The sequence below is a fragment of the Barbus barbus genome (assembly GCF_936440315.1).
Source record: "Barbus barbus genome assembly, chromosome: 27".
Taxonomy (NCBI): domain Eukaryota; kingdom Metazoa; phylum Chordata; class Actinopteri; order Cypriniformes; family Cyprinidae; genus Barbus; species Barbus barbus.
This window is the reverse complement of record NC_136755.1, coordinates 22,525,592-22,637,904: the sequence shown is the minus strand read 5'-3', so window position 1 is coordinate 22,637,904 and position 112,313 is coordinate 22,525,592. Positions and strand designations below refer to the sequence as shown.

Here is a 112,313-nt window from a genome sequence, read left to right as displayed (position 1 = left end):
CATAGTTTAAAACTGAAACTCTGGGTGACAAGGGCAAAGCTATTAAAACTAATTTTAATCTTTGCTTATTATAATTAAAGCAAGACTAATGTTCTTGTGTAAAGCCCTGTTTATATTGCAGTGAGACAGTTATAATTTTACAACAGAATATATACAAAGCCCAATTATTACAGTAAAGCTTTATTCATACAGCACCTTTCAAAACACTGTTTACAAAGTGCTTTGCAGCTGAATGGTAGAACAAAAATACAAACAGAGGACTTCATTGTGTAACACGGTAAGCTCACCCTCATTATCATATGCATCTTCAACATGACACCACAGTGCTTTTTTACCATTGAAAAAAATATTATTCACAAAAAAGAAATCAAATTAATAATTTGACCAACTAGGTCAAATGGCCTTTAAATATGAAAGCACATGTAATACATGTATTTTTCTGTTTATTGGGGACACAGTTTACAGGTGGATCGGCCCACTGGGAATTCTCTCTGGGCTCCAGATGATCAATCTGCTACTGCCTTCATGGAGCGACAGCAGGTTTCCTTACCTTCTTAACCTCCTCACACTCATTTTAGTGTAGAAAGGGGTCAGTCGGTAAATAAAAGATCATTACGACAAAAGCCATACTTTTTGTGACAGACATGACAGACATCAGGCACTGCGATGTGAAATACCAAGAAAACCAATTGTCAGATTATATTTAAGCAACGTCTTGCTGAATGTGATTACAAGACTGTAATGTCTGTTGCTTGACTAGAGTATTGAAATATAGCCATATACGTGAAACATAAATGAATTTCAGTCACTTCAACATGACTCACTGGATTAGATACATCTATTTACACTACCGGCAATACACAATAGAGTATATAACAATACTGTCAAATATTACTACAATTTAAAATGTAATTTATTCCTGTGATGACAAAGCTGAATTTCAGTCATTACCCCATGTCACATGATCCTTTAGAAACCATTCTGATTTGCTGCTCAATTATTATTAATAATAGTTTTCATTTATTAATAATGGTTCTTATTATTATCAGTGCTGAAAACAAATTTTGCTGCTTAATATTTTGTGGAAACTATGATATATATTTTTTCATGATTCTTTGATTAACAGAAAATTTTATGAACAGCATTTATTTGAAATAGAAATCTTTTGTCTAAATGTCTTTAATACTTTTGATCAATTTAATGCATCCTTACTGAATAAAACTCATACTTACAGTGTCGTAAAATGTTTTTTGCCCCCTTCCCGTTTTTGTTTTCTTTTTTGCATATTTGTCACAATTAAAAGATTCAGAACACCAAACAAATTGTAATATTACACAAAGATAATGCAAGTAAATAGAAAATGCAGTTTTTAAATGATGATTTTATTTATTAAGGGAAAACAGCTGTTCAAATCTACCTGGCCCTACGTGAAAAATTAATTGCCCCCTCCTGTTAAATCATGAAAGAACTGTGATTAACCACATTATTTTAGAAAGCTGAGTTAAATTTCACAAGCCAAACCCAGGCCTGATTACTGCCAGACCTGTTGAATCATGAAATCACTTAAATAGAACCTGTCTGACAAAGTGAAGCATGCTTAAAGAGCAACACATCATGCCGCGATCTAAAGAAATTCAAGAACAGATGAGACACAAAATAATTGACGAACCATGGTCAGAGCCATTATCCACAAATTGAGAAAACTTGGAACAGTGGTGAACCTTCCCAGGAGTGGACAGCCTACCAAAATTACTCCAAGAGCGAAATGACGACTCATCCAGGAGGTCATAAAATAACCCAGAACAACATCTAAAAGGACTTCAGGCCTCACTTGCCTCAATTAAGGTCATTGTTTATGATTCAACAATAAGAAAGAGACTGGGCAAAAACGGCATCCATGGGAGAGTTCCAAGGCAAAAGCCACTGCTGACCAAAAAGAACACAAAATTCCTCCACAGCGATGTGAAAGGCTCATTGCCAGTTATCGCAAACGTTTGATTGCAGTTGTTGCTGCAAAGGGTAGCACAACTAGTTATTAGATTTAGGGGGCAATTACTTTTTCATGTAGGGCCAGGCAGGTTTGGACAGCTATTTTCCATTAATAAATGAAATCATTATTTAAAAACTGCATTTTGTATTTACCCGGGTTATTTTTGTGTAATATTCAGAATCATTCAAATGTGAAAAATATGCAAAAAAAAAAAAAAAAAAAATCAGGAAGGGGGCAAAAACGTTTTCACACCACTGTACATCAGACATTCGAATGGCAGAAATAGTTTTTTTAAAATTTGATAATAATAAATGTTACTTGAGCACCAAATCAGCATATTAGAATTATTTAAATTTTGAAAATTCAGCTTCGCCATCACAGGGAATCAATTACTTTTTTAAATTTTTTTTTATAATTTATTAAAAAAGAAAACAGACATTTTATTTGTAATATGTCACATTTTTGATCAAATAAATGCAGCCTCGGTGAGCAATTGAGATTTCTATCAAAACATTAAGAAGACTTAATTATTCCAAATTATTCGGTTTGACCAGTCTGTCTGCCTATATAAAGGAGTAAAGTGCACAGTCATAAACATTCCTCTGAGGAAAGTTCTTGCATTAAATTGTACTGCTTCCATTTACAAAGCATTTGTTATAAGTGCCCATACACTCACTGAGGTCTGAGATGACTTTGCCCAAAGTCTTGGCAGTCCCCATGGAGGCAAGAATGATGTTTTTCTGCTTGGCATCTTGCTCATCTGCACAGCTCAATAAATTAAAAATGCACAGTCCAGCACACCTAGATCAACGTGTCTAATGCATGCAGCAAGCAAAGTGTACAGTATGTTAGCAAAGGTGCATTCTAGCTGCCCCTCCCCCAAATGTATTTATAATTTTCAACAGTATGTGCTATTGTAAAGATTTACAATAAATTCCAAGGAGGCACTTTAGCAGCATACCATAAAGACTGTAGGGCAGCATTACTGCAGCACTGCACAAAGTGCATCTCAAATGATAGAGTGCTTCAGTATCACACTAGCGGACTTAACATTACTGTGCAATGCCATTATAGATATTTCAGAGCCTATGCCATTTTATACACTACAGTTTATATGTTGTTCTTTTTTTTGCAAAGAAAGTGATACTTTTATTCCACAAGGGTGTATTAAATTGATCAAAAATATTTGTTGCAAAAGATTTCTATTTGAAATAGTTTTTGGACTCATTCTTTTGAGTTTTCCACAAAAAGTTTATGCAGCACAATTGTTTTCAACATTGATAAAAAATAATAAATGTTTCTTGCATCAAAGAGCAATGGCTGCTGAAAATTCAGCTTTACTATCAAAGGAATGTCATTTTAAAATATATTAAAATAGAAAACAGTTATTTTAAATCGTAACATTTCACAGTATTAATGATTTTAGGATCAAACATGCAGACTTGGTAAGCAGAAGAGACTTCAAAAACAAAAATAAATCATACTGACCCCAAACTTTTGAACGATAGTGTAAAATGAAAAAGTATTTTATATAATATTTTATTACGAATATAAATACTTGATTATAAAGTTTTTCTCCCCACTTTTTCAGCTTATCAAATGACTTCCATATACACTATATTATTTATAAACACTTCTGTATTATTTTTAATTCTCAGATGACTCAAAATATTCTACACTATGTTCATAACACTTTTCAGACAACAGTATTCAAAAATGCCAGAATGAATGAAATAATGACCAACAGACACAAAGATGCTTTCAGAATCAGGCATTGTTCGTTCAGCATGGAAGACACCAGACCCAATATCTGACATTAGTACAGTGCTCTAGAATATCTGGAACAATCAAATCACAAAGCAACATGACAGAGGCAAAAAAACACATGACAAACCCTTCATCGTACACCAGACAGTAGAATCATTTAGAACCGGCAGCAAGCACTGTGTAGCACCAGGTTTTGCATTGTCTGTAATTCTTTTATTAAAACAACCAAACCTTAAATACAAGCTGATAAACACATTTAATTTCCAACGTCTTGCAAAAAATATCATACTGCTTTAACGACATCAACACAATAACTGAGAACTATTGTAAGCGATGCTGTGTAGGTCACGCATTTAACCAAACCATACACATTATATTTCATATATTCATAAGCACCAAAATCCAGTTGCAAAGAACCCTGTTGCTGAACTCCCAGCAATCCTAGAGTTAATTCATAAGTTACAAAAGAAAACACCAAATGCATTTAATGACCAGGTGTCAGAGCGATTCCACTGAATAATGTTACATGCTGAGTTAGTGCTTTTCAACAGTCTGGAATACAACGGTTTTAATACGATCCAAGTAGTGTGTGACCATAAGCACCAAAAAAAGTCTGCATTGAAATCTACAGTTGTGGAATGGACCTGAAGTGAAGAGGTGGTCTTCAAGTGCAGGACTTGTAAATGTAAGAAAGAGAGAGAGCGGAAAAGGCTGAGTAGGTGTAAAAATCAAGTTAAATAATCGCATTGAGCAGCTATTTTCTTGTAATTGCTGGTTTATCAAATAAACATCTCAGACTTGGTGAGGTAAGCTGATAACTGTTGCCCTTTTATGAAAATTGCAATGAGAAAATAAGTTAAAGGATCAGTTTCAGTCTGATCAAGGAACTGTTCCCCTTTTTGTCTGTTGACTAGTAGGAAATTATCCCATCTGAGAAGGATATACTGACAGAAATTATCCAGTCTGAGACCACCTGGAATCACAAGCGCGACAAAGAACTGTGAGATGCCCCCTGACTGCTGAGTTCATGTATTTAAAATCAGTTGTAAAAAAGACAAACCAAATAAAACCAAAAATATATAAAAAAAAAAAAAAAAAAAATGCAGAACCAAATCAAATCAAAAACACTCCATAACAAAAGTCATCTTCATTGCTGAGCACATAGATTAAGAACTACACCTCCATCTTCTCCCGTCATCCCTTCTTACTGTCTGGCTGAGAGAGGGATGTGAAGATGGAAAAGAGGACGACAAGCACCACATTAAGCAGAGAGTGGATCTATATTAGTGTCTATGGAGGGCCTTAAAAACACTTTCAACCCTTGTGTCTGCCTCTACCTCCCTCACTGTAAACTCTTGTTTTGCATGTTCATTTTTTCTTCCGCTCCTGTGAACATCTTGGGCAGTACCTGATGTAGACGGAAAACAAAGCAAATTTTGAAATATACATGTATATTCACTGTTGCTATACTTAGTGAGCTACTTAAGAATAAAATTTCTGTTTACTGATGCCCGACAACATTAACATCAATTTCAAGGGCAAAAATCACATGACTACTAACCATTTCCCTCTGGGTTTGGTGGTCAAACCCACACAGGCAAAGTGGAACCATTCGATAGAACACTAAAGAAAGAGAAACGCACACGTTCACCACAAGCACAGCTCTGAATATAAATGTACAGGAATCAGCTGTAATGCTGCAGTCTGGGTTTACAGCCTATGACTAGACATTTAAATCTCCATTTTAACTTCTAACAGGGAAATAATGAAATGATAAAATAAATAGCTATCTATATGCAAGCAATAATGTATGAGAAGCTGTGAGCTTGTTGACTTTGGATGAGAAAGGAGACTCACGTCTGTATTGTCACAGCCGATCATCTCCCCGTATGAAACCTGGTGGCAGAGACAATAGGTGGGCTCGTTGGGGTCCACTGGCATGTCCAGCACATCCGAAGGGTGCACGTTCCCAAAGTTCACAGCTGGGGTTGAAAACTCAGAGCTGGAAGACAGTTTTATTAAATTGTATTAGATTTTGGAATGCATTTATTTTATTTTGGTGCATTGTGCCACTTTTATAGACCGAAACATTTAGAAAGGTGCAAGTAGTCTGTAGGGCAAACATAACCATTTGGTTTTTCTAAACATTAAAAATGTATCTCAAATCAACTTCATAAATACTGTGGGAGGCTGCAGTAAGATTTATTAATCTTTTTGGAATTAATCTTTTATGCTCACCAAGGCTGCATTTATTTGATCAAAAACAGTAATATTGTGAAATATTACAATTTAAAACTACTATCTTCTATTATAATATATTTTAGGAGTAATTTATTCCTGTGATTTTCAGCATCATTACTCGAATATGATTTGCTGCTCAAGAAACATTTCTTATAATCAATGCTGAAAGCAGCTCTGCTTAATATTTTTTCCATTCATTCAATTTTTTTTTGTAGGATTCTCTGATAAATAGGACGTTCAAAACTTTGAAACAGAAATCTTTTGTAACATTTTCACTGGCACTTTTGAATAACTTAATGCGTTCTTGCTGAATAAACAGATTCATTTCTTTAAAAATCAAAACGGTAGTACAAAGAGTACAAAGCTGAAAAGTTGAATTACAAAGATGAACCAGATTTGATTGCATTTCTCGTGCCACAAAGGATAAGAGACACACTTTACAAATAAAATTAGAACTATAATAGAAAATGTGTGTGATTCTCACCCTTGCGTGAGTTTGACCTTCTTCTGACCACTCTTTGAGCTGCAGTCATCGTCAGAGTTCTTCACCTTTGACCTAGTGCGAGTCACCTCCTTCTTCTTGGGTCCTCGATGCTCACCTTCAAACGACCATAAACGACCATCAGAGACTTTGTTGAGATATAGAGATCCACATAAGAGATGTGCATGTGCCAAAACAACACTAAGTAGTTATCATAAGAAGCTCACTCTTATTGCTCTTGCTGGAGGTAGAGTCATAATCGGTGCTTTCTATCTGTTTCTCTTTGAGGTCAGCCTCAAAGCGAGCCAGGTCTGTATCCAATCTTCGGATATGCTTGTCCACCTAATGCATAGAACAAATGATGTATGGAGTCATAAAGCAACTAAATGTATCTCTAATATATACTACTGTTCAAAGGTTTGATGCTTCTGAAATCATTCTAATAATGCTGATTTGTTGATCAATAAACATTTGTGTTTCATAATGTTCATAACAGTTGTGCAGCTTGATCTGAACATTAGATTTTTTTGCAACATTATAAATGCGTTTTTCATTTTTTTACCAATTTTATGCATCCTTGGTGAATAAAATATAAATTTATTAAAAAGAGAATCTTACTGACTGCACACTTTTAAATAGCAGTGTACATTTATATTAAAGTGTAATATATAAACAGAATTTGCAATAGTTATTAAAGGTAATTTGCAAGGAGTAAATGCAAATTCACACTAACCATCTCATAGGTTTGCATCGCAAGCTGGACCTTGTCATCTCCAAACTCTTTACACTTCCCATAAGACTGCTGGATCTGTCTTAACAGTGAGAGCTTCTGTTCGGAGGACAACGTCCGAGCATTGGCTGTGTATTCACGAGCCAGAGAATCAATCTGCCCTTTCAGATCTAGAGACAGAAGAAATGTAAACAAACATCACTTTACTATCTGAAGCAACCAGACGTTAAATATAAACATATGAAAACGTTATTAAAGGTATTATTCTATATTACTGTGTCGAGGCAGGGCTATAGTTTAAATCAGTGGTCTCCAACCCTTCTTCTTCTTCTTCTTGGTTTTTAACGGCGGCTGGCAACCAACGAAAATAGGTGCATTACCGCCACCTTCTGCTCCGGAGTGTGGAACAGATTTTTATATTCTGTTAATCAATCCCGTCTCTCTAATAACATCATAGAAAGCTTTATTGTTTACTTCACTCGCCCATTTTATTAATACCTTAAAATTTAAATCCTGACTTCTATTTTTACTTAATTGTTCTATCATTCTTCCTCTTTCTTGCTCATACTTCCTACAATCAATAAATACATGAGGTATTGTTTCTTCAACATTACAGTATTCACATAATCCATTTGGATGCTTCCCTAATATTTTAAGATTGCCATTTAAATTTGAATGCCCTAATAGTATTCTGTTATAGATGACCTCCTCTTTCCTTGACTTTCCTATACACTTTATATTTTGATTTACTTTATTTATTAAACTATAAAGGAATCTACCCTTTTCCCCATTGTTCCACTTAATTTGCCATTCCTTATTCACTTCATTCCAGATTAAAACCTTAATCTCTGATTTACTTAATGGAACTTGTATCTCTATTGTTTCTCTCCGTAATGCTTGCTTTGCTAATTTATCCACTTCTTCATTTCCCTTTATTCCTATATGTGCTGGGACCCAAATAAACCTGACTAATGTTTTATTTTGAACAATTCTTGAGTGAATTTGTAGAATGGTCTCCAACCCTGCTACCATCCTGTGGATTTCAGCGCCAACCCCAATCAAACACACCTGAACCAGCTAATCAAGGTGTTCAGGGCTAAGTTACTTGATAATTACAGACAGGTGTGTTGCAGCAGGGTTGGAGCTGAAGTCTGCAGGACGGTAGCTCTCCAGGAGCAGGGTTGGAGATCCCTGGTTTAGACCCACCCTCTGTCCTCTGGTCCAGATCTCGCATCAGCTGGAAGTTCCTCTGCAGTTCAAAGGGCAGATTTTCTATGCCTAAAGAGATAGAGCGACACATAAATCATCTACACTATCGTCAAACAGACCCATAAAGCTGTGCGCATTTGAACACCAGCACTACAGTAAACAATCCCCATATGTACGAGCGCAAGCCAGCTCGATTGTCCTGAGACACAGCATTTAATGCTTGTCGTTGCGCTTTAATATTGTCAGGTTATTTACAATATTTCATTATTTTAATAGCAGTAACTTAATATTGCATTCTGTTACGTTTATCAGTGCCGCACCCACCCAGCAAAACTACAAAACCATTGTTACCACCATAACCGTTCATATTTACAGTTAACGTTAGCCCGTTAGCTTCAGAGCCCAATGGTCTGACATCCAAACATTTTTATTAGCGCTGTTTTGTGTCATTACGCGATCGTTTTATTGTAAATCGTGTGCGTATGTGAAACGTGCAGACATGCTGGACAATATGAACGCGGAAGACGTTTATTTATGCGGATGGATATCGAAACAAAGACAATAGCCTTACTGTCCAAATAGTGCTCTAGATACATTCCAGCCGCCATTTTGACAAACACAAACAACGGTTCTTCCGGTTTCGCCGGAAGTCCTGGGCTGGGGGGCAATGAGGGGGAGGGGTCATGAGTGAGGGGTGTCTGTTGACCTCTTTCATCATGTCCTTTATTTACTTTGAAAGTGAGTTGAAACAGAATGATAAAGCTCCTCTTTGGATGTTCAGAGATATGTGCTATGGGAAATAGCGCAATGAGTGAGTGTAGCTGTAATAAATTGGTCAAATTGTAGTTTATTATTATTATTTTAATTTTAGAGCATTTGATGAATGGCTATGCTCAACATTTGTCAATTTTAGTCAGATGAAGCAGTTTTGAGGTTAAGTGAAGTGACATTCAGCCAAGTATGGTGACCCATACTCGGAATTTGTGCTCTGCATTTAACCCATCCAACATGCACACACACAGCAGTGAACACACACACACCGTGAACACACACCCGGAGCAGTGGGCAGCCATTTTATGCTGCAGCGCCCGGGGAGCAGTTGGGGGTTAGGTGCCTTGCTCAAGGGCACCTCAGTCGTGGTATTGAGTATGGAGAGAGCGCTGGACATTCACTCCCCCCACCTACAATTCCTGCCGGCCGGAGACTCGAACCCGCAACCTTTGGATTACAAGTCCGACTCTCTAACCATTAGGCCACGACTTCCCGAAGTGATGTGATTAATGTCTGGGAAATAGTGATCAATGACATGTTTAAGGGAGTACAAAAATATTGTTTTTATTTGTAAACTACTTATATATTGTTTTGTTTTTATTCTAAACTGCTTTTTAAATCAATAATAAAAAACATTAGGCATTATACAGTTTATACGGCACACTAAGCAGCCATTAAGGACTATAGTGTACATCAAAAGTGTCACAAAATTTATAATGAGCCATTTTTTGTCACATAGGACTATAATGTGTCCTCCTTTCTCCCACATTTTTAAAATCACTTGATTGTTTTAGTGTTGTTCAGGACCTTCCCAGCATCACCTAAATCAAGCGTAGCATTAGTTCTGGCAGGTCATGTTAGTCAAACTCACATCAGCTGACTCTCCGCTGATTCACGTCTACCTTTAGGGATAGACGTGGATCCTATCACAGAACCCATATATAAGATCCTTCAGTATTATCATCAGCTTTCACGTTGCTCAATAACTCATTACCCTCCTCCATCCCCAACTCCTCCTCTCGTCAGTCAGGATCCAGACTTCTGATTTTCCTTTGAATCAGACTTATTTCTAAAATGTTACATTAAATTGTCAAACTTTTATGATATCTGCAATACATTTATGTTGGTTTTGTTCTGGTTACCCTGGGGGTTATCCCTGCTTTCCCTGCTATCCATGCTAGGCTGCATGGATGCGCAGGGAGTTCTTGTCCAGAACAGAACCATACCGCCAATCCAAACTGTATGCTAATTGTCTAAATCTTTGACGATAATCATGACAGAAATAAACAAATGAGGTTTAAATGTCTGTTCTCTCTCTGAAGCCTTGGTTTTATCACATAGCTTTTCCCAGCATGTATTCAGTACTTTTCACCAGAAGAGGGCAATAGTCAATAGACTTTGAACTGTTTAGCGAGATAATCTGGAGATTGAGCTCCAGGGAGTGTTGGTTAGTAGCTAGTCTATCTCCCAGTTCAGTCAGTCATTTCCCAATAAACACATAACAGAAGTGGATCTGACAGCCAGACAAAAATACAGCAGTTAGGATTTGTGTTGTGCAGTTTGGAGAGGACACTCAATCTCATTTGAAATGTGAGCTGGCACAATATGTCACTCCAGGACTGCCAAAAGAACATAATTACTGCTGCTTTCCCAATCGAGATGCATGTCTAAACAGGCTTCCTCATTTTAAAATTGCTTGCATATGTATTCAGGACTATGTAGTCTGTGAATCAGTTGTGCTGCTGAATCATATTTTCGAAAATAGCTGTAGATGAACATAATTAAGATCTAGCGAGATGATCGCTTGCAAAGTACAATTTAAGATGTTTGCATACTGATTTCTTTTCGCTTTTTTGTGAAGTACTTTCCATTTTTAAAAGCACTTTTTTTTTCAAGCATGCACAGAATAAATGTCGGTTTAGATAAAGCAGCTCTCAAAGTCTCCTCTAGCTGTGACTGGTATAATTTTGCCTCACTAACACCCACGTATCGTATGAAGTATTAACAGGGAGCACTCTCTGTTTAGGGAGTGTTGTCAGTGGTCTCCCTCAAAGAGAAATTACTGTGGCAATGCTAATAAGCATTTATGCTCCCTTGAGCAAATTAAAAAGGGAGAAGACAAGCACTCTTTCCTAGACAGAGTAGTAATTGCAAAGCCCACGGCGCTCATTAAGGGTTAGCAATGCCATCATATTATTTGAGTGACATGATTTCCACCGTTATTAGGCCTAGCCTACTGCTTAAATCTATCAGGGGACGTAAAATATTGTTTACGAGAAATACTTTGAAATTGTGAATGTTTTTTTTTCTTGGCAAAAGAAAATCCAAAATCAATCACCAAGTTTAATCGTGAAATAAGCTGGTAGCCTATTTATGTGTATAAAATACAATTCAAAACACCTCATGAAAAAATTACATAAATGATTTTTCGAAGTTACAAATAAAACAAAGATTATTGGAGTGTGTTTTACAAGAAAATAGGCTATTATTTCAGTTTTTCGACTTGTTTCGAATGTTTAATTCAAATAAATTGATTTAAAAAAAAATTTAGCAATTCTAAAATTAAATGATATATGTTTTACTTTTATGCTCACAGATTCAGCCAGTTTTTCAGCAACATATATTCTATTCTACTGAAATCTATATGTTGGCTGAGAAGAAAAAATAAATATACATGCATGTAAACATTATTCTATTCGGCATACATTTGGGCAAAAAAGTATTTAGTCAGCCACCAATTGTGCAAGTTCTCCCACTTAAAAAGATGAGAGAGGCCTGTAATTTTCATCATAGGTACACTTCAACTATGAGAGACAGAACGGGGGGAAAGAATCCAGGAAATCACATTGTAGGATTTTTAATGAATTAAATGGTAAATTCCTCGGTAAAATAAGTATTTGGTCATCTACAAACAAGCAAGATTTCTGGCTCTCACAGACCTGTAACTTCTTTAAGATGCTCCTCTGTCCTCCACTCGTTACCTGTATTAATTAATAAACCCATGTGAAGATCAAGTAAACTATAAAGCCCCTGCACAAGTATTCTGGGTGATTCACGTTCTCAGAGGGCCAAAGAAATATTTGCGTGAATAAAACTCTGCTGAATTACTTTGGTCTAACAAGGAGTTATTGATCGCGGCCAAGGGCACTATAGAGCCGGGCTGGAGCCTGGCTCTCTGTCTGAATTAGAGCTCTGTCGGCACAGCGCAGGCCTGATGTACTCACACTGTGCAAATGTAGAGGGAAGAAATCGGATTTTCCCCGGCTGTACTGCAGTTTGCTATGGGGATTGTTAAGAGCATTTTTACCCATCATCATGCCTTGTACAGCACATTGGGAGGTCAGTACATGTTCAGTACTATTTATAGTTATGCAATTAGCATGACAGTATGCAGTACGCTATACCAGCATGTAATGTAGCCTAAAATCAAGCAACAATAATGCTAAGTTAAATAACAGCATGTAACCTTCAAATTATAGATGCTGGCATGCCGCATATACAGTTATACTTAAATGATGTGTTATTATGTGCACAGACAGACATACACAAATCAAAATATGCAAGGGAGACATAGGAAGTCCCAGCCTCAAAATTAATTTGATGTCAGCGGCTGCTTTGAAAATGAGAGATAGGGTGGAGAAAGGGAGGGAGATGGAGAACGAAAGAGTGAGAAAAGGATGACTCACCCTTTGAGAGAGCCTCCTGTAACTTCAGGCACGCTGTTGGGTGCATAAATAAATGATGATATGGTGTCCCAATGTTGGTTTTGTGATGTCAGGATGAGTCTTCTCCCTCCCTCTTCTTCTCTATTTATCTCCCTCAGTGTCAGGTATATGCCTCCTTTTTTAAGTCGGGGGAAGTTGAGGAATTGATTTGTGTAGAGTCATTTGTATAGTGCGAAGCGTCCACACTTTGGATGTCTGAATTTCTGAAGCTGTTGATATGGTGATGTGCTATCAATGGTGTTTTGACTCTGTCTGCTTCTGTCGAATAAGCTGAACTGTGTTAACACAACTTGTTAACAAGATCTGTTGCAAAATTATTGTAATTGATGCTAAGTAAACACATTTTCATCACAAGAAAAATGTACAGGAGTAGAAGGGGGTAGGATTAAATTATTTTTTCATGTTTTTAAAGAACTCTCTTATGCAAATTTTATGGAAAACTTGTTAGCATATTAGTCATCTCTAAGTTTCCAAATGACTAAATGTAAATAATGGGCCATTTCTAAATGTAGGATAAAAAAATAATGCAGTTTGGGGGGGGTGTCAACAAAACACAAAACTCACCTCACTCTCTTCCTATATAAAAAATAAATAATTGTGTATGCATATACTGCATGTGTTGTAAAGTGTAACTTCCTAAGAATGTGCAAAGGTACTCAATTTAAACCTATAAGTTTATTCTAGAAAAGAAAACATTGTAGATTTGATGTGAAACAATACAACACCAAGTGAAAAGTGATAAATGAAATGCTTGGAGAATCATACATATCGAAACATATTGGAAAAAGCATTCAACCCCGGCATCTGCTTGGACAGCTCCCCTGTAATATTGCCACAAGCATACATACTTCATCCTTTCTTTCCTCCTCCCATCCCTGTCATCCCTTCTTTCCTCTTCTCTTCTCATCGCTCTTGCTCTTTCTCTCTCTTCCTCCTGAATACTAATTCAGCCTCACGGTCCTTAATACGATTCAAAGCACACCTCCTAGGTTAGTCCTCTCCAGTTCTCTTCAAAGGTTCTTCTTCTGGCAGCACTGGCTGAATGCAGTGACAGAATGTGTTTAAAAAAGGAGAAGGGAGAAACCTTGCTTGCTTGAGGCAGGGAGAGTGCGCATGTACGGTCTGGACAGCATGCATGTGTGTGGGTATATTCAAGGTTACGGCTCTACACAGACACACTGGACATGACAAGCAAACACGATGAGCCGGTTTTATATAGATGTGCAAAACTCTTCGATTTGAGCTGAGGGGTGAGAAAGCAAGTAGAGAGGGAGTCTGACAGATCAAGAGGGATAAACAGATGTTTGTACATGCTTTGGAGAGTGCAAGCGCAACAGGAAAATAAGAGCAAGGGAGGGGCGGCAGAGTTGGGTGGGGAGACAGATGCACTGCATTGTCAAGCGATAATGGAGAGAACCAAAGAAGAGAGATGCCCCGTATACGATTGCTCAAGATATTGATCAAGGAACTCCAGGAAATTGAGTGGAACTTCTGATTGATGCTCTTTCCTCTTGTTGTCATTGACATTTCTCAATGTCATTGTTGGCTGTTTGATACTACAACCAGTAGTATCAATTACAAATGAATTTATGGGAACATAAGTGGCCGGTGAGCGGTTTCACACCATTCTCTCCCGTTTCACAGACACACTGACTTAGTGACTGACTAACTCTGATATCTCGGCTCACCAGAGAGTATTGAGGGGATTGCAGCGAGGCAAGGAGGGAGGAAGGGAGGGAGGGTGGATGACGGCGAGAGCGTGTTGGAGGCACACACACACACACTCGCTCTCGCATACAGCCTTACAGAAACAGGAGGGGAGAGTCAGAGACACGGAGAAGAGGAAGAGGAGTGAGTGAGAGAGAGAAGGAGAGAATGTCTGCTGAGAGGGTGGCTCTCGTTCCTCGTTCACAAACCGGCCCTCGCTGAGACACCATGGGCTGTATCGGCTCCCGCACCATCAGTAAGACCCTCTCTGTTTTGATTGCCTTTCTTTTCCAGGTTGAAAGGAGACCAGCCAGGGGTAGAGGAGTGATCCCCCCTCTCGGGGAAAAACGTGTATGTTTCTATGGAAACCTTTTGGTTAAAGGCTGTTGTCCTCCAGGCTTTAACAGTGATTTGGCACGCTGCTTGTGGGAAGCCGGGATGGAGGTGTCAGCTTTTGAGAGTTAGTGCATCTGGAATTGATAGCCGTGTGTGTCCTCGTGCATGCGGTAGGTGCAGACAGAGTGGTTTTAAAGATCCAATGTGGAATTTTTGGGCAAACGATTGCATTCGTTGCACCTCCAGAACGACTCACAATATCCGACACTGTGCTAAGGTCATGTCAGGAGCTGTTTGTGTGAAAACAGCAGTGGTTCACAGTTTTGAGCGCGTACGTACATGCAGGTTAAACGAAGAGTGTGTTTTTTGGGATCAGAGGTGCTCACGTGCAAAAGCGCTCTGGTGTGACGTGGAGCTGGCTGAATGCGTCTCACATGTAGGTCAAATTCTGCAAAGTCAACGGCATCGATGGGCACCTGTTCCCGCCAAACGGTTACGCGTTAACACAGCCGTTGATGACAAATTGCGGGTGTTTTGGCGCGATTAATATTCTGCTGTAACCGTGAGACGGCAGGCAGACTAACCCTGGAGAGAAGACTCTGAATTGTTCCTCTTAAACGTGTTTTGCGATGCAGTACGCCCATTAAGATGAGAGTGCAGTATCAAAACAAACCCAGGCAGCTCATGGAGTGATAAATAAATAAATGCTGCTGTATTTGACCTTTGATTGTCATTGAGCTGTCATGGGAAAGGAACAGAGAGTCTGGATGGAAGATTACTTTCACATAATAAAGCTATTGCAGAAAGTGTCTAATATTGGGTAATTAGGAAAGCCCATGCTGAGTAACTAAATTTAACCACCTCTTATAGAAATACTTATTTTTTAATAACTAAAAAAACATATGTCTTCAAGTTGTGGCACTGAAATTGGCTGGCTATCTGATATGTCCTAGAGAGGAGCGTGGATGGCATATTTAGTGTGTTTGGCTATAAATAGTGTCTACTTTACAGTCACCGAAAAGCAGAGGAGAGAGGACAAGATGCATGCTAAATAATATGGGTCAAGTGCCTGATATGGGTCTGTGGTTGTTCACCCCTTATTTTGAGTGAAGCAAACATTCTCATGTAAGCTGAGGAAATTTATGTGCTGTCGACATGTTGCACTGATGCTCTTAATGGCTCAACCAAGGCCACGTTATTGATTTTTTGGTTATTCTTGACTTCATGAGCTCACCAAGCAAATTGTTGCTACAGCCAGAAATAGTAACAATCTTAGGTCTACATTGATCATCTCAAATCCTTGTGAGATTCTGTGTTTACAGTAAAATGCATTGCATTTGAATGATACTTTCATACTTTTTTTAATATCAGGTTTGGGTTTTTAATTAAAGTCACTTACACAGCTTTGCTCCTCTCACAAGATCGTGTAATGAATCAACCACAGCCTTTAAAGGGCACTACTGAAATACCTGAAACTGGTGACAGATTGTAAAGGGGAATTACAATTTGCTAATCAAAGTATTAAACAAGAAATACCCTCTTGCAGCTTTCGGTAAACGAGCATGAAATGACACTTCACAGGCTTTCCTCATTAAAGCTGTTATGTTAGCTAAGCTGTCAAACATATTCACTGGGAATATGTTTGCGATAATTATGCTCTTCTGTACTTCACCAATCAGCAGTGAGGGTCAATCAATGGCTGTAGACACAGCTCTAAGCATTAACACATTATCATGAATTGAGTATATATTTTTATATTTTTATTTAAAAAATATAAAATATAAATTGTTTCGGTGAAACAAGATGGCGCCACGCAGGGCCGTAGCTGGGGTTTGCGAGGCCCCGGTGCAGGTTGTACCAGTGGGCCCTGTTTGAAATTGTTTAGTTTGTATGTTCGTTCTATTTATTTATTTGTGCTATTTACACAATGTTTAAGTTTTTTCATGTTTGTAGGTGTCCAGGTACAGAAATCGAATAATCAAATGTAAAATAGCACAGCATAGTCTTCCCTGTAAAAATTAAATATACAGTCAAACCAAAATTTATTCAGACACCTTCAGCCTTTCTCACATTATCACTGTCTATTTGCTATAGTTTGGAAAATGGTAATAAAACATGACAAAAACACAGAGTTAAACTGTGTCAGAACAAATTAATCTTGATAATGTCAGATAACTTTGATAGAAAGGTATGTAATGGATTACAATCAACCAACAATTCAGACAACTGTTAGTATGACAATATTTACACATCTATCAATAATTTGTTGACCAATTACCAAGCAATGCTTAATTTTGTTCAGTCTGTGGTGTAAAAAGGTCACATTAGCGATTAAAGAAAAAACACTTAAACAAAACATGGTCAGGTCAAAGTGTCTGAAAAACATTTGAGCTTTTCCACGTCTTTTGCTTGAATGTTTTAAACTCTATTGATTGTTTAAATTGGCAAGGCCTTAAAAATGATAAGCTTTCGTGATGACGCGCAGCAGTGGCCCATCAACTATCCTGAGCGTCTTTTTAGGCTGGCCTCAGCCAGACGGTTGAGATGGCCGGGGGCCCCCCCTTAGCTGTGGGCCCCTATAATCGTCACCACCTTTCACCCCTCTAGTGACGGCCCTGGCGCCGCGCATGGCAGCCATTGTGCTTGGCTCTCCAGTTGTTTTAATGTTTTTGTTAGTTTTTCCTGTTTTTTGTTTGTCAAACACAATCAGTTTCACCAAGGAAGAACTGCTGAACATTTGGCAGAACACACCACAAAATCTCCAACCGGTTTTCGATTATTCGGATGTTTTGCTGAACATAGTAGTCGGGGAAGCGAGTCGGCGCGCTTGTGAAGCTCAGACAGCATGGATTTCGAATGCCGTTGCCTAGCATCCATCTGACGAATCTACCCAACAAAACAGATGAACTCCTTCTGCTTTCCCGGTTTAACAAGGACTTTTCAAACTCTGCTGCTCTGTGTTTCACGGAAACCTGGCTGAACGACACCATTCCAGACAGCGTCTTACATCTGCCTAATTTCATGCTGATCAGAGCAGATCGCGACGCGGAAGAAACAGGAAAATCGCGTAGTGGCGGGACATGCTTCTACATCAATGAGAGGTGGTGTACAGACGTAACAGTGTTAAAGAAGATGTGCTGTTCAGATCTAGAAATGCTCTTCATTAACTGCAAGCCGTTCTACTCGCCACGGGAGTTCTGCTTGTTCATTCTTGTGAGTGTCTACATTCCACCACAAGCGCACGCGAGCACAGCTTTACAGAAATTCGCTGATATGATCACAGAGAGTGAGCAACAACACCCGGACTCTGTTTTAATCATTCTCGGGGACTTTAATAAAGCAAATCTCTCCCGCGAACTGCCAAAATACAGACAGCATGTTACATGTCCCACCAGAGACAGTAATATATTGCATCACTGTTACACAGCAATAAAGGATGCATATCACTCTGTTCCACCAGTAGCTTTAGGACTCTCTGATCACTGTTTGGTTGATCTTATTCCAACCTACAGGCAGAAACTTAAATCTGATAAACCTGTATTAAGGACTGTAAAGAGATGGACTAATGAGACAGAGCGGGTTTTACAAGCCTGTCTCGACCTTTCTGATTGGAGTGTTTTTGAAACTGCTGATGATCTGGACGAGCTCACAGAGACTGTAACATCTTATATCAGTTTCTGTGAGGATATGTGCATTCCTACCAGGACTCATCTAACTTATAACAACGACAAACCGTGGTTCACTACAAAACTCAGACAGCTCCGTCAGGCCAAAGAAGATGCTTACAGGAATGGGGACACAGTCTTGTATAAACAGGCCAAATACACACTGGAAAAGGAGATCAGAGTGACAAAGAGGAATTATTCCGATAAGTTAAGGTTCCAATTCTCTTCCGGTGACACGGCTTCAGTGTGGAAAGGTCTGAAAGGCATCACCAATTACAAGAGCCCTGAATGGCTTAGCTCCTCAGTACTTGAGCGAGCTCTTATCACATTATAGTCCTCCACGTCTGCTGCGTTCTCAAAACTCTGGCCATTTGATAATACCTAGAATATCAAAATCGACTGCGGGCGGTAGATCCTTTTCCTATTTAGCACCCAAACTCTAGAACAATCTACCTAACACTGGACACACTCTGTCAGTTTAAATCTAGATTAAAGACACATTTATTTAACCTGGCTTACACATAACACACTAATACACTTCTATTATTCAAATCCGTTAAAGGATTGTTAGGCTGCATTAATTAGATCAACTGGAACCGGGAACACTCCCCATAACACATGATGTACTCGTTACATCATAAGAAGAATGGCATCTACGCTAATATTTGTCTGTTTCTATTCTGTTTCTCAGTCCGTGTCCGGATCAGATGGTGGATCGGCACCGGGAGATGATGTATGTGGCCCTGACCGTCGGCGGAGGCCGGACACCTGGATGAGCCCCGGGGACATATCCCCAGTCACCGTAGCCACCCGATCCGGTCTGTATCCAGCCCAGATGGTCACTGCAGTCACCAGATCCAGTCCGTATCCAGATCAGATGGTGGATCAGCACCCAGAGACGACCTCTACAGCCCTGAACGTCAGCGGAGACCAGGACACCAAGATGAGCGCAAGAGACAGATCCCCACTGAGGACCCCGCCACTTAGACAGCCATCGGGAAAGACCACTGCAACCAGTTGAGCCCTTACAATCTGACTTTGCTGCAGTTGGAATTGAACTGCTGGTTTGTTTGGCCAGAGGAGAACTGGCCCCCCGACTGAGCCTGGTTTCTCCCAAGGTTTTTTTCTCCATTCTGTCACCGATGGAGTTTTGATTCCTTGCCGCTGTCGCCTCTGGCTTGCTTAGTTGGGGACACTTCATTTCCAGCGATATCGTTGACCTGATTGCAAAGACACTATTTAAACTGAACTGAGCTGGATGATGGCATCACTGAATTCAATAATAAAATGCCTTTAACTGAAAATCTTTTTTTAATCTTTTCATTTTACATTATTGACACACTATTTTCCTTTTTTGATATCGTGCAGTTGCTTTGACACAATTTACATTGTTAAAAGCGCTATATAAATAAAGGTGACTTGACTTGACTTGACAAGACACCATCCCCCAGCACTGTGGAGAATCAACAACTGGCAGGCGATCTTAATGAGTTCTATTGTAGGTTTGAAAAAACACCATTCACACCTCCTGCAACCCCCCTCTCCCCCACACCTGAACTGCAGATAAGTGAAGATGATGTGCGCCAGGTCTTCAAAAAGAATAAGAGAAGGAAGGCACCAGGCCCAGACGGTGTGACACCAGCCTGTCTTAAATTCTGTGCTGGCCCCCATCTTCACACAGATCTTCAACAGATCATTGGAGCTGTGTGAAGTCCCTTCATGCTTCAAACGCTCCACCATCATCCCCGTCCCAAAGAAACCCAAGATAACAGGACTTAACGACTACAGACCTGTGGCTCTAACATCTGTGTTCATGAAGTCATTTGAAAAACTGGTTTTGGCTTATCTGTAGGATATCACTGGACCCTTACTGGACCCCCTGCAGTTTGGGACTGCATTACACACTGCAACACCTGGACAGACCAGGGACTTATGTGAGGATCCTGTTTGTGGACTTCAGCTTGGCCTTTAATACTATTATTCCAGACCTCCTCCTGCCCAAACTAACTCAGCTTTCCGTCAGTGGATCAACAGCTTCCTGACAGACAGGCAGCAGCTAGTGAGTCTGGGAAAATACACATCCAGCACCCGCACCATCAGCACTGGAGCTCCTCAGGGCTGCGTTCTCTTCCCACTGCTCATCTTCCTCTACACGAACGACTGCACTTCTAAAGACCCCTCTGTCAAGCTCCTGAAATTTGCAGACGACACCACACTGATTGGCCTCATTCAGGATGGTGACGAGTCTGCTTACAGACAGGAGGTTAAGGATCTGGCTGTCTGGTGCAGTCTTAACAACCTGGAGCTGAACACGCTCAAAACTGTGGAGATGATTGTGGACTTCAGGAGAAACCCCCCTGCACTCCCCCCACTCACCATCATGAACAGCACTGTGACTGCAGTGGAGCCATTCAGGTTCCTGGGCACCAATATTTCTCAGGACCTGAAGTGGGACATTCACACTGACTCTATTGTGAAAAAGGCCCAGCAGAGGTTGTACTTCCTTCGCTAGCTGAGGAAGTTCAACCTGCCACAGGACTTGGTGAAACAGTTCTACTCTGCCATCATTGAATCCATCCTCTGCACTTCAATAACTGTCTGGTTCAGCTCAGCTACCAAATCTGACCTCAGAAGACTACGGAGGGTAGTCCGGACTGCTGAGCGAATCATTGGTACAACCCTCCCCACCCTCCAAGAACTGTACTCATCCAGAGTGAGCAAAAGGGCTGGCAAAATCATCTGGACCCCTCACATCCAGCACACTCCCTCTTTGAACTGTTGCCGTCTGGTCGACGCTACAGAGCTCTGTGCACCAGTACGACCAGACACAGAAACAGTTTCTTCCCTCAGGCAATCCATCTCATGAACACTTGAACTCTTAACAATAAACATGAAACACACAACACTATCATACTTTTTTATTTAAATTTTACACACATACTTATTACATTTCAAATTTGCACCTAACAGACCTGTACATACCGAATTGTCTATTTTATATATTGTGTTTGTGCTATTTGGCACATTGCCCATTTTTGTATATTTGTACATTATTTTATTTTTAATTTTTAATTATCTGTGTCCTGTCCTGTGGCTGTCATTCTGTCGCACTGTGGAGCTACTGTCAATAAAACAAATTCCTCGTATGTGCTAATATACCTGGCAATAAAGCTCATTCTGATTCTGATTCTGATCAATGGCTGAAGGCACAGCTCTAAGCATTAACACATTATCATGAATTAAGTGAGTATATCTTTTTATATTTTAAACAGCTACTTTGTACTCTCCTCTAGATATTTAACATATGACAGATTTTATATATATATATATATATATATATATATATATATATATATATATATATATATATATATATATATATATATATATATATGACATATGTATTATGGAATATATAGAAAAACATTAGTAAATATAAAAAAAGACCACCATCATGAAGGATATTAATGTGTGTGTTTTTGTATATATTCCATAATACATATTCACAGGAGAATATATTATGATATATTTGCTTGTTTTATATTACATAAGACTATATATATATAATAGACTAAAACAATCCTGCGTTTGTGATGATGATGATGCCTTTTTAAAATAGTGCTTATGTTATATTCTATAATACATATTTATTTGAAAATTTATTATGATATATTTGCTGTATTATGATATAAATTACTGCTATGTATATATATGTATATTCCATAATACATATTCCAGAGTACTGTAGCCGAATGATGAATGATCTGACCTTATGGTTCAATCCCAAGTAAGTGTCTCACAGGAGTGAATAATAACAAGAGAAGTGTGTGTTGGCAAGCTTGAAAGTCCAATCACACACTGCTGTGTAATAAAAGAGTTTTCTCTCATTTCTTTCTGCTCTTGTCTACTCTAATTGTGTAGTGTTCTGCTTTACTATTGAAATTTGTGACATTTTACAGTGGTGTGAAAAAGTGTTGGCCCCCTTCCTGATTTTTTATTTTTTTGGCATGTTTGTCACACTTTAATGTTTCAGATCATCAAACAAACTTAAATATTAATCAAAGATAACACAAGTAAACACAACATGCATTTTTTTAATGAAGTTTTTTATTATGAAGGGAAAACAAAATCCAAACTGAAAAAGTGCTTGTCCCTAAACCTAATAACTGGTTGGGCCACCCTTAGCAGCAACAACTGCAATCAAGCGTTTGCTATAACTTGCAATGAGTCTGTTACAGCGCTGTGGAGGAATTTTGGCCCACTCATCTTGGCAGAATTGTTGTAATTCAGCCACATTGGAGGGTTTTCCAGCATGAACCGCCTTTTTAAGGTCATGCCACAGCATCTCAATAGGATTCAGGTCAGGACTTTGACTAGGCCACTCCAAAGTCTTCATTTAGTTTTTCTTCAGCCATTCAGAGGTGGATTTGCTGGTTTGTTTTGGATCATTGTCCTGTTGCAGAACCCAAGTTCGCTTCAGCTTGAGGTCACGGATTTTGTTTTCCCTTCATAAAAAAAACCCTTCATTTAAAAACTGCATGTTGTGTTTACTTGTGTTATCTTTGATTAATATTTAAATTTGTTTGATGATCTGAAACATTAAAGTGTGACAAGCACGCAAAACAAAATAAAAATCAGGAAGGGGGTCAACACTTTTTCACACCACTGTATATTATTGAGTCCTTCATGACAAATTGCTTGTGTTTTTGAAGTCTCTTTAGGTAAAAGCATCTGTTAAATGAATAAATGTACATATAGATGGGTAGCGTGTGTATTTGTTTGTCAGAGGATTGTGGGTGTGAACTGTCGTGTAGGTGTGTTTGGGAGGGCATCAGGTGGATGGCTGAGCTCTTGGCACTAATTCCGATGTTTGCACTGGGTCGCTCTCTGTTCGTGTTTGTTCTGTTCTGCGCTATTGCGTTACTCAGGGATGCCTCTTTGTATTGATTTAATTTCCGGCTCTGAAAGAAGGACAGACAAGCTGACATGCAGATGGTCTCCCTCTACATTTCTCTCTCACTCTCTTCACACACACACACACACACACACACACACACACACACACACACACACACACACACACACACACACACACACTCAGTCTCCTGCATGTGTGTGCATTTGCATGTGATTGCATGATCCAGCTTGTGTGGTGACAGACACGGTCCAAGGTGACTGGCTCAGTATGATTGAGAGGCTTACTCCTCAAGGAGGAGAAGGAGGCAGAAGGGGCAGGAGGAATCACAAAGACAGAGGGAAGGGCTGCAAAGAATGAGTCAGACGAATGAAGGGAAGGAGGGAGGGAGAAAAAGAGGGTGATGGAGGCCCAGGGAGTTACAGACAGGAAGTTCTCAAATGTCTTCTGGTGAATTTGTACCTCTTATCACTTCTTATCCAGTGCTGTCCATAAGGGGAACCAATCCTCAGGTTACTTTTATGTTTTATTCTAAAAGTGCCCCCTGACTTTTCTTATTTTAAGCTGCTGCCATCGAGTTTGACCTGTCTGTTCGCTCAAACTAAGTTTGAGACAGCAGAAGCAGTTGCTTCTTTTGCAGATTTCCATTAATATTAGGTTGAAGGTCACTTTATAAAACAATAATTTAGAGGTGAGTTTTAAGTCCCAAGTGAAGAAATGTTCAGCCTCACAAGTCAATACCATAATTAAATGCAATAAAATATTCTCTCTTTCTTGCTCTCTCTTTTATAGCTTTATTTGTAACTGAAAGATTTTGGTTAAGTTTGTAATGCGATTCTTTAGGGATATGGCACAGATATATCACAAAAAAGTTGTAACCCCTTCATCATTATCATTATATATTTATCTATATATATTTATACATTGTTACAAATAAATGTTGTTCTTTTGAACTTTCTATTCATCAAAGACTGGAATAATGGCTGCTAAAAAAATCATCTTTGCCAACACAGGAATAAATTACTTATAATATATTAAAATATATAAAATAAATTAAATATATTTAATACCATTAACCAATATTTTATATTTTAATAAAAAAATATATATTTAATTTATAATATTTACTGTATATTTACACAATCTGTGTCTTGGTGAGAATTAGAAACTTATTTGTAAAATATATAAAAAAAATCTTAATGAACCCACACTTTTGAACTGTAGTATAAATATATATTCCAGGTAATTTAGCATATATACTTGCTAATATAATTTGATGATATTTATTTTTTTGATGTTTATTTGTTTATATTCATTATGCAGCTTTTTATAGCACAGAAAATGAGATTTTCGTATAATGAAATTCTCAAACCAGACTTTGGCCTATTTTGATAACTAGCTGACTCATTTAAACAGTGATTGCTGCTGTTCAATTTAGTTGCTTTCTCCTACTTCCCATCTCTCCTTTACTGTCCCCTTTTCACTCAAGTTCAGTGCTTTTCTCTTCAGAGGTATTTACACTTCGTCAGTTCATTTCTATTGCTCTGATTGCTATACGATAATAAAAAGCAAGGGAGTGCTCCGCAAAATACATTTGTGAGTGTTCACACAACACCATTTTTAAAAATTAAAAACGGACAACTTTTTATGAATTTTGACTGTTCATTTAAATAACATTGGTGTTTTGGAGGCCTGCATACACAAACGTTTGGAAACGGGGTTCAAGGTGCCTGTTTTTGAATTTGTGAAAATGTTGCATACAAGATGTTTCTGAGTTGTGTAAATGCGTCTTGTTGTTCAGGCCAAATATAAATATGTGCTCCTCCAGATCTCAGAATTCAAACATTATTTTCCATTTGAGCCAAAGAGTGCATTCAGCAGAAAAGTTCATTGCTCTGCATTAGCATCCATATAGTCTGGGAAGAGCAGATCTGATTAATATCCATTTAGCTTAGACACAAACCCAATTGGATAGCAATCTGATCGATTAAGTGTAAATACCCATTTTGTCTTCGCTTCTTCACTCTGATGGTCTGTAACTCTGTGCTCTCCCTCTGACTCTTGCTGAGCCTCTCTCTGACTCTTTTCTCTTTCTCTGTCTTTTAGCTCAGGGTCATCTGAATCTCTTTTCGCCTACCCTCTACCCTCAGTTTTTCTTTGTTATATCGCATAGCAAAGCCTTCCTTCCTTCATTCGGTGTCTCAGTCTTTCGCTCATCCTCTTTGTCTCTGTCTTTCCTGTCCCTCCCCCTCCTCTCCATGTGTTTTTGGCTCAGTACTGGAGGTGAGTCAGCCTCTTGGACTTCGCTCCTGATCAGAGTCACTGTGAGCGTCACCATGTGTCAGAGTTCCAGCCTGCATTCCTTTATTTGTCCCTTTTTCTTCCCTTTCTCCACATTTACCTTTTGCTGTAGAATAAAATCTCAAAGATGTACCCAGACGTGCTAGGCGGTGAGATCTGTCAAGCCAGATTGTCCCATGGTCCAGTTGTTTCTTCCATCTGGTTGTTGGCAATGCAGAGCTTTTGCTGCTTCTCCCCGTGATACTGTCAGGCTTACGCCTGGTGTCTAGCAATCTTCATCCTGTTCCTTGTTGTTCACTGAGCGTTGACGTTAGCTTTTATCCTTGTCACATGCAGATTTGTTTATCCCGTTTGACTGCTTCTTTCTCCGTCTCTCTCGCTCTCTCTTTCCTTTCCCCTGAAGCTCCGGCCCTCATAATGCTCAGTGTCAGACTCAGACATAAATGTAGATGGGCAGGGTGAACAGTGCTGCGGCCATGTGGCGCTTAGCGACCTTGGATGCGATGGTTTATCCTTCATGTCTCTTGGGATTTTCTCAATGTGTTTTCCTGCATGAGTGGAAGTGTTTTGTCCGTAACAACATCATGGTGGAATGGACGTATAGAAAGTTATGGGTCCTGACAGCTGGGATGTGCATCCATCTATCCATCCATCCATCCATCCATCCATCCATCCATCCATCCATCCATCCATCCATCCATCCATCCATCCATCCATCCATCCATCTATCTATCTATCTATCTATCTATCTATCTATCTATCTATCTATCTATCTATCTATCTATCTATCTATCTATCTATCTATCTATCTATCCTCTCTCTCTCTCTCTCTCTCTCTCTCTCTCTCTCGCTCTCTCTATCTATCTATCAATCAATCATAGCTGTCATCTAGTCATTGATCTTCTGGTCTGTTGGTTCTGACTGTCTCCTTTGTAATTGATTATGAGTAGATCTGCTTTACCTTAACTCACTTTATCGGTCTCTTACTCTATTTACTCCTCACTCTTGTTCACTGGTCTCCTCCAGAGCTGTGCTGCTCTGCATGGCTCTATCCGTCTCTCCAGAGTGGGTTAAGTTGATTGAGGAAATGGCCCTAAGGCCCAAAGGCTCTGCTGTACTTACAGAGAGAGAGAGAGCCCAGCAATTAAGAGACACACGCTCACACACACATGCACGGGATGCAATTAATGCATTTTGAGATCCAAATCAGTCTGGAGTGAAAAAAATAAAAATAAAAAAATAAATCAGTTGCAAATAGAACAAGGACTGGTACAGTCTGTTTTGATGCGATTAACCCCATCACAATGTTGTTATTCTATTGCGTCAACGGTTTAGGACTGTTGTAAATGAGTTCAATGAATCAAGCCAATGCTCAACTCAATTTCGCTGATATTGAGTTAAATTAAATAGACTTAAATTGAATAGAGAGAAATGGGGGAGTCAGAGAGTATACTGCAGCTAGACAGGGTCTCATTCACTAATAATTACATACATGTGCATCGTGAAGGTTCTCACGCAGAATTTCTTCAATATTCACAACCCGATTTTGGCCACGATTTTGCTGTTTGAGACGTTTTGGAATCAAAAAAGATTTCTTTTGTCACATGCAAAAGTCATCAGACTTGGATCTTTGAGTGTGACATGCTCAGCATGCATGCATTTTAAAAATAGACTTTTATTTCTGAAATGCTGGAAACGGTTTACTGGAATAATAATATCACTGCTCCACTACAGCGAGAGGGAGCTGCTAAGAAGAAAAAGTAAACAAAAATCATGTATGTCTTTGAAATTCGCCATTGTTATGGCAGCAACAGGTATGCAATAAAATATTAAAATGTCTTGTATACATTTATATAAATCAGAGTTTGTAAGACTAATCATTTTACTAGTCAACCAAATACTTAGGTTCAAATTTCTGCTAATTTTTAAAACAGTATCCATCATTTAAAGAGATAAAATGCAAGAAAAAAATAATTCCTATTATTAAATAGAATATTTAAATAAATGTTAAACATGTGACTGACAACATGAGAAGTGCATTTTCACAAAACTTGCTCCTCCACCATGAATAAATCTGCATCTAAACAGTTTTATCACTGAAGAGCCATACAAATTTATTTTTACAGTCTTCCCCTTGAGAGACAATTACCATCCCAATAGGGCATTTGTGATGAATTTCTGAAAGTCTGTTAGCATTTTAAGCCAGGTGCATACTGTACAATTTTCAAAGATTTTACCATATAAAACAAGATAAATCTTTCATGATTTCCAAAATTTGTGTCAGATGGCAAAGTCGCACAGTGTGAACGCAGCTTTACGCAAAGTCTCATTGGGCTCATATTGTACAATCTGACAAGCGGCAATTGTAGAAGGAAAAAAAAACTGCACAGCAGGCACTAGGTTTTACTCTTGTTCTACAATGAATTGATGAATCTGGTTTGTTGTAAATGTGGGGAGCAGTGACCGCAGTTAGCAATTAGCATACACAACCAAACCATCTCCGTATGCTGTAAGGGCTTCCACACAATCTCTCCTTTACAGCCATTTATCATTCTTTGCAAACATATCCTTACTCTTGCTAAAGACGACAGCATGAGCAGCAAGTGTGCCATTGTCTAAACCAGTCGAAACAGAAGAAACATCTTTTATACAGCCCTACAGTGCACAATCACCTGCATGTTTGCATACTGTTGTTTATACATTTGATACAGATGATTGTTTGATTGCTGGTTGGCCTCATGCACCATAGTTTCGTCACTGAACGCTGCGGTTCCATTCATTATAGTCTCAAAAACACAGTCATTATGCCTCAATATTATGTGTTTATGTAGTCTCTAATGTTACAGGGCGATTGTTTTCAGGCACATCATTCAAAATGTTAGTGCAAACTGGGTTACGTGTCATTTCTAGTTTGTCATTTTGAATGAGTCCCTGTCAACACACACACCATCAACATAATCAAAATGTTGCCAAAGTGCAAATACACAGGAATACCAAATAAACATATTTATTAATCTAATGAATAGATTAAAGATGTCCGAATTCTTTTTTTCTACAGTTAATCTTAAATTCAGCATCTCTTAGAAGCCTCTTCTTAAAATACAATGCCTAATAATTTGCATAATTGCATCAAGCAGCGTGATCACTAAATGTTTTTTTTTTAATCATTTTATAGGAATGATGCGATATATAAAAGCGTGATGCAACGAATCTCCTTCCCCACAGAGTGCTGGCGGTTTCGGATGGATAATTAATCTAATTTTAGGTCTTTGTGTGAATGTCAGCAGAAAATGTAGCGAGGAGCTGTCAGTTTGACTTAGCATATTCGGTAAAGGTTGCATAAGGCACATGCCTATTCCCTTATCTCTTTCTCTCTCTTTTCCTGCAGCGGCGGATGCAGTTCCCGTTCGGAAAGATGGGGAGCAGGTAAGTAAAACTACAGCGCTTTGCATATTTAAGATTTGCTTTGCACCAAACTACTGTCCCATGTTGTGAGCTTAAGCTCTAGGATCACATCTACATGACGTCCCTTTGCCGAGATTATACTTGTGCGATGTCTGCATTTCTGTCCGAAGCCATTATACCTACCAAATGCTGACATTTGTGCTTCATGGCACTTTAATGAAGTCTTTAGCTAACACGAAGACCCCTTGCGTGCCACACGCACGTCTTGTCGCCCCGTAGCGCTGAAAGTCAGAGAAAGCGTGATGGTATAATGTGTATTTGAAAAGCCTCTATATTAGATTCTCAGCAAGGCCACGGGGAGCCAGACCCCAGAGCCCAGCCATTACTGTACAGTATTGCTGTATAACGGCTTTGTCTCCTGGGAAGACATAGCCTTATCCGTCTTCCCTGTTTGCTGCCTGTGTTCACGTCCTACCCAAGGGCAACAGCTCTTGGCTTGTCACTCTGCTCATCCACAGATGAATTTGGCTCAAAATCTACCATTTGGATTCTGGTAGCTGTCCAAACCAAACGGCATGTTTTACATCTCAATGCAGAGTTAAGAAGCCGCGCCAGGAGGTGGTGTCATCCCACTGTCGCTGGAGCCAATTGAAACAGAGTCTGTGTTGTGCGTGTATGTGTTTGTGTTAGCGAGCTGCACTCAAAAAGCCACTTGCTGGTTGCTAAATTAAGAATAATAAAAATAAAAGTAAGAATTTATGTCATTAAATATTGCCTAGCAATGAAAATCTCTCAAGAATCAGGTGCTAGTTGCTAAGTAGCAAGGCTATTTTTAGTTATCATAGCGCTAACTCAAATGCCCTCCAACTTAGCTAAAACTTCACAAAAATACATTATTATAGGTTGAACTGAAAGGCTCTAGATGGTAGTTTGTTTCACTGACATGTATGTGTTTTTGTTATAAAATGTGTGTTTTTATCCTCACACAACCTGGAAAAAAGTATGAGCATCAAATTACTTAGCTAACTTCTGACTCTGAGAAATCTACTCTAATAGAAATAAATGGGATTGTGGTTTATTATTTACAGTGCTACTTATTGATTTTGACCTTCATTTGATAACTAATCTGTAACTAAATTTTACTTTAGACCTTTTTGGCAACTTTCTTGGTGAAATAACAGTTACAAGTATTACATTATTCGACCATGGACTGACTGAAGTTCTAGTAGCAGCGCCTCAGTTATTTACATAGAATTTTAATTATGTTACATGTATAGTTGTTTATTTATGCTTGCATTGTGAAATACCAGTTCAAGTATTTCTAGAATCTCATCTGATTTAATAACTGAATAAAATCAATAAGAAAAGTATAATCATGGACTGATAAAAGTGCTCATTATAGTAATTATTTACTTAACTTTTCAACCATATCACATTTATAGTTTTGTTCTTTTGTATTAGTTTTGTGACACTTGACTTGAGCACTAATACTTCAAATATTGTTGCCATCTCATCTCTTTTAAAAAAATGTGTAAAATCAATAATTTGATCATTGACTGATAAAAGTGCTCATGATAGTAGCAGTGTCTCTGAATTATTTACATAAATGTTTCTACTATTCACATATAGTTGTGTTTATTTCTATGGGTTTTATTACATTTGACCAGGGGTCACCAGAATCAGTGTTCTGCAGAGTTTAGCTCTGATTACTTCTACACACCTGCCTGGAAATTTTAGATATGGTTGCTTGGGGTTGGAGCTAAACTTTGCAGGACACCGGCCCTCCAGGACTGAGTTGGTGACCTTGCATAACGCCCATGCAGACACATTTTTAGTAAAACCAAGAAGAAGAAAAAAACAGAAGCGGCCATTAAGACTAAGATGGTGGGAAACAAATCGATCGACCCCCGAACCGTCCAACTGTGCCTTTGGTCTGTCCAGAGTTTCTAAGGGGTCGACATTTGCCCCACACAAACACCTATCTGACACTGACCTCCATTTGACCTTTCACATTGATCACTCTCTTTTAATGAACAATGAGCGGCTGCTGCTGTTCGTACTGGCACCAGTGTTTGTCTTGCTGCGCTGGGTGCGGTGTAAATGCGATCGATCGCTTGCTGTGTGTATGTTTGGGTTGGCTAGGATTACTTATTCCAGTGCTACTCATCAAAGTCGCCTCCATTTCCTCTTGCTGCTGTCCTCATCCAGTGTAGCGACTTCTAAGGCAGACATCAACACGGATACACTATAGGTGGTACTTCATTCATAAATATTTTACACCATATTAGCGAATTATCTGTAGAACACGACAAGGGTGCGTACAAAGATATATCTTGGTTTGCACAACAGTTCATAACAGATGAACAGCCTCGCCTCCTCCTGCTTTCTGTTTATCTTTTGTTCTTCCAGATCTAGTGTTCTGTACTTGGCTTGATGTTTCGCCTTCTGCTGTTTCCTCCTAACTGAAATCATGCCTTTTCTTCTCTTTCACTGTATCTTTCCCTATTCTTCTACTGTTTATTGGCTGTGCTTCTAGCATGGACATGCTGAGTTTTCCTGGGAAGGAATCAATGTAAGTCTGGTATTGACCTTATGCCCTTCATACGTTCTGCCTCTCTTGTTTTCTGTCTCTGTTTTGTGATATTTTCGTTTTTAAATGATACGAACATCTGTTTTCTCCATCACATTACTCTCTGGGGGTATCCAGCATTTTTTTTTTTTTTTTTTTACAAATGCTCAAAAAACATGGACAGCATCTTATGACAGATACACTCCAGGTTTAAATGTTTGGAATAATTAAGATTTTATTATGTTTTTGAAAGAAATCTCTTATGCTCACCTAGGCTGCATTTATTTGATCAAAAACATGGTAAAAGCAGTACTATTTTTCAATATGATTTCTGAAGGATCATTCATGTGACACTGGAAAATAAAGTAAAGTAAAGTCGTGACGTATTGTCAAGTATGGTGACCCATACTCGAAATTGGTGCTCTGCGTTTAACCCATCCAAGTGCACACACACAGCAGTGAGTAGTGAACAAATGCACACACACACACACACACCGTGAACACACACCCGGAGCAGTGGGCAGCCATGCTGCAGCGCCCGGGGAGCAATTGGGGGTTCGGTGCCTTGCTCAGGGGCACCTCAGTCGTGGTATTGAGGGTGGAGAGAGCGCTGGACATTCACTCCCCCCACCTACAATCCCTGCCGGCCGGGGACTCGAACCCGCAACCTTTCGATTACGAGCCCGACTCTCTAACCATTAGGCCACGACTTCCCCCATTAAGTCATTAATCTAAAATAGATTAATGACTTCCAAAAATATAGCTTTAAGCTTAGCTAAAACAATTATTTTTTAATTGTAATAATATTTCACAATATTACTGTTTTTGATCAAATAAATGCAGCCTTGGTAAGCAAGAGACTGCTTTAAATATTAAAAAAAAAAAAAAAAAAGGAATTATTCCAAACATTTGATTAGTATTGTACAATGGTGATGAAGGTAAATGTAGTAATTTTACTGTAGATTTCAATATACTGAAAGGTTTGTATGAATATAAGACTCACCTTAAATATCTGCCATGACTCCACAGTGTTTCATCATTGGCAGGTTTCTCTGGGGGTTTGAGCTGTCCGCCAGCTGTCTTTGATAGGCCACGTCATGTTATCTGAGATTTGGCCTGTTTTTGTGACTTGTAGGTGGCAGTGGATGTGGATGTGAGAGATGATAACACAGTGTGGATGACATGGAGTTAGTGACATCTGCTCTCATCTTAAAATGAAAAAAGGACAGTTAATACAACAAAAGTTTATGATTCTTACCAGTGATGTTTTTTTTTACTATTATATTATTCATTCATATTTTGAATGAACTTTTATTAAGTTTTTTTTATTTTAATTGTAATTTTAGTATAAGTTTTTGTCATTTTATTATGTGCTTTTGTCATTTTCATTAGGTTTTATTTTTGTTTTTTCTTAAGTTTTGATTTTCTATTTAGCTTTAATTTATTTTTATTCTTCAACTTATTTGAATTTAGTTGAGTTCAGTTCTACTTAAGTTCAAGTTTTTCATATATATGTTATTTTAGATTTCTTTCAATTACTAAAATTATGTTGAATAGTTTTAGCTAGAATAACAACACTCATTCATACAATTTTTGTCATCAAGATTTAATAAATTCTGAAATACAATGACCAGAAGTCATTAGGCTAAGGGAACTACACCACAGTTGTACAATGTCAATGTCACCATCACTAAGCTTCCGACAAATCTTTCAATCTTTATTTTAAATTTATTTCTTTAATGGAACACAAAAGTAGCACATTTGAATCATGTAGGCCTACTTCTTGTTTTTTCTCCCATGCAATTACAATGAGTGCAGACTTGAGCTTTCAAGCTTTTAAAACCACCATAATGTTTTGCATGTCAGACAAAATATTAAGTTGTCAACCTTGTGACCAAATTATAGTGAACTAGGGCTGTCACTAACGATTATTTTCGTAATCGAGTAATCGGTCGATTATTCTGACATTTGATCAAGTAATCGGATAATTATAATTATTTTTTTTTGCTGTTATACGAATTGACCTAAGCAAACAATAGCCATAAAAATTCCTTTAAAATTACTTAAGACGAAAATGATTTTTGCCAGCCGATGTTGATATTTGAAAGCACCAAAACAAACACTCCCATAACGCAACAGGATCTCGACCCTATTTTGATATCTCCGCCCCACAGGTACGTACACAACCCTGGCATAACAACGATCGCGGAAACAAGCGAAGATGACACACAAGCATATTCAAACAAAAGACAACACAGATAAGTTGTGTGAAACAATGCAAAATCAACGTTACTCACCTATGAAAAAGAAACAAGTCAAGTCAAGTCACCTTTATTTATATAGCGCTTTTAACAATGTAAATTGTGCCAAAGCAACTGCACAATATCAAAAAAGGAAAATAGTGTGTCAATAATGTAAAATGAAAAGATTAAAAAAGGATTTTCAGTTAAAGGCATTTCATTATTGAATTCAGTGATGCCATCATCCAGCTCAGTTCAGTTTAAATAGTGTCTTTGCAATCAGGTCGACGATATCGCTGGAAATGAAGTGTTCCCAACTAAGCAAGCCAGAGGCGACAGCGGCAAGGAACCAAAACTCCATCGGTGACAGAATGGAGAAAAAAACCTTGGGAGAAACCAGGCTCAGTCGGGGGCCAGTTCTCCTCTTGCCAAACGAACCAGCAGTTCAATTCCAACTGCAGCAAAGTCAGATTGTAAGGGCTCAACTGGTTCCAGTGGTCTTTCCCGATGGCTGTCTAAGTGGCGGGGTCCTCAGTGGGGATCTGTCTCTGGCGCTCATCTTGGTGTCCTGGTCTCCGCTGACGTTCAGGGCTGTAGAGGTCGTCGCTGGGTGCTGATCCACCATCTGATCTGGATACGGACTGGATCTGGTGACTGCAGTGACCATCTGGGCTGGATACAGACCGGATCGGGTGGCTACGGTGACTGGGGATATGTCCCCGGGGCTCATCCAGGTGTCTGGCCTCCGCCGACGATCAGGGCCACATACATCATCTCCCGGCGCCGATCCACCATCTGATCCGGACACGGACTGAGAAACAGAATAGAAACAGACAAATATCTGTGTAGATGCCATTCTTCTTATGATGTAACGAGTGAATCATGTGTTATGGGGAGTGTTCCCGGTTCCGGTTGATCTAATTAATTCAGCCTAACAATCCTTTAACGGATTTGAATAATAGAAGTGTATTAGTGTGTTATGTGTAAGTCAGGTTAAAGAAATGTGTCTTTAATCTAGATTTAAACTGACAGAGTGTGTCTGCCTCCCGAACAGTGTTAGGTAGATTGTTCCAGAGTTTGGGTGCTAAATAGGAAAAGGATCTGCCGCCCTCAGTTGATTTTGATATTCTAGGTATTATCAAATGGCCAGAGTTTTGAGAACGCAGCAGACGTGGAGGACTATAATGTGATAAGAGCTCACTCAAGTACTGAGGAGCTAAGCCATTCAGGGCTTTATAAGTAATTAACAAGATTTGAACATCTATACGATGTTTGATGGGGAGCCAATGCAGTGTTGACAGAACCGGGCTAATATGGTCGTACTTCCTGGTTCTAGTAAGGACTCTAGCTGCTGCATTTTGGACCAGCTGTAATTTGTTGATCAAGCGTGCAGAACAACCACCCAATAAAGCATTACAATAGTCTAACCTTGAGATCATAAACGCATGAATTAGTATTTCTGCATTTGACGTTGAGAGCATAGGTCGCAATTTAGATATGTTTTTGAGATGGAAAAACCCAGTTTTACAGAAACATGCCTTTCAAATGAAAGATTGCTATCAAACAGCACACCTAGGTTCCTAACTAATGAAGAAGAATGACAGAGCAGCCGTCAAGTGTTAGATAGTGTTCTAGGTTATTACATGTGGGGTTTTTTAGTTTGATAATTAACACCTGAAAAAACAACTGTTTTTCCAGAATTTAGCAGTAAGAAATTACTCGTCATCCAGTTTTTTATATCGACTATGCATTCCGTTAGTTTCTCAATTTGGTGTGTTTCACTGGGCCGCGAAGAAATATAGAGCTGAGTATAATCCGCATAACAGTGAAAACTAACACCATGTCTCCTGATAATATCTCCCAAGGGTAACATGTAAAGCGTGAAAAGTAACGGCGCTAGTACTTGAGGTACTCCATACTGCACTTGTGATCGATATGATACCTCTTCATTCACTGCTACGAACTGATGGCGTTCAGATTTGAACCATGCTAATGCACTTCCACTAATGCCAACAAATTGTTCTAGTCTATTTAAAAGAATGTTGTGGTCGATAGTGTCGAAGGCAGCGCTAAGATCCAATAGAACTAATAAAGAGATACAACCACGATCAGATGATAGAAGCAGGTCATTTGTAACTCTAATGAGAGCAGTCTCAGTACTATGATACGGTCTAAATCCTGACTGATATTATCCGTCCTGTGCACTCAAATTGAGAGCTCTCTTCTCTGTATACAAGACACGCCCCCTGCTGATTGGCTGGAAGTGTGTTTTGGGACACGGTCCGACACTGCGGTCAGAAGCGTTTTTCAAAAATTGCTTAGTGCACCTTTAAAATACATACAGTCATGGCCAAATATATCGGCACCCTTGGTAAATAGGATCAAAGAAGGCTGTGAAAATTAATTTGCATTGTTAATCCTTTTGATCTTTTATAAAACAATTCACAAAAATCTAACCTTTCATTGTATAACAATTTAAAATGGGGGGAAATATCATTATGAAATAAATGTTTTTCTCAAATACATGTTGCACACAATTATTGGCACCCCTAGAAATTCTTATGAGTAAAATATCTCTGAAGTATATTCCCATTCATATTCACAATTTTGAGCACTCCAGGGTGACTATGAACTTGAAATTATCCTTTCTGTTTCACAGAAATATAAATAGGAGGGAAAACAAAGCCCAAAGTCCCTTAATCATCCATCACAATGAGAAAAACCAAATAATATATTTCTGATGTGCAGCAAAAGATAATTGAGCTTCACAAATTAGTGAAGTGGCTTTAAGAAAAGAGCTAGAGCAGTGAAAATTCCTATTTCCACCATCAGGGCAATAATTAAGAATTTCCAATCAACAGAAAATGTTATGAAACTGCCTGGAAGAGGACGTGTGTCTATATCGTCCTAATGCACGGTGAGGAGGAGAGTTTGAGTGGCTAAAGACTCTCCAAGGACCACATCTGGAGAATTGCAGAAAATAGTTGAGTCTCAGGGTCAGAAAACCGTAAAAAAAAAATTGTCAAACAGTACCTACATCACCACATGTTGTCTGAGGGTTTCAAGAAAAATTATCCTAGCTCATCCAAAAACAAACTCCAGTATATTCAGTTATCAGATATGACTGGAACTTCAAATGGGACTGGCTTCTATGGTCAGATGACACTAAAATATTAGCTTTTTAGCAGCAAACACTCAAGATGGGTTTGGTGAACACAGAGATAAAAAGTACCCCATGTGTACAATGAAATATACTGCTGTATTTTTTATGTTGTGGGCCTATATTTCTGCTGGAGGTCCTGGACATCTTGTTTAGACACATGGCATCATGGATTCTATCAAATACCTACAGATAAAAAGTCAATAAGTGACTGACTCCATTTGAAATCTTATAATGGGCCATGTTTGGATCTTCCAACCGTACAATAATCCAAACGCAAACCTCAAAATCAACACAAAAATGGGTCACTGAGCACAAAACCAAGCTTCTGCTATGACCATTCCAGTCCTCTGACCTGAACCATGTAGAAAATGAGTGAACTGAAGAGAAGAAGCACCGTCATGGATGTGGGAATCTGAAGGATCTGGAGAGATTCTGGATGAAGGAATGATCTCTGATCTCTTGTCAGGTGTTCTCTAACCTTATCAGGCATTATAGGAAAAAAAATAGAGCTGTTAAACTGGCAAATGGAGGTTTCAAAAAGTATTGAATAAAAGGGTGCCGTTAATTGTGGCCAATGTGTATCAGAAAAAAAAAAAAATATTTCATAATGATATTTTCCCCCATTTTAAATTTAACCAATGAAAGGTTAGATTTTTGTGAATTTTTTAAATAAAAGATAAAAAGGATTAACAATGCAGATTAATTTTCATAGCCTTCTTTGATCATATTTACGAAGGGTGCTGATATTTTTGGCCATGACTGTATATTAGAGCCATTAAGCAATAATACTTAGACAAAAGTATCAAAAGCAAGTAGTTATAATATATATTAAAAAAACTGTTAAAATACATAATGTATTATAAACAATAAAACAAATTAATATTGTTATTAACTTATCTGTTAGTCCAGTGAACATTCAGTGTAATTTCATATCAACTCTAAGAAATTATATTTTCGTGGCCACAGAAAAATAACATTCTTACAGCATTAATGCATTAGGGTATGTAGCTTGAACGGAATCGTAAAAGGGACATTATTCATAAACAGTGTTGGGGAAAGTTACTTTTAAAAGTAATGCATTACAATAATGCGTTACTCCCTAAAAAGTAACCAATTACGTTACTTAGGTACTTTTTAAGTAACTTTTGCGTTACTTTCGCATTACTTTTTAAATATGAGCAGGGCTTGATTGTTTGTTTTTAATATAAGAAGTTCTATTTATAGCAAATGTAAAAGCCCTTTCACAACAAAAATCGAAAAAATGCACGTCTGTACAGTAGAACACAGGAGAAAAAGGTTCAACAATCTTCAGCAATACAAAAAACAATGAAGCACAATTGTTAGTTATTAACTAAAGTAATCTAAACCAAAAAATCTAAAGTAATTTTTACTCATTAGTATGGTTGAACTGGATCAAAGGTCAGCAGCAAAGACATCGGTTAGTAAAATGAGATTAGATACATTTGTGTTATTTATCATATTTAATTATTGCAGGTTTGCGTCATATTCTGAGTTTGCATTTCACTGTTTTAATTCATTTTAATGAATACTAAATCTGTTTTTTGCGAGTGGGATGAATTAATGCACATTCACATTTAGTCTAGAACTACAGTAACAGCATGTTCACACAGCACACTGTCGGTCAATAAATGGGAAAAAAGTAACTGGCGTTACTTTTTTGAAAAAGTAACTCAGATATTTTCTTGTAAATTAAAATGTAATGCGTTACTTTACTAGTTATTATTACGTAAATTGCGTTACTTGAAATACGTTACCCCCAACACTGTTCATAAGCTGTGACAGAATCAGAAACTCATTGAATTCGTGCACAAACGCTTTATTAACACAAACTAGTCTAACAAACAAACAAACATACATACACTCACACCTACATACAAAGGGGAGCAAAGTGGATGAAAGAAATCATTAGAGGAACAGGGAATGAAGCTATGGAAAAGGAATCAGTTAACCTTTGAGTGAAACCATCAGTGCCGTTTTACAACAGGGTCTATAGCTTATACTAAACCTCTGTTTCGTTTAGTTAAATATATGATACTTGCATTGCCTTGGTCCTTGACGAGTGTCTGGATGCAGTCTCGGATGAAAGTCTTGATGTTTTCTAGGTCTGGACTTGCGATCATGCGGTTGCGCCGGCTCTGGGACTTGGGAGAAGGTGATGAGAGACGGGTGAAGAGACTAAAAAGGCGGGTCACTGAAGTGAGGCCTTTTAAATTCTGTGGAGGTCACACCTCTCGGTGGTCAAAGAGCCAGTGGTGACTTGCACTTTTGGAGGGAAAGTTTATGACTCTGTCTCAGAGCATATGTAATTTTGGCTGGGTGTTGATGCAAAAACTACTAAAGATTCTTAGAACACTAATATGTTGCATAGGTATCAACATGTAATAAACACTGTTATTTAGATCATCATAAGACAAATTCAAAGAGACCAAACATGGTATTACATGAACGAGTGGTTCTATCATAAGCATGCATAAAACAGTATACAATATATAGACATAATATATATATTATAGCAAATTATAAGCTCAAAAGGGAATTGTATATAAATAATTACAATTAATTATGATTAATTACAATTATTTATATTGGCTGACAGTAATAACTGTAACTGTAGAATTAAATTGCCATCTGATCTGTCCGTCCAGTGAACATTCAGTGCAAGTTCATATCAACTCTAAGAAAGGATATTTCCTTGGCCACAGAAAATACTTTCCTATTAATGCATTAGAGCATGTAACGAGGGTCAAAATCGTAAAGAGACATTTAATTAATTTGCAAGGCAGAACCAGAATCTCATTTGTAATTTGTGCACACAACTTTTATTAACTAAACACTAACGCAAACTAGTCTAACAAACAAACATACATACGTACAATCACTCATACATGGGGAAAGGGCAAATGAGAGTTGATGGATGAAACCATCGATACGATACGATACTTGCAATGCCTTTGGTCGTTGAACGAGTGTCCGGATGCAGTCTTGGATGAAAGTTCTGATGGTTTGAAGGTTTGGTGGTGTTGGAGTTCTTCAAGTTCTTCTGGGTTTAAAGGGTGATGAACTCCAAAAGATGTTATTCTAGCTCGGTGGTAATTGGAGTTTCTTCCCATGTAGAAAGGGAAAAAGAGCTAAGAAAGAGATCTGCTGAGATCCGAGGATTCTTGGTTGAATGGAAAGTCAAGGCCACAAGGCCTGGCACAAAAACTTAAGGGTCCAGAAGAGTTCTAGCTCACATCCTCCTCATCCTCTTAGGATCTAACAGAACTGCAGACTGCAGGGGCGTCACTGATGTGAGAGCTTTATCTGCTATAGAGGTCACACCTCTGGGAGTCAAAGAGCCTATGGTGACTTGAACTTTTGGAGGGAAAGTTTACGACTCTTTGTCTCCATGTATGGTCATTTGCATATGAACCGGATTGGAAGTTGATATACAAACTATTAAAGATTCGATAAAGAAGACGAATTGTTAGAGACCAAACATAGTATAAGTGAGGCAATATTAACTAGTGTTCTATCATAAGCATGCATAAAACAGTATACAATACACAAAAACATTTTTATGGCATCTTTTTCCTAAGGGGAAATGAAGTGAGTTGCTCTGCCCGCATTCCTTTGAGCAATAAAACAAGTGTTATCAGATGGGTTGCCATGGAACCAGAGGCCTGTTCTGCCTTTCTTAGGTGTTAGATGCATTTTGGGGGAAGGGTCCACAGACCCTCATAGTTGGCCCTTTGGTTAGGTGAGGGGGCATAAGAGATTATTTGTCAAATATAACAAATAGTTGTGTGTCTGATTGGTCCAAATGCTACAATATATATTATATATATATATAATATTGAATAAAGACAATATACAAGGAGACAATATACCTGAGGAGATGTGTGTTCATTCACAGAAAGGTATATCTATGAATTAATTAGAGATCCAAGTCCATTTTTATGGATATTATGTGTCTTTTCTATGGGGAACTGAATTTAGAGTTGCTCTGCCTGCATTCCTTTGAGCAATAAAACCAGTGTTATCAGCATTGGTTGCCATGGAACCAAAGGCCTGTTCTGCATTTTTGAGGTGTTAGCTGCATTTCGGGTGAAGGGTCCATAGATCCTCATAGTTGGCTTTTTGGTTGGATGAGGAGGTGTTAGGAATTATTTGTTAAATATAACAAATAATTGCTTCAAACGCTACATGGTGCACGTTGTGTTCCAAGATGAACGTTATAATATATCCAAACACAGCAATATGCAGAGATGAAGTTTGAGACACTCCACACATGTAAATGATAACAGTTTGTGTGGAGCAGCATTTACTGTAAATGGAGCCGCTGACACTCATGTACGTATAACCTACAGGCATGCAAATAATTAAAGTGCATTGCATATATTTATTTAATTGATTCGTAGTGATTGTGAATTCGCAATAACATTAAGCTTTATTATGATTTTTAAATTGGTATAATATATCATGCAGCCTTTAGGAAAAAGGTTTTCGTTAATTGTGGAATGCGCCACTTCCGGTATTTTGCTGGAACCTTACTTGACACGGCAAACTGCAATCGATGATTTTTTAAATCATTACAGCCCCTGTGAACTGAATCAAATTATTTATTTAAAATCCTCATAAGAATGATTGGGTTATGAATTGGCCTACACTACTCTTCTTATGAACTCATATGATAAATAGGGTGACTGTTTTAAGTGAATCATGACTAACGGCATTTATGTCTGTTTGCTATTTAAAGTTACTGAATTGCTTTAGAAGATTCAGAATATTGTTGAATGAACCATGTTTACGATTCATTTTTTTGTAATTTTCAAGCTTGACAGCTCCAATCCTCATTTACTTTCATTACGAGTGAACAAATTAAGACATGATGAATAAATAATGACAGATTTTTCAATTTTAAACTATCATTTTAATGTGCTTTTAGTTTAATTTGCTACAACAACAGTAGAAAGTCTACAATTACGCTAATGAACTATATTACTTGGTGGAAGGATTGTTTTGTCAATTATGATTAATAAATATAACTATTCTTTGAGCCTTGGTGTCCTTTATCATTGCCATTGCTGGTGTATAACGAAAGTAATAAGCCAGATGATGCTGTGTGTTACAGTGACTTTTGTGGCTTATTGCTTTAATTAATTTTTACTCCTACTTCCCTAACTTTTGCTGCTTCTTTCTTTCTTTCTTTCTTTCTTTCTTTCTTTCTTTCTTTCTTTCTATCTTTCTTTCTTTCACCAGCTATCCATGGAGGACACCACCTCCATTTTGCCCCGTCTGAAGCGGAACTCCAATGCCTATGGGATTGGGGCTCTGGCTAAGTCCTCTCTGACAGGTGTGTCAGGTGTGTGTCTGTCCCGGTAGCTGGTAACCGACCCCATGTTGGCTCCAGAGGAGGAGATGGCGATTGGAGCCAACATGGCTACCCCTGTGGGTCCCCCTCCCTTTCCAGTTTCACCACCTGCCTCCTCCATTAATTAGTGCATGTCAAGATTCAAGATTTTTATTTGTCACATACACAATTATACAGGGTATAACCAGCAGTGAAATGTAGGTAAATGTCAATGGCCTCTTTAGTCATTGAGGAAATCCCCAGTCAGACTCAACAAGAGTTCACAAAAAACGGCTAACGTAAGTGCGCTATCCATCCCCACAAGCTTGCTGCTGGGAAACTTAGTCTTTCGGTGTGACGCCAGCTGTGTGTTGCAGTGTTTTTGTGGTTTTGTGAGGTGAAGTGCTCTTTTGTAAACTGTTGGTCAGTAGTATGTTGTGGTGTTTTTTTTTATGGATACTACTCATTGTCACAACAGGTTTCTGGAAACGTAGGTATTTGAATATCTTTCGATTTAATGTCCTGTCTCTTGTATTTCTCCTGTTTTTCTTAAATGCTTGAAAATGGGGTGAAGTGCTGAAGTGATACCTTTAGATTGTTTTTCCCCTGGAACAAACGGAGGTGATTTATCAAAGTATTTAAAGAGAGCAGTCACTTCATCAAATGGGGGTTTTATCTTTGTCAGCAGCCTCGAGAAAAATCACACAACCGTCCATGAGGTTACCATCAGACCTTATTTTTAGCTCTCTTTTGCATTCAGAGCCTTAAGTTTAAACTAATGCGTCTCTTGTTCGAATGAGATATTTGCTTGCTAATGAGCCATTTTGTTTAAAGGAAATGTTTAGACGTTCGGCTCTTATTATTCATACATGCATAAAAGCTTATGAATCTTGTGTAATTCATTACTCTCGTGAATAATGTATTTGTAAAGATGGTCAACCAATCGCATCTCTCTCACCGCTCGCACAGCGATTGATCAAATCAACAGACTGAGGCTCATTCATAATCACTCATTCATTTGTTATCATCCACAGAGCCTTGCAGTAGTTTACTGTAGTAATGTGATTAAACAAAATCCCATAATGCACTGCCTGGCTGCTTTCATTTCGTCCCTTTCTGCAGCTCGATGCAGAATCTGTACAGGTTCTGACTTGTGTTTCTTTCTCTTTAGGCGTTACCAGATCGATGAAGGATAAAGTGACCAAGCCCACTGCCATGGCTCAGGGTCGTGTGGCCCACATGATTGAGTGGCAGAGCTGGGGTCAACCATCCGCAGGGCCAGAAGGGGGAGCGGGACGCTTCAATCTGAACCGCGAGAGGGAGAGACGGATTGAAAATGATGCCTATAGTGACCTGAGTGATGGAGAAAAAGAGGCACGAATGGCAGCGGGTGAGATATTGACTGAAGACATTGAGATGATTGGAAAATGTATATGGTAAAGTTACCAGACACAAATGTCACCCCCCTTTTTCACATTTAGTTGTGGTACAGGGTGGAAACATAGTAGGTGTGTTCGACTTCATGCAGCGCTGCACAGACCTATCGGCAAGAGTAGCCGCTTGCAGTCGGGGGCGGAATTGAAAGCGGAGACATGAAGTCGGACTCTTTCTGCTCCCGGTAGTGATGATCTTGCGGTGTTTGGATGCTCTCATCACAGATGAAGTGAATAACATGCAATATTTTTCAAATGCACGGACGTTTCAGAAATGTTTTCATGAGCAACAGAAATACTTTTTATATAGTGCTTAATACAGGGCCATCTGTTCAAGAATAAAGTTCAACATAAACATATACTATTTAAATACCAATAAAGTGGGGTATATTTGCTTTTGTCAGTGTTTTTTTATTAAACGCGACTCAATATAACATTGCTATAACATTGAATGCGATATTTTCCAAGTAAAATAAGATTTGTGAGCAGTATTGCATTTGAAGATGTTACAAACACGTCATTGTTGTCGTGGTGAATTTGGCCAATCGTGAAACAGCTGTGTCGTCATCAAGTCAAGTCACCTTTATTTATATAGCGCTTTTAACAATACAGATTGTGTCAAAGCACTTAACAGTATCAAATTGGAGGATAGAGTGTCAGTAATGTATAAAAATAAGATTAAACACTCAATTTTCAGTTAAGGCATTTCATTATTGAGTTCAGAGATGTCATTGTCTAGATCAGTTTAGTTTAAATAGTATCTGCTAAATCAAAATTGACGATAATCACTTGAAATTAAGTGTCCCCAACTGAGCAAGCCAGAGGCGACAGTGGCAAGGAACCAAAACTCCCTCTGTGACAGAATGGAGAAAAAAAAAAACCTTGGGAGAAACCAGGCTCAGTTGGGGCCAAGTTTTCCTCTGGCCAGGAGATAATTGTTTATTTATTGTTTACTTGTTTTAATTAAAATTTAAAATGTATAAATGTATTTATTTCTATTTTATATTGTTGCAATTTCTAACAATAATAGTATTATGTAGTTAGGTATTTTATTATATTTTTAGTTATTTTCTTTTCTTTTAGTTTTAGTTTTATCAGCGCTTCTGCAGTCGCTCTGGAGAAACTGCGCCAGTTGAGTGAGCCGGTGTCCTCGATTTCTCATGACACCAACTGCTCTCGAAACGCTATCTCGAAACGGTACGTTGATGCCACACGTGACAGTGACGTGGCGTTGGCGCTGGTGTCATGAGAAATTGAGTCCCCCCTCGAAATCAGGTCCGCTTAGGACCCCGAGTGATCCCACTGCCTAAATAAATACATAAATATATTAATGTAAAAATGTATGGTTTACTATATAGTGCATAATAGAACAAATTAGTACATAATGAAACAAATTAAACGTAATTTCTTATACTTGATTAACTGCTAATTAATAAATAAAAGTAATAATATCCTATTAAGTGAACAAAAATGAAAATCGTTAGTTTTATTTATAAAATAAAACATTTGACATTTAACACTTAATTTATAACATAATAAAAAAAATTGTAGGATAGGATATGTACAAACTCCTGTATAAAATAAGCTATGGAGCTAATCGGGTATCTGTATGCTGTGCGAGTACATAAGCTACCGAATACAGACATTAATTATCATTATAACGTAGTTTAAACAGCATTTATTATTACATGATTTTGTAGGAATTGTAATTTTTAAAAGTAATTTGAGCCAATGGGATCGCTTGGGGTCCTAAGCGGACCCGATTTCGAGGGGGGATTTGATTTCTCATGACACCGGTTCAAGTCGGACAAATTTTCTAACCGGCATGCACTGCTTCAAGTCAGCAGCCGATCGGTCTGTACAGCGCTGCGTGAAGTCGAACACACCTAATGCATTAGCTTGAAATGTTATAGTGTTAAAGGACATTTTTACTTTTTACTAAATTGTGCTGTACCTGAAAATATTTTTTTCAGTAATAATAAAACTTCTCAGTATATTTGGGTTTTATTTGTAAGCTTAAACCTCATATAATCTATCAAGTTTTTCTTCCCTTAAAAATAAGAACACGGGGTCAGAAAAATGCATGTATTACTAAAGTACATATAGTATATTTGCTGTATATGTCTCAATGTCTCATGCAATTTTGCTTTGGTCAATTTGTGAACAAATATTTTTTATAATATTTTTTTGTAGGACAACACTGTGGGCTTTTTAAACATGTATTTGATTAAATTCAAAACATTTTATAGGGACTAATAATGTTAAATTAATCATAATGAATAATAAATATATTTTTGTTTACTACAAAGACCTTCCTGACAATTTATGTTTTTCCCTCAATTTTGTAACTCTCTTCAGATTTATTTTTGCTAATGTTAAAAAAGTATTTTATGCTCACCAAGGCTGTAAAATAGTAATATTGTAAAATATTGCAATTTAAAAAAAAACTTTAAAATGTATTTGAAAATATCATTTATTTCTGTGAGGGCAAAGTGTCACATGATTCTTCAGAAATTATTTTAATACACTGATTTGGTATATAAGAAACATATATAATAATTAGTATTGAAAACAGTTGTGCTGTTTAATATTTTTGTGATTTATTTTCAGGATTCTTTGATTGAAAGATCAAGAAAGCACCATTTATTTGTATCTTTTGTAACATTTATAAAATGCTTTTACTGCTACTTTTGTTTTGATCAATTTAATGCATCCTTTCTAAACAAAAGTATTTTTTTCTTAAAAAAATGACTGAACCTAAACTATTGAACGGTAGTCTATTTATATTTCAAATAGTTGGTAAGTGTTAAGTGGAATCAGCCACCCACTAAGAATCTGTATATTTATTTAAAATGTTTATCAAAATGGTTATCTTGCTTTTTTCAGGGATTATGCAGCAGTTTGCCATTTCTGAGGCCACATTCATAGCCTGGAACTTTATGGATGGAGAGAGTCTCTGTGCCGACTCCAACCAGGGTAGCGTGGCTCACCTCAGTGAGGTTAACCAGGAGAGCATCACCAGCAGAGGTGAGGGTCACAAACATCCACCTCAAGCCATAACAGAAAGAAGACATTTTTGGCGAGATTTATGATTTCTGTTATGTTGCATCTAAGTTTTTTCATTTTGTTTGACTTTAGATGAAAAGCACTATTTTTTGGTAATCTACAGCTCATATTTTACAAGCACACACTTCTTAAGCACATCCTCACATAATTATTGCACTGGCAGCTCAAAAGCTTGTGAATATCCAGTTGCTCTTGTAGTAAGAACTGTTTGCATCTTTGGACAGGAGTCTCATAACCACACCTCTACGCTTCACTGATGTGAGCACTTGGATATTTCTGCAGACTTGATTTATATTGTTTACTTAGCCTTGACTGATGTGCTTTCCATCAGAGATGCCACAGTGACAGCTGCAGGTCCAAAGGCGATGGGGGAGAATCGCAGAACAGCAGTTTTCCTGAGGTTCAACTATCAGAGCTTATACAAGCCCTGGGTTGAAGCCAGGCTGCAGTGTAACACCAAACAAAAAGCATCTCTTTGGCCTGATTTTGCCAAAATAATAAGTAGTGTAGCGGAGAATTGCAATGATGAAAAACCATGATTATAATAATTTTTAAAGCGATAATCCACCCAAATTGAAAAATCTGCCATTTACTCAGCCTCATGTTGTTCCCCACCTCTATGGCTTTCTTTCATATGAGGAACATTTTGAAGAATATTGGTAACCAAAAGGTTTCGGCTCCCATTGACTTCCATCTCTGCAACACTTTTCAGGATAGGAGATGGATTAAAAATGAACTCCTGAAATTTACTACCAGATTCTGGAATATAATTTCTTGAAAGAGTAGTAAAAGAGGATGTGCTGCTGGTCACTCTCAACTTATCTGTCTATAAACCTTATAAAAATCAGTTTTCATGTATTTCACAACACTTTAGCTTGTGATTCTTATTAAGTACTGGTCTTTTTTAGGATTTTTGTTTTACCAAAGCAAAGTCTCTGAGAACCTGACACATTGCACTTCTGGAGACTCCAGGTAGGTTCCAGTTTTAGGAAATGGTGGGGCTGGAGACTAAATGGTTCCTGATGGTTTTACACAGAATTCTTCACCTTTATTCTTAATTCTTTTGCAGTTAATATGTGTCTTTTCAACTCCACCTGTTTCTTCTGACCATGCAGACCCAGTGAGCATTTCGCTGTCCCATGGTTATGCTTTAACTTTGCAAAATCTAGTATTGGATCCTTCTTATGAGTATTTAATCATTTTTGACTTTCAGTCTGAGTTAAATCTCTTTTTTGTCTCATTTTATCTGTAAAATAAAACCTGCCTAATAATTATGCACACCTGAATATAAGGAATTTTTCACTTCCAGCCTTCATGAACAATTATATATCACTTAAAAATGATTAAATACAAAATGAAAAGTAGTTATTAAGAATTATGTGGTCTGGAATTGGTAAAATGTGCTTGGAAAAAAATATGATCAGAATATTAATCTGAAATATATAAATATTAATTAAATTTGAGAGCAGGCGAAATGAGAAAGATTGAAGTGGAGGATCTCTCGTGTTTAACGATCAAAATTACGTTCTTTGGGAAGTACACTCTCAGCAACTTCAATGTCAGAGCTCTTTATGAAATGTCCAAAAGATGGCACCATTAATAGCTGACCGTAATGATGTCACAAGGTCATATTTCTGTCATATTCTGTGAAATATGATGCATTTAGTGCAAAATGGCAATGTGTTGAATTCAGAAATGGAGTTCTGATTATCGAGGAATATAAAATAAAGCTAGGTATAGCGATCTTGCAGTTTCTTCAACTTCATTCGGTGTCATCCTGTAACCTCATTCAAATCATGTGCAAAAAATATGATCAGAATATTAACTTGCCTACTAATTATGCATGCACTGTAGAACATAAAAAGTAATTTTAGAATTATTCAGATAAAAAATTAAAAAAAACACGTGACACGTCTTGGGTATTCTTTGACATTGACAGCCAATCAGAATGTATCCTGCTATAAAGGGCTTGGGCATTTAAAACGGCAGATGACATAACTACTGCACATGCTTATACAAAGAGAACATTATCATTCATTGGTGTGGGCGCTAATTTAGTTTTTTCCAGAAACCACTTTGGTTCCAATCTGCATTTGAATTTCACACTTCACCTTATGACCTTCCTGTCTGTCTCTTCTTTGTTTCCACGTCTCTGTCCTTCAGACCAGCCATTGCATCATTCCTCTGCAGAAGTGTGGCCTCACACCTACGTCTCTCAAGGCCTTTACTGTCTCTCCTCCTCTGACGCGTGGGAGCCAATCAGCAACGAGCCCTCGGGCGTGGCTTCTCCCGCTGCTGGCTCTTATATCATGGCAGGCGGGGCTTCGGGAGAGGGTTATGAAGGCTCCACCCACTATTTACCACAGCAGCAGCTGACACTGCAGCAGCAGAACCACCTACAGCAACTCCAACAGTATCAGCAGTACCAGCAGCAGCAGCAGCTCCTGCAGTATCAACAGGTCAGAAAACGCACAGTTTGACATGCTGCCATGTTTACACGCTCCGAGGAACACTACAGAGTTGTGTTTAGCTCTACTACTTGACCTCTTTTAGCCAGTTGTCATCTACAGTGTGGCGCTGTAGGTGGTCTTGCTGTATTTAGAACAGCATCGACTATGACTGAAAGGTGTTATGGAGTTCAGGTGTTACGTCTCTATGGGTAGACTATTCAGTGCCTGATTAGAAATTCTTTAAAATGCATATAATTATATGTAAATAATAATATGTAACATAAGTTTCTTGAGCAACAAATTTGCATATGAGAATGAAAATTCAACTTTGCCATCACAGGAATAAATGACATTTTGAAATGTATTAAAACATAAAAATCCATTTTAAATTTTAATAATATTTCAAAATATTACTATGCTTACTGTATTTTTGATCAAATGAATGCAGCCTAAGAATCCAGCATAATACATTTCTTTAAAAAACACTAATCTATTGCAATCAATGTAAAATATAAATAAACTGAAAGTTTTTATAAGAATTATAATCAAATATTAAAAAAAAATAGTTTTAAATATTTTTATTGAAAAAACTAAATTACATCGATTGCAATGCTTGTTAGTAATGCAGTTCAGTACAATTTTTTTGACCATCCATACCAGAGTTTCAAATACTTTCTGCTTTAGAGTTTTACTGATTCTTACTGATTATTTTTTCTCATGTTTCCTCTTGAAGTCTTTGGAATATCGACTGCACAGCGCCTCCCACTCCTTACAAGCCACGCCCAACAGCACTATTCACAGTTTGGGCCTGCCCACTCACCCGAGACTGGCTGACCTGTGGGCGGCAGCTCAAGTGGAGCCCCATCAGGTGGAGATGATGGGACACATGGGCATGACCATGGGCGAAATGGGAATGGCAGAAGTGTACGGCGAGGAATCTGTTGTGGAGACCGAATGCATCCCAGAGCAGCAAGAGGAAGAGGAAGCCAAGGTTGGATATTTGTAAATGTACTCACCCTTAGACCATCCAAGATTCAGATGAGGTTGTTTCTTCATCAGAACAAATTTGGAAAAATTTAGCATTACATCTCTTACCAATGGATCCTCTGCAGTGACAGGGTGCCGTCAGAATGAGAGTCCAAACAGCTAAAAAAAAAAACATCCACACATCCATCAATGAATGTCTTGCGAAGCGATAAACTGTGTTTATAACTTCAAACTATTGCTTAAGGCTAATATACGAATTATCCATAATATTGCTTTCTCCAGTGAAATGTCATCTCGTCTGAATCAGGAGAGAAATATGCACAGATCAAGCACCGTTTACAAGTGAAAACAGTCCAAAACAACGCTAAACAAAAATGTTGGTGGATTTTGATGTGAAAAGACAACAGGGGATTGACTTTTTCCATTGGAATTTTTCCATTATGGACTGGTATTTAGGCCAAAAATTATGGTTTAAAGTTAAAACACCTTAATAATGGACTTGTTTGTTGCAGCTTTTCACTTCACAAGAGATGAACTGATGGACTCGAGTAGTGTGGATTATTTTGATGTTTTTATCAGCTGTTTGGGCTCTCATTCTGATGGCACCCATTTACTGCAGAGGATCCTTTGGTGAGAAAGTGATGGATGGAGGGTTTGTTAATTTTTCAGCAAATTCGGTAAACTATTCCTTTATTTTTTTTTACTATCTTTCTCAAGGAGGATGACATAACACTCACACTCGAACCCGAGCCGACATCCGTAACTCCCACCCTGACCCCTCCGCCTCAAAGAGAGGACTCCACCTCACCTGGGGGCATGAGCCCAGGGCAAGCACCAGCAGAGCCAGTGGCTGAGCACATGACCTACGAGGTCACATCCTGCATCGTCCAATCGCTGGAGAAGCAAGAAGAGGCGGAGGATGGGGCTGTTGTCGTTGTGGCAACCAACTGATGGTTCAAATCGAACAAAAAAACAACAAAACTGTCTGTGAAATAATCAACCAGTTAAGATATTGTATACGCCCTTTTACCCCAGATGTGTACTCATACGGACTGTCACATCAGGAACAGATTTATTCGTTATTATATGCCGAAAGAACACGCTCTGAGCACCGGGCGCATATAAAGACTAAACATGGGAGAGTGTCAAAGCCGGGATGATGCATTACATGTGCTGCTGCTGTTGTTTTATGGCGGGAGCGCTGGAGTCCAAGGCTGCTTTCGAATGAAAACAAAGCGTGCAATACTGAGAAATCAATACAACCAAAAGAAAGTGCATGCATATTTTTTTTGAGTATTTAAGTGACTGAATTAACAGTATCCACATAGTAATAATATACATTGATTTTTGTAATAAAACTAAAAGCCAATGAAACAATATGTATTTGTATGCATATATAACATGTATGTACTGTATGTATGTTAGTATGAATGTGTGAATGTATGTGTCTTTAAAGGTATATTCTGAAAAAACGTTACGAATTTGCCGTTTGCGTGAAGTGTCCCCTATGTACCTCCAACACATTCGCACACACACTCACACTTACACAAACACTGATGCACACACGAACACCCACTGGAAAACATGTTTTTGCTCTTAATATATCCAAGCACAATACTGCCCAAATGGAAACAGTGCTGCCCTTTTCAACATCCTAACTGTATTGTTACTAAGACTTATGCACTACTATGGACATAAACGAATGTATTGCCTATCTTCTTAGCGACAGCCCGGTTCTGTCCTTAAATTTTTGTTTTCTTCTGTTGTACTTCAATGTTTTTTCTCATCGATGTCTGTGCTTATCTGCCTGGCTGAGCTGCTTAATATTGATTTGCACTGAACAACAAAAACAAAACTGAAGAGTCATCGTTGTCATTCCGGGAAGTTCCATTAATGTTCTCTTGCAAAAAGAGGAGTAAACTTTGGATACTTTTAATCCGTTGTGTCTGAGACTATGGGAAACCAAACTGGGAATCCTGAAGACAACTCATGGGTCCATTTTTGGTGTGAACTAACATGTAGAAGACATTTATGTCATGCATATTTTCCATGTTATTTACGTTATAGCGTTCCCTGTAGCTGACATAATGCAAAGAGATAAACTCTCATTACCTCAGTAAAATCATGTGGTAATGGGCTAGTTGACATGTTCGGTCACAGTGTGTTTTTGACAGACCATACGACTGTGGAAAGAAGTGAAAAGAAGGTGCTTTTCTGGTTAATGCTTGCAGGCTTTCCACTAATTATTTAATAAGCTGTAATTGAAATACCCGCTGCAAAAAGAAGTGCCCTCGACTACTAGTGTGCACATCTCAAACCTGTGTCGAAACTTATATACGTTCCAAAAGAGAGTGAGGGGAGTGTTTTTTTTTGGATGTGGCAACATTAACACTAGTTTAGAGTTAGAAGGCATTTGGTTTGGCAACGATTTATATTCTTTGATGATTTTGAGAGTTTTTGATTAATGCCGTTATGCAATGATGAGGCAACATTTATTTTTCTATACTAACGAGGCCTGCGAGTTGTCATTCTTTGTGATATTTTGAACATCGTAGGACAAGTGTCTACCGAAAGAGAGTCATTTTCACATATCTAATGGCTGTGTTTGGAACGAAATTTGAGAGCAGGCGAAATGAGAAAGATTGAAGTGGAGGATCTCTCGTGTTTAACGATCAAAATTACGTTCTTTGGGAAGTACACTCTCAGCATCTTCAATGTCAGAGCTCTTTATGAAATGTCCAAAAGATGGCACCATTAATAGCTGACCGTAATGATGTCACAAGGTCATATTTCTGTCATATTCTGTGAAATATGATGCATTTAGTGCAAAATGGCAATGTGTTGAATTCAGAAATGGAGTTCTGATTATCGAGGAATATAAAATAAAGCTAGGCATAGCGATATTGCAGTTACTTCAACTCCATTCGGTGTCATCCTGTAACCTCATTCAAATCATGTGCATTTTAATGTGCTGTAAATAAAATCCTTATTGTGAAGGTCTGCCTCATTTGTTAATGGCTATAGAGATTTATCAGTAAATTGTTTAGATATATTAAGATGCTCTCTCACTGTTTCACTGAATCACTTCACTATTTTACACAATAATTAAAAAAATAAAAACATTTATCATCGCTGACTAATCTAAAAAGTATGTACCATAAAAGTTTTTTTAATTCAAATCGATCACTGTTTATTGAATTGTTATTCATTCCTGGGAGATATGAGACAAAAACAATCAACGTTTCAAAGCTACATTAAGAATCAAACATTTTTCTGTTGATATCTCATCACGCCAAGAAGGAAAGAGATGAATGAATAAATAAATAAATAAATAAATATGACAAATACAAACAAAAATGGAGGCAAAGTTATTGCTCACAGACTGAACAGATATAAAATCACATTAAATCAACTGTAACATTTAAAAGAAGACAGCAGATCATATGAACCAACATATAGATTGTTCATAAACAGTCTTGGTTTAAAGACATGAGAGACACCTGAGAGAGAGTTTTCAGAAAAAAGATGGACAGATGAAGGCAGGACATAAAGGGTTTCATTAAGAAAGGACAGTGCGCACACCCTGAATTTTAAATGGCTAAAAAATGTATAACTGGAGAAGGGCATGTGTTCCGGGTAAAAAGAAAGTTCAGATTCTGAAAAGGTCCACAGTGTGCCACCTGCTGGCCATGTTTTGTTTTTAAGATATTTTTGACAGCTACTTCACAATGCAGTGCAAATATTCTTTGTTGGAAATAGATTTTTGACATTTTATAACATAAGTGTTCACGTCCTTTAATAAAGTGTTCATATGAAATGATCCAGGTGTATGAAGACTTCAAGTGCCTTTATGAGGTCTGAAATAATGTCTGCTGCATGTAAACCTGGTTCAGCGTTATCATTTATGTCAGTATTGAAAATGTTCATATTTTGGTGCTCCAGTAGAATGATTTTTTTAATATAATCAGTCAATGTTTGAAGATTCCCCATTTATGTTTTTTTACAATCCCAAGGAACACACTGATAAACAAGAAATATTTGAAGTGTTACTGGGGAGAAAAAAGAGCACCTATTTGAACATAATCTCATGATACATGATACATATTTATGTATCATGTATACATAAATCAGTTTATGTATACATGATACAGTTTATTTACTGATTTTTTAGAAGAAAAGGAAAAAAGGAGGAAGAGGAAGAGCAAGTGGTAGTGGAAGAGATGACATTTATTTACAGAAATATTTAGAGGATAGAGAAATAAACAGGGCAAGTGTAAGTAGAAAAAAGAGGAAGAAAAAAAAATCAAGAGGAAGAAGAAAGAGGAAAAGAAAATTTACAGAACATTCTAGAGGAAGAGGAGATTTTGTTTTTCTTCTTCCCCTAAACATTTTTTTGTCAATTATCTTTTCCCCTTAAGTGGAAAAAAGAATAAGAGGAAGAAAAAAGGAAAATATAGAGGGGAAAAAAGAGGAAGAGAATAGAGGAAAAGGAAGCAGAAGAACAAACTGAGTGGGATTTCGGAAAAGAACAGACATTTTGAAACCTTTGAAATGAGCACATGAATAAAAAACATGAAATTGTTATATAAAAATAAGTGAACAAAAGTACACTGATCACACTATAAATAAAAGAAAAACAAACTTGACTTGTTCTAAAGGGGCTCCTCGTCCTCGTTTTCGTCACCTTCCTTGCTCTCCGAGACGGGCTGCAGGGTGGAGAGAGGGATGGGGGATGGAGGAGAGGAGGGCGGTAGGGTTGGGCTGCTATTGGGACTTCCTGTCTCACTGTCACTACTTCCTGTCCCACTACTGCTTCCAGTCCTCGTGCGACTGCTGTTCCCCACGATCACCTCTCGTTTCACACCCTCAATCCACACCTCCATCTCCTCCTTCTCTTGCTGCACTGGGGCCGCTGGACTGGGGGAATGGACGTGAGGGACCACGGGTGCGGACAGAGGCGAGGAGGGAGCTGTGGTGGAGCCGGGTGAGGATGGAGGGGAGGAGGCCTGAGGAGGCTTCGAAGCTTTACGAATTGTGTCACGGAAACTGGCCAGAGGGGGGCGCAAGCGTACGCCACTGCGTGTGGAGCCCTCGATTGCTTTTTGGAGCTGATGCAGATGAAGAAATAAGGGTTAGACAATCTGGAAAAGAAGACTTAACTAGTCATGACAACTGATGGATGGATGGATGAGCTACCTCTTTCAGTGCCACGACTCCCACTAGTTTTCCAGTATTGGTTACATAGGCATGACTGAGGCCCAGAAGAGAGAACAGGGTATGAGTCTGGGGGGAAAAAAAGAAGTCATCAAGATATAATCATCAGAATAATTTTATATCACCATATTTAAATAAAAGATATTTGTTCCATTTACGTCCGCGTTTTCCAAACTAAAGTTTGTGAGTTAATAAAAATCCAATAATTACTAAAGTAAATGTAATTAATTAAAATAAATAAATAAATGTGACCCTGGACCACAAAACCAGTCATAATGGTAAATTTTTCAAAATTGAGATTTATACATCAGCTGAAAGCTGAATAAATAAGCTTTCCATTGATGTGTGGTTTGTTAGGATAGGACAATATTACAACTATATAGGCCGAGATACAACTATTTGAAAATCTGGAATCTGAGGGTGCAAAAAAATCTAAATATTGAGAAAATCGCCTTTAAAGTTGTTCAAATGAAGTTCTTAGCTATGTGTATTACTAATCAAAAATGAAGTTTTGATATATTTACAGTAGGAAATTTACAAAATATCTTCATGGAACATGATCTTTACTTAATATCTTAATGATTTTTGGTATAAAAGAAAAATCAATAATTTTGACCCATACAATGCATTTTTGGCTATTGCTACAAATATACCCCAGCGACTTAAGACTGGTTTTGTAGTCCAGGGTCACAAGTAACTGTACAATGAAAAATTTATCAAAATAGAACACTTGCTAAAATATTCTATTTTTTATATTATTTGAAATATTTTGTTTACCTTTGTGCCATGTGACTATTTACAGACATCAGTGAACTGTGAACATGCAAAAGTGTTGTTGAATTATTTAAATATTAACTTAAAATCTCAATATTTTAGGTTAAAGGGGTTTGGCTGATAAAAAAATTGTGAATCACTGATTTACACTAATAAATAGGAATGCATCAGTAGAATTTTGGCTGATACAATAAGCCAATCATTTTTTTTCATTTTGAAACATTAAATTATTAATTAAATTGAATGTTATTTAACATATTACAAATTAAAATCTACATTATTTTGTTAAAATAAATTAAAATACTAAAACTAAAATTATTAGTTTTAAATCTACAAGTGACAATGTACAGTATGAAAAATAGATTCATTTTGAGATGAAAAACTTTATTAACATTATAAGTAAACCTCAAGGAACAAAAAAAACTCCATGTCATGACCCCTGTAAACTATAGATGTAGATGGATAGATGTAATCTCCAATTCAATATTAGATGACACAGATAAATTAAAATATATATATAATATGGTACAGATATATCAAGCATTCATCACTATTGACTTCTCTAGAGCTGATTATAGGTTAACTGAACTTGTCTCATAACTGATGAACATTGCAACATCGACGCTGCTATTGAACTGAATCAACTCTGAACTGATTTGAGCTGAATAACGACACTATTATCTTCTATAGAACTGCTTTACAGAATTTTGTTTCATAACGCATGAATTTTGCAACATTAACTCTCACCTTATGTAGTGATGTTCTCTCAACCAGCTGGAAGGGGGAGGGATCTATTCTGATCTGATCGATATCCAGAGGTTTGTCCATCTCTGTCTCCTCCCAGGCTTTGATCTATGTGACCCAATTAAAACCACGTAAGGCTTCAACTCTGTTATGCCTTGTTTTATTTTAGCAACTCTTCTGCAGAATTAAAACATCTAACAATATCCAGAACCTACATTATTACAATTTCCTTTCATGCTTTAATATCTACTTGGAAGCTAATTATTTGTAGTATTGGTAATACCTGTTCTGGTGTCATTGTGTCAGTTAAAGGTGGAGGATAAGGCTCCTAGGGTGAATAAAATGGCAAAATAATTCTAGTATACATGACATGGTGCATTTGAACCAAGTATTCAAACTCATTAACATTTTAGAAAGAGTATTTGCATATTGACACATTCTACGGAAGACCATTCACTTCCCTTTAACCGCACATGTCCTTGAAAAACACTGATGAATATTAATGCAGACCATTAGCAATACATTGGCGCTTCTCAATTTATCGGCCTTACATTAAAATTTCATAGATGCTGAGAGGAATTCATTTAGTGCACTCAAATTCACTTGATGGAACAGACACAGGTTTTCACAAGGGACTTATAGACACAAACAATGTACCTGTGGCTGACCTTCTGTGTGTCGTTCTGAAGAGGATGAAAAGAAGTTACGTAAAATTCTCCCGAAAGACGGGGAAGGACCCTTATCTAGGCAAGAAGAGGAGGAGAGAGAGAAGGAAAAAAAAGGAAAAGACGAAAGGCGGATTAGAGGATGAGTATCACTTATCTCGCCTCAAGATGCTTGTTCAAAAGAAGTGCTTGCCTGAGGTTTATTAAGGTTTCTAAAGAGGATGACTCGGTTATGTTTGCTGGAGAGTTTCTCACCGGGAGACGTGTGATTGGTGGATGGTTCTGAAGGTTTGGGTGGAGGCACAGGACTGTTTCTTTCCTCTTGAACTGGTATCGTCTAAACATTCACAGAGAACAGTAGTACAAACTGTCATTTTGAAAAGGCATACAAAAGCAATATTTCAGGAAAAAAATATTTCTTAACTCTTATTATTCTTATATTTATTATATAATTTTTTATTATTATTTATTACGTTATATTTTCTGAGCACAGCAGTTACCCGTTGGGTTTTGATGGGTGGATGGACAGATGGGATTCATAGAAAGGAATGATAGCAAAAGAACGATAGAACCAAAAATAAAACGATAGGTAGAACACGACAATTAGAATGATAGAACGAATGAACGATAGACAGATAGAACGATAGATAAACAGACAGACAGATGGATAGATAGATAGATAGATTAATAGCTATACCGATAGATCGATATAGGGAGAAAGATACATATCATAAAGATGATAAAGACCTTATCATCTTCATTCTCCTCTTCTTCCTCATCAACAAAGGCAAAGGATTCCCAGCTGATTCTGGCAAAAGGCACTTGACCTTGTGAGCTCTGTCCTTGTGTTAGGATCCGCCTCTCTGCTGACAGCCACCAATCACAGAGGGCGAGAAGCTCAGACCTCTCAATGCTGCCCAATAGAATCATAGATTCTGTTGAAGGTGAAGTAAGTTCAGAAGCTGGTTAATTATGAGTATTAAAATGTTTTCTGACACTAGGGCTCTGTTCCAAAACCTGTACTGTAGAGATAGTCCTTATACAGGACCTGACTGATTTGAAATTCAACAACGAAGCTCATGTTGCTAAGCAAACAACACAAGGTTGATAGCTTTTAGCAGGTTTTTAAACAGAGCTTTAGACTGTTTGAGTGAAACAAAATACAAATTCATAGCTCACCTTGGTAGACTGCATGCAGCTAGAAAAATGGACATAATGGGAAATGTAATTAGACTCAAGAAATTGTCTAGACAGCCTGCGTGACATTACCTTTTGAGTCGACCAGCGGGAAGGTTTTTAAAGAGGTCGAGTCCAACAAATGTAGTACTTCTCTGTATGTTGAGTGGGAACATAAAAACTTAACTTTCCTCACCATGATGTCCTCCACGAAGATATTATACTGGCTGCAAGAAAACAGAAACTGCGGTAATTCCACAGGCTAAAGGCTGGTGGACAGAGCTTAAAAAGATTAATAACTCTAGGTTTATTCTAATTGTCCAAGAGAAGTACAATTCTTAATCCAAATATTAAAATGCACTTACTATATATAAAAGTGCATATTTAGAATAGCAAAATAAATATGCTTTTAAAAGAAAATGGCACATTTCATTAAACTTATTGGCTGCTTTGGTAATATGGGTAACAATGACATATACCATATTAGGCCCAGTAATAACTGTAATTATCTTTAGCAAACCTCAAAAAGAACATAATTTTTTCATACTGTACCAGTGTTATTTTTGTATCATTAAGATATTGTATTGTATAGTATTGAATTACATTTTATTCTTATATTTTCTGCTTGCATGCTAATTATAGTTCAAGTTTTAGTACTTTTGTTTTTATTGTTTTTAAATATGTCTATATATATATTTGTAATATTTTTGTTTTAGTTTCACTTATTTTAGTACATCAGGATAAATAAGACATTGGAAACTAGCTGAAATAAAATAAGTTAATTGTTTTTATATTTTATTTTATTTTATTTCAGTTATCATTTTAAGTAATCCCATTTTTATGTTTTTAGTTTTAGTTAACAAATTTAAAGTAGTCATTTTATATTTTAGTTATACAAAATAGTAAAGAATTTAAACATCAGCCTTTTAAATATCATCATATTTGTATTGGTATTTTGATGACGTTTAAAGTTTTTTTTCCCCCCATGAACAAAATTTCTACTTGAACTAAAATATACTGTAACTCTACACCCTTACCTCATTTAGTGCTGTATCCCTCATGTAGTATATACATTTTTATTTCAGTTTTAGTTATTTTAGTACATCAAGATAAATTAAAAGACCTTGGAAACTAGCTGACATCTAACTAGTTAACATTTAATTTAAGTAATCCCATTATGTTTTTAGTTTTAGTTAACTATAATAACTCTACACTTTACATTATAATGTTATATTGAAGTTAATTTAGACATATAGCATTTAAAGTCATATATATTTTTTTTATTTCATTTTTTAAATGTAACAATTTCTTCATAGGAACACTCCATTTTTAAAGGAACACTCCATTTTTTTTGGAAATAGGCTCATTTTACAACTCCCCATGAGTTAAACAATTGAGATTTACCATTTTTGGGTGCTTTCACATCTGTAGTTCGGTTCATTTGGTCCGGACCAAAGGCAAAAAATTATACATTGTAGCTATTTTTAGCCGTTTTGGTTCCTTTTCACACCACACTGTTTGCTCTGGTCCGAACCAGCTGAAACGAACCAAAATGCAGTCACGTGACAACATCCGCTTCACTTGTTGGCTAGATGTGTCTTTGAACGCATTCCCTAAACTGCTTTTCGATTAGTCAGAAAGAGCGTGCGGGAAAATTCCAACGGTGCTCCCGGAATAAAATGCAGCGGACAGCACACTGCTATTACATTATTATTACAAATTTCTATGAGGCTCCGCACCTCCTCACAACCCCAAGTTTGTCCGCGACTTGCCATGCTAAACTGCAAACTGTCAACAAACACTTCCTCATCCCATAATGCACAGCGCAGCTGACTACGGCAGCTGGTTTAGTCCAAAAATGCGCAGTTCTTTTTGCAGTTGGGTCTGTTTGAGGTCGGATAACGTTCTCACCACAAACGAACCGCTCCAGGGTTCGTTTGAAAGCGTGCCGAGACCACCTCTTCAAGGAGGTCTCGGTACGTTTGTTTGGTCCGCTTTTGGTGCGCACCCGAGTGCGATTGCTGCATTCTCACCTGCCCAAACGAACCGCACCAAGAGGGAAAACGAACTCTAGTGCGATTCAACCGAACTAAATGAGGTAGGTGTGAAAGCACCGAATCCATTCAGCCGATCTCCGGGTCTGGCGGTAGCACTTTTAGCTTAGCTTAGCATAGATCATTGAATCGGGTTAGACCATTAGCATTTGGTCATCAAACATTTTTAAAGCTTGACTCTTCTGTAGTTACATCGTGTACTAAGACTACTGGAAAATGAAAAGTTGCGATTTTCTGGGCCGATATGGCTAGGAACTACACTCTCATTCCGGCGTAATAATCAAGGAACTTTGCTGCCGTACCGTGGGTGCAGCAGACGCAATGAAATTACGCAGCGCCTGAAAATAATTCCCGGCTAGGAAACTAGTTATGATGTAGCTGGGGACTATTTTCAGGCGCTGTGTAATGATGTTCAATGATCTATGCTAAGCTAAGCTAAAAGTGCTACCGGCAGACCCGGAGATCGGCTGAATGGATTCAAAGATGGTAAAACTCAACTGTTTTACTCTAGGGCAGTTGTAAAATGAGCCTATTTCCAAAAAAGTGGAGTGTTCCTTTAAAATGGCTTAAATATAACTCTACACCCTTACCTCTTTTAGTATACATAGACCAATGGATATGCAAATCAGTCCCTGCCTCCACATAATATACCTGCTCCACTTTCACTTGTTTAACTGAAGTAGCAAACGCTACACAATGACAAGTGTTAATACTGGATTAATTCAGCCCTTCATGTTTGAACCAGAAACTGATTCAGATGAAGAAGAGGAGGAGAGAATTATTCAGGGTTGTCTAAAAGTCCATGTATCAGAATAGTAATGCATTTTATGTATTGCTCTAGATAATGGTAATTGATATCACTAGCTTTTGGCTAATGTTATACAAAATATGGTTTTATTTGCCATTTTAGACAGCTAATAATATGAAAAGCTCCACCCCACAAGTTGACAGGATTGGTTATGTTTTGTGACTGTAGAAAACGGGATGTTTTAAATCATATTTTTGAGACCGTCTTCGGTACACTGCAGTTTTAAGGAGAAAATGCTCCGCAATGATATTGTCTGATGAATTTCCACATTGTTCGTCTTTAAGCATATTGACTTGACGTGGGGTCTATTTTGGCTAATTTTGTTAACATGTTTGGTCACCACTTGATGTCCAATGTAAACTCTGGGTCCTGAAGCAGAACCACTACTTCAGACCACAAAAGGATAGATTAAGACGCAGAGAGCATCCTTGATGAAGAAGTAATTAATAGGCCAAATCTAATGTGTGTGGAGCGGCTCAGTGTTAGCTGGAAGGGTGCCAAAGCTTCATGTTGCCGCCCTTCGTTGACAAGTGTATTTACTAATAGCTCCTGCTGCTAATGAATCACAAGGACTTTGAGGTGCTGTCAGCATGTGAGGGTGAGGGAACCTGGCTGCACTGTGAGCCAAGCCGTTTTGTCACATACGTGGAGCCACGGCGCTGGCGTTTGCAATGTCTGCGCACCTTATGTGGCCGAAGCCCAGCTCGGGGAGATAGGGCAGCTTCTTGACCTGGATGATGGAGTCGTACAGTGACGGTTGCAGACCCTGCGCTACCATGTTGGCCAGGATTACAGCGACCATCATGGGAAGGATGTGAGAGATCTGACCGGTCAGCTCGAAGCAGATCACCGCGGTGGAAACGGTGTGAGTGACGGCCCCCGTCAGTGCCGCCGCACCTTAAGGGAAAGGGACAGACCAATAGAGTAACAGGACGGAAAGATGGAGTGCTGTAAGACAGAGTCATGACAGGAGTGACCAGAGGTGGGTAGTAACGAGTTACATTTACTTCGTTACATTTACTTGAGTACATTTTTTGGGTAACTAATACTTTTAGAGTATATTTTAAAATGGGCACTTTTACTCTTACTCAAGTATATTTTTAGAGAAAAAAACGGTATTTTTACTTCGTTACTGTGGGCGACTCTCCTCTCGTTACTGTATCTGAATGCAATGCAAGTTAAAAATGCTTCGGTTTATTCCAAACGCGCCGTCTACTTTTCTCTGGGCAATGAACGATGCCCATTCGCGAATGATTCATTATTTTGAGTCGATTCTGTTTAAAGGCTTTATCAAACCAGTTGGCAAACCAGTGAATCGGTTCGCGAATCAGTTTGAATGATTCGTTCAGTTCCCTGCCGCACGCGCTGAGTCTCTGAAGCTGTTCTCACTCAGATAACAGAGAGTTTAAGAACATCAAGAGCGCTGAAGACGTGGCTTTGGATCTACAGTCAGTTGAAAGCAAATCTGAAAAGGCTTGTTTGCTAGAGCTATATGAAGATCTTTTATTAGATGGAGACCGCGTGTGCTGTCTACTGTTCCACAGGTACAGGCCACGATACCACTATGACATTACCAGTTTGTTGTACATGTACCTTACATTAAATACAATGTTTAATTTATACATTAAATAAGCTGTCACAGAGTATGAAATGAACACCCGCGAAACCCGCGTTAGCTCTGCGCAGCGGCGCGCGGCCTGTTCTAGACACAATTAATATTCATATTTTTACAATATTTATGCTTGCAAAAATATAGGCTACATTTGTTTACATTTTGCAGAACAGAAGATCCGTCAATATGCATTTGTTTCGTTATGTTTAGAGCAGTCATGTGAGGCGTTTTCAGAGGTTTCAGTGTCAGAGGTTATAGAATAATACATAATTAATTTACTTTAAAATATAATTTAATTCAGTTATGCAAATCAGAATTTTCATCAGCTGTTACTCCAGTTTTCGGAGTCATATGATCCTTCAGAAATCATTATAATATATCGATTTATTACCAGTGTTGGAAACAGTTTTGCTGCTTAATATTTTTTGGAACCTGTGACATTTTGTTCAGTGTTCTTTGATGAATAGAAAGCTAAAAAGAGCAGCACTGATAATAAATCAACATGATTTCTGAAGGATTATGTGACTCTGAAGACTGGGATAAAGGCTGATGAAAATTCTGATTTGCATCACTGAAATAAATTACATTAATATATATATATATATATATATATATATATATATATATATATATATATATTTTGAACGGCAGTGTGTGTGTGTGTGCGTGTGTGTGTGTGTGTGTGTATACACATACACATTACATAAATGTAATCTATATATCTAAATAAAAATAGACTATATTCAGTACCTATATGATCCAAAGTAACTAGTAACTAACTACTTGAGTAGTTTTTTTATCCGATACTTTTGTACTCTTACTCAAGTAACTATTCAGACTATTACTTTTACTTTTACTTGAGTAAATATTTCTAGAAGTACTTTTACTTTTACTTGAGTACAGTTTTTGGGTACTCTACCCACCTCTGGGAGTGACATAATGAACGAAGAGAGTATATGGACACATGCCGTGGAAGATCAGAGATTAAGAGAAGAAAGAATAGTAACAGGAAGTGACATCATCAGCACAGTAGGAGCAAACATTAGGTAACAGTGGTGGATCGGAAGAGGAGGAAAGGATGACTGACCAATGACAGCGTACCCTCCAGGGATGATGCGGTACAGTATTCCATCAAACAGGATACCCTGAGGAAAGAGAGTAGCCATGATCTCACCCACTAAACGACCGAATGCTGCACCTGTAAGACATTGCAGTGGACATTCAAACGTTTTTAAAATAGAATAGAATGGAATAAAATAAAGTGTTTCTATGAAAGAAAAACATTAACTAGCAAAAAGTCATTTCTATGAGTGTAATAAGTGCATTTACAGTGATATCCGAAAGTCTGACACAGCTAGTGAAAATTATTGCATAATAAAATAAAATAAAATGTGCCTGGCTAACTTCTGTAAGTCTAAAATAAGTGAATTTGCATATTTAGCTGTTGAATATTATTGCATAAAGTAAAATAAAAATAAAAAAATAAAATAAAAAAGCAAATCCAAAAGTCTGAGACTATTACTGAAAATTATTGATTTATTTTTGCAATTAGAATAAATAAAAAAATTAAATTGAAATATTTCCTCATTACAGTTTATAAGCATATTAATGTGAGTGAATATTGACCAAAAAAGTACTTATTTGATTAGTTTCCTGAAATTGTGCAAAAACATAAATATTTATTAATATTTATTTATAATAAATATTGATATTATTTTTTGTCATAACACTAATTTCTTTGAAAACATGTATTTGTTCAAAATCTTCAAATCAATAAATTTAGTTTTTCCACAGTATAAATTTGAAATAGATCTCAAATTCCAGCATGACAACATGGTTTCTTTTGGATCCCACTGTATGATAAAGGCATTCTTAAATATAAATCAGAAAATATCCATAATGGCAGCCACTAATAAATGAATAATACCAGTGACTTACCCAAAACAAAGACAGGCATGAAAGCTCCAGACGGGATGGGCATTGTGGTGGAAACTGCAGACATCCAGAACTGTGAGATGAATAATAATGTTTTCACACGATTGCCTTAATTCTAAAATCTCAAAGACCGTTGTCAGCACAACCTGTACGAGCCTAACTCAAAAGAAAAGTCATTGCTTCTGCAGCTTCAAACATGACAGATGGAGAGAGAGAGAATGACTGTGGAACAAGCAGGTTTTATTGAAGCCATCTAGACAACTATGACATAACTAAAGCCAGTGTCAGTGCATGGTACTTTCTTAAAAATGACTTAATTGACAGAGAACAATGTAAACAAAATATCGCAAAGGACCAACCTTCATGATGAAGAAGAGAATAAGAATGACAAAGATGCTGACATCAGGGTGAAACCACACAGCAGAGCGACCGAGACCAGGAGGAAGAGAGGAACCCCATATTTTAGTCCAGGTGAAGTTATCAAACAGAGAGTTGATGCACTCCCTGGGCATCAGCTGCGGAATAACACAAGTCAAATTCACATTTAAACCCAAGCAAATGAAATATTTAAAAAATTCAACCATTATTTTAAGACCAAAAACATTAAAGCAGTGGTTCTTTGACTCAAATTCTCACCATTCTACACAAAAATATCTGCTGTAATGACAACGCAAAGTTTATATGAGCTGAATGTTCTATCAGGTTCCTACTTTTCTAAATCAGAAAATTTCCATTACCTTTCCAGTTGTTGTAGATTTACTGGAAAAGCATTAAAGATGAGCATTTTTAAAAGTATTTTACTCACAATTTATACCTGATAAAATATTAGAGTCTGGCATAACTAGAAAAAAATATTTATTGATATATAGTATATTCTATATAATAAATTATTTATAAAAAAAGAGCACAATGTTTTAACCAGGTTCATAAATCATAATTTTAAAATAAGTCTTCCTTACATATTCACATTTTCCAAGACTGTGAGAATCCTGGTTCTTTAAAGACAAAAAACTAAAATAAGAAATATCTTGATTTTTAGTAGTTTTAGCTTATTTGTGTGCTTTTTTGTCTTATTTAAAATCATCCTGGGGCCCCTTTTGGAAGTTTGCTAAGGTCCCCTAGTAGGCACCTGGGCTGAGAACCTCTGCATTAGAGGAGGATCCTAAATAACTGATATAATTATTTAGTTTGCAAAATTGTAGCATCAGTTATTAACAAATATTTCTAATCTGACCTCTCCAGCCATGAACTGCCCAAAGCCTGGAGGGAATGTCAGCGTCGTAACCACTAAGGTCACAACAGCAGGGAAAATCAGCCGGCTGAGAAAGAAAATGTGACACATATTGTAATTATTTAGCTTGTATAATAATTTTAAAGATTGTGATTACAGCAAAATAACTCTCAGGTGAATACTGCATACTCCTATAATAATGCTAAAGGTAATATATTGTCTGTTATTTCTCTTACTGTTTTGTAAGGAATCGTGTGAAAATGTTCGGTCTTCTCATGAACAGGACAACTTGGCGGTTCAGGTAAACAAAGAAAGCTCCCAGGAACCCACAAGAGATCCTGTGGGGAGAAAGCAATCAAAGACAAAAACAATCACATTATTCCAGTGATCCAAATACAAAAATCACATTCACGGTTTTATAATAAGACAAGAAGATGTGCTCTTTGCTTAATTGTTTCTACGGAAGTTCTAAGCGGCCATGCATTATTATAATTTTTCTGTCTTGTTTTCTCGTGATCTCGACATAACGAAAGTTGTTTTGTCGTTATCACGACTTAATTTTCTCGTGATCTCGACATAACGAAAGTTGTTTTGTCGTTATCACGACTTAATTTTCTCGTGATCTCGACATAACGAAAGTTGTTTTGTCGTTATCACGACTTAATTTTCTCGTGATCTCGACATAACGAAAGTTGTTTGTCGTTATCACGACTTAATTTTCTCGTGATCTCGACATAATGAAAGTTGTTTTGTCGTTATCACGACTTAATTTTCTCGTGATCTCGACATAACGAAAGTTGTTTTGTCGTTATCACGACTTAATTTTCTCGTGATCTCGACATAACGAAAGTTGTTTTGTCGTTATCACGACTTAATTTTCTCGTGATCTCGACATAACGAAAGTTGTTTCTCGTGATCTCGACATAACGAAAGTTGTTGATCTCAACGTAAAAATCAGGGTCGCTATATTGTCTTCGACGATAAAGTTGCAGATCCGACAGCCTCCTTCTCAAGTGTCGAACACTTATGTGTAAGTCGTCAATCACTGACAGACACAGAGCTATTTCAGTTTGAGTGAGTCCCTGATCAAAGTAAAAGCGAATACGATCATCCATGATGCTGCGATGATGCTGCTTCTATAGCATTTTCTCATGCCGAATACACAGAGAAAATTAAGTCGTGATAATGACAAAACAACTTTCGTTATGTCGAGATCATGAGAAAATTAAGTCGTGATCACGAGAAAACAAGACAGAAAAATTATAATAAAGCATGGCCGCTTAGAACTTCCGTACTTTGCTTAATTGTTTCTGATCAATGTGAGCACAATTATTATGCAATATAATACAATAATTAATCAAAATGTGTTCGTGAAACATTCCAACAAATCAAATATAATGCCACCATCTGGTCACTTTGGTTAAGTTAAAGTGCTGTGTGCTCAGGTCTGCGAGTGCGTCAAGGGTTAAGTATGGCACACACACTCACACACACACACACACACAGCTTCAGGATTGTGCCCTCACCACGAACGACACGCTCTCGCCCCCGCGCTCTCACCCAATAATGGCGAACGCCGGGAGCTCCTGCAGGTCGAAAGGAAAATCCATGCGGAAGTTGGTGCGGAAGAGAGCAGTGATGGTAACTGAAACAAAAGATTTGAAAAAAAAAAGATATCTCATTTCAGATGAATGGTAGTGTATGACATCTGAGGCTGCCAAGACCTTCATTCCTGAATATGATTTAGTATCTCACCTGCATCCTTATTAAACACAGACAGCACTCTGAAAATAAAAGCACTGAAAGTGGCAGCAAAGTAGCCTCTCCAGTAGTTTCTCACTGCAAAATAGGTTGAAGTAACTTCAATGCTGAACAAAACACCTGGAAGAACCAAAGAATCATTTAGAACGGTTACTGTCATCTACAGAATAAAATTTCAAACTTTCTAAATCCATCAAATATGATGATAAAAATGTGAAATATAATTGTGAATTGTACTATTACTATTTTAATATACTTTAGAATGTATAGAATTCCTGTGATGGCAAAGCAGAATTTACTCCAGTCTTCAGGGTCACATGATCCTTCAGAAGTCACTCTCATATGCTGATTTGGTGTTCAAGTAACATTTCTCAGAATTATCAATGTTGAAATACAGTTGTTCTGCTTAATATTTTTGTGGAAATCATTCACTTCTTCCCACTTCTTCTTTACTGTCACTTTAATTTAATTAAATTTAATGCATCCTTGTAGAATAAAATTATTAATTTCTTTCGACAACAACAAAAAAATCTGCCTCCAAATTTTTTTATGGTAGTGTATATCTTAATTTTTTTTGCAAACTTTTTCTTTATTTAGGGAAGTCGTGGTCTAATGGTTAGAGAGTCGGTTGCTCCCCGGGTGCCGCAGCATAAAAGGCTGCCCACTGCTCCGGGTGTGTGTTCACGGTGTGTGTGTGTTCACTGCTGTGTGTGTGCACTTTGGATGGGTTAAAATGCAGAGCACGAATTCCGAGTATGGGTCACCATACTTGGCCGTATGTCACTTCACTTTCACTTTATTTATATATAATTTATTTATTTAAAAAAGTCTATCTTAGATATTTCACAGATTATTTATTTTGCATGAGCATTTTTTATCAGGCTTATATGTTTAGGTTCAGTAATTTCACTTTAAATGACAAAGAAAAGGTTATTAATTATTGAATGCCTTGTTTTCAAAAATGTCCAATGATATTTTCACAGGAGCCTGATAAAAAAGCTAATTTGAAAGAAAAATCTCAGATGGACCTAGTTTTTGCATATGAAGTCTTCAATTGCTTTTTGTTTTAGGCATAAAGCTGACAACATTTTTTTGGTCAGATTTATACCTTAAAGTTTGACTTTATAAAAATGTATTTATTTTTTATTTATACATTTTGCTGACAAACAATCATAAATACAGAATAAAAAATTAATTTGAAACAAATCTTTTGAAAAAAAAGGGAAAAGTTTGAACTGTTAAATGTTTTAATGCATTCTTGCATACTAAAAGTATAAATAAAAACTGCCCCCAAACTTTTCAATGGTAGTGTACATCTTAATATATATATATATTTTTTACCCTAATTGTTTATTTTTGCTTTAAAAAAAAAAAAAAAAAAAAAAAAAATCGTGACGTATTGTCAAGTATGGTGACCCATACTCGAAATTGGTGCTCTGCGTTTAACCCATCCAAGTGCACACACACAGCAGTGAGTAGTGAACAAATGCACACACACACACACACACACACACACACACACACACCGTGAACACACACCCGGAGCAGTGGGCAGCCATGCTGCAGCGCCCGGGGAGCAGTTGGGGGTTCGGTGCCTTGCTCAAGGGCACCTCAGTCGTGGTATTGAGGGTGGAGAGAGCGCTGGACATTCCCTCCCCCCACCTACAATTCCTGCCGGCCGGGGGCTCGAACTCGCAACCTTTTGATTACGAGTCCGACTCTCTAACCATTAGGCCACGACTTCCCCCAAATAGGTCATATGATATTTTTTCCTTGTCTTTAGTGTGTAATGTAGCCGTTTGTGCATGTATAAGATCTGCAGAGTTACAAAGTTCAAAGTCTCCCACAAAAGGATTTATTCTATCTAAAAGAGAAGGCTGATCCAGACGCCTCAACGCCTAAAACGGCTCATTCAAACACGCCCCCACATGTCTACATCACGATGTGGAAATATCTGCGTAATGCCGCCCAAATGTTCACGCAAAGAAAGAAGTTGTGGTTTCAGTAACCGCAATAGTGTTGATGCAGCCATGTCAGAGAGACGCTGTGTGTTTCTAGGCGAAAGCAAAAGCACTTTATTTGGCCTTCCAAAAGTAGATGCAATTAGAAATCATTGGTTAAGATTTGTTTACAACAGAACAGCACAACCCATATGTTCGAATATGTGCAACGCATTTTATGGACAACAGTTTTGTGAACCTAGGAGAGTAAAAAATGGGTCAATTTCGACTTTGCTATGACAATCTGGCGCTTCTGAATCAGTGACTATTGACTGTTCAAATGCGGAGTTTTGCGCAGTGTACAGTAATGTGTCGTGTGTGTGTGTGTGAGAGAGAGAGAGAGACAGGTTCACATCACAGTGGAGTCGGCTGTCTTAACCGCGGCTTGTGTTCTGCAAATATATACGAGCATCATCACTGTGTCTGTCACGCGACTCTGTTCCCCTTTCGGGCTTGAACGGATGGTAAAACTAAGGACATTATTAACTGTCTTTATATTTACTTTGAAAGCTGAAGCGCATGATTATGGAAAGGGGTTGTTATATTTCCGACGCATGCTTGTGGTCTTTGGCCAATCACAATGCACTGTGTCAGCTGGCCAATCAGAGCAGACTGCGCTTGTCGGAAGGAAGGACTTTGTAGAAAACTAAGCGTTTGAGAGAGGCGGGGCATAGAGGAACTACAATAATGTACAGTATTTGAAAACTAATGTGTTTTTTGAACATTAAAGCATGTCAACATATTCTGTTACACCAAATACACAAAATAATGATCTTTAAAATAGCATCATATGACCCCTTTAAGCAAAAACCTTACTACGTATTACATTTTTGGTCAGATTTATAAGTTCTGTTTAGACACTTTACTGGAAAACAAACATAAATCCTTATCAAGAAAGAATTGAAAAAAAAAACTAAACAAGGAAAATGCCATTTCTGCACACACGTTACCTCCAAGAGGGGTTCCAAAACAACATCCAACCCCCACAGCACAGCCCATTGTGAGGATGTCTGTATAACAGTATGGGCTCTACTGACACAGAGGCAGACAAAAAGAGTGAAGCAGACACAGTTGAGGGTACAGGTCGGGGTAGATGGGAAATAATTCTTGGTAATATAGATGCCCTGGATGATATATCAGTGCTGTCCTCAAAAATAATGTGTAATAAAAAAAAGCTGCCGTTCATGGATGATAAACGAGCATTCAGCATTTAATGAATGGAGATGCCGAATGTGTATTGCAGGATCTCCATGCACTTCTGCTTACCTGATAGACTCCAGAGAAGAAAGACATAAACCTGCTGAGCACAGCTGCACAGATACTGGCTATGTGAACAAAGGGACCCTAATGCATAAAAATAGCACAGTTTAAAGGTTAGCATCATATGGGGCTGAGGCCAGTTTAGGTAACCTTAACTGGCACTCATACTCACCAAATCACAGTGCATTTTGTATAATGGAAAATGGAAACTTGAGGGCCCTGTGTATGTTACATGAGACTGCAAAATCAAATGTGTCTCACCTCTTTGCCAACCGGCATACCACTGCCCAGGCCAGCAGTGAGTCCCACCACCTTCGCAATAAATGCCTTGAGTGTCAAATACTCCTTCAACACAACACCTCTGAGTATGGTTTTTAGCTCTGGAATACCAGAGCCTGAGGGGAAATAAGAGTCAGAGGAGGAAAGAAAAGAGACAAAACAATCAAATGGCTTGGAAAAAGATGGAATGAATCATGAAAAATCTATGTGAAAGGTCTGTAAATAAAGTAAAGCTCATCACATTATAATCTGTGATATTGTACTAAACCCAAATCATTTTAAAGTGTCAGTTTTATAGGATAAAATAAAAGAATAGCTTCCTGCAACCTGCATAATTACCACAGGTTGGCAATCAATGAGCTGAACAGCAGATGAACCAGCAGGCGGGGTTGCTGAGTAGCAAACAGTGCGCAGCAGTTACAGTGGTTGAAGAAAAGACTATTTTAATGTGCCTGATATACAGTATATTAACTACAAGTGGCACAGAATACAGAAAATGTACTTTTAAGAGACAAACACAGGGTCTGTAGAGACTTCAATTAAAAAAATGAGATTGTATAAAGAGGCATGGTCCAAAATTAACTCACCAAGCATTTACTATCAGTAAAGAACTGAGTACGGCTTTCAAACACAGCCAGACAATAGCTAAATGATCCCTTTGTCATAAGGACAAACCCATATTCTCAATAACAATATGCAAAATATATTCTAACGAGCAACAAAAAAAAAAAGATTCTCAATTCACTTCTAGCAGGTGAGGCAAAAAGAATTTCAGACCCTGGCGAAAGCTAAAAGTGAATAAGTAAATAAAATAATATTATATATATATATATATATATATATAGGATATTAGGTAAAGAAAAGTAAACAAGTAAATAAAAGTAAGGAAGCTAATGAAACAATGAAGCTACAAACCAATGGCCTGAGGAGCGACCAGGTGGCAGAAGAGGGAGGCAAACAGGATGAGCATCATGGGATAGAAGACCCAGACCAGGTACTGCAGTGGGATATTTCCCCTCAACTCTCCATAAAACCACTTATAGGCTGAGAGACACGGAGAAGAACAGAAGTGATGGAGCAGAAGCACATGAGGTAGAGAACGAGGAAGACAGCGAGGATGACAGCAAAGAAGACAAAAGCATGACATATGTAGAAGTTTTAGAAATGAGAAGTGGGAAAAACAGGGAAAAGAGACAAAAGAATATGACATAACACTAGGCAAATTAGAAATGGGATTTTCAAATGTTTTAATACATGGACCCCCAAATCTCTCTCTCTCTCGCCCTCTCTATACACACACACACTTTTTGAATACATGAATTATAATAAGACAGAAATAAGGGAAATTAAATTATACAATAAATTAGTACTGTCAAACGAATAATCACAATTAATCGCATCCAAAATAAGTTTTTGTTTACATAATATATGTATGTGTACTGCGTATATTTATTATGTATATATAAATACACACACATACAGTATATATTTTGAAGATATTTACATTTATATTCTTATATTTTATATTATATAAATGCATTTAATATATAAACATAACATTTTTCTTAAATATATACATGCATGTGTTTGTATTTACATATACATAATAAATATACACAGTATAAACATATACGTAAACAAAAACTTTTATTGTGGATGTGATTCATCGCGATTAACCGTTTGACAGCACTACAATAAATATATATTAACTAAATACAACATATGCAAAATAAACCAACAGAAGAATACGTAAAAGGTCAAGCAGATGGTATTCTGGGTAGTGTAGTACCTTGTAGACTCTTTGCACTAGCATAATCCATGGTCCAGCTAACTAATGCCATGGTAATACCCAACAACACCAGAAAGATCCAGTCTTCTCCCAATTTCGAGACGAGGAACTTCTGTACTCGAGCCACACAGTCTGGGAAAACATTACAATCCCTATCAGATCCCAGACCTCACATATATTTGGTACCGGCTTTTGCAAGGCTCATTGTTATTGACCTCTGCACTTGGAGTAGGATCTGCGTTTCTTGAAGGAGGATGTGTGGCCCTGCTCCTCCTCCTGTCTGTCATGAATGCTGCCTATGTCCAGCTCCACATGATGGCGGCTTCGGCTGTGACTGCGTCCTTGCTGACTGTGATGGTGGTGCCCGTGGTGGTGATGTCCATGTCCATGTTTTTTCCGCTGTCTCTCCATCAGAAGGCGAGTGGCCTCTCTCCTCTGGGACCCACCAGGGTGCTCTCTGTACTCTCCATATAGCTGAGCACAGAAGAAAATCACAGGTGCCGACACATTTATCTGAAGCAACTTACAGGTACAATCCCTTAATCAATTACAATTTAATATAATAAATAACCAAATATTATAATAGTATCTTAATGACACTAAAATAACTCTGGCTTACAGTTACCAGGTCAGATTATTTCCCACTACAACACACCACCTTATCTTGTCTGGATTTGCATGAAAACTGCTGTTATACTTTCAGATTTGTCAGAACAAAGTCAATTTGAAAACTATTTGTATGTTTCATGAAAATATCTAATACTGAATAGTCACAATTGTTGCATTAAGATACCTTTGGTCCAAAAAAACCTTTCTGGATGCATTACTTTGGAATATTACAACATTATTTCAGGAGTTCAAAAGTCAATAAAAGTTGAAGTCTTGTTTCATCCAAATAAGCAAAATATATATATATTATGTCGCTAGTGTTATGATAAGGAGCTCCCAACATCGGGCCCTGGGACAAGAGTTTCCTCCACATGTCTAAGGCATGTATGCATCGTCTCGTGACCTTGAAAGTGCGGAGTGGTTTTCCCCTCGGGAAGAACCCCTTGGTCTTGAGCCACCACTGTAAGGGTCTCATGTACAGCAGGCCAAAAGGTATCACATTGGACGCAGCTGCCCTCAGACCCAGCAGTCTCTGAAACTGCTTGACAGTGAGTGACTGGCCTTTTTTCACTCTCTTGACTGACGTGAGGATCGACTCAATCCGAGCAGGGGACATGAATGCCTGCATCGTGGTCGGATCCCACGCCTAGATAAGTGGTTCTCTGTACTGGAGAAAGCACACTTCTTGGCGTTCAGTCTCAACCCCAGCTTTTTGCGAGAACGACACCTCGATGTCGAATCGCCAGCTGCGCCGATTGAGCTAGAATCAATCAATCGTTGATGTAAAAGTGCAGGGTGAGAGTGCAAGGCCAACGGGAAGAACCAGATATTGGTAAGCTTTGCCCCCAAAAGCAAACCTCAGGGACTTCCTGTGAGTGGGAAGGATGGAGATGTGGAAGTATGCGTCTTTTAGATCTAACGTGACAAACCAGTCCTCGGACTTGATCTGAGATACTTACCTGTTTGAGTTTTGAGCATCTTGAACTTCAGTCTGCTGACTGAGCGGTTCAACTGACGCAGATCTAAAATACACATTTGGCAGTAGTTTCCATGCAGCCAAATAGTTTACTAAGGGAACCAGTGGCTGTGTTCGAAATGGCATACTTGCTTACTGCATACTGCTTACTGCCCAGTACACAGTGTATACTGCCTACTATTTTTTTAAGAATAGTGTGTGAAACAGTATACAATAAGCAACAAATATTTCAGAGTAGTATGCTTAATTGTCACATGACAAACACAAACATTAATTCAGCACAGCTGTGAAGGTTGTTACCTTACAAACAAATGTGCTAACTATTCTTTTTTCAAAGGCTTGTTATTAAGGCTTCATACTAGTAAACAATATTGGCCAATTGAACTCATTTCATAATTGAATAACTTTACATAGGCTATGGACTGAACTGAATGAGCTGTCTTTAACTGAACAATATTTTTGGCAGTTACACTAAGTGGAAAAAGTGATATAATCTAATTACACTAAGTGCAAATAATGATAAATTATGTTTACAATAAAATAGCAGCATTTTCTTTAGCAACAGGTGTGTAAATAGTAGTTAGGTGGCAGATATTTATACTGTAGTACATTATAAAACAGTATGCAATAACATATTAGACAACAACATTTTAGTGTAAATTATCATACATTTTATTTGATGAACGCCACTTTATTGGGACAAAAACCTACTAACAGCTAAGCACACTGTATTATTAATGAGGTGTTTAATCTCCACTTTTCAAATATTTACTTAATTTTTTATTGAAAATAAATGCCTTTCTGATCTGGTATGTGATGGGAAAAGGAGTTGCACGAGTTTGACAAAAGCTGAAATCGAACTCGGATCACTCATATCAATATATTTTACTCTCTCCGCCTCTGATTCTACAGAAATACACGTGTCTTCTGCAGAGCTGTTTATCACAGGCAGGCATTGGTGGGCGGAGTTAATGTAAATAGCCTCTGACAACAAATTGGTCTATTTGTCTTTAGAGTAAATACACTCCATTTCTTTTTAGAGCTGTTTGCATCGGAATTTAATTCTGTTTGCTTAATTGAAATATTAATTCTAGTTATATATATAATTTATTTATATATTATATTACTGCAATATTAATATTATTATGTAATATCTTTGAAACAATGTATAAAGCGCTATAGAGATAAAGGTGACGTCATTTGACTTGATCGGAAAAGTGCCGTAGAGATTAAAGTACAATTTATGTCCTACAAATGATATTGTTTTTAAATGCACAGCGATAGTTTGATGTATTGTATAAACGTGCATATACAAGTGTAACATTTATAATTATTATTCCCTGCCTCCAGTTCACTCACGCGTTTGAAGATGAAAGGTCACATGGAGTGCGTTGCATTCTGGGAAACAGTACCCCACACAGCGTCTTCAGATGCATACATCAAATTTCAGCAAATGTAGCAGGTAATCCGGGCATTCCATGCATACAGAAAATTCACATACTATTCACAGTATACACACAGCATACTTCAGTATAGTAGGAGTTTTATGATAGTATGCCATTCAGAACACAGCTTCTGTACTGATTTCAGTGTACTTGAGTTATATTTAGCAGATTCTGGCAAATATAGTAGGTCATCCGGGTATTTCATGCATACAGCAAATGTGCATACTATGAGCAGCATACATACTGGATGCTGCAGAAATAGTAAGAGTAGTATGATAGTATGGCATTTCGAACACAGCCAGTGTTTCCTGCTGTCACTAATTCTTCAGATTAACCCTGTTAAAATACGAGGCATTTTACTCATTCTGTTTGACTGAATATTAAAAAAAGTGCTTCTGATAACAAATTTAATTCTCTTCAGTGGTATGATCACATAATAAATTGTTACAGAAACGTATTCCAAAAAAAAAGAAAAAAAAAGAAAAGAAAGTAAAACGTTGCCCTCATTTTCGAAAACAACATGATGCACCCGAGAGGTGACAGAGGAGAGGGAGTCCAAAAATAGAGGAAAATCTTCTCGACATGCTTCGAGTAAGACCACCGGCGGAAGAGCAGTAGTCTACATTTAGATTTATAACCATCCGGATAAGACCCAGACATCTGGAAAATACATTCCCTGTGTCTTCATTCCCACTACTTTCTCTAACACACACCCACCCACCCCCCAGTAGTTTGACTTGAAACAAAAAGTGTTTCTTTCTCACATTTATTAAATGAGACAGAAGTTTCAGTTAAATCTGCAAATCTCATGAATTACTCTATAAACAATTTGTCAAATTTCCTAATGATATGGAGAGTAAATGGGATCGGGACATGATGTAGGACTAACCTGGGTGTTTTGCTAGCATAGCCACAGTGTCATGACTTATTTACAAGCATTTAACCTTCTGTTAAGAATATGAAACAACCTTTATGCACAACATCAGAGTGATCAACTACAACTTGTTGAAATGTTGACTTATGGACTTACAGATGCTATTTTCGGTATGGAAATAAAGATGTGAAGAGGTAAATGTGGATCTGACAGAAGTGTTTAGGTTAAGAACTGTTTTGGCTGCTACACACACAGCCAAAAATATGATTCTTCGTACACAGTAATCTTTACACAACAGAACCATTTATTTATTTATTTTTTGGATGACAGCAGCAAATACAGTCTTTCCACATGCTAAATATTAATGCTGATGAAGGAATCTTATTGTAGAAATGTAATGATGTAAACAATGAAAATTACTGTAGATGCAGAGGGGTGCAAAGTGCTCAAAACTTCAGTAATTTCACTTCAGACTAACATGATCAATTATGTTTGTGGTGATTTTCATGTTTTTCAATATAGTGAAAATAGAAAATGTCCTGGGCAATAATTTCAGCAGTTGTAATGTTATTGTCTTTTTATTTTGAACCACTATTATTGTATCATTTTGTAAATGTTATATGAGCAACACATTAAAACATAAAAATTAAATGTAAAATAAAAATTAAACAAATAAATAACCTCACAAATTTGTTTTGCATTAAACTGTCAAAAGTGTCAGTAAAAACTGTTACACTGTTATAAAAAATCTATTTCAAATAAATGCAGGTGTTTTTATTAATACTTTTACATTTTTACATTAAAAAAATAAATGTTTTCTTTTTGTTCATCAAAGAATCCCTGTCTCATGGTTTCCTCAAAAATATTAAGCAGCACAACTGTTTTCAACATTGATAATAATCTTAGTTTTGCATAGAAACACAATGTGAGAAATGTTTCTTGAGTGCAAAATATTGAGTATAGCATATTAAAAGAGAAAAATGCAATATTAAAATAAAAAACAATAAAAAAAATATAATATCATTTTACAATATTACTGTTTTACTGCATATTTGATTATATTAATGCAGTATTACAAACTTTTCAATTGTTGTATAAGGTGTTATGGTATACGCAGCTATAAATGTATATTTTTATCTTGCTTAAAACCATTTTTATTTGGTTTAGGCCTATTATTTTACAGAGAATATTAAACGTGTATCTATTTGCAGTTTTATTGAATTTAGGGCTCACTTTCGCCTTTGGAATGGGTCCATGTAGATGATAGGTTTATTATGTATCTCTCTTCCACATAACACATCTCACTCTCATTCCATGCATCTATCCAGTTACTTTCACCCGTTCCCACAGTACATGTAATCCCTTGCTTTCTCCATATTTCAACCCCTCCTCTCTTCTCATCTCGTACCGGTCTGCTCTTACAGCTATGGTCTTCTAAACCCCCGCAGACCCCCTCCGTCCGCCATAGATTGGAACTACCCCCTTTCTACCCAGGGCCTGTAATACTAGCTGCTAGGCTAATAATAGCTTCGGTGTGACCCAGTGTTCACAGCCACACTTCCCCACACACCTCTGTGTGGATCTTTCTATCTTCCAATTTGTTCATCTGTCTTTCAAAGACTCCCAAGGAAAGTTGGAAATCTATAATCAGGCGACACTGTCATGCTAACTAGCACTAGACAGCTAACAACAACTGTGGCGCTGAGCCAATGTGTGCAGTTTATACATGCATGTACGCTGAGCACAACCAAAGATTTTGTCATTTTAATATAAAAAATACTAAGAGCACATCTACAAATAAGTAACTGTGATCAGAAAATGCTAATGTGCTCAAGCTAAAGTGTGTTGGAAAGAGTTTTTGATGGTATGCTGCTGTGTTTTAGGTCATGCTGATGGCTGTATGGGAAGGCTATCAAGGCAATTGTCATGGTGTTGTCATGTGATGTTATGTAAAGTCATATGTAATTCCGTTGAAGGTCTTCTAAAATAGATGTTCTTCCCATGCTGGGATGACCACACTTGTCAACATATCCCAATATGCCTGGCCTTTCTGTTGAGGCTCTTTCAGTTGGTGCTAAATGTACACTTCTTATAAAGAAGAAGTAAAGTAAAAAACAAAATTAAACATAGCACATAATGGAATTACTCAAATTTAAACTAAAATTAAAATAAAAACTGAAAATGTAAAATAACTGCTAATTCAAAATATTAATAAATACTTAATACTAAAAACACTGTATATAAGAAAAAGCTGAGATTCAGGTTGACAACATAACAGTGAATTATCAACAATGTAACCAATAATATCACAAAAACTCTAAAATAACTAAACCACTGTAAAGTACAACAGCTAAAGCTAAAGCCCTGTTAGCAAAAAAATTGCTAAGAAACAGCTTGAGTTTGTGATGTTTGCCAGTTGTTGGTTGCCAGTAACCATTTCTAGTTTCCAACTATATCACATGACTTATAAAACTATACAATGCCACTGGTTATCGCTGCATGGAATATCCGCTCATTGTCATAAAGCTGAACTCCGACAAATCAAGACATCAAACAAAAATGAATGTTTTCTTCCTGCAAATCACTGGAAGAGTGAGGTATTCTGTAGGTGACACATAATCCAAAATATGCTTATTGAGCAAACATTTACACGTTTTCTCTTGTTCAATCAATGTTACATTCTGTTCAGTAAATCACAGTGACAAGACAGGCAAAAGATGACCTCAACTGATGACATAAGAAAGCAATACTACATTGTTTATAGTACACTCTAACCAAGATGTATCATCGCCATTTCAAACACTCAAAAGCTCAACCTCATTCATCTCCCCTTCAGTCAAAGCAGCAATCACAGCAGACAGTCAATCACACCAGATGTTCTGGAGCTCAAGGGACCACACTGACCGTCTCCCATGACAGGCTGAGATTAAGAAAGACATTTATAATCTATGATTGGGTTTCCACTTACACTACCATACAAAAGTTTGGGGTCAGTAAGTTTTGAATAGCAAGGATGCATTTAATTGACTAAAAGAGACAAAAGAGACAGTAAAGACATTCATAATGTTACAAAAGATGTTCTTTCAATAAATCCTGAAAAAAAATCTATACGGCTTTCACAGAATTATTAAGCAGCAACTGGTTCCAACACTGATAATCATAAGCAATGTTTCTTGAGCAGCAAATCAGCATCTTAGAAATATTTGTGAAGGATAATGTGACACTGAAGAATGGTAATGATGCTGAAAATTCAGCATCACAGTTATAAATTACATTTTAAAATATATAAAACCAGAAAATAGTCATTTAAAATCCTAATAATACTTCATAATATTACTGTTTTTAATATATTTTTGATCAAATAAATGCAGCCTTGGTGAGCATAAGGGATTTACGCCTTCAAAAACCATTAAAAAACATACTGACCCGAAACTTTTGAACATTAGTGTATGGAATTTGGTTGACAATGTATATTTGGGTGTTAGTCTTTTGATTTATTATACTGCGTGTTAAAAAAGAAGTATCCTGAAAAATAGATTTCATCGTAGTTTTTGTCAACTTTTTTTTTTAAAGTAGTTAGAAAAAGAGTAAAATACACTTTCCCTTATTTGCACAGTATTTAAATGTCAAGCTCAAAACAGAAATTAAGAAGAGTTGATTTAAAAAAACTATATATATAAAAGAGTTATTTTTTTTAGATATATAAAGTTGAATTGCAACTTAAAAAAGTTGCAATGCAAACTTATTCAAATAAACAAAGTAGTAGTACAGACCTCTTCAGGAGCTTATATATACGTAATTGGATAGAGTAAAGGGGAGAGAAAATGACAGGAGGAAAATGACTAACTCCTGTTGCACTTTCCCGCGAGTTCTGCAGCCCAGCGCTCAATGCAGTGACTCAGTCGGTACAAATATACACATCATGCAAAGATTGTACAACATCTTTCAGGTCATACGATTTCAAACGACAGAAGAACAGCAATTCACAGACTAAAGACTAAAGACACAGACTAAAGACTAACCAGACAGAAGAAAGAGCAGAAGAAAGGGCGAGGGAGATAAAGAGAGAGCAGGAGAGAGACAGGGACTGACCACAGTCTGCTGGTATCTCAGAGCCTTCCTTTGCGACGCATCTGCGGCCATTGATACACTGTCACTGACCCAAAAATAAACCGCCTGTCTGTCTTAGCATTCCCACCCTGGGGTGGCACGGACTGAGGGAGAGAGGGCACATGCAAGTTCTCTCACTCAAGCTCTCTTTCCTGGCTTTATGCATGCACAGCCATCTCTCTCTCACACACCTTCTCATGTGGTGCAACATGGCAGTCCAGTTGACTGACTAAGCCCTGTGTGTGTCCGTTTATGTGGACGTGCCTGTGCCTGGGACACATACATGTGTTTATGCATGTGTGTGAGAGTTACAAAGAGAGATGCCAAACTAAACCCATCTGGCCCTTCATTAGCGGGGCAGGTTTGTTTAATAGTGGCCAATCCTGTCGCCCCTGGCAACAAACTAAGACTTTGATCACCTCTTCATTTGGAAAGGGGCACAGTGAGGGTTTGAGCGGCCGAGGGAATCCCAATCCTCCATGAAACATAATGAGGGCAGCACAGGGAGGACCAAATTGGCCGGTGCTGTTTCTGATTCGCCCTGATCAGTGATGACCAACAGAATGTTAAACAATACACTTAATGACACACAGAGACAGTTTTAGCGTTATATAAACACATTCTGGATAAAAGTGAAAAAAATAAAATAAAAAAATAAAGCAGAATTTTAGCATTACATCACTTGCTCACCAATAGATCCTCTGCAGTGAATGGGTGCAGTCAGAATGAGAGTCCAAACAGCTGATAAAAACATTAAAATAATCCACGGGTAATACACACCACTCCAGTCCATCAATTAACATCTTGTGAAGTGAAAAGTTGCACCTTTGTAAGAAACAAATCCATCATTAAGACGTATTTACTAAATTCTGAGTCTTCTATCCATAATATTGCTTCCTCTAGTGAAAAAGTCAATTTGTCTGAATCAGGAGAGAAATATGCACAGATCAAGCACCATTTACAAGCTAAATTGGTTCTAAACAAATATGTTTGTGGATTTAGAATGAGAGGATAACACTGGGACAACACTGAGGATTTTTCACTGGAGGAAGAGTTATTATGGAATTTTTGGGCTGAAGTGACCATTTAAAGTTAAAATACTTTGGATTTGTTTCTAAAAACACACAGTTTTTGCTTCACAAGATATTAACTGATAGGCAGAAGTCGTGTGGATTACTTTTGGATCATTTGGACTCTCATTCTGACGGCACCCATTTACTGCAGAGGGTTCATTAGTGAGCAAGTCATGTAATCCTAAAATTTCTCCAAATTTGTTCAGATAAAGAAACAATCTTGCACGTATTATCCAAAGCAATTAGATGCTAACGGTTCTATAAAGATTATTTTCTCCAAATATCTGTTCTTACGAAGAAACAAACTCATCTTGGATGGCCTGGGGTGAGTAAATTTGAATCAAATTCTCATTCTTGGGTGAACCATTATCCTTTAATATGTATTCACATACAGTTAGAATTTCATGCAAATATTTTATTAAACCTTCCATGGCAAACATATGATACGTTATATTAACATGACAACTGAGCCAGTCTTTATCATCAACTGTCTGTGGTACAGTGATGTATGGCAGAAACTCAGGTGAAGGCGGAGCTTAAAAAACAGCTGAAGGATGTGGGTGTGGCAGCAAGAATGCAGGTAAATGACAGACAGCAAAAACAAAGAGCACTTGTAGAATACGAAGAGATGGGACCAAGACGTTTATACTTTGAGAATAAAATACAGCAGAAACACCAGTTTTCAAACAGTGGATGGAAACTAAACAGCCTCTGACAAAAGAAGATGACCAGGTTTGAGAAATAGCTCCTTCATTCTTCACACACAGAGAAGATGACATGTAAGTTCATTAAAATGCTAATCCTTTACATTTATACGCAAATATTATTTTACTTTATACTGTAGTATGTGTGTGTATATATAAACAACATATTTATTTATATATTTATAAATATATATACACATTTATATATTTAATTATTATTAATATACATAAATAAACAACAGAAAAACCTTTAACTTGATAGACACACTTTCACTTTCAACTATATTCTAGTTAAATCAAGATTTGATAAATCAAGAAGTTGGTATTTACATTATACCGAGCTCACATTGGGTCCTGCGTTCACGTTTGTGGTTCCTTTTAATGTGAAGACATTAAAAAAATGCAGAGAAACTGGTTGAGTGAATGTCTGGTAGTCTCATACACAAACTTAAGATGTCAAAATCAGACAGAAAGAATGTGCTGACAAAGGATGATCAGTAGTGGGAGTGTTCAAGGTGTGATGTTGTAACAATGTTTTCTTTTTTTTTTACTGTATGTGCACTGATGTTCTTGATAATCTTGATAAATTCCAATGTATTTTTAAACCATTGATCACAAACGTCAATGTTGTGACTACGAGTGTAGATCATATTTTCTTTTCATGCTCCATCGTTACCATGATGATATTATAACAAATATTTAGCTGGAATCAAATAGGATGGGACTTTTGTGCAATGTGACGGTGTTGTCTTGTTTTACAAGACAATTGCTTGCATATTTCATTGCTGAATAAAAATGTCAGAGACAATTAAAACAAAAGCAAAACTAGCTTTATGATTGATACTTAAAAGCACTGCGAAACATACAAATCATTTACTGACAAGACACATTAACAAAGTATAATAAATATTCTCTGCAAAACACATACAGCAAACTATACAGTCATGGCCAAAAATATCGGCACCCTTGGTAAATATGATCAAAGAAGGCTGTGAAAATTAATATGCATTGTTAATCCTTTTGATCTTTTATTTAAAAAAAAAAAAAAAAAAAAAAAATCTAACCTTATATTGGAGAATAAGATATTTTCTCATAAGAATTTCTAGGGGTGCCAATAATTGTGTCCAACATGTATTTGAGAAAAACATTTATTTCATAATGATATTTCCCCCCATTTTAAATTCTTATTATCCAATGAAAGGTTAGATTTTTGTGAATTTTTAAAATAAAAGATCAAAAGGACTAACAAGGCAAATTAATTTTCACAGCCTTCTTTGATCATATTTACCAAGGGTGCCGATATTTTTGGCCATGACCGTACATGGGTAATCAATGTCAAATATTTGAAGCCTGGTTTTATGTCTTTCAAAGAGAGCTGCCAAACTGCACACATGCACTGCATGATTATGCCAGAGATGTTATATACACTCATAAAACACATAAGCTGATGCATGTGAATAGCATTGCACTTGAATTACTAGATATCAGTTTACATGTACTGTTTTGAAGTTGGTGTTTTGCCATATGTATTTGCAATATAAAATGGTGGTAATGTACATTTTTTCTTTTACAGTATGTCTAATTCAACTAACGCAACAAATCTATGTGTATCAGGCACTCTTTGTGGTAAGTAGTGTGTTATGTTCAATTTATTAGATTTAGTCTCTCTATACACTACCAATTCAATAATAAATGAATATTTTTTATTTACATATATGCATTAAATTGAGCTAAAGTGACAGTAAATAAATGTATAATAATGCTGAAGATTTCCATTTTAAAAAATGCTAATTTTGCATTTAAAGAATCCTGAAAAAAAATTCTACCAAATATATGCAGCACAACTGCTTTCAACATCAATAATAAACAAATGTTTCTTTAGCATCAAATCACCATATTAGAATTATATCTGAAGCATCATGTACAAAATTGACGTTTTTATTGCATTTTTGATCAAATAAATGCAGCATTAGGGAGCACAAGAGACTTCTTTTAATACATGTGGAAACATACTTTTCTCATCTATGACTGTTCATTCAACAGTTCATTATGATTACTGACATTTTCCCCAAATTCTTGAACATTCACTTCTTGTACAATAATTATCTGCTTTATCTTTTGAAAATTTCCAAGATTTTTTAAACTAGGAGGCAAGTAACCTGGACCACTACCCCTGTATAATTAGGCTGCTTTCAAGTCCACTTGACCACAATCAGACACACATCTAAGGCCTTTACATAACAAAAAAATAACCAATAATAAATACCACAAAAGAAAAGGACAAATAAACTTGATTCAAGAACTGAAAATCACATCGCTCTCTGGAGAGAGCCTTGAAGGAAGCTCAAACTTGTTCTCTCTCATTCATAAACATATAGATGATGAACAATCACATAAAATGATGAAAAATCACACAGACAAGACAGGAGGTTAAAGGTGGGAGACATCTTTTCAAGATAGGAAAGAAAAAGACAGAAAAAGAGAGAAGTCTGCCCTCACAGCCAGACACTGTTTCAGAGAGGAACATGACTGATCTAAAACTTTAAAACCTCATCATCTCCACCAGTGCCACTGCAGACAATGAGCACTGCATGTTCCATTGATATAAAGGACGTGGGAGGAGATTAGAACAATAAAGCTTGAGAGAGTGTTCAGGTGTCTCACTGCATGACACACTCAGCCCCCCCTTTATATGTGACTAAAACATCCAAACATGTGACACAAGGAATTCAGTTTCTAATCCCATTGTGTTTCTATTTTCTTTGCAGAGGTGCTTTTTTTTGAAGTTGAACTGATTGTCATTCCAGTGCTGTTTCTACTGGCTTTTCTGGTCACGCTGATCATTTTGTTAGTGCTCAAATGCTCCCATAAGCCATCACATCTTTATGGACACCACAGAAATGAAAAAGATGACACACAACAGCATCATAACACACACAGACACCGTAACAGCAACAGACGACATCTGCAAGGCATTGACGGTAGCTACGGCATCTGACTTTGTTACACACTAAATACTCAAGTCGCTTGTTGTTTGTTGTGTTTATTTAAAGGTCTTCCGGTTCATGCATGACAGACATGTTTATTTATAAGTCTTCCTGACCATGCATGGTCCCTATGTTTATTTAAAGGGGTTCCCTTTATGAATGATTGCAATATTGATTAATAGATTATCTTGTTCATTAACTATCAAAGAGTTTATTGAAAGGTCTTTCTCACAAGTTATACTGTAAGAACATACAACTAATTCATTTTTTTTTTAAATAAGTCTTTTAATTTACTTTGCAACAACAGCTCCAGCAGAGCTGAACCCATTGGAACATGAGGTTATTCCCATGACAGCCCGACCTCACCATGACATGCAGAATTCAAGCCCTGCCGTACCTCAACAAACCACCGGGAGGCATCCGGACCTCTTTCAGCTGGTCTCGCCACTTCCTCTCACCTTCTTAGTAAAACAAGACAACACCTTCACATTGCAGAGAGCCGTCATGGACAGACAGCCAGTCGTTTTACGAGTGCTTAAAGGTACTGTTCGATAAGTAGTATTTTATTATTAATATTATTTTTATTTGATTTTAATAATATTAAAATACAATTTATATATAGTATACTATTTCATTTAATATTTCGAGTTAGCTATTATTTATTATCTTTTCAGTTTTCATTTTAATTTTAGTTGAATTTTAACATCATTTAAAAAAATATTTCTATTTAGCTTTATTTTATTTCAGTTTTAGTTATTGTAGTAATTATTTCATTGCCGTTTTTCTGTCATTATTACTCAACCTCATGTAGTTCACACCCGTAAGACCTTTGCGCATCTTCTGAACGTGTCGTGGTACGTGAACACGCAACAAAGACTGACATGGAAGAGAAGAAATTGTTGAATAAAGTCATTATTTTCGTGCACAAAAAGTATTCTAGTAGCTTCATTACCACTGATGTCACATGGACTACTTTAAAAATGTCCTTACTACCCTTTTGGGCCTTGAACGTGTCAGTTTCATTGCTGTCTATGCAGGGTCAGAATCAGAAAGCTCTCGGATTTCTTAAAAAATATCTTAATTTGTGTTCCGAAGGTTTTATAGTGTATTTTATTATGAATCAGTGGTAGAATTCTGCCTCACTTGTTATTAAAGCTTAGCTCAGGGTTTGCAACTAGAAGGTTGCAGGTTCGATTCTCGAAAGAATGAGCTACAAAACCGCACCATTGTGGCCAGCAAGATAGATAGATAGATAGATAGATAGATAGATAGATAGATAGATAGAAGACAGTCATATAGAATGACAGACAGACAGATAACCAGACAGACAAACAATCTTACTTTCTTCTACTTTTTCCCACATGCAGAATCAGCCAATGCCAGAGAGCACCAGTCCTTTCTAGGGTTTGCCCACTTCCTTTCAGAGTTGGGACCGCATCCATCGTTGCCCAAATTGCTAGGGGTGGTGTCTGTGCAAACACCGTTGATGATTGCTGTAGAGGAACTGGAACACCGAGACCTGCTGAGCTTCCTGTGGAGGTGCAGACAGGTACATGAGTAATGCTTCATTTTCACTCTTATAAGGGACAACGATAAAACTAGCTTGGCTTTCCCGTGTCGAGATATTTCCTTATGGGTGTGGGACAGTCAAAGGGATTTTCCCCGTTTTTAGTTTACATCATATAATTATAATTTTTTTTGGACAAAAATGCAAGAATTGTTTCTTAATCAGCAAATCAGCATATTAGAATGATTTCTAAAGGATCAGGTGACACTGAAGACTAGAGTAATGATGCTGAAATATCAGCTTTGCATCACAGGAATGAATGTGAACTAAAAGTCTCAAAACTCCAATTCTTCTAGATAAATATGACACGAGTCACGACTAGCAATTACTGTAAAATATTGACATTACACAGCTGAGGTCACCTGAGAGTGGACAACAGTGGAGGTTGTGTCATTCCTGATGATCTCATCTGTAATGGATTGATTAAAAGTCAAACTACTAGTTTATACCTCACCTTTGTTTTGACTGACTGTAAATCTCTTTCACAGGACCACACAGGTCAGGAGGCACCGTGTGACATGACTGAAAAACGAATCTTTACCATGGGCGCTCAGATTGCATCTGCTCTGGTTAGATAACGAATCAGCTTGCATGATATATACAATCATATTGACAGACAAAAGCCTGGCAACAATGTATAAACATATATTTATGAATGGAGAGATTTATAAGACACACCAGGCACGCACATACTGGCAACTACATAAATCACAGAGCCTTTTCCTTTGTTTGACTCTGGCATCCATTAATCATGGCCAGTCATGAGCACTTAACCAAATCATTTATGATTTACAATGTACCATAAATACTTTGTCACACCCAAGATCAAGTTCTCATTCTAACTCATTCTAACACAACCTGTTCTGAAATCACAGGAGTATCTGCATAGTAAGAACTACATCCATGGCAATGTCAAGGCTCGAAGCGTCCTGGTTGGTCGGGACCTGTCGGTCAAGCTGTGGGGTTTGGGTCCGGCATATCGCAGAAAAACGAGTGCAGGCTCTATAGATGTAGAAGATATGGAAATTAGAAAATGGCAAGCTCCAGAAGCATTAGCACGGCAGCCTCTCCAGCAAAGCAGTGACGTGTGAGTTTGTGATTTATTATTTGTATTTTTAGTTAATGTTTTTGTCACCTTTGATCCTGACTTTGTGTCCTTTTCTGTTTAATCCTCCATAGATGGTCCTTTGGCATTTTGCTGTATGAGATGGTGACATTAGGTGAGCGTTTCTGTCATCCAGTATTATAAAAGTCTCCAGTACAGCTAGAGCTGCAAGGTTCCATTTATATGGAAAAAAATAATCATATTAACAAAGTTGTTTGAAGCTCTTTATCACCTTGTTTTTAATCTCAGGAGAGCCGCCCTTTCCCAACATCATGGTCAGCGAACTTCTGCAGCATTTACAGAGAGTGAACACACTAAAGAGACCACCCAACTGCTCTAACACACTGTACGTCTCTTTACCCACACATATACAGTAAACATGTTTATCTAAAAAACATGCACTTTACATTTATTTTGTTGCAGTTAAGTATAATAATCCTGGTGCACTACGTCATACACAAAAATACAAAACATCATTGTTGCATGTGCCAGTAAAATAATGAAATGGCTAAACAACACCCTGATGTACATAACTGATAACAAACTATTAAGAAACAGAATTATGTAAACAAAATAACATCACATTTGAAGTCTAATTCTAATGTCAGGTTAAAGTTTGTCAAGATGCCATAATAAGACCATGGCATAATATTCTAATAATATTTCTTCTCTAGATTTTCTATTATCAAATCCTGCTGTCAGTGGAAACCAAAGGATCGAGTCTCATTGGCTGAGCTGATCAGAAAGCTCCAATCAGGAGAGAGAGGCGCTAATGATCAGGCAGTGCTGCGAGTGTCTGAGCCGCTGGACATGGAGAAATACATGAGGGAAGCGGGCTATGGAGAATCTTTCGATTATGCGGTGCTCTAATGTTCCCTTTATGTGTCAATCAAATCCAAAAGAGCTGCACACTTGCTATGCATAAATGAACAGTTAAGGTTTGAGATTGGCACTTTTACAGAAAACCACTGCTGGTTACAGACAGTGACATCACTCAAATTTAAATTTAAAGAAGCACATTATCTCATCAGGCAAGCATGTGTTATTATTGAGGACTTTAGATTAAGGATAATGGCTAAAAGCTTAATTGTAACAAATGAGAACGAGGGAATGTTACTTAAAATATGCAACAGCGTAAGAATGTGTCATACATATATATGCATAAATATGCAGATAATGGACAAAAGCTACAATGTAAACATGTATAAAACACACAAACAAACTGTGTCTAGTAATAGTTCAGGTATTGGGATTTAATTTATCATTATATTTATTTAGGTTGGACCATTATGTTCACTGCTATGGCTAATTCAAATGGTATAAATTAAAATTATATTATTGGCATACTTTTTGGTAACTGGAAAGTCTATCGCATTATAATGAAGTATGTATTTAAAATACACTACTTATTCATGTAAATATATATATATATATATATTTTGCCAGTTTAGTCATCGTTAGTGCAGTTGTAAATAATAATGGTCACCTGACTTATTCGAAATTAGGCCTTCTTTTAAATATTTGGTTTTCCACTTACATCTTCAAGCCTGCGGTGTTGTTCCGTGGGGGAACTTGAAGTAGGTTTTATAATAATCACGGTTGATGAAGCATAAGAGTGATGCTAATCTGATTGGCATCAAAGGTCGTTATCAAAGATGATTGGTTCTTTACGCGGAACGATGCTAATGCAGACAAATTAAGTTGTGTTATTTGAATATCAGTTCAGTGATTAAAAATACTCACTTGTGTTATCGGAAAGAACTATAAATACTCATTATCAAATTCATATTGTTATTTACTTTTACTTTACTTACTTTTGTCATTTAGCAGACGCTTTTGTCCAAAGCGACTTACAAATAAGAAAAAGTAACTAAAACTAAAAGTTACAACTGTATAAATACTATATAGCTACCCACATATTTAAGAAAATAAAGAAATTAAATAAAATTGACACATGCATATAACATTTAAATGATAAATATATAAATGAGTAAACTAAAATAAAAAGCGATACTTCTATCCCTTGCCAGTGTCCCTGCCCGGTGGAGTCGCACGGTAGAGTTGATGGTCTTCACACTAGGAGGGCTTCACACGACGACTGCCGCGGTATAATAACCTTTTTTATACCAATCCAACAAATCACCATTTCAATTCAGCTGGACCCACTTTCCTGTTTATCAACTAAAAATGGCCAAGCAAGTGCACACACTGACAAGATACGCGATACAGTACGAGACCAAACGCGATTTCAGCACCTCTCAACACAGTAAACAAAAATAAGCACATTTATATATTTAAATAAGCACATATTTATATGCACATTGAGTAAAAACAGTTATCTTTATGACTTTAGTTATCTTGAATATATTTTTTTGTGATGACAATTAATAAATTGACCAAAATACCACAAATGTTACTGTATTATTAGATACTTCACTGAATCTGATGTATCCTATTAACAATTAGGAAACAGAAGTAACAAGAAAATACGTTATTTAGACTATTTATTCACAAAATAATACAGTACAGTAATAACTGTACACAGTACCACTCATGATTTTGTAACACATTCAGGAAAAGCCACCATAAAATATACAAACGTCAAAACATCAACACTTCTGTTTAGCAGACACCCTCCTCTTGACCTGCAATTACATCAATTAGACCATTCAACACAGAAACATGAACTTAGGTATTTACAGGGTGATGCTCTTCTAACTGTACAGTCAGCAAGTAACTATGAGTTGTGTACATTATGCACAATAAAAGATACAATATGTGGAAGGTATAAACAGTTAATAATATGGTTGTGTTTGCTAATGTTAGAAGAGGGCTTGCTCAATGTTAAGCTGCTCTTGACTGCTGGAATACAAACCACAGTGCACTACTGCAAGAGGAATGTTGTCTTTTTTTGGTCTTTTTTGGAGTTTCTCTCCATGCAATACATACATGACCACAAGACATCAGAATGGGAAAACGCAGTTCTTCATATTACCCCTGGCATATAAATGTGCTTATTAATAAATACTTTTACATTCAATATCTAGACAAAAATAGCAACACCTAAGTAATGGCAGAATAAAGTGTCTATCGACTTACATGATAGAAATTATTGATAAAGATTCTCTAATAAAAGTAAAAAATAAATGTATGAACAAAAAAATACTATATGTGTTCTCTATGAAAGGGATTAATGTCGGAATGAATGTCGGAATGTAGGAAAGTGCAAAACTACTATTATAAACACATTTATTCAAATCAGGTGAGACTTGTCTCACTACTCTGTCAAACCTCAAAGTGAGTCGGTGCAGCACAAGTAACGCTGGAATACAAAATCACCAAGCACAGGAAATTCAGTAGCGGGATTAATGGTCATAATCTAGCAAATTTCCTCTTTGATTACGTTTGCACCATTTGCTAAAAATCTTAATCTTGGATATCTGAAATGTGAGCTGTATGTGAGACTGTATATACAGTGAAATTCACTGACCACTGGTTGGTCCATTTGCATCCTTTACAATACAACCTTTACTGTGATTTAAGATAAATGAGTGATTTATTTGTTCGAAGAGTCTGCTTCTTTAAATGTTTTATTTTTGGCAGTAAACTAGCGATTTTATTCTTGGCATAAGCTTGACTAGCGAAGCACTTCTATAAATATAATATTTTAATGAATCTTCTAATTAATTATGTTTTAAGTGTTTTTGATGGTAGCAGTGATCTGAAGTAATGAAAATGTATACACTATATTTTATACAAAATAAACATCGTCAGTGCAAAAACCTCAAGATTATGATGATCGCCAGCTATCATTCAAGAGAAAAACACTTTGGATTTTCTATAAGCAAAAAAATGAGGTTTGACAGTTGAAAATGGTGAGTACTATGAAGGCTAAATGTTAAAATTCCCTTTTTTTAAATTTCCCTGTTTGAGTTGATAAAGGAAGCTATGTCCAATTTGATAAATCATATTAAAACTGCACTAAAAATGCACAAACAGGAATGAGTAATAAAAGGATAAAACCCTTAATACATGAATCAATATTGCACCAAACCATCAGTTGTCAAACTACACAATAAAATAAAGCTCATGTACTATGAGCTCTCGTATCCTTTCAAAATATGTCAAGAAAGATCTGTGACTCGCCACTGTGGTTCCTTTCATAATCTGTTTACCTTAAATAATCTCTTTCCAGTAAATATATCTCTAGTATTATATTTCTATCTTCAGTGATACATGTCATGGCTTTAATCATATTAAGATATATAGTTACACCGTTTCTTAGATGGTGGAATTAGATTTCTCCTCTTTACTAGAATCCACAAGTGGCTGGGTAACTGAGCTCGGTTTCTTCTCCACCTTTTTGGCATCTGCCGCAGCTTTCTCAGACGAGCTTGCACCCTGTTCTGAGGAAGATTTGGAAGCTTCCACCAATGGGACCTTTTCTTTGACTGGAGAGGCAGGAAGTGCGACTCTGCCGGGCTCCTCCATGGAGGTGGCAGCCACAGGCGGAGCCCCGCTAAAACCTCGGGCAATGTCATCGAAAGTTCGCCCTTTGGTCTCCGGTACTTTGAAGTACGTAAAGATGAAGAAGAGGATGAGGAAGATCATAAATATAATGAAGACATATGGCCCACACAGCTCCTGCAAATCACAAACAATAAGAAAAAAGTTAATTCTGACATTGTGCACACATTTTACCACAAAAATCACGATACCTCATACCTCCAGTTTAGGGAAGCTGATTCCCACAAGGAAGTTGGCTGTCCAGTTGGAGCATCCTGCAACGGCCATGGCGGCAGGACGTGGCCCTTGGGAAAACAGTTCAGCCACTATGAACCAGGGAATGGGTCCAGGGCCCATCTCAAACATGGCCACAAAGGCAAAGATTGCAGCAATGCTGAGGTAGCGGAGAGCCTCAATGTCCTTCTGCTCAGGGACAAAGATAAGAAAATACAGGTATGACATTAGCATTCTTATGATGGCCAAATATTTACAATGACTGTTTTGAATCTTCAGCAAAATGAAAACAGACAGCAAGACCCACCAATAAGAGAGCAATGGTCATGGCCAAGGCGCTGACAGCCATTCCACCCAAACCAATAAGGTGCAAAGTTCTTCGTCCTGCCCTCTCCACCAAGAAAAGCTTGTAGAAAAGGAAAAATTTAAAGTATTACTTCAAACACATCACAGATTTCGTATGAAGTTCACTGATAAAATACTTACAGATACAATGGTAAAGACAGTGTTAACTGCTCCAGCTCCAATGGTGGCATAAATGGGCTGACTCACTCCAGCTGACTCAAAAATACCAGTTGAGTAATAAAAAACCTTTGAGAAACACAAAGACAAATCCAAATGGTTAACTAAAGAATGTAAAGTGATAGTAAAACAAGAACACTAGTGGATATTAGGGGTGTAACGATACACCAGTGGCATGGTTCGGTTTGCTGTGGGGGTAGGGTTCATGTCATCTTACCAGCAATGCTAAGGAACAATAGATTCACTTAACTCAACAATAACTTGACTTAACTTTTTCTTTATTAACTTTGGCTTCACATTTTTAGTGCAGTCAGCATACCGGAGTAAACAAAAATGAAATAAATACCTCCAATGTAGACTAGTCAGAATAAAACATTTCTCTCTTTAGTGCAGCCAGCTTAACAGAGTAAACTAAAATGAGATAACTCTAATGTAGGTAGTCAGAAATAAACATGTGTCTCTTTAGTGAAGTCAGCTTACCTGAAGTAAACTAAAATTAAATAAATAAACTCCAATGTACTCTAGTCAAAAATAAACACTGGCTTGTCCACTCTAAGAAACATTTGGAAGTTCAATTAAGTTTTAAGTTCTTTTTCAAAAACACCATCATGCAGCACATTCTGACAGAAATGCGGTCGCCTCATTCGTGCGAATCGCGCCACAGGATGTCTAATCGCGTCTTTGCATTGACTTAACATGTAAATCACTCGCGCTTAATGCTTCATTCGCGTCTGGTGTGAACGCACCATAAGATGTGTTTCCTGTCGTATAAGAGAGTTTTGTGAAACAGTTACGACAGATTGTGCGCTTTGTCTACGACACAAATTCCATTCCTGTACTCCACTGGAAAACCAAAGTGTTCCCACACAGGAGACTTAAATGTGTCCAGGGTATCTGCAATTTCAGTACTATGCGAAGCAGCCATCCTGCATATACTAGCAACCGAGTGTGACGCTCACTCCCAAGTCACATGAAATTACATGCACTTGGAAAACAGTAACTTTAGAATATAATATTTAGAACAAAATTTAAAAAGCTCTTATTAGTTGTTACTAATACAATTTAATTAAATGTAAGCAAAGAACAATTTGTTTAAATTAATAGTTAGTTACAGATAAGTGCCATTAACCTCAACAATGGGCAACAGGGGGCGTGAGAGTACCGCGGTACGCGACGAGAGTTCCGTGATTCGTATCGTGGGTGGTGTATCGCGATCTTTCGGTTCGGTTTGTGATATCGTTACACCCCTAGTGGATATTAAACATTTGACAGTCTGACCAAATAATGAGCTATAAAGTAGAAGTTACAAATCATGGTTGATATCAGAAATCATTTGTCACATTCAAAATGTAAGGTCAAGTCCGGCACATTGCATTTCAGGATACTGCATTTTGGAACATAATGAAAGTTTGGCTTTGGTCGCATAAGATCTAAGATGGCGCCGCAGATGGCAGCTTTGCTCTTCAGTGTTTGTACAGTTTTTGTTTGTTTTTCCTGTTTTTTGTTTCTCAAACACGATCAGTTTTACCAGGGATGACCTGTTGAACATTCGGCAGAACACAGCACGAAATCTTTTACCGGATTTTGATTATTCAGATGTTTTGCTGGACATTGTAGTAGGCGGAGCCGTAGCTCTGGTCAAATGCTTCAGGACGCGCAGACGGGGGAAGTGAGCCGGCACGCTTGTGAAGCTTCGTCAGCGCAGATTTAGAACGGCGCTGCCTAGCATCCATCTAGTGAATCTCTGCTCTCTACCCAACAAAACAGACAAACTTCTTTTGCTCTCCCGGACAAACAAGGATTTTTCAAACTCTGCTGCTCTGTGTTTCATGGAAACCTGGCTGAATGGCGACATACCAGACAGCCTGCTACATCTGGCTAACTTCCAGCTGATCAGAGCAGATCGCGACGCAGACACGGCGGCATGACATGCTTTTACATTAATGAGAGGTGGTGTACAGATGTAACTGTTAAAGAAGATGTGCTGTTCAGACCTAGAAACGCTCTTCATTAACTGCAAGCCGTTCTATTCGCGTGAGTGTCTACATTCCACCGCAAGCGAATGCGAGATCAGCTTTACAGAAACTTGCTGATCTGATCACAGACACAGAACAACAACTCCCAGACTCTGTTTTAATCATTCTCGGGGACTTTAATAAAGAAAATCTCTCCTGCGAACTGCCAAAATACAGACAGCACATCACATGTCCCACCAGAGAGAGTAATACATTGGATCACTGTTACACAGCGATAAAGGACGCATATCACTCTGTCCCACGAGCAGCTTTAGGACTCTCTGATCACTGTCATCTCATACCGACCTACAGGCAGAAAATTAAATCTGCAAAACCTGTATTAAGAACTGTTAAAAGATGGACTAATGAAACACTCTCTCTCACTGATTGGACTGTTTTTGAAGCTGCTGCAAACAATCTGGACAAGCTCACAGAGACTGTAACATCTTATATCAGTTTCTGTGCATCAGGATATGTGCATTCCTACCAAGACTCATCTAACTTACAACAACGACAAACCATGGTTCACTGCAAAACTTAGACAGCTCCGTCAGGCCAAAGAAGATGCTTACAGAAAGGGGGATAAAGTCTTGTATAAACAGGCCAAATACACACTGGAAAAGGAGATAAGAGTGGCAAAGAGTAATTATTCTGGCAAGCTAAGCAACAAATTCTCTTCCAGTGATTCTGCTTCATTGTGGAAAGGTATGAAAGATATCACCAGTTACAAGACACCATCCCCAAGCACTTTGGAGAATCAACACCTGGCAGACAATTTGAATGAGTTCTACTGCAGGTTTGAAAAAACACCCCACACCCGCCCTGAACACCTCTCCACACAACCATTCACACCTCCAGCAACCCCCCTCTCCCCCACACCTGTAATTCAGATCAGTGAAAATGATGTGCGCCAGGTCTTCAGAAATAACAAAAGAAGGAAAGCACCAGGCCCAGACGGTGTGTCACCAGCCTGCCTAAAAACCTGTGCTGACCAGCTGGCCCCCATCTTCACACAGATCTCTAACAGATCACTGGAGCTGTGCAAAGTCCCCTCATGCTTCAAACGCTCCACCATCATCCCCATCCCAAAGAAACCCAAAATTACTGGACTTAATGACTACAGACCTGTGGCTCTAACGTCTGTGGCCATGAATTCATTTGAAAGACTGGTTTTTGGCTTATCTGAAGGCCTCCACTGGACCCCCGGCAGTTTGCCTACAGAGCAAACAGGTCTGTGGATGATGCAGTCAACATGGGACTGCGCTTCATCCTGCAGCATCTGGGCAGGCCAGGGACTTATGTGAGGATCCTGTTCGTAGATTCAGCTCCGCTTTTAACACCATCATCCCGGACACCCTTCAGAATAAACTGACACAGCTCTCCGTCCCCACCTCCATCTGTCAGTGGATCACCAGCTTCCTGACAGACAGGCAGTAGCTAGTGAGGCTGGGAAAGTTCTCATCCAGCACCTGTACGATCAGCACTGGAGCTCCTCAGGGCTGTGTTCTCTCCCCACTGCTCTTCTCCCTGTACACCAACGACTGCACATCTAAAGACCCCTCGGTCAAGCTCCTTAAGTTTGCAGACAACGCCACACTGATCGGCTTCATCTAGGACAGTGACGAGTCTGCTTACAGACTGGAGGTTAAGGAGCTGGCTGTCTGGTGCAGTCTTAACAACCTGGAGCTTAACACGCTCAAAGCTGTGGAGTTGATCGTGGACTTCAGGAGAAACCCCCCTGCTCTCGCCCCACTCACCATCATGAATAGCACTGTGACTGCAGTGGAATCATTCAGGTTCCTGGGCACCACTATTTCTCAGGACCTGAAGTGGGACATTCACACTGACTCTATTGTGAAAAAGGCCCAGCAGAGGTTGTACTTCCTTCGCCAGCTGAGGAAGTTCAACCTGCCACAGGACTTGCTGAAACAGTTCTACTCTGCCATCACTGAATCCGTCCTCTGCACTTCAATAACTGTCTGGTTCAGCTCAGCTACCAAATCTGACCTCAGAAGACTACGGAGGGTAGTCCGGACTGCTGAGCGAATCATTGGCACAACCCTCCCCACTCTCCAAGAACTGTACTTATCCAGAGCAAAAGGGCTGGCAAAATCACTCTGGACCCCTCACATACAGCACACTCCCTCTTTGAACTGTTACCGTCTGGTCGATGCTACAGAACTCTGAGAACCAGAATGACCAGACACAGGAACAGTTTCTTCCCTCAGGCAATCCATCTCATGAACACTTGACATTAAACGTGGAACACACAACTCTATTATACATTATTTATTCACCACATTTATTTTTTCATTTCAAATTTGCACAAATCAGACCTGTACACACATAATTGTCTATATTATATATTGTGTTTTTACTATTTCGTACATTGCCTATTTGTATATTTGTATATTATTCTTTTATTATCTGTGTCCTGTCCTGTTGTCTTTCTGTTGCACTGTGGAGCTTCTGTCACTATAACAAATTCCTTTTATGTGTAAACATACCTGGCCAATGAAGCTCATTCTTGTTCTGATTCTGATTCTGATTCTGATTCTGATTCCAAGTATAGTAAGAGTAAGACATCCAAATATTTACTGCATATATAAAGTACGCATATTATAAACAATATACATACTGTTTCACATTCAAAATAGTAGTATGCTGTAACGAGCACAGTGTATGATGTGTAATGTATGTCACTCACAGCGTTGATGCCAGACAGCTGCTGGGACAGCTGCAGCATGACAGCGATGAGCAGAGGCTGGCGGTAAGCAGCGGTGCGGAAGAGCTCTGGGATGGTCACCTTCTTCTCCATGGCCATCTTCAAACTCTCCTCCTTCATCTCCTGCATGTCCTTCCCCACATCCTCGTAACCACGGAGACGCACCAGTGCTGAGGGACAAAATAATGGAGTTTTGGTCATACAGATCTAACAAGAAAGAATACTAAATTTTGGTGTGGGTAAAATTGTTGAGTGTTTCTGAAAGAAGTGTCTTATGCTTACCAAGGCTATATACACTGCCATTCAAGTAAGATGTTTAATGTTTTTTAAAGAAGTTTCTTATGCTCATCAAGGCTGTATCTATTTGATCAAAAATACAAGAAAACCCTGTAATTTTGCCAAATATTATTGCAATTTAAAATAAAAATTTTCTATTTGAATATACTTTAAAATATAATTTGTTCATGTGAAGCAAATCTGAATTTTCAGCATCATTACTCCAGTTTTCAGTGTCACACGATCCTTCAGTAATTATTCTAATATTCTGATTTATAATCAATGTTGGATATTTTTTGGGACCTGTGATATTTTTTCAGGATTTTTTGATAAATAAAAAGTAAAAAAAAAAAAAACACTGTGTTTATTCAAAATAGAATTTTTGTGTTATAGTATACACGACTTTTCAAAAGTGTGGGGTCAGTAATTTTTTTCTTTCATTTTTGTTTTTTTTAAAGAAATTAATACCTTTATTCAGCAAGGATGTGTTAAATGGATAAAAAGTGATAGTGAAGACTTACATTGTTATAAAATTGTTACATTGTTCTATTTTGAATTAATGCTGTTCTTTTTTAACTTTTTATTCATCACAAGAATCACACAAAAAAGTATCACAGGTTCCAAAAAAATATTAAGCGGCACAAAAGTTTCAATATTGATAATAAATCAGCATATCAGAATGATTTCTGAAGGATCATGTGACACTGAAGACAATGAAGTAATGGCTGATGAAACTTCAGCACTGCGTCACATAAATAAATTATATTTTAAAGTACATTAAAATATGAAACCAATATTAGAAATTGCAATAATATTTCACAATATTACAGTTTTTTCTGTATTTTTGATCATATAAATAAAGCAGAAGAGGCTCCATTAAAAATCTTACTGATCCCAAACTTTTGAACAGCAGTGTATGAAGAGTTCAGGTGCAAAAGCCTCTAAGTGCCATTTGAAATTTTCTTCTAAAATAAGCATTTTTATCGGGCTCCTATGTGTAGGTTTAGTAATTTCACTTTAATGGCAATGAAATTGTGATTCACTTTGCCATTAAAGTGAAATAACCAAACATAAGCCTGAAAGAAGTACTCATTTCAGAAGAAATTTTCAAATGGAACTCTTCATATATATATCGTTTTATATATATATATATATATATATATATATATTAGAATGTAATTTATTCCTTTGACAGCAAAACTGAATTTTCATCAGCCTTTACTCCAGTCTTCAGTGTCACATAATCCTTCAGAAATCATTCTAATATGCTGATCTGGTGCTCAAGAAACATTTCTTATTATTATCAATGTTGAAAACAGTTGATCAGCTTAATATTTTTAGGAAAACCATGATACATTATTTCAGAATTCTTTGATGAAGAACAGCATTTATTTGAAAGAGAAATCTTAACAATAAACTTTCTATTACTGCCATTAATTACAATAAAATTAAAGTCTTTACCATTTTAACTGTATTATTTATTTTAACTTAATTGCATGTGTATATTTAGATGTATTCTAGGATAAAAGGCACTATTGCATCATCAACATCAAAGAAGATGCCAAAACCTGCTGTTGGTCTTTTGTCAAGTTCATGGACTCTTAAAGGCTCAAGCTTTTGTTTCCTCTTTAAGGAACAGTAAACCACAATATCAGAGTAGGTATGGTTTCTCCACCTTATTCCAGTTTCTTATTCTCCACCATTTCCAGTTTCAGAAAACACTTGTTACCAGGCTAGTTTAGCAAGTCTGACAAGGGATCAGGTTCTGAGATGAGAAATCTTTGCTTCGCAGCAAATGATAACAATGACTTCATGGTTTAAAGGTTTATGAAAAAGAACAAGAATCATGTCAATACCTACTGCTAAAAACATGGTAATGTCTGTTCTTCTGATTTACATGAATTCTGAATTCAGAACACTGAATAAGTTATTCTCTAATAGCCTGCTTCTTAGATGTTTTGGGTAAACAGATTCATTTTAAAGTGTCTCAGAAAATGGAATGAGGTAATGATGAGAAAATAAGAAAATACACATTTGTTATGTTAACAAAACCTGTCATATTATACATGTAGCTTAAATGATTTCACAAACTTTATCTGGCTTAAAGCGGAAGTGTGTAATTTCTCCATCACCTAGCATCACCAGACAGAATTGCAAAGACTGATAGCTTTCAAACAGGTTTCCTGAATACTTGCCAGCTACCACTGGTTGACTAAAACATAGTCCCACTCAAAGCTAGCTTTGCTGTGTCGGGCTGGTCAAGATGCTCAAAACAGAGCAAAATTTTGAAACTGGAGTTTTTTTTTTAAAGCATTTTACAACATATGTACTAACTGACATCTATTACACATTTATGTGCGTAATAATCTGGAGTAAAATTAATCATCCAGCTCCAGTAAATGATAACCTGTATGTTATTTAATAAAGGGCTCCTGTTTAAGCAGATGTTTTAGCTCATTTTGTCATCAGCATTCTCAAAGGCATAATTAACATTAAGTGGAAACATAAGGTTAAGTGCATTTGGCACAACTTCATTGCCACACAGATGAATGTTGTTCACCAAATAAAAAAATTGTGTTTTCTGAGGGAGTGGCAGCCAATCTTTCTCTTTTCTGACTAATGTAATCAATCTCCTGATATTTTATTCCTCTTTTGTACAGCCATCATGGATTATTTCATTTGCTATTGAAGCAAAAGGCAACGCAAAAGATATATTTGCTTTAGTTTGCTTTCACCACTATAAATGTTCTTTCAGCGTAAGCTGTTCAGTGAAGCATGGTAGCAGCTCAGTGGAGATAAAGCTCATTTGTGACTTCTTTTTTACCTTTACGGGCCTGTTCTTCCTCATTGAGGTTAATGAGCAGGAATCGAGGGCTCTCTGGACAGAACGGAAGCAGTATACACTGCAGGATAGCAGGTAGCACAGTTAAAGCCAGAAGCACAGGCCAGAGCTTATCTGAACCCAGCAGATACTCCAGACCAAAAATCTAGATGGAAAAGGACACGACTTATAAGAAATTTGAACATTTACAGGTATCATATGAAAACTGATTGGGTTACGATGGCATAAATTAGGCTGGAAGACTTAAAAATGGATCAGCAGGCTCAATTAGAAGCTTCATGTAACATAAGTGCATCAAAACTAATTAGAGGTGATATTTCCCCAAGGCTTTGTTGTGGCACAAACATATAATGAGGCCACAAGGCTCTTGAAATGATTTACACATTTTTTATAAACCATCTGGTCATATCCAAAATTAAAAACTAATGTAAATGCAACAAACTACATCGCTGTGCCATGGAATACTGTACCTGTGCAATTAAGATGCCCACCACAACACCAAGCTGGTGCAGGGTCCCAAAGGCCCCACGGAGGGGAGTGGGCGAGACTTCCCCAACATACATTGGAGTAAGACCGGTGAAGAGGCCACAGAACAGCCCAATAACCAGCCGACCGGCAATGATCATCTCAAAGGAGGAGCAGAGAGTGCACAGTCCCATGAGACCCCCACCAATCAGAGCCAAGATATTCACAAGGATCATAGAATTACGTCTGTGGAAAGAAAAACAGACAGGGAGAGAGGGAGTTCAATTGAATTAGAGACACTAATTCAGCAGTAAATAGAGGAAATGAGAAAAATGACAACAAGAAAGAGAAGAACACAATGTTAAGACTTGCACCCGTTTTGTTTTAGTCACAATTGGATGAAAATGTCACAACATATAGTCAATGTCATATTCATTCATTTTATTCTATTTTGCTCAGACTAAAATGATACATACTATTTTTGGTTGAAAATAATGTGTCAAACGCTAACCAAATATTTAAACACAAAAAAATGTAATAATAATTTAAATAATTTAAAAGATTAATCAACATAATCAATATATGAGTAAAAATGTCCTTGTGAACTCCTGAAATGATAACATAGAAGTAATAATAATTATGTAAAGTATATTCTTTTTTGCCATTTTTTATTACTATAGGACAGATCAGAACTGACGGGAAGTGAAGTGGAAGAGAGATAGGGGGGCGGGATCAGGAAAGGTCCTCGAGTTGGGATTTGAAATTGGGACGCCCGTAGCACAATGGTGCTGCATGTTGGCGCACTGCTCACAAAGCTATCAGCACCAACTATATACAAATATGTTTTCATCATGTTTTTACTTTTACTTTTGATTATTAAAGCACCTCCTGAATAAAAGTAATAATTTCTTTATAAAAAAAAAATTCTGACCACAAACTTTTAAATGGTAGCTTATATTTGTATATAGTTAGTTACTGTGTTGTAAAATCTTTGTGCTTTAAAAACAAAAGACAAAAATATTATGCATATTTTCTTTCTTGATTATTGCTGACAAAATCAAAAACCAACCAAAACCAGGGAGAGTGGCAGAGAAGGCCACAGAAAAAGAACAATAGCCACTGAGCACACATGAATGCTTGCTTTGAATGATGTTTTTCTGACAGTGTGGACAGTGTTCAAGCAGCAAGGAAGACAGAGGTCAACTCTTCTACTCTGAGTGCCCTCATTATAGTAAACTGCTTTTATTATTAATGAAGCATTTACTGTCCAGTTAAAGCAGCATTGTGAGTAACTCACATAAGTTGATGTATTATCAGGCTGAGGTTTTCCAGCACAACAACATAAATGAAAAATGACAACACTAAACTTCTCTGTTCATTTTGTACTGATGCATAAATTACATGGAAGACAGGTTCAAACCCATAAAGTAAGCATTAGATCCATGGTGCATTTTTACTAGAAAAAAATGCATTAAGCACTAAGCCTTGGCTATGACCTCAATGTGTCTTTACCAATAAATGTAAACCTAGGCATATATGAGTAATGCCACGGAAGAAGTCACAAGCTTAGGATTACTTTCTTTTCATTTAAAATGCAAAAGCCTCTGAGCATAGGACTTCCACAAATGTCCAAAAAGTCCAAACTCGTCAATATTTGCCCTATTACACATGATGACTTAATCTCCACTCACCTTCCAAATTTGTTGGCTACGACACCGACACTGAATGATCCCATCATTCCACCCACGCTAAAGATGGCCACAGCAAAACTCCACACAATGGTGCACATGCCCGGCTTGATAGGCTCCCCGTAACGCTCCAACCACGTGGCATTAAAGAACGCTCGCAGTTTCTAAGAGGTTAAAATGTTTTCATTGAAGATGGCCACTGCATATTTCCTCGATTCCCATTTGAGTATGTGTGTATTTTATTAAAGGTTTGATGAATCATTTTAGTTAAGTGCTAAATAAGTGTGTTTTGGTCATTTTAAAAAAACATACTGACCTCAAAAGTTTGAATGTGTAGTATATGTGTGTTTGAACTTTTGATTGGTACTTCTCACAACACATACACACTTACTAACCTGTTCTGGGGCATTGATCACTCCTGTGTTGAAGCCAAACTGCAGGGAGCCAATTGCAGCTGTAGATAAAGAAAACAGGAGGTAGCATGTCACCTGCTTCTGTAAAACAAGAGAGAATAGGTTCAAGATTGGTTAGTTGTGCATCATTTTATTTTGCCTATTTTATTTTAATTTTCACATTTTGATCATAAAAACGAAGCATACATACGGACTTTAAAAGAGAGTTCTGATATTAAAGCAGCCTATTTATTTATAAAAACAGTTATTGATATTCACAATTGTCTATATTTATAAAACATTTAAAAAAACATAGACGCCATGTTACTCATACTTTTTCTTGGGTTGTGTGTTTCTTTAAGTCCTAGTTTACTGGCTACTCCCCTAGATTCTTTTATTAACGTTTGATTGACTGATTTCTCGAAAAAAAAAAAAAGAGAGAGAGAGCAAGAAAGGTCGAGACATTCAAGAGAGATTTTCAACATATTTACGTCTGCAAAAAAAAAAAAAAAAAAAGACAGCCTGGGAAAGATTTAAATTAAATTAGAAACACCAATTCAGCACCAAACAGAGGATATGAGGAACATGGCAGCAAGAAAAAGAAGAACACAGTGATAAGACTTACATATTTTTTTAAGTCATAATTTTTGTGTTTGGATGAAAATGTCCTTTAACAATCATTTTGTTCGGACTAAAATTACATATTTTAGTTGACAATAATGAGCAAAATGACTGAATATACCTGTCAAACTGTAATAGACCAAATTTTAACAAAATATTTACAGATTTATTATAATAATTATTTAAGCACATAAAATATCAACATAAAATAAGTGAAAAATGTCTTTGTGAACTCCTGAAATAATAACATATAATTAATAATTATTATAAGCACAGTAATATATATAATTTATTAAGATATATAATATAATTATATAATTTTATTATTAAAATGAATCGCATATGTTTGCTTGACTGAATTGTGTAAAAAGATCCAGTAGTCACACTGCACTCCGCTTTTATGTAGTTAATGTAAACACGACAGCAGCTAACAACACATTATATTATTAAAGAGCTCATCTTAATCATCACAAATCAGCCATGTCCTAAAACGGCCCTGCCCCCAGCTGTAAGACAACACTGCGACTACAGATTCCGGGTTTCTAGGGCAATAGGACACAGCAGTGCTGACACTGTGAATTGTGAAGGGCTATGTGATGCTGAGATGGTCAGACATTCGACACAGGTGACCTTAAAGATATTATTGACTATATCAAAACAAAAGGAGTGTATAGTCTTCATCATAAACTGTATAAATACAGCAGTATTTCTAGGACATCTGTGTAGGTCGATGCAGTATTGCAAAGCATTTCTTGCACAACATTTAGCCTTATCAAAGCAAAACCAACTGGATGTAACTATCTGAAAGAAATGCAAATCAATTTCCTTGCCTAATCTGATCCTATTATTCCCATTACTTACTCTCCCTCTCTTCCGCACCCATACAAATGCTCTCAAGTCACGATGACTCAGTGAAATAAGTTTTGAAACAAACGTCATCTGACAAATGCATGGGTCAAACGCTCGGAATTAAAGAGCTACAAGACAACCTGGACAGTAAAGTCATAACATGTGTAGAGAGCTATGAATGAAATCATCTAATCTGCTCACAAGAATGATTTAATCTACTGATGTTGTGAGGGTTAAGAGGATAGAAATAAACGTCCAATACAAACAACTTCACTACCCACTCTGCCTCTCTCTCCTTGTCTCTCCTAAACATTTACATCCCAATAGGTCTTAATATCCTTTATATCCTGTCCTCAGCATCTCAGCCACTCCTTCATCGTCATAGAAACATCCTATGGGTAACAGCTGCATTGACATTACTTTCAATGAGACTACAGCAAACACAGGCAACACACTGGGATTATGCATGACACTGCTGATTGATCATATTGATTGACCTTTGACATACATTCAGTGCTGAAACAAAGACTGTATATACATATGAACAATTTCCATAACTAAAATGGTAAATCAAAGTCATGCAAAGCATCTAGGCCTACATTAATTACATTCTAGATGCAACACATAGACATACAGTATATGTAAACCCTTTCATACAATTAAACTGCATAAATGTCATATTTAAATACATGTAGAGCGATGTGGGAACATATTATAATAAGGACCAACCTTCTCCCCCTCCATCGTGCCAGAGTGGAAACGTCCAAGATTGATGAATTCCGAGTGAACGTGATACTTGGCACACACTCTTCTTATGCGATGCTGTTCGTGACTATTTTGCTTTTAAAAACTGCCAAAATTGTAAAACATTTGTAAATTAGCGTAAACATTGTGAGAGTCATACATTTTTTCCATAAACAATATGTTGCGTTATCATCAAAGACTACAGAATACCCTTAAAGGGACTTTAGTTATCATCTCCCGCAACATCTTTTAGAGCTCATTAAGCAAACCACACACGTTTTAGCGACATATAAGCCTGTATGATATTAAAATGTATAATTTAAGTAATAAATGACAGTAGTATTTTTGTTTGGCCAATGCTACATCCTGAAATTATCATCAAAGCACGAGTAGGCTACTGTTAGTTAGGCTACATCTTCAGGCGAACTTGTAAACTTTTGTGGTAAAATGAATGTTTGGAAACCGTTGTGAACAGAATGTTTATGTATAAATACGTACCTATATACTTAAAAATGAGAGAATAGGCCAAATGTTTTTTTGACCCCTCCCCCAAACCTTTTGTGACGACCCCCCAGCCCCCAAAACCTTTATTCTACCGTGCAAAAATACCAAAAAACAATAAGAAAATGAATCTATAATAAACAGGCTTAGTTAAATAGCCTAACGTTAATTAAAATCCACAAACTATACCCTGTCGAACAACAGGTGTTTCTGAATATTGCCAACTCCACTATTTTGACAAGTGAATTTAAATAGCATCTTCTTCACCTCAGACCTGTTTTTGATCATTAAACATTTTGCACGTGCAAAAATAAATATTCTCTTAATTTTAAGCGCCAACATCCCACTTTTATTAATACTGTACTATTACAGGTCTCATAACCATTTAAAAAACATAGCTCACATATGCATATAATATTTTAACATTCACCACAATTGTTCATTACTCTTTTTCACTTAAAGAACACGCCGTCAAATTCATTAACCTAAACAGACAAATAAGATCATAAAAGATGTGGCTACAACAATAATCAGCATCAGGCAATTATGGTAAGTCACATACTATTTAAATACCTGACAATTTAAATGTATATCATCAATTGAGTCTGCAGTTACCGTATCTCTCGTGCGTCGTGACCACCCCCGTTCGCGTGTGTGCACGTATCCCGTTGACCCACTGGCACTGAAGTCTGATCAAATTCGCTCCCGCAATTATGTATTCGTTCACTCGTCACACGCCGCAAATACACGACCAACCGCACGTTCCACTTTGACGGAATACCGGCGGCTGCGCACGTAAAGCCTCGCCCCCGCCCCTTTATTTATCCGCGACTCGTATTTCGCATCTCGCCTTGTGACAGCTGTTCCGTCATAGGGCCTTGTGATGCGAGTTTTCGGTTAGGATGCGGATTGTGCTCGTGGGGTGGGACCAATAGCATCCGATAGCGCCGCCCATGATGCTCTGCGCAGGTGACCTTGATAGAGCGTCAGATGATGGGTGCTACCAAATGGATGCAGCGCCGGGTACCACAATCTCCAAGGATGCAGCCATGCGGCTTTTACTTCCTGAAATTTGTAGAGCTGAAAAAGTAGTAATACAAATACTATTATTACACATAATATTCACCTTTTCTTATTTTTTTTTCTTTGTTTACCTATGAATATCCGTTGAAAACCGTAGTAGGCACATCCCACTTGCGTTTATTCAGGCCTATAAGAGGCACGTGAGTCATGGCAGTATCAAATTCTGCAGTACAACAGTCCAGATTCTACTGCAGGAGGAGTCACGCGACTCAAGATGATGTTGTGACACAACGCGGTTGCATCATTATACTGTAGGCTATATCTCATTTATGTGCACTGGAAAAAGTTTCTGTTGGTTTTAATATAGGCCTACCTAAATTCAAATGGTGCTGCCGACTTAACTATAAGGGGAGATTTGGGCTAATTGGCACAGGTTTTGTCAGGATATTGTTTGGCTATTTGTAGGCTAGTTAATTTTGTATGGGTGCATTATGTACAAATATTGGTTAGTTATTGAACATTTCCACCATATATCAGGACAAAAACAATTAACAGTGGGAACCTGCTGTTTATCCTCCTGAGACCCACATAAAAAAAAGCTTTGTGGATTTAATATTTTTTTCATGTCATTACATTGTTTAGAGCATTAGAAAAAAATGGAAAATTTAAATTGTGGAAAAATTATATTTTATTCATGTTTTATTCTATGTCCTCTGTAGAGGACACTAGGACTAAGTTTTTCTAAAAATAAAATGGCATGAATACACATCAAAAAAGACATCATTTAAAAAAAATCACCAATACATTTTTAGGTTTCAGGATTTTTCTCTTCTAAACTTTGTTTAAGGATGATTCTCAACTATGTTATAAAAATATATAACAAAATTATTTGATATACCATTTTGTTTTATGCAATATGTGTGTAAAAAGTTCCTTAAACTGGTTCTCACATTAAACACAGTGTATCTATTCTGTATCTAATTTGCATATTAATGGATTGCTGTTGGGACAGCATGTTGAAAAAGTAATTGTCATAATGGGAGTAATAACTGGCCAGATTTTCATAATAATATCTAATATTTCGTAACAAAATAGATATATAATTTATTTTCCTATTCAATTGTTATGTCTCCCAAAATGCACAAACATACTTTTAGTCCTGGTGTCCTCTACAGTGGACATGTATGAAATGATGTCCTGTTTCATAACAGGAAGTCATATTTGAATTTGAAAACCCATAACATTTTCCTGAGATGTTGCTTTATGACAAACAATTGGAAAATTATTCAGATTTAAATGACAATTACAAAATATAATCATATTTCTATAAGGATTTAAATTTCACTAAATTAAATTTAGTCATATTTAAAGACCTAGGAGAGGGTGTGGTCATGGTGAAACTTCCAATCATTTAGTATCTCTGTAAAGCCCTGAATGTGCTCTGTACAGGACATCCAGACTTACAACTGTGACATGAGAGTCTCAGAGAAATTCACTGAAATAGAATATCCACTACAGAGGCAAAAACTCAATAGCTGGGTCTCAGGAGGTTATTGAGACTGATTTGAGAATACATTTATATTATTTATTTGTATAAGTATAAAAATATTAATATTTATAAGTAAATGTTTGTATTTAAAATGTATTATAGTTTATTCAATGTTGTATTTGTATTTTATTTAATGTTAAAAATGAACTAGCTAAAGTAGCTACTAAAGTTTTTTAAGGAGCTACTAAAGTAGAAAATGTAAAAAAACATACTTGGGCTAAAACGTGTGACAGCTTGATGCAAAATTAATGCCCCGATCTAAACATTTATGCAATATATCCTTGTCCTAAGAACATAGTTAAAATTTTAAGTTAAAATAGTTAAAATCTACCTTTATAATATATTTGATGATTGCTTTAATGCATCCCATTGTGGGGTTTATTGTGTTCACTTATCTATCCATGAGCTTTTACAAGTAGGCTATATGATGCTACTTGTTTTTTCCTGTTCATTAAGTTTGTTTCTATTAAGTATTGGGTAAGAAATATTGTCACACATTTTTTTCAAATTAGCTTTTAATAAAATAATTTGAAAAAAAAAATATCAAATTGAATAAAAGATAAGATAAACGTTATTTTAAATTTGTCATACTGTATTTCTTAAATGTGTGAAAATCATTTTCATTTATAAGCAAAATAGGCATAAAAAACCCCCACAAACGTCAATGTAATGTTTAGTGTTAAAAGAAATGTTCACGTCATGTGATGGGATTTCAAAAAAAGATAATTTTCTGCCATCCTCAGGACGCAATGTGGAACTGCACAATTAGAGCTTGCAATTCAATAACACTAGCATCGTAATAGGGCATCTGTAATGTAATTCTCACAGAAATGTGTGCTGTAGATTTGTGCAATCATTTTTACTGGCATATCTATTGACAATGGTTAATCATAAAAAAATCATAATGCAAACATTAGGCTCTTAGAGGCCTCTGTGGTCTAGTCCCACTAACCAGTGGAAGTGTGGAAGTGGTGTGGTGTGTGGCCAAGTATGGTGACCCATACTCAGAATTTGTGCTCTGCATTTAACCCATCCAAGTGTACACACAGTATAGTGAACATACACCCGGAGCAGTGGGCAGCCATGCTGCGGTGCCCGTGGAGCAGTTGGGGGTTCGGTGCCTTGCTCAAGGGTTTCACCTCAGTCGTGGTATTGAGAGTGGCGAGAGTGTTGGTTATTCACTTCCCCCACCTACAATCCCTGCCGGACCTGAGACTCGAACCCACTAAAGTGCTTGTCTCCTTGAAAAAGATGGCCATTCAGAAAAATATACTGAAATGTGAGATTTTTCTACCAAATTATAATTTTACCTTCATTAAATGTATTTTCCTTTTGATAGAAGTTTCCAAATCACATTGTAGGCTATGCATTTTACATGGCATAGTCACTGAACAGAAAGCATTTCATAAAAGTCAAACAGGACAAGCCAATCCATTTCATTACTCACAAACTGGAAAAACATGTCTGATTAATTTAATTAAAATTCAGTTTTATATTTTATAAACGCACAGTCATATTTACAAGTCTCCATTTATAACACACATCACATTTGAATGTGCAAGCCAAACTTCTATATTCAGAATCATCAATATATTTGCAATAATTTTGACTTAAAAGGTCAAAGGCTTCCTCGTGTTCAGTTAGTTTGAGTCATTTATGCTCTTTCTAAACCCCGAGACTCAACATGCAAAGTAGAAAAGAAAAGGTCAGGCAGACAAAGGGCATTTCTTATGCAAAGGTTTCTTTCGTTTGCCATCTTCCACCCATTACCTTTAAACATGTTGAAATCTCTGCTGTGGCTCCCAACAGTGCAGGAGAGTAATTGCTTTTTTGCCTTTATGACTTTATTGATATCTTGATGTTAATTTCCTATATGTGAGGAACCCTTTGAAAAATACGTTTTGCTGTTGTTTGCTGTTGATGCTATGAAACTACTGTCACAAAAAATGATGTGAAAGCAGTCTGAATGCCATAAAATAAAGATAGCTTGGGGATGATATAGTAGATTATTTACTTAAACTGCAGTTTAGGACAGAGATATTACTTATTGGACCAAAAAACAGTACACAGAATCTCTTGGATTACAATTTGCAATTAGATGGATG

General features: G+C 37.3%; 5 protein-coding genes across 7 annotated transcripts; 2 read left to right on the top strand and 3 right to left on the bottom strand.

Moving 5' to 3' along the window:
- Nucleotides 1–3,746: 3,746 nt before the first annotated feature.
- On the bottom strand, nt 3,747–9,042 carry LOC306846914 (inhibitor of growth protein 4-like). Of its 2 annotated transcripts, none has more exons than XM_079380612.1 (8): nt 8,990–9,042; nt 8,416–8,487; nt 7,213–7,379; nt 6,707–6,821; nt 6,483–6,627; nt 5,615–5,759; nt 5,319–5,380; nt 3,747–5,165 (listed from the first exon to the last, which is right to left on the bottom strand). In XM_079380612.1, exons 1-8 carry the CDS (start codon nt 9,024–9,026, stop codon nt 5,126–5,128), a joined length of 783 nt encoding a protein of 260 aa, XP_079236738.1. In that variant the 5' UTR covers nt 9,027–9,042; the 3' UTR covers nt 3,747–5,125. The 2 variants fall into 2 exon arrangements, with proteins under 2 accessions (XP_079236738.1, XP_079236739.1); XM_079380613.1 differs by having other exon boundaries at nt 6,483–6,597.
- A 5,615-nt stretch (nt 9,043–14,657) lies between these two features.
- fam131ba (family with sequence similarity 131 member Ba) lies at nt 14,658–53,498 on the top strand. Of its 2 annotated transcripts, XM_079380544.1 has the most exons (9): nt 14,736–14,877; nt 29,227–29,264; nt 31,780–31,815; nt 42,478–42,580; nt 43,740–43,958; nt 46,888–47,028; nt 49,231–49,526; nt 50,251–50,508; nt 51,222–53,498. In XM_079380544.1, the coding sequence occupies exons 1-9, from the start codon at nt 14,850–14,852 to the stop codon at nt 51,453–51,455; spliced, it is 1,353 nt and encodes a 450-aa protein (XP_079236670.1). In that variant the 5' UTR covers nt 14,736–14,849; the 3' UTR covers nt 51,456–53,498. The 2 variants fall into 2 exon arrangements, with proteins under 2 accessions (XP_079236669.1, XP_079236670.1); XM_079380543.1 differs by lacking the exons at nt 31,780–31,815; nt 42,478–42,580 and having other exon boundaries at nt 14,658–14,877; nt 51,222–53,492.
- A 1,658-nt stretch (nt 53,499–55,156) lies between these two features.
- Nucleotides 55,157–81,853, bottom strand: clcn1a (chloride channel, voltage-sensitive 1a; the record flags this gene model as incomplete). Its single annotated transcript, XM_079380536.1, has 23 exons — nt 55,157–55,612; nt 55,701–55,787; nt 57,240–57,344; nt 57,520–57,564; nt 57,894–57,979; nt 58,157–58,238; nt 58,649–58,836; nt 59,171–59,304; nt 62,623–62,836; nt 64,639–64,749; nt 65,490–65,559; nt 65,846–66,001; nt 66,721–66,805; nt 66,954–67,055; nt 68,278–68,362; nt 68,473–68,598; nt 71,429–71,507; nt 71,745–71,822; nt 72,000–72,133; nt 72,933–73,061; nt 73,807–73,938; nt 74,022–74,280; nt 81,806–81,853. 23 exons carry the CDS (start codon nt 81,851–81,853, stop codon nt 55,157–55,159), a joined length of 2,991 nt encoding a protein of 996 aa, XP_079236662.1.
- Nucleotides 81,854–83,500: 1,647 nt separating this feature from the next.
- Nucleotides 83,501–92,384, top strand: styk1a (serine/threonine/tyrosine kinase 1a). Its single transcript, XM_079380542.1, has 10 exons — nt 83,501–83,672; nt 85,171–85,223; nt 86,366–86,578; nt 86,892–87,125; nt 87,952–88,133; nt 88,640–88,720; nt 89,027–89,238; nt 89,331–89,371; nt 89,506–89,602; nt 89,931–92,384. Exons 2-10 carry the CDS (start codon nt 85,172–85,174, stop codon nt 90,124–90,126), a joined length of 1,308 nt encoding a protein of 435 aa, XP_079236668.1. The 5' UTR covers nt 83,501–83,672; nt 85,171; the 3' UTR covers nt 90,127–92,384.
- A 948-nt stretch (nt 92,385–93,332) lies between these two features.
- On the bottom strand, nt 93,333–108,540 carry LOC306846866 (solute carrier family 2, facilitated glucose transporter member 3-like). The gene is made up of 11 exons (XM_079380539.1): nt 108,252–108,540; nt 107,121–107,241; nt 104,925–105,023; nt 104,533–104,693; nt 102,847–103,087; nt 102,359–102,521; nt 99,241–99,428; nt 94,483–94,587; nt 94,304–94,402; nt 93,982–94,185; nt 93,333–93,900 (listed from the first exon to the last, which is right to left on the bottom strand). Exons 2-11 carry the CDS (start codon nt 107,133–107,135, stop codon nt 93,538–93,540), a joined length of 1,638 nt encoding a protein of 545 aa, XP_079236665.1. The 5' UTR covers nt 107,136–107,241; nt 108,252–108,540; the 3' UTR covers nt 93,333–93,537.
- Between the last annotated feature and the right edge of the window lie 3,773 nt (nt 108,541–112,313).

What these genes read in the sequence shown, in the direction of transcription:
- LOC306846914 (XM_079380612.1), bottom strand. Translation starts at nt 9,026, where the DNA reads ATGGCGGCTGGAATGTATCTAGAGCACTATTTGGACA. An exon ending in CGATGCAAACCTATGAGATG is followed by an intron (nt 6,822 to 7,212) that starts GTTAGTGTGAAT and finishes TCTATGCATTAG; the next exon opens with GTGGACAAGCATATCCGAAG. An exon ending in ACCAAACCCAGAGGGAAATG is followed by an intron (nt 5,166 to 5,318) that starts GTTAGTAGTCAT and finishes CGTCTACATCAG; the next exon opens with GTACTGCCCAAGATGTTCAC.
- fam131ba (XM_079380544.1), top strand. Translation starts at nt 14,850, where the DNA reads ATGGGCTGTATCGGCTCCCGCACCATCA. An exon ending in AGAGGCACGAATGGCAGCGG is followed by an intron (nt 43,959 to 46,887) that starts GTGAGATATTGA and finishes TGCTTTTTTCAG; the next exon opens with GGATTATGCAGCAGTTTGCC. An exon ending in AGCTCCTGCAGTATCAACAG is followed by an intron (nt 49,527 to 50,250) that starts GTCAGAAAACGC and finishes TTCCTCTTGAAG; the next exon opens with TCTTTGGAATATCGACTGCA.
- styk1a (XM_079380542.1), top strand. Translation starts at nt 85,172, where the DNA reads ATGTCTAATTCAACTAACGCAACAAATCTATGTGTATCAGGCACTCTT. An exon ending in TCCTGTGGAGGTGCAGACAG is followed by an intron (nt 88,134 to 88,639) that starts GTACATGAGTAA and finishes TCTCTTTCACAG; the next exon opens with GACCACACAGGTCAGGAGGC. An exon ending in CTCCAGCAAAGCAGTGACGT is followed by an intron (nt 89,239 to 89,330) that starts GTGAGTTTGTGA and finishes AATCCTCCATAG; the next exon opens with ATGGTCCTTTGGCATTTTGC.
- LOC306846866 (XM_079380539.1), bottom strand. An exon ending in TGGGCATCTTAATTGCACAG is followed by an intron (nt 102,522 to 102,846) that starts GTACAGTATTCC and finishes TTTTCCATCTAG; the next exon opens with ATTTTTGGTCTGGAGTATCT. An exon ending in GGAAGAACAGGCCCGTAAAG is followed by an intron (nt 99,429 to 102,358) that starts GTAAAAAAGAAG and finishes TTTGTCCCTCAG; the next exon opens with CACTGGTGCGTCTCCGTGGT.